This window comes from Medicago sativa, chromosome 8, assembly GCF_051527215.1.
Source record: "Medicago sativa cultivar Bolivia chromosome 8, Bolivia_mono, whole genome shotgun sequence".
Lineage (NCBI taxonomy): Eukaryota > Viridiplantae > Streptophyta > Magnoliopsida > Fabales > Fabaceae > Medicago > Medicago sativa.
The window spans coordinates 55,472,199-55,573,994 of record NC_140756.1 but is presented as its reverse complement, the minus strand read 5'-3'; the positions used below and the strand labels follow the sequence as shown (position 1 = coordinate 55,573,994).

General features: G+C 34.0%; 5 protein-coding genes, 3 long non-coding RNA genes, 1 other non-coding gene and 2 pseudogenes across 14 annotated transcripts; 7 read left to right on the top strand and 4 right to left on the bottom strand.

Annotated features, from left to right (window-relative positions):
- The first annotated feature begins 4,621 nt into the window (after nt 1-4,621).
- LOC146899677 (uncharacterized) lies at nt 4,622-18,633 on the top strand. 2 transcript variants are annotated; one of them, XM_085737560.1, is made up of 2 exons: nt 4,622-5,346; nt 15,024-18,633. In XM_085737560.1, the coding sequence occupies exons 1-2, from the start codon at nt 4,665-4,667 to the stop codon at nt 15,197-15,199; spliced, it is 858 nt and encodes a 285-aa protein (XP_085593686.1). In that variant the 5' UTR covers nt 4,622-4,664; the 3' UTR covers nt 15,200-18,633. The 2 variants fall into 2 exon arrangements, with proteins under 2 accessions (XP_085593686.1, XP_085593687.1); XM_085737561.1 differs by lacking the exon at nt 15,024-18,633 and having other exon boundaries at nt 4,630-5,792.
- Nucleotides 6,241-8,595, bottom strand: LOC146899678 (uncharacterized). Its single transcript, XR_015023439.1, has 2 exons — nt 8,109-8,595; nt 6,241-6,434 (listed from the first exon to the last, which is right to left on the bottom strand). It is a non-coding gene; the product is annotated as an uncharacterized LOC146899678 (long non-coding RNA).
- A 527-nt stretch (nt 18,634-19,160) lies between the features above and the next one.
- Nucleotides 19,161-32,617, top strand: LOC146899675 (uncharacterized). 2 transcript variants are annotated; one of them, XM_085737583.1, is made up of 4 exons: nt 19,161-19,457; nt 26,493-26,708; nt 29,204-31,186; nt 32,025-32,617. In XM_085737583.1, exons 1-4 carry the CDS (start codon nt 19,316-19,318, stop codon nt 32,375-32,377), a joined length of 2,694 nt encoding a protein of 897 aa, XP_085593709.1. In that variant the 5' UTR covers nt 19,161-19,315; the 3' UTR covers nt 32,378-32,617. The 2 variants fall into 2 exon arrangements, with proteins under 2 accessions (XP_085593709.1, XP_085593710.1); XM_085737584.1 differs by having other exon boundaries at nt 19,181-19,457; nt 31,340-32,617.
- LOC146899676 (uncharacterized) lies at nt 23,447-25,335 on the bottom strand. The gene is made up of 3 exons (XR_015023434.1): nt 25,081-25,335; nt 24,803-24,909; nt 23,447-23,697 (listed from the first exon to the last, which is right to left on the bottom strand). It is a non-coding gene; the product is annotated as an uncharacterized LOC146899676 (long non-coding RNA).
- Nucleotides 32,618-34,779: 2,162 nt separating the features above from the next.
- LOC146899674 (toll/interleukin-1 receptor-like protein) lies at nt 34,780-41,125 on the bottom strand (annotated as a pseudogene). Its single transcript, XR_015023428.1, has 4 exons — nt 41,038-41,125; nt 40,539-40,997; nt 40,224-40,435; nt 34,780-34,853 (listed from the first exon to the last, which is right to left on the bottom strand). The product of XR_015023428.1 is annotated as a toll/interleukin-1 receptor-like protein (transcript).
- Nucleotides 41,126-44,152: 3,027 nt separating this feature from the next.
- Nucleotides 44,153-52,770, top strand: LOC146899673 (uncharacterized; annotated as a pseudogene).
- Nucleotides 52,771-58,810: 6,040 nt separating this feature from the next.
- Nucleotides 58,811-61,254, top strand: LOC146899672 (receptor-like serine/threonine-protein kinase At1g78530). The gene is made up of 2 exons (XM_085736834.1): nt 58,811-60,778; nt 60,962-61,254. The coding sequence occupies exons 1-2, from the start codon at nt 59,335-59,337 to the stop codon at nt 61,252-61,254; spliced, it is 1,737 nt and encodes a 578-aa protein (XP_085592960.1). The 5' UTR covers nt 58,811-59,334.
- A 7,537-nt stretch (nt 61,255-68,791) lies between these two features.
- Nucleotides 68,792-68,899, bottom strand: LOC146899671 (small nucleolar RNA R71). Its single transcript, XR_015024365.1, has one exon. It is a non-coding gene; the product is annotated as a small nucleolar RNA R71 (small nucleolar RNA).
- An 8,557-nt stretch (nt 68,900-77,456) lies between these two features.
- On the top strand, nt 77,457-79,033 carry LOC146899670 (uncharacterized). The gene is made up of 3 exons (XM_085736832.1): nt 77,457-77,618; nt 78,179-78,433; nt 78,551-79,033. Exons 1-3 carry the CDS (start codon nt 77,457-77,459, stop codon nt 79,031-79,033), a joined length of 900 nt encoding a protein of 299 aa, XP_085592958.1.
- Nucleotides 79,034-82,242: 3,209 nt separating this feature from the next.
- Nucleotides 82,243-83,321, top strand: LOC146899669 (uncharacterized). Its single transcript, XM_085737558.1, has one exon. The coding sequence runs from the start codon at nt 82,257-82,259 to the stop codon at nt 83,193-83,195; it is 939 nt and encodes a 312-aa protein (XP_085593684.1). The 5' UTR covers nt 82,243-82,256; the 3' UTR covers nt 83,196-83,321.
- Nucleotides 83,322-94,823: 11,502 nt separating this feature from the next.
- Nucleotides 94,824-99,629, top strand: LOC146899668 (uncharacterized). 3 transcript variants are annotated; one of them, XR_015023436.1, is made up of 7 exons: nt 94,824-95,459; nt 95,867-95,923; nt 96,321-96,430; nt 97,884-98,208; nt 98,306-98,443; nt 98,561-98,694; nt 98,841-99,629. It is a non-coding gene; the product is annotated as an uncharacterized LOC146899668 (long non-coding RNA). The 3 variants fall into 3 exon arrangements; XR_015023435.1 differs by having other exon boundaries at nt 99,140-99,584; XR_015023437.1 differs by lacking the exons at nt 97,884-98,208; nt 98,306-98,443; nt 98,561-98,694; nt 98,841-99,629 and adding an exon at nt 96,709-97,874.
- The last annotated feature ends 2,167 nt before the right edge of the window (nt 99,630-101,796 follow it).

Here is a 101,796-nt window from a genome sequence, read left to right as displayed (position 1 = left end):
TGCGAAAGAGATCATATTGTTGCACAAGGGTATTAATTTTTGATTGTTTAACATCATTGGTTCCTTCGTGAAGGGTTTCCAATGCATCCCACATAGCTTTAGCGGCCTTACAATGAGAGCGGAATGATGCACATTAACCTCAAGAGAGGAGATGAGAATATTTTGTGCCTTAAATCGTATTGGACCTTGTTTTTGTCATCATCACTCCAATCGGCTTTTGGCTTGTCTAGGACTACACCGTTTTCACAATCGACAGCAATTTGTAGTAGAAACCGCCCATTGACAACGACATCCCACACATCCATGTCCACCGATTGGATATGAACGCTCATGCATTCTTTCCAATAGTCATAATTTTCTCCGTCGAAAATAGGTTCTCTATTATACGCCCCCTTGGGCTCCTTATTATCCATATGGATCAACTCTTCCGGTAATTAACCGTTAAGAAGAAACCAAGCTCTATGATACCACTTGTTGGTCTATATGGCTAATTAGTTTGTAAGCTAGAGGGGGGTCAATAGCTTTTTGAAAAGTTTTTCCGGAGTTAATAAAAACAAGTTTAACAAAATCGATTATTGAATTCGTGCGCGAACAATCACAACAATATACAAAAAGATAACTCTGTGAAATAAGATTTAATCTTAGAATTGAGAGATTCAAAATATAAATCTTATGTACAAACAAACTGAAATTCCGGCAGGCTAGCTTTCATATGTTTTATACGATGTTAAGAACAGAATGTCGAGTAATATGTTTTAACATCGAGCTAGCCAAAAACAGACAGATCAAGGCAAATATAACAGATGTAGAATTTTAGCACGTTAGTTAGAAGCTGTTTTTATGTGATGTTTCAATTCCAAATGCACAGAAAGCAGATGTTCCGTTTAATGTTCCAACATCGTGCTAGCAGTAAGCATAAACAAACAACAAAATAACAGACAGGAAAGTAAAGAACACAATGAGTTTGTTAACCCAGTTCGGCACAACTCACCTACATTTGGGGGCTACCAAGCCAGGAAGGAAATCCACTAGTGTAGTCCTTATTCAAGTATCAAACTCACACAAATAGTCATAAACAAGTATCACAGGTGATACATGTAAGGCACACTGTAAAGATTCTAAACTTGCATCAACATGATACAAGAGCAGAATACATAGAAGACGACTCAAGACCCTAAAAATCTATTCTTTTATAAATCGATGGTTTTGATACATTACAACTCAACTAAAGGTCCTGCTCAGTGCATCAAGATGATACAAAGAGAGGCTCACAAATAAAGCACGAGTTGAAACCCTAAAAGACTCAATCCAATATTCTTGAATTGGTGAATAAAACTAGGGTACAAGTCTTCCTTAAATAGCCTTTCAAAGCATGGGCATTTTCGTCATCGGGTAAACATATATTTGTATCAAATATTCTCTTCAGAAATATGTTGAAACAAATATTCTTCAGAAAATATATTTTCCAAAATCTCTTTTGAAAATATATTTTACATGTATGGTAACTCCTAAAAAGTAGGAACATTTTTAGGAACCGCCACACACACCACCAAGGAATCCTAAAATATTGTTTATATTTTAGAAACAAATCTTCCAGCTGATTTTGGGGAATAACGCGCTGCTTGGTGAACAAGAAATGGGGCGTGGTTTCCTTACTGAGATAAAGATTGCGTAAACCAAGACACATAAATAGGGCACACTGAACTGTGCCAACATGTTGGAACATCGTATCCAACATACATGAGTATTTGTTTTAGCAACAATGAAGCCAATACCCAAATACCCAACACAAACTTTAATCAACCTTGAACAAAATACAAAACTTATAGACAATTTCAAATTAAACCTATTTGAACAAAACACTAAGCTATCAATTGAAAACACAATGCATATGAAATTGAGGAATTGATTAGATATTGCAATCAATTGATCTAAGCAAAGTAGTTAAAACCTAATTCAACGAATTAGATTATTTTGATGAAAAACAACTTAGATCAACACTAGCAATTAACCTACCAATTATTCAATTTATCACATGCAATAGTAAAAAGTAAAGAGGATAGGGAAAGAGAGATACATACCGATATTTTTATTGTAGTTCTCTCTTTCTCGTCCTCGCTAGAGCTACCTCTACTCTTCTTGATGAAGTACGCCTTCACCAAGGTCATCCATTATGTAACAAATGCTGAATATAATGTGTTTATAAGAGTTCCTTGAAATTAAACCTAATTCTTCAACACTTATTCAAACACTCCCCCAAACATCAAATAACCTTTGAATTTGGGGCTCCTTGAATCTTCGAATCCTTGAATACCCATGCACCCCTTCGAACTCTTCACTCGAGCCTTTGATGCTACGTCCGGTAAGCGAATCTCCTTCGACTTCAAGAACGGTTAGAAAGAACCCCAAGTCCTTTGGAGGTGGAATGAGATTATTCAATTCACTTTGAAACCTTGATTAAGCCCAATCAATCGTCTTGAGAGAACCAACTTACAATCCCTACTAGCACCCTAGCAAATCAATGTGACTCAAAGAACAAAGTGATTCTAAGAAAAAGTGTTTAATCTTGAAGAATTTAAGTGCAACGAGTTTTTGAGACCTATAGAGAATAGTTGCAAATGATTCAATAATTTGAAAGTTATGAGAGGAATAACTTATATAGTAAAGACAAACAAGGGTAAAATTTTGAGCCAACACAACTGAATGAATCGATTCACTAAATGAGTGAATCGATTCAGATAAATATGTGACACACATGAAACAGGAAAAATGCTATGAAGATTGATACATATCAAATGAGTTTTGAGTCGATTCACACTGCCCAGGATGAAGGTTGATACAATTCAAACTAGAGTAAATCGATTCAGAGAAAGTTAGAGACATATGATGATACGATTCATGCAATTTTGAGATTAATCAGAGTGAATCGATTCACATATGTCATGAATCAATTTACACAGAGTCATAGACTTTTGTGATACGATTCCGATATAAGTGAATCGATTCATGCAGCAAGAAAAGAGATTTTAACACATAATATGAGAGAAAGGAGGAAGACTTGATACACACGCAAGCATGGGTGCTTTAACATATTCGAAGCTAGCAATAAACCAACTATCCTAGACTAAGAAATAAACTGATAACAAGTCAACATCATCCAAACTAGCTAGAGGCTTCAAGTTACGCATCATTGGTGGTACATTTGGATTGAGGGGGACTTGACCAGTGCTCTTTTGGCTTTCTCTCAGCCCTCTTTGATTCCTATTCGGTGGCGCAATTGTTGGCACAATTGCTTGTCTCATGGTATGCAGGTTCTTCTTCACACATTTTCCGCGACGACAATGCTTGCCCGTCTTTGTTCGGGATAATTTTTATAAGGACTGTTATGGGTTACCTAATTTTCGTTTTCCGTAATTTTTCTTCTTTTTTGCAGTTTTCTTTAGAGGGTTTGGTTTGGCCTCCCTTTTGTACATAATTTTTCCTTTTTTGTTATATATTATATGAGTGAGCGGCAGAGGATTAGAGTCTCTTAGAGGTGCCAACCTAATCGGGTTATCCAGCGGCTCCTTGATGTTTTCCTCACTCTTGATTCAGTAAAAAAAAAAAATTTCATTTGGTTCCATTAGTTTTTTGTTTTAATATTTTTAAATTACAAATATTTGACACTTTAATCCTTCAAGATTTATTGGTTTCAATTTGTTTACTTAATTTTAAGGTACAAAATGTATGAAATTTAGATTCCTAACGATATTTATAATTAGAGACGGTGGTAGTAATTATTAACAAAAGTATATACTGTTTATAATTTAGAAGATCAAAATCAAACAATTTTTTAAAAGATCTTAGTGTCTATTGTTTATAAGCTAAAAGATTAAAATGGAACGAAAAAAAGCCTTTAGGGATCAAAATATAATTAAAGACGAAATACATAATTGAGTCAAAATTTTGTAAGAACTAAAAGAAAAAATTGATGATTTTATAGGAATTAAAAACATATTATTGTAGTCCTTGTGAGCTTAGTTTAATTGTAAAGACAATACATTTATACATGAGCCGAAATTCCAACTTCAGACGTCCCATATATTCACATTGTGGATTTATAGGCTAAATGATAAAAATAAGGGAAATGTTAACTAGTGCCCCGGGGCACTGGTTAAGTAATCAAATGTAGAAAGTCTTGCATTGGAACTTGTGTTGTCAACTCATCAAAAGCTTAAAAAGTGTTATTTTTACTTTGAAATTTCTTTTTTTAGTTTCCTTAAACAGTGCCCCGGGGCACTGGTTAACATGACCCTAAAAATAATAATAAAACATATTATCGTATGCTATACTCTTGTCCTTTTTTTCGTTGATTGACTTTAAAATAGAAACTTAACTTTAAGGGATTCTTTGCATTTGCCCTTCGTCTTTAACATTATTATTTTGCGAATAAGGGGAAATCCCTTCATCTATAGTTGCTTCCTGGTCGTATCGTATTTTCGTCATAGACAATAATCATTTCAATATCTATCTTTGTTGACCTGGTTGACTTGAACCACACACCCCGCCAAGAAAAAGTGGGGAGTGATACACGTTTTAATTTTTTATTTTTTTGTGGGAGTGAGTGATACACGTTTTAATATTAATCATAGCCTAGAAACTCATTTTTAAACCACTATATATGTATGTATCATTCCCGTCAGTCCCTTGCCTCATCTATTATTCACACACATTACGGGAAAATGGTTAATCTATCATCTCATCTCTTTCTTTTATCGCTCTCACTACATTGTTGTTTTATTGCTTGCTTAGCTGCAAATACAAAAAACATCACAACTGATCAATCTTCTCTTCTAGCATTCAAATCTCTAATTACTTCGGACCCCTATGGTATGTTGTCTAATAATTGGTCAACATCCTCTTCCGTATGCAACTGGGTTGGTGTCACTTGTGATGAGCGACACGGTAGAGTCCACAGTTTGATTCTCCAAAACATGAGTCTTAGAGGTACCGTTTCCCCAAACTTGGGGAATCTGTCCTTCCTTGTTATACTTGACCTCAAAAACAATAGTTTCGGTGGTGAGTTTCCTAAAGAATTATGTCGGTTGCGCCGATTAAAGGTTCTTCATATCAGCTATAACGAGTTTGAAGGGGGTATTCCTGCAGCGTTAGGGAACTTGTCACAACTTGAATATTTGTATCTTGGTGTTAACAATTTCAGTGGTTTTATTTCCCAATCTATTGGTAACCTTCATCGGTTGAAAAAATTCGAAATTGGTTTGAACAAGATGTCTGGACCCATACCTCAAACACTTTTAAACATGTCTTCACTTGAACATATCAATTTAGAGGTTAACTACTTTTCAGGTACTCCTAGCTCTGATATTATGTGTCCTACTTAGTATATTTTTTGTATTCACACGATTCATGATTTTATAATTTCAGTATACAAGATTTATTACTCCTCCCGTTCCACACTAACGGCTGCACATATAACCAATTTATAATAATTCATAATAAACTCCGCACAGGTAGGGCGTGGAAGCCCAAACTATGCGTCAAAAAGTATTTGCAATGTCATTTACATCGAGAAATAACAAAAGATTAATGATAAAGTTGACAATAAATATAAAAAAATATTATCCAAAGCATGAGCCTTAGAGGTATTGTTTCCCTAAACTTGGGGAATCATTCCTTCCTTGTTATGCTTGACCTGAAAAACTATAGCTTCGATGGTCAGTTTCCAAAAGAGTTATGTCGGTTACGCCGATTAAAGGTTCTTCATATCAATTCTAACGAGTTTGAAGGTGGAATTCATGTAATCTTGGGGAACTTATCGAAGCTTCAATATTTGTATCTTTGCGCTAACAATTTTACTGGATTTATCCTTGAATCTATTGGCAACCTTCAGTGGTTGAAAGAATTGGATACTAGTCACAACAGACCAATACCTCAAACAATTTCAAACATATATTTACTCAAAGTTCACTATTTATTTTCTAACTGCTTTTCAGGTACTCTAACCTCAGATATAATGCATCATCTTTGTTTGTTTTTCACTATTTATGATTTAAGAATTTTAATATAGAATTGACTACTTTTTTCCGTAATATTTATCATGCATTTGACCATTTTACATATATTAATAAAAGATGAAACGTGAAAGAATATAATTGTTATTTTACTAATTTATTCTTGTAACACCCATACCAGACGTATCTAGAAAGTCTGGCATGTGCGTTAATATTAGTACTGGATACATTAAAATATACAACATAAAATTTTTACGAATGAATAATATATACATCAAGTCACGTTCGTATACAACATAATACAATACAACTCATCCATACATAAAAATACATTCTTGATGACTATAACGTCCTGCAGCTTTACGAACGAACCCTTGAAGTAATATCCATCCGGCTCCGAACATGCATAAACATCCTGCTTATCTGAAACAAATAAGGATTGGGATGAGACATAATGTCTCAGTGAGTTCCCCTAAATCCTAGGCTATAGGTAACCTTGAGGGAACCTACGGTCACCACGTGTCTACAATACAACCTGACGGTTGGTTATACGTGTGTGGTCATATTTCCTAGACGGTAGTGCATGCTAGACCCGTCATAGGCTTATCTCATTTGTTATAGGCTTAACTTCCTATACGTGTCATGGCGGTCGAGGGGAACCTAGAACCGCGTTGCCAAGAATACACTCTATGTATCGAGGCCTAACATAACATAATCATGGCACGATTCTAAACCGGACGATTAGGGGAAACCAAAGATCGTCATCGGTATCATATTCATAACTTGCTCTTGTCTTGTAGCATCTAATGCTCTTGCTCTTAACTTAATCATGAACATAAACATAAACATAACATAATCATATCGTGCATAACGTATCTAAGTTCATTCATATTGGTTAGCGTTGAACAAACAATTATTATCTTGATTCATTTTACGGATAGTCCCGGGTGGAGTAACCCCGAGATCAATCCCATACATGACCGATGTACGTACATCGGACTCCCTCGGTGTCGTGCAGGTCCCTTGCGGCTTAAACCGTTCCCCTTAGGTAGAGAACCTCCCGTATCCCCCTGGCGTGGATAACAAGAGACACGAACACCTACGTCTTGTTTACTCGGTGACATGCGGGTCCCTTACGGCTTGAATCGTTCTCATCATGAGAACCCCTTGTATCCCCCTGATGTGGATAGCAAGAGACATGCCACCTACACTTATTAGTCATGGTCTTGTCGTATACATAAGTTAAACATGTACATACTTGATTGTTTACCTCGGAACCTTAATCGAACCGATTAGTGGTAAACTCTTACTTGTTCATAACATGGTGGAGAGAAATACTTATCAATCCACAACTTACATACTAGCTAAGTCATTCTAGATCATGTGCGAAGAGATTATCCTTCGCGTCTTATCATTCTAGGGATTCGTACTAACTAGCTAGTTCTCGACGACTATGTCGAGGCTCTAGTTTTTCCCTTGCTTAATGGATAATTTACTACCCGATTCATTACTTAATTCTCTCGTATGCCATGCCTTACTAACATACATAATACTTGCCTCTTTAACATAAGAATCTTGCTTCCATTGATCATCATTTGAGGCCTTGGTTTGAGGGGTTTACATTTATAAAAGACTACACAAAAGATCCGGAACGAAAATCGTCAAAACTGCCAGAACGAGCAAGCAGCACCAGGAGGTACCACTTGCTCGCCGTTGCGAGCTATCCTTACTCGCAGTTGCGAGTTAATTTACTCGCAGTTGCGAGTTGGTGGCGAGTAACACCCCAGGGTGGGTGTTTTGCTTGCTATGGCGAGTAATAGCTCGCCGTGGCGAGTTATGACAGTCCAGAACTTGTAAAAATAGTATTTTAAGCCCAAAAACATTAAACCAAGTGCCTCTAAGTATTTTGAAACACATTTGATCATAGAATACTTATAAAACACTCATATAGCAAGTATTATCATGTTTAGCAAGCATGGGAAGAAAATGGGCAACTAAACATATACTTAAAAATCCTAGAAATATCATATGTTTCATATTAATTAACAAGGCTTAACATAATCCCAAAAGGGTGGGAAAACTAACTATGGAACTCACCTAGAAAGTTTCTTGAAGCATCTCCAAGCTCCAAGCTCATTCATGATAAAACCCTAACTTGTGATCACTTGCTTCCTTTGTTCAAACCTTCTCCATCTTGTTGTTTCTCTGCAAACCTTGGCATCATGATCTTTGCTAGCTTATCACTAATCCATTCCAAAGCTTCTTTCACCAAAACCCTAATTTCATGAGTTTTCCCCCTTGTGAAGATAGAGTTGGAAAACAAGCTTAAATAGAGCTTCTACTTGTTCCTTGTTCTTAAGAGTACCATGATTTAAGCTCAAACTTCTTGCTCAATCCAAACCCTAGGTTTTGAATGACTTGTAGAAAGGAGAAGAGTTGGAACCAAGCCTCAATCCAAGCTATCAATCTCTTGATGGTGATGGAGGAACCAATTCTTGATCTTGAATCTCAAAGGAAGAGGGTTTGATGAGTTGGTAAGATGGGAAGAGAAGGAGAAGACCGATCGAGAGAAGAGAGGGAAGAGCAAAAAAAATCTTCTCTAACCTAGAGAGAGAAAAGAGATAGGAAAATGAGATATTTTCCACCCAAAATCATATAAATAATCTTTTCCGTGAAATTACAATTATGCCCTTGCCTCAAACGTGTTAAAAACGACTCTGATACTTTTCCCCGTGTTCTGCTGACATGTTATAAAATATTTTCCATTAACTTACTTTTCCATAAATTATTTCCTCTGGCACGATTAAAGAGTAATATATCGATGCTGACATGCGGGATATTACATTCTACACCCCTTAAAAAATTTCGTCCTCGAAATTTAGAGATCGACTACCAATCATCATGGCAAAAACTTATCATCTTTGGTCTGAGCCATACATGTTCGAAACACAGATTCTCAAGAAGTTCATCATTGCTTGTGTCTTGTCTTGCTCCTTGGTTCAAATACATAAGCATATAGCTTCCTTGATCTTAACATCACTCAAAAATTAGAGTTAACTTGATACATCATGATTTAGAACTTACCTTGCTACACATAGACGTATTCTCTCAGACTCGTATCTTACACACTTAACATAAACCATTCATAAAGGTCTCTTATCATAAACATGAACACTAAGGATTTGCCATTTAACTGGAATCCTATTGGAACCCAGGTTTGCCCTGCAGTGCTTGCTTGCAACATAAAACATCTTTTCATGCATACATGATCTTTCTTACCGCACTTTGCGAATTAAGCCTTTTACATACATTACTCATATAGACGATTCCACGAATCTCTTAACGAGTCTTAAGAAATCTCTCGATCCCATTGCAATCTTATCGCACCCGAACTAGTGGGTAACTCAAAAAGCTTGACATAGAGGAGTGTAATCAAATTTCCACTTCATTTGACAATCTGATAACCAACATTGTGGTTCACATGCTCTTGAAACTTTCTAGCAAATCTACTTGCACATACATCAGACATTCTTAACATACTTCCGTGTATCCTGTAGGATATGGGCTTCATACAAACATTGTCGTCTCTCGTTAAATGATTACGATACATGTTCCTAAATCTTTCTTGAAATTTTTTTTCTTAAACTTTGGTATTCGGGTTCTTGGAACGAATTTATACATGACTAAAAAGATTTTATCATTTCCACAACGGAATTGTAAGGATACCACAGAACCACCGGAGGAGTTTCTATATTTTGAAAAAGATTTTACAACCCGCCCAGAACTTGTTCACAACAAGTTGGTCCTGAAGTTCATACGTCTTAAGTGAGTTTACTTACGACGTATTTCATCAGCTTTGAAAATATAAAATTTCATGAGTTTGAAAATAAGCATCGTTCCTAAGTTCCATAATACCAATCTTAGCTTTAAAAGTTATAAATTTGTGACTTGACACGTCTTAACAAGTATCGCTTTCATTCAACAAGTATCGCATACAAGGGCATGAAGCTCATCACATAAAACTCAAGAGTTGCATCTTTCTCATGATAACATGCTTAACTTCGAAGATGGGTTCTTCCCGTTTTAACCGATATACATACCCGCAATACCCCTTACATATCCATAGGAAATCCTTGTACCCCTTGAAATTAACTTGCTCCTTTTCTTTGGAACACTAAACTTGATGTTCCACATCCTCTCATTCGGTCATCGCTTGAATATTAATACCTTTTCCGGTAACCGGTCATCATTCTTGGTGTTTTGATTCTTTCATACTAAAATCCCATGTTTCTTGATGTTACGATTAGCTTCCATGGCGCCACTCTGATTCCCACGGGTTGGCTTAATCTAATACTCTATTCCGTTAAAGCAACTGAGACTTCAATTCATGCTTATCACTTGAATACTCACTTCTTGAATTATCCTCAAAATCTTTCATGGTGCAACCAACATCACAACCTTACACTTGTCTTGTAAATTCAAAACTTGTGATAACTGATCTTATGCTTATATTACTTGACTTGGGGTAAACCTTACGTTTTTACTGGTTGCATTTACCATTCACATCATACTTGAACTCCTTTGACAAACTTATCTAGCACTTGAACACATCTTTCTTGAACATCTAACCTTGTACCTTCGCATTCTCGCATACTATATTTTGCTTAATCACACCAATGCTTTCTCATTTATTTTTCTTTTAAAAGAAAACTTCGTAAGCTAGCGCACGGGTCATTGACGTTGATGATTTTTCTACTTTATACAAAAACTGAGTTAGGCCCCGGTCGTTACTCTAAAATCATAGAACGAGTTGATAACACATACGTGCCATCAACCTAGACTCTAATAAGTCTAGCCCGCTCTACGAGTGTCGTAGCAAACCGGTACCTAGAAAATCTCTTGTGAATTTTCAAAATGTCAACTTCAATCACCCATACGCGTAAATCCTTCAAAAAAAATATTTAAACTTTATACTTCAACGTCATATTGAGCCTTAGCAAGTCCATTAAGCAAAACATAGGTTCGAGCGATACGTCATAATTCCTCATAATCCGTGAGCCTTGTGATTTCTCATAACTTTGCACCGCTTTAACTTCTTACTTCATACCTCATGCATAATCATCCGGGGCTTTCCTTCTAAGTGCCGGAATTCTATACTCTTAGTCTTGACTCTTCTTGACTCCTGACACATTAACTTCCAAAGTTACCTTAAGCCGTATCGATTTCGTTGATGATTGCCCACGCCTTTTTCCTTGGAAATCTTAGAATGTGATATGCATTTATTACTTGACATCATAAAAGATTTTCGTTACATAAAAGATCATTGTGAAGACATCTCCCCAATAGTCATTGCAAACCATAGGAACGAATTGGTAGAAAACGGAAAATTTCGTCCCATACTTGCTATGGGTGAGCTTCTCCAACTCTGTTTTTTCAGAAAACATTCTTTACATGAAATTCTTATTCTCAAGCATACAATGCACATCATTCATTCATATCTTCGTGAAATATTCTATAACATATGCATGGCAACATCAACCTCTTTCGATACAATTTTTGGCACATCGAAAATCAATGTCTTATTCCTGATAACATAAAACTTTCTCTTGAATCCTTATCCTCCTCCACTACGAATAGCGTTCCTCATTACGTTGCCACTAACACAACTTGACAACTTACATGTCCTTAACTTCATTCACTTACGGGTACATAAAGTATTACTAACATCTTACCCATCATTGTTGGAACGTTCCTTCTTAACATATCTCATATTCCCGGAGGATTCACACTTCTACTTACTTTGTTCACCGACCACCTTCTGGCACGATCGAACTTCTTCATCACATACTTCGTTCCTCCTGGGTCCTATTCAGCTCTCACGCATCCATTCTAATCGTTGAATGCTAAATTGAGTTGATCAGGCTCAACTAACAATGACAGTTAAAACGTTTACCCGGAACCCAATGGTCCCACTACCTTAGTTGTAATTTAATGACCCAAGGCACGGTCTGAATCGACCTGCTCTGATACCAATTGTAACACCCATACCAGACGTATCTAGAAAGTCTGGCACGTGCGTTAATATTAGTACTGGATACATTAAAATATACAACATAAAATTTTTACGAATGAATAATATATACATCAAGTCACGTTCGTATACAACATAATACAATACAACTCATCCATACATAAAAATACATTCTTGATGACTATAACGTCCTGTAGCTTTACGAACGAACCCTTGAAGTAATATCCATCCGGCTCCGAACATGCATAAACATCCTGCTTATCTGAAACAAATAAGGATTGGGATGAGACATAATGTCTCAGTGAGTTCCCCTAAATCCTAGGCTATAGGTAACCTCGAGGGAACCTACGGTCACCACGTGTCTACAATACAACCTGACGATTGGTTATACGTGTGTGGTCATATTTCCTAGACGGTAGTGCATGCTAGACCCGTCATAGGCTTATCTCACTTGTTATAGGCTTAACTTCATATACGTGTCATGGCGGTCGAGGGGAACCTAGAACCGCGTTTCCAAGAATACACTCTATGTATCGAGGCCTAACATAACATAATCATGGCACGATTCTAAACTGGACGATTAGGGGAAACCTAAGATCGTCATCGGTATCATATTCATAACTTGCTCTAGTCTTGTAGCATCTAATGCTCTTGCTCTTAACTTAATCATGAACATAAACATAAACATAACATAATCATATCGTGCATAACGTATCTAAGTTCATTCATATTGGTTAGAGTTAAACAAACAATTATTATCTTGATTCATTTTACGGATAGTCCCGGGTGGAGTAACCCCGAGATCAATCCCATACATGACCGATGTACGTACATCGGACTCCCTCGGTGTCGTGCGGGTCCCTTGCGGCTTAAACCGTTCCCCTTAGGTCGAGAACCTCCCGTATCCCCCTGGCGTGGATAACAAGAGACACGAACACCTACGTCTTGTTTACTCGGTGACATGCGGGTCCCTTACGGCTTGAATCGTTCTCATCATGAGAACCCCTTGTATCCCCCTGATGTGGATAGCAAGAGACATGCCACCTACACTTATTAGTCATGGTCTTGTCGTATACATAAGTTAAACATGTACATACTTGATTGTTTACCTCGGAACCTTAATCGAACCGATTAGTGGTAAACTCTTACTTGTTCATAACATGGTGGAGAGAAATACTTATCAATCCACAACTTACATACTAGCTAAGTCATTCTAGATCATGTGCGAAGAGATTATCCTTCGCGTCTTATCATTCTAGGGATTCGTACTAACTAGCTAGTTCTCGACGACTATGTCGAGGCTCTAGTTTTTCCCTTGCTTAATGGATAATTTACTACCCGATTCATTACTTAATTCTCTCGTATGCCATGCCTTACTAACATACATAATACTTGCCTCTTTAACATAAGAATCTTGCTTCCATTGATCATCATTTGAGGCCTTGGTTTGAGGGGTTTACATTTATAAAAGACTACACAAAAGATCCGGAACGAAAATCGTCAAAACTGCCAGAACGAGCAAGCAGCACCAGGAGGTACCACTTGCTCGCCGTTGCGAGCTATCCTTACTCGCAGTTGCGAGTTAACTTACTCGCAGTTGCGAGTTGGTGGCGAGTAACACCCCAGGGTGGGTGTTTTGCTTGCTATGGCGAGTAATAGCTCGCCGTGGCGAGTTATGACAGTCCAGAACTTGTAAAAATGGTATTTTAAGCCCAAAAACCTCAAACCAAGTGCCTCTAAGTATTTTGAAACACATTTGATCATAGAATACTTATAAAACACTCATATAGCAAGTATTATCACGTTTAGCAAGCATGGCAAGAAAATGGGCAACTAAACATATACTTAAAAATCCTAGAAATATCATATGTTTCATATTAATTAACAAGGCTTAACATAATCCCAAAAGGGTGGGAAAACTAACTATGGAACTCACCTAGAAAGTTTCTTGAAGCATCTCCAATCTCCAAGCTCATTCATGATAAAACCCTAACTTGTGATCACTTGCTTCCTTTGTTCAAACCTTCTCCATCTTGTTGTTTCTCTGCAAACCTTGGCATCATGATCTTTGCTAGCTTATCACTAATCCATTCCAAAGCTTCTTTCACCAAAACCCTAATTTCATGAGTTTTCCCCTTGTGAAGATAGAGTTGGAAAACAAGCTTAAATAGAGCTTCTACTTGTTCCTTGTTCTTGAGAGTACCATGATTTAAGCTCAAACTTCTTGCTCAATCCAAACCCTAGGTTTTGAATGACTTGTAGAAAGGAGAAGAGTTGGAACCAAGCCTCAATCCAAGCTATCAATCTCTTGATGGTGATGGAGGAACCAATTCTTGATCTTGAATCTCAAAGGAAGAGGGTTTGATGAGTTGGTAAGATGGGAAGAGAAGGAGAAGACCGATGGAGAGAAGAGAGGGAAGAGCAAAAAAAATCTTCTCTAACCTAGAGAGAGAAAAGAGATAGGAAAATGAGATATTTTCCACCCAAAATCATATAAATAATCTTTTCTGTGAAATTACAATTATGCCCTTGCCTCAAACGTGTTAAAAACGACTCTGATACTTTTCCCCTTGTTCTGCTGACATGTTATAAAATATTTTCCATTAACTTACTTTTCCATAAATTATTTCCTCTGGCACGATTAAAGAGTAATATATCAATGCTGACATGCGGGATATTACAATTCTCCTTTTGTTTTTATAAATTTTACTAATTTCTTTTATGAATCATTTACGATTTTTTTTTTGCTGCATAATATCTTAGAAGTAATGCACATGTTATTAATTAGATTTTACAATTAAAAATTAGAGTGCAAATTCATCGACATGACAATAAAGACATTTTAACTATGTTGACATCCTAAAACTACTACCTTTCATTTGCAACACTCTAATAAATATTATAAAAATAAAAAACAAATAGCACATCTTGGGGGATTATGTCAAAATAAAATAAAAAATCTCATGTTTTGGAATGGCTAGGTGATATGCAGTCGACATTATATGAGAGGAAGAGGAAGAGGGAAAGGAAGAGGAAGAGGACGCGAAAGAGGATGAAGAAGAGGAGAGAGAGGTGCAAGAAATATCAAAGAGTTGAGTTTTTTTTTTCTTTTTCTTTTTGCTTGTTTTTCCGATTTATGACTTTTTTTTTGTTTTAGTCCTCCGATTTATTACTTTTTTGGTTTTGGTCCTCCGTTTTATGACTCAGACAAATGTTTGCCACATCAATCTGTATTTGCCAAATCAGTTTTTTTTTTTAACAGCAACTGATAGCAAGGACTAAAATCAAAGCCTTTGCAACGTAAATGGTTTGTTTAAAAAAAAATGCATAAACGAAAATAAAAAACTCGCTAACTTACAGGGACTAACTACATATCATGTCCAATAAGTTTAAGGCAAAATTATATCATGTCCAATAAATTTTCAAACTTACTCTGTCAAGATAAAATTTCTTAATGATTTTAAATAGAAAATTAAACAAATATTAAAAAGCTAAGCTTATTGATTAAATAACAAATTAAATAAAATAAAAAAGAATTAGATAACAAAATCATAGAAGGCTGGAGTCTGAAATGATATTATAGAAAGCAATAACATAAAACATGCGAGACTTCATCAATTCATACACTTAAGTTTTTGTAATTTGGTTTCGCGCACTTGTGTGGATCTATTGGATTATGCTAGTGTTGTGTGGCTGATGATTACTCTGAATTAGAATTTTAGGTTATTTTACCCTGTAAGACTGTTTTGGATCATACCACCCCTGTGGGTTGACTCGACTGTTTTTTGGTCAACTTCCACTTTTATGTCCTCCCACTTTTATACTTTTTCTTTTAATTTTGATCAACTTAGGGTGCCGCAGATCCTTATACACCCGGTTAGCTTAAAAAAAAAGTGACACTTTATCAATACGAACCACAATGTGAAACACACATGCTTTCATCCCATTTTGTGTGGCTTCTCTAATAGCAGCAAGACTTGGTTCTTCACAAATGTAAACACGTTGATATCAAAATTCCCTTGAACATCTAGATTAAAGCACATATGTGCTAATTTAATCTCCAATACATAAAGCATAAATGATCCATCCTTCAAGCAAGACAATCTTAATCATAAAAATAAGTAAAAACACGCAAACATCATTCCTGTTAACAACATAGTAATTGATTCCTCAGTTTAAATTTAATCCCATGCACAATTTGTTAACACAATGAATCATTTTTAGGCTGTATTGAGTGTTAAGATGGGGTGAAATCAAAGTTATAATACATGTTCTCCTATATAATTTGGATTGTTTTAACATCATTCAAGTTATAATTATATGCACCTTTGCAATCTGCTTCACATTCATAACATATTTGGTATCTAATGTGATTAGAATTGGATTTATAATTTTTGTGCATTTTGCAATCTCATCTATTCAATATAACCATAGTTAGCTATTCCTATTCCTCCAAATTATAAAAAAGTGGTTAAACAATTGACCTATCACAAAATATCAAATTATTGTAATACATCAAATTATTGTATACAAATAAAACAATAGCATGTGATTATCAAACACTAACTAAATCACATATTTTTTCAAAATGACATATTTAAAGATGGTTTTTATGAAAAGCTATTTGAAATAGCTTTTTTTTTAGAGATTTTTTCACAATTTTATTATCAAAAAAAAATTACAACAAAATGATGAAATTTTTAGAATTACATTTTAAGATAAGTTATTCAAACAAATTTTTCATTTGAAGCTTTCCATAAAATTTTCTTTGTAACAAAAGCATAACAAACATATTACACTACAAAAATCTATTTGAAAAAAAGTTATAACAAACGGGTCCATTATAAAACTTTCTAACAAAGAACTGTCAACATTTATAAGTAAATTTTTCTATTAAATTTTTTTGGATATACAATTTTTTTTCTATTAATATAACATTTATGTCTTACAATCGTTTTTACTGTTATATTAAAATAAATAATAAACTATATGTACATTAATTGGCTTAATTGCAGTTTTTCTCCCATTTTTTATTCGATTTATGGATTTTTGTCCTTCATTTCTAAATTCACAATTTTGGTCCTTTATTTTTTCCAACTTCTGATGCGGTACAATTTAAAATGATGTGACATTATACAAATTGAATCCACATATTAAACTTAAACTTTTATTACTTGTAAATTCTATATTCAATAATTGATAGTAAGTTCCAATTAAAATCTAATTAAATTAGTAAAAAAATATTCTAAAAACCAAAAATTGAAATTGTTTAATAAAATAAAAACCGTGAACCCTAAAATTTCATCTTTATCCAACATTTACAACCCAAAGACCAAGGATGCAGTACTGCGATTTTCAATTCATCTAAAAACCATGAACCCTAACTTGTAACCCATTGCATAATTCTTCTAACCAACATAAATAAACCTCCCAACGTAAACAAAAGGCAAACATTATTGTGACTAAAGCAAACAACAACCCTATAAATATAACCCAAGAGAGAATTCAATAAAACCACCCAAATGCTTTATTCTTATTTTCAATTTGATATTTTGTCCTTTGATGCATCCTCTTTCTTTTTCAAATCCTCTTTCAATTCTGAAATTTTACCCATAAATTGCAAAGCCAGGAATGTTTTACCATATATATTCTATACACCCTTAAAATTGCTGTCATTTTATCGGGACAATTGTGAGTGAACCGAAGGTCTAAAAGACCGCAATTGAGAAGAGAAGTGACGAGAGAAGAAAAGCAACGTTGTATGAGAAGAGAGAGAGATGAAATGAAAGTAGATATAAAGGTTTTTATTTATGATTAAAAAGATACAACTTTATAATTATGGTGGTTTGCTTCTCTTAACTTTATTTAAGATCACAAGTTCAATGTGTCAATTTTGGTGGGTTGGTTCAACTTCTTAAAAAAAACAATCTAAGAAAAAATTCTTGTTTCTAGGGTTGAATTGAGAAAAAAATTGGGGATTCCAACTTTATAGATTTTGTTAAGGTTTATTTCTGTTGCTTAAAATATAAAGAAAAATTAATTTTAGTCGAAAGAATCGTTAGATTTTTTGGTCATACAAAATCTACTTGGATGTTAGTCTACAGTTCTGTAATTTCTAGATTATACTTGAATTTTAATAGTAACTTTTCAATGAAATTATTGGTTCTCAATGACCTTACATTGGTCTCTATCTCCTAATCAAAATTTTAATTATAAAAAATAAATAGGTCCAAAATAATTAACCTGGACAGTACAATAATACTTAGATGTAAAAGTTACACATATGCATGTAAAATTCCACCGCTTTACAACATGACTTTCTTGAGGGATGCTAGATTTGACGATAACAATTTAAATGAAAGTCTACCAACTGATTTTATGAACCAGCTTCCATATCTTGAAAGTCTATTCATGTGTAAGTAATATTGATAGTAAATATTATTTGAAGAACCATTCCAAGATCAATTGACAACTCACATTGATGAACTCTTAGATTTTACATCAAATGAGATTATTGTTTCTCATGAACCATTCCTAGATCAACATGGGATGTCTCTTTCCTAATCAAAATTTTAATCATAAAAAAATAAAGAACCCAAGAATAACATTCTTGGACACTTGTAAAAAAAAAAAAAAAAATAACTTGAACAGTACCATCATATACTTGATGTAAAAGATGTAAGTTTAAACTAAAACATTATGTTTGTACTATCATTTACAATACCCATTCTAAATTTCAAGTCCCTTGATAATTTCATATTATGTTTGTACTATCATTTACAATACCCATTCTAAATTTCAAGTCCCTTGATAATTTCATATAAAATTAAAAATATTATTAATGTTGTGTGAAATAAAGAGATTATAAGTTATTATACAAAATTACACTTCATTATAATTTGAGAAAGATACATCATAAAAAATAGAAAAAAAAAGTAATAAATGGTAAATAATATGATAGGAAAATAAAATATATTTAACGATTCATATTAATATTGTAAAACAACATATAAAATAATATGACAATTTTGCTTTTAGTGATTAATGTAGTATTTAACTATTTATTTTGATTGGGTGTTTGAGCTATCCTAATTAAGTATTCGTTTTTCGTTTTTCAGGCGACATATCATCAATTTTCAAATTCAACAACTCATTGTTGCAAGATTTGTATCTTAACTATAATAATTTGTCAGGCAATCTTCCATCAAATATTTGTCATGGGCTTCCAAATCTTAGAATATTTGATATTTATCATAATGATATTTATGGGGAGATGCCGACTATCTGGCATCAATGTGAAGAGATGGAGGTATTAGATCTATCATTCAATAGTTTCAACAAAGGACCCATGCCAGGTGGCATCCGAAACATGACCAAACTTCAAGAAATATATCTCATGGGCAACAACTTGGAGGGTAAGATATTTTCACCGACAACATTGTATGTTTCTTATACTTGTTTCTCTATAATATGTCACAACCTAAAATTCAATATCGTGACCGGCGCACGAACTAGAGCATTCTAGTTCGGCAAGCCTATTGACGACATTTGACAAACTATAATTTAAACAATTTTCAAATTTGACTTTCACTTAAAATGATATCCACTGAATTTCGACAAAGTATCCTCTGTATTTTGAATATTTCCCAAGATATGAATCATGTCTATATACTTGTATTATCATTAGAATATCAAAGTGACATAACTAGATGTTTGTACAACTCAAAACAAAACATTTGTAAACTACCAATAGTTGCAGATACATTGACCATTCAATTTATACACATAGGAAACCTACCAAAAGAGTGAAACTGATAGATCTTTAGCCCTGCTAGAAGCTTTCTATGCAATTGACTTTGAATCTGTAAAAAATATAAGAAAAAGGGGTAAGTCACAAGGACTTAGTGAGAGACAACAACCACCACCAACTAGAAGAGAAGCACACAGGGGCACGATTATTTTCTTTTCTCAAAATTTAATGTCAATTTGCAAATCTAGTAGCTGTATAAAATTCTAATAACCCGCAACCGTTTATACGCATGAAAATCCACACTTTGTAAATATTTCCAATTAAACAGGTATACTTCAACGAAAAGTCCGACATCGTAAAGACATGAAAATAAAATTACAAGCCTTTAAAGATAAATTGCCGAAAATCATAATAAAAGCCTTTAAAAATAAATACATAACCATTTAGTGAAAATAAACAAAATGGGTGAATCGAGAACTAGCTCCATCTCGTTGACAACCCTCTCCTCCTAATGGTGGCCTTTCCATAGGGGCGGTTCCATCTAACGGATAACTTTCCCTAATCGAAATCACATACTAGGTGCACCTAGGTCGTCGTCATTATATCCGTAATTCTCAAAACATCATTCTTAAAACACAATATTAAAACCATATTTCACAACATAATGAAACTTATCTCAAAATACGTATCATCAAAACTCAATCGAAAATCTACTACTTAGAATCATAAGTAAATTCAAATCCAAATCCAAATCGTATTCAAATTAACATCAAACCTTTGAAAAACGCATATTTCAAAACCACATTTCACAACATATCAAAACAACTACGAAAATACATAAAATCAAATCCTCCGTTTCAATTTCTTTACTTTATAAATCACAAATAAAAATCCATATTAATATATAAAAATACATATTAATATCGAAAATTTCCAAGAACATATATCTCAACCGTATTTCTCCATATCTCAAAACTCAAGTCATAGTATATGCAATCAAACCTCTATTTTCAAATCATTTGCTCAATAAGTCATAGATAAATCCAAATAGAGACCATAATAATCTCGATGACTTTAAACGTAAGTATCAATGAGAAGAAAAATGTTCAAAGGGTGTGTTTCCCATTTTTTATAACACTTTATCATAGAAAATTATCAAAATATCAATAATTTTAATAGTGAAAATGTGTGATAATGATCGTTATCAACTCACAAATATGACGAGTCAACTCCGTTCCTAGCAATGCCTTTCAATATAACCACCGGAGCAATCCTCACTGAATCTGAACATCATACATTGATTTCAGCTCCTGTTTAAACCTATTTAAGATCACATTACCAATAGATCAAAGAATAAGATCCCCCAAATTGTTATACCTATGGTTTGAAAGGGACTCATAAAAATCTAATATTATACTGTCTATACTAGTTTCACTACTACTCCAAGCTAGATATCAACTCAATATTACATGAATCTTAAAGTTTTACGTCAAGGAACACCAAAGAGAGAAGTCCCCATGAGTGGGAACTTTTACTTCTCACACGTATATCTTTCTCAAACTTGGATCCACAATTGATATAGAAATGTGATGAAACAAAAAGGAAAGGCTAAAAGAAAGATGGGAAGTAATGGAAATTTGATGGTTTTGGAGTAAGAAGATAATGGAAAAAGAGGGAGGGAGTCATCGCAGGAACATAGGAGAAGAAAGGAAAAAGTGGGATACGTCAAAGAAGAAAGAAAAAAATGAGGGGTCTGGATCCTTCTTGATATTTATTTATTGCATTATTTTATTATTATTTTATTTGTTTTTTTTTTAACATATTATTGAAACGGTGTGTTTCATTCTTCCCCCGTTAAGAAAATTCGTCCTCGAATTTTAACCAATACTAGCCTTGGTTTCGAATAAGCGTGGGTACTTTTCACGCATCACTTCTTCGGATTATGTTGTTTCTTCATTGAACAATCCTTGCCATAGAATACTCACCGAAACAATATCCTAGTAATAATCATAATCATATATCCAAAATATCATACTCTGATATAGCTTATACTTTGGCATATTTATCTGAGTATGTCTCTGATTCTTTTATGATAGCAACTAGTTTCGGCTAACTAAGTCGTGGATCCATAACTAAGATTCCTCATTTCCAACGATTGGTAAAATGCCCATGAAATATTGCTTTGTAGCCAATTCATTCTAAACATAACTTTCATGTTAATATGCGTATGCTATGTTAGTATTCATGTTGGAGGGTCCTTAGAATTTTTCCTTGGTTCCATAATTGAAAAATATAAGTTTTTTTTTTTATTTTTTTCAAATATTAACCTAATAATTCTTGACTTAAAACTTCATATCATTAATTATACATTTCAATATGTGCGTATATACCACATTATCTCTTCGTTGTGACGAACGGTAATATACCACATTATCTCTTCGTTGTGGCGAACATAATATATACCACGTTATCTCTTCGTTGTGGCGAACGGAATATACCACATTATCTCTTCGTTGTGGCAAACAGTAATTATTTCATTTTGTTACTATGAGCCGTACCTCATAGGCTACATTATCTCTTCGTTGTAGCAAACGGAGTTTTCACATTCGTTACTATAAGCCGTACCTCATAGGCTACATTATCTCTTCGTTGTAGCAAACGGAGTTTTCACAATTTTATTATTTATTTATTTTTTCTTTCTTTCTTCTTCTCTGAGTATGTTACTCATTTCAATTTTTATGCGATTTTCTATAATTCACTGTGAGCATGTTACTCATAGTCTCCATTTCAAATTTTCTTTCAAATCATTTCTGTAAGTATATAAACCATTTGCGTTGATAGAATTTCCCTCCAACATTTATACTAACATAAACATACTTTATTAACATAAAAGAGATTTTATAATAAACAAGTAAGGGTGCCTAATCAAGAAATAATCATTCTAACTATATTATATTTATTCTACTGGATTCATCCTTTCGTGATATTACTATTTGTTAACCATCAAAATTCATTTGTTATAAATTAACAAGCTTCTTCCCAACAGAAACCCAAACAACTTGTTGCAATAACATTTGCAAAGTTCGTCTTCCTATAGACACTACAATATTAGCTACTAATGTAACCAAGTCACGTTCGTCGACGTGAACGTCGCTACCTCCATCATCTGCTTTAAATCGACCACGAGTACGACCTAAACAACGACCTCTTAGACTAGGGTCTTAAGGTTAGGCAGTAGACCTAGAACGAACTAATTTCCCTTCTAGTGTTGTGTGGCATCCTCACCAAATGAAAGAAAATTGACCAAAAATAGGACGAGACGACAAGCAAAGTGAGACAATTCAAAGACCCAAAAGTAATCATAAGATTGAACAACAAGTGACACTACCATAGAATGCAAATAAATTTTTGCAAGTAAATGGTGCCGCGGTTCACAATTTTCTAGCAAGAATCTATTTTCATTCTATGTCTGCAGCTATTAGGACCTACAACCGAGCTCTGATACCAACTTTGTCACGACCCAAAATTCAATATCGTGACCGGAGCACGAACTAGAGCATTCTAATTCGGCAGCAAGCCTATTGACGACACTTGACAAACTATAATTTAAACAATTTTCAAATTTGACTTTCACTTAAAATGATATCCACAGAATTTCGACAGAGTATCCTCTGTATTTTGAATACTTTCCAAGATATGAATCCTGTCTATATACTTGTATTATCATTAGAATCTCAAAGTGACATAACTAGATGTTTGTACAACTCAAAACAAAACATTTGTAAACTACTAATAGCTGCAGATACATTGACCATTCAATTCATACACATAGGAAACCTACCAAAAGAGTGACACTGATAGATCTTTAACCCTGCTAGAAGCTTTCTACGCAATTGACTTTGAATCTGTAAAAAATATAAGAAAAAGGTGTAAGTCACAAGGGCTTAGTGAAAGACAACAACCACCACCAACTAGAAGAGAAACACACAAGGGCACAATTATTTTCTTTTCTCAAAATTTAATGTCAATTTGCAAATCTAGTAGCTGTATAAAATTCTAATAACCTGCAACCGTTTATACGCATGAAAATCCACACTTTGTAAATATTTCCAATCAAATAGGTATACTTCAACGAAAAGTCCGACATCGTAAAGACATGAAAATAAAATTACAAGCCTTTAAAGATAAATTGCCGAAAATCGTAATAAAAGCCTTTAAAAATAAATACATAACCATTTAGTGAAAATAAACAAAATGGGTGAATCGAGAACTAGCTCCATCTCGTTGACAGCCCTCTCCTCCTAATGGTGGCCTTTCCATAGGGGCGGTTCCATCTAACGGATAACTTTCCCTAATCGAAATTACATACTAGGTGCACCTAGGTCGTCGTCATTATATCCGTAATTCTCAAAACATCATTCTTAAAACACAATATTAAAACCATATTTCACAACATAATGAAACTTATCTCAAAATATGTATCATCAAAACTCAATCGAAAATCTACTACTTAGAATCATATGTAAATTCAAATCCAAATCAAAATCCAAATCGTATTCAAATTAACATCAAACCTTTGAAAAACGCATATTTCAAAACCACGTTTCACAACATATCAAAACAACTACGAAAATACATAAAATCAAATCCTCCGTTTCAATTTCTTTACTTTATAAATCACAAATAAGAATCCATATTAATATATAAAAATACATATTAATATCGAAAATTTCCAAGAACATATTTCTCAACCGTATTTCTCCATATCTCAAAACTCAAGTCATAGTATATGCAATCAAACCTCTATTTTCAAATCATTTGCTCAATAAGTCATAGATAAATCCAAATAGAGACCATAACAATATCGATGACTTTAAACATAAATCAATGAGAAGAAAAATGTTCAAAGGGTGTGTTTCCCATTTTTTATAACACTTTATCATAGAAAATTATCAAAATATCAATAATTTTAATAGTGAAAATGTGTGATAATGATCGTTATCAACTCACAAATATGACGAGTCAACTCCGTTCCTAGCAATGCCTGTCAATATAACCATCGGAGCAATCCTCACCGAATCTGAACATCATACATTGATTTCAGCTCCTGTTTAAACCTATTTAAGATCACATTACCAATAGATCAAAGAATAAGATACAACCCCCAAATGTTATACCTATGGTTTGAAAGGGACTCATAAAAATCTAATATTATACTGTCTATACTAGTTTTACTACTACTCCAAGCTAGATATCAACTCAATATTACATGAATCTTAAAGTTTTACCTCAAGGAACACCAAAGAGAGAAGTCCCCATGAGTGGGTACTTTTACTTCACTCACGTATATCTTTCTCAAACTTGGATCCACAATTGATATAGAAATGTGATGAAACAAAAAGGAAAGGCTAAAGGAAAGATGGGAAGTAATGGAAATTTGATGGTTTTGGAGTAAGAAGATAATGGTAAAAGAGGGAGGGAGTCATCGCAGGAACAGAGGAGAAGAAAGGAAAAAGTGGGATACGTGGAAGAGGAAAGAAAAAAATGAGGGGTCTGGATCCTTCTTGATATTTATTTATTGCATTATTTTATTATTATTATTATTTTTTTTTTTAACATATTATTGAAACGGTGCGTTTCATAATATATGCTTATAAACTTGATAAACGACTTAATTCTTTAATGATGAAAGTGTCCAGGTTTTGCAAAATCTGTATTTCTGAATTTAATTTTAAGATTGGCCGCAATCCCCTTTTGCCTCTAAAGCATATCACACAATAATTTAAGATTGGCTGTAATCCGATTTTTTGTAAATTTTCATAAAACTATATATCTCTTTCCAATTTATTATCATTATAATATTCAAATTTTAGTTTAAGATGTAATAGATCCTACACACTGGTCTAATAAAGCACAAAAAGAGTGGTAGAGGCATCATAACACTATTTGGTAAAACAACCGATAAAATTAGTGGTTCGATTAACTTATAAGTCATTTACTGTTAGCTATCAACTAACTTATTATGAATATCAAATTAAATGAAAAACTTTTGTTTACTTTTTTTTTCTTCTTCTTTCAATTAATACAACAATTGTAAAAATTAGGAAAATAAATAATGATAAGCTTAAAGCTAGTAAACATATTAGTTATAAACTCGTAATCAAATAACGGTTACCAAATAGATCTTTTTTAATTAGTCATATGAGGTTATAAGTTATAATCTACCGATTATAAGATAACTTATTGTGCTTGCTAAAAAGCCCCATAACTCTTTTCTGTCGAAAAAAATCCCCATAACTCTTCTTTACTCGTAAAAGAATTTCCTATTAAAAATACAAAATTAAAAATATTTGCCTTATATTTGCCTACATTTTTAACTATAAAGAAACTCAACAAATAGTGTTGATTCCTACAATCCCAACTAGCATATTTTAGTCCGAATACTCTCACTATATCATCCCAACACCAATACCAAGCACAAGACGTACAAGATATCCTCAATTACAAGAAGTCACAAGCGAATCAGATACATCGCTTAAACCTGTAAATTTGCTAACCAAATACAGACAGAGCAGCAGAACACCAAATAATTCCAGTCCAAAAACAGAAAATGAGTCAAGATCACAACATGTCAAGTCAGAAAATTTGATGTCTTGTCTTGATAAATATTAAATGTGATATTAATGTTACACACATGCAGGTGAAATTCCATCACTTAACAACATGACTTCTTTGAGGGTAGTCAAATTTGGCTTTAACAATTTAAATGGAAGACTACCAAATGATTTTTTCAATCAACTTCCTCAACTCAAAGATTTTACTTTATACAACAATCAATTTGAAGGAAGCATTCCACAATCAATTCGTAACTGCACATCGTTGATATACTTAGATTTATCATCAAACTTTCTCACAGGTATGTTGTATTTTCTATCTCGATATATTTACCTGAAATAAGATTCATAATTATCATTTTTTTCATTTATTTTACATTTCCTAAAAGCATTCATTTACCTTTTATTTGTTGAATTTCATATTTTTATTTTAGAATCATATTCTCTTAATATTCATAAAAAAAAACAGTCTCTTAATTGAAAATGTTCTTTAATATGAACAACTTTTCGTAAAAGATGCATAGTTAACCCTTAAGAAATAGAATTAAAAATTCAAAAAAATGTATTCCAGAATTTTTTCCATAAATTTAATTAAGTGTGTGTGTGTAGTTGGATAATAAAGTGTTAAGTCGAATGAGATAATAAGTGGTGTAGTCTAAAAATGTTATAGAGATGTGCAGAAGTCAGCTAGTAGTATAAAAACAGAGTATTAAATGCATGTAGTAGAGAGAAGTGTATAGAACTCTCTCGTGAAATGTGTAGAATATTGTCGTATGATGCATGCATACCTCTTTCCTGAGGCTTATAAGAATGGTAGAACTTATCAATTGTATACTAAGTAAGTAAAATGCAAAAAAAATAAAAATCAAAGCATCGTCGTAACAAGTAGATATTGTCCTTCTCTTAAATTTTATGTCTTCCTCAATTTCTCCCAAAAGCTCGCTATCACCTCCTCATTTAAAAAAAAAATGTGGCATCAAAGTTTATGTTACGATAAGAAATCCTTCTATAGTCATGGAGAATAATGAAGCAATGTCTTTTCATGTTCCACTTCTAAAAGAGAGTACGTATGACAATTTGCGTATCATAATGAAAGCTCTTCTTTAAGCACATGATGTTTGAGAGGTAGCTGAAAACCGTTATTAGGAATCACAAGATGAAGATTCGTTAAATCAAGCACAATGATATATTTTGAAGGATTTAAGAAACAGAGACAAGCAATATCTCTTCCTCATCTACCAAGCACTAGATAAATATGAGTTTGAAAATATTTTAAATGCAACATCCTTTAATGAGGCATAGAAGAATCCTTAAACCTCTTGCAAAGTTGAAGACAAAGTAAATAAGATATGTCTCCATTACTCTAAGAGGTGATTTCGAGTCCCTACATATGAAAGAGTTAGCTTCTATTTTTTAATAATTTTTTAAGATTATTGTTGTTTAAAAACAATTAAAAAGAAATGCTTAATTAGAAGTTAGAACATGTGAGAAATTTGGAGAAAATACTCCTCTCTTTAGCTCCCAAATTTAAGCATTTTGTTGTGTCAATTGAAGAAACCAAGGATTTGAAGTATATGACGATAAAAAAACATCAACCATCATTGCAAGTTTATTAGGATAAGCACAAGAATAAATAAGATATCACAAATAAATTCTACAAGATGCACTTAAACGAGAAGTAAGAAAGACAAAGAAATGAGAAAAGCCAACAAAGTTGAGGTCAAAAACAATTTGGATCTGTCAACAATGGACGAGGTTTAGATTTCACCAGCAACAATTATGAGAAAGGCGAAACCTTAACAAGAGGAAGTGGACGAGGATACTCTTGTTAAAATGTTGGCCATTACGCTTCAAAATGTATATTTTCAAAGAATAGAATCGAGGAAGAGATCAACTATGTGAAATGATAGGATTGGAAGTTTTAAATAGTGAGGCTATCATGTTGAAATAACGATGGATGTCAACAAAATTAATTGTACATTTTCTATGCCTTTGAAATATTGAGTAAGGTTATTTATAGAAAAGTGTTTTGAAAAATAGATAACATGAAAAAACAAAACATGAAATAGAAAATTCCATGAAACATTTTAGTATGACATATGTTTTATGCATGAGATACAAATTTGTGAGAATTGAATTTTTTTTAATTGTATTTTCAAATAAACTGATCAACCGAATCGAACCAAACCGATTTGTTTGGTTTGGTTCCTTTTTTAAAAAGAGTGAAAACAGAATCAAACCAAACCCATGAAGATTTCATCGGTTTGAATTTTTTTTTGACTGAAAGCCGATCCAAACCAAACCGTTACACCCTTAATGATAATGTTTAAATTTTAAGTTTTTTATTATAATATTTCTTTATGAGGATTTCTATATATTGCCAACTACGAATAGATAGCTAAACCAAAGCACATGAAAACAAAACATTGTCCAACGTAAAAATAAATATCCAACGGTTGAAAAGCCATCATAATATTCCACAAAAGACTAATTTGTTGTATTTATTTCTTTTTACAATTTTATTTTTTTGTATTTAGCTTTTTACCTTTTTATTTTATCTTTAAATTTAATTTCTTTTTTATTTTTCTAAAAATGTCAAATATTGTTCAATCCTATCTATCACATGACATGAAGCATATGTTAGTTCTGCAAGCAAGAAAAAGAAAAGGTAAAAAGTGGTCGGATAGTTTATTGTCCCTTTTTGTGTTCCCAAAACATTACCCATATACAAGATCACTATTCGAGCAATAACCATGAATACCATTTTATTAACATTGTTTCTTATATCCATTTCCAGGTTTGATACCCGGGGAGATTGGCTATCTTGATAAACTTGAGAATATATATTTGGGAAACAATAGCTTAAGTGGATATATTCCTTCCAAAATCTTCAACATGTCATCACTCACTAATTTGGAGGTTGAACATAATAGCCTCTCAGGCACAATTCCATCAAAAACGGGATATAGCCTTCCTAGTATGCAATATCTGCACTTGGATCATAACAATTTTGTTGGAAATATTCCAAATAATATATTCAACTTTTCTAAGATCCGTCAACTTGCATTACAACAAAATGCATTCAGTGGACTTGTTCCCATTGTTATTGGAAACTTAAGGTCCCTTGAATTCTTTTCCATATTTCGCAACAATTTGAGAATAGAAGATTCTCATCAATTCTTTACTTCCTTGAAAAATTGTAGATATTTGAAATATCTAGACTTATCATGGAATCATATACCCAATCTTCCTAAGTCAATTGGAAACCTAACTTTAGAAAACTTTGCAATGGATTCGTGTGGAATTGATGGTAATATTCCCCAAGAAGTTGGAAACATGAGCAACTTGCTATATGGTTCTCTTTCTGGGAATAATATAACTGGACCAATACCTGGTACATTCAAAGGGTTGCAGAAACTTCAGTATTTGGATCTTAGCAACAATGGATTACAAGGATCATTTATTGAGGAGCTTTGTGAAATGAAGAGTTTGGGTGAGTTGTATCTAGAAAATAATAAGCTCTCTGGAGTTTTACCAACATGTATGGGAAATATGATTTCTCTTACAAATATACATGTAGGATCTAACAGTTTAAACTCTAGAATACCTTCATCTCTTTGGAGTCTTAGAGATATATTAGAGATAAATTTTTCTTCAAATTCTTTAATTGGTAATCTTCCACCTGAGATTGGGAATTTGAGAGCAATTATACTATTAGACCTATCAAGAAATCAGATTTCAAGCAACATTCCAACAACCATCAATTCCTTACTAACATTGCAGAATCTCTCCTTAGCAGATAATAAACTGAATGGATCAATTCCCAAATCGCTTGGTCAAATGATAAGCTTGATCTCTTTGGATTTGTCCCAAAATATGTTAACTGGTGTTATTCCAAAATCCTTAGAATCACTTTTGTACCTTCAAAACATCAACTTCTCATATAATAGATTACAAGGAGAGATTCCTGATGGTGGACCTTTCAAGAATTTCACAGCTCAATCATTTATGCATAATGAAGCACTTTGCGGCAATCCTCGCCTCCTAGTACCTCCATGTGGTAAGAAAGTTAAGAAATGGTCAATGGAAAAAAAGCTTATAATAAAATGCATACTTCCCATAGTTGTGTCAGCCATTTTTTTTGTTGCTTGCATCATAGTTTTAAAACATAATAAAAGGAGAAAGAATGAAAATACTCTTGAAAGGGGTTTGTCAACTTTGGGAGCTCCAAGAAGAATATCCTATTATGAACTTGTGCAAGCAACAAATGGATTCAATGAGAGCAAATTACTTGGAAGGGGGAGCTTTGGCTCTGTGTATCAAGGGGAGCTTCCTGATGGTGAGATGATTGTAGTTAAAGTAATTGATTTGCAATCAGAGACAAAATCAAAGAGCTTTGATGCAGAATGCAATGCAATGAGAAATCTACGACATCGAAATTTGGTTAAGATTATCAGTAGTTGCTCAAATCTTGATTTCAAGTCATTAGTGATGGAATTCATGTCAAATGGAAGTGTAGACAGTTGGTTATATTCAAATAACTATTGTCTAAGTTTCTTGCAAAGGTTAAATATAATGATAGATGTTGCATCTGCATTGGAATATCTCCATCACGGTTCTTCAATACCAGTGGTTCATTGTGATCTAAAGCCTTCCAATGTCTTGTTGGATGAAAATATGGTTGCACATGTTAGCGACTTTGGTATTGCCAAGCTTATGGATGAAGGACAATCTAAAACTCATACACAAACTTTGGCTACTATTGGATACCTTGCACCAGGTCATTTATTCTCTTTTAGTTCTTAAATTTTTTTTCTTTTATGTTTTACAATACACGTCAGTAATCAACATGTTATATTTGTAATTAATGTGTACATAGTATGGATCTACGACTTATTGTTTACACTATTTGATAACTAGTATTAACATGCAGAGTATGGATCTAAAGGAATTGTTTCTGTCAAAGGAGATGTGTACAGCTATGGGATTATGCTAATGGAGATCTTCACAAGAAAAAAGCCAACAGATGATATGTTTGTTGCAGAACTAAGCTTGAAGACATGGATCAGTGAATCATTGCCTAACTCAATTATGGAGGTCTTGGATTCAAATTTAGTCCAACTAACTGGGGACCAAATTGATGATATATCGACTCACATGTCATCTATTTTTAGGTTAGCTCTGGATTGTTGTGAAGATTCACCTGAAGCAAGAATCAATATTGCAGATGTTATTGCGTCGCTAATCAAAATCAAGACTTTGGTTGTTGGCGCAAACATGGTTTAGTTATTTTATGATCCTTCAGGGGGGGGGGGGGTTTAGTTATTTTCATTTGTAAACTGATGTAATTTTTTCCCTTCTGTAATGCTTGTGTTGGATGTTTTCAACATTTCTTTTGGATTGATCTCTTCATTTCTTCTCTTCTACATAACATTTTATTCTGTGTTTGAGTCCTAACCAATCTATTTGATTTTGTTAACAAAAAAAAAAAAAAAATCTACGACACACACATCAGTAATCATCATGTTATATTAGTAATTAATGTGTACATGGTATGGGTCTAAGCTTTATTTTTTAAGAATATTTTATAAATAGTAATAACTATTATTAACTTGCAGAGTATGGATCTAAGGGAATTGTTTCTGTCAAAGGAGATGTGTATAGCTATGGGATTATGCTAATGGAAATCTTCACAAGAAGAAAGCCAACAGATGATATGTTTGCTGCAGAACTAAGCTTGAAGACATGGATCAGTCGATCATTGCCTAATTCAATTATGGAGATCTTGGATTCTAATTTAGTCCAACAAATTGGAGAACAAATTGATGACATATTGCGTTACATGTCATCTATTTTTTGTTTAGCCCTGAATTGTTGTGAAGATTCACCTGAAGCAAGAATTAATATGGCAGATGTGATTGCATCACTAATCAAAATTAAGACTTTGGTTCTTGGCGCAAACAGGGTCTAGTTATTTTTATTTGTACAAGTGGATGTTTTCAATATTGTTTTTGGATTGATAGTTTACTCTTTCTGTTTGTCCTTTCAATTTTCTTCATTGCTGTACGAGATTGATGTACATTATTTTTTTTTTATTCCTCTTGCTTTTAAAAGAACCGACCGCTGAATAAAGGATCATCCCACATGTATGTAAAATGGGGTTTGAAACCCACTTATGCAGTATCCCATCTCAATTTATTTTCCCTTCAAATTTTATTTGATTTCAGAGTCTTTGTTTCCAATTGTTTTGGAGTTAATAGTGGATTCTTTGGAGGGTAGTAGTGAAGCTCTTGACTCCTTGTGTGAGAAATTTTTTTTATTTATTTTTCCATGAGATGAGGGTCTGAGGGTTTTCTATTACTGAATATTGACCATGTTAATCATTTAATTACTGAAAAGTTCAGGAATCAGAGTATATGGACTTTGTATTCACTGGTTTTTGTATGTTATAACTTATAATTTGTGATAGATAAAAAAAGAAAGATTAACTTCCTGAAGGACTTATTGTTTGTAGTTGTTTCAGTCCTTGTCTACTTTTCTGATCTTGAATGCTTAATCAGCAAATTGACATGCATTGATGTGTTAATCGTTTTGTATATTGAATGAAAAATGTGTATCCTCTCTCAATTTGTTTCCTCTCTGGTCTTGACTCGTTGTGAGAGTGGGAAGAAAAGATCTTCTATTACTGAACTTGTTAATCATTTTTTTTGTTTGTTGCATATTTATTTCTTCTGTATCATACCAGGTGGTGTCTACTTACTAGTTTGCTACATTACATAATTGAGCAGAAAAACATAGTTGAACATGTTATCAATTTAGAGACATGTATTCTCAAATTTGATTTGTAAATTTAAGATCAACATGGTAAAGAATATTAAGAAGCCTAAGTGATGACTTAGACAAAACTAAGATGATATTTCCTTTTAAGTCTTTAATATACTTTAGGTAAGGGTGAAAGCTTCATGTGTTAGAAACAAGGAGAAGTTGAATTGGGTTTCTGCCGATTGATATGGATCATAGAAGTGCATGTGAAATTGAAATGGACTTTGAAATTGTATGATAAATAAGACTGCATTGATAATGAGTTTGTTAGTAAAAAAGGTATAAATAAGACTGCATTGATAATGAGTTTGATAAGTGGTTGCATTCGCTTGGAAGCTCCTTCGAGACCATATTCCAAGTCGAACAAACCTTGCTTTGTGGAATGTGTTAGAGCTGGAATCCTATATTAATTGTGCGCTGTGTGATGGGGCAGAAGAGACCTCGAACCGTCTCTTCTTCTCTGTCATATAGCATCTCGAGTTTGGCACAAATTTTTGGACTGGATATGAATCTATTTTGCTCCTCCTCAAAACCTTTTGGATCATTTTCATTTTTGGATCATTTTCATTGCTCCTCCGCAAGAGATTTGAAGTTGCGAAAGGGGTTTTGGATTATTTGGAATGCTACAAATTAGGTGATTTGTAAGTCCCAAAACGAGAGAATTTTAAAAAATTTGAGTGTACAAGTGGAGGAGATTAAGGTTTTATCTTGGCGGTGGAGCTTGAGTCGGCCAAAAAGTACAGCTTACTTGTATTATGAATGGTGTTGGGACCACGGGGATTGTATCTGTCGAGTGTAGGGAGTGGTTGGTGGTGATCTGTGATGCTGTTTTTTGGTTTTCGAGGCTGCTGTGTTTTCTGCTTCCTGTTTTTTGAGGGGGACGCTTTCTGGTTGTAGCTAGTTGTCTTTGTGGCTAATGTTTTGCAAGTCTTTTCCGCTTATTAACGGCACTCGCTTTCGTAAGTTTTTGCACGCCTTGTGGTTGCTTGTGTTTAATAAATTTTGCAGTTTTAAAAAAATAAAGTAGCTTCAGATAGCTCATAAAGATAGAGGAAATTATGTGAACGCACCTTTTATTATGTACTTTTTGGACCCAAAATAGAAAATACATTATTTATGATGTGGTATTACTGTTGACGGCATGCCAAAACCAATCATATTCATATAAAACGCCAAGGAACAAGTTAAGAAAAGCCTCCAACCAGGATATTTGAAATTCATTACACTTAAATCATTATCCAAATATGTGAAGATCATATTCATTATCCAAATTCATTACACTTAAAAACATTGTCTCTAGGATGAGAGAAACTTTGGCACTTGTAGTTTCACGTATTAAGAGCATCAATTTCTTTTCTATTGTTCTCAGACAGTTCTCAATTACCTTCTCCTTCCTTCAATATTTTGAGACGTTAGAACTGCTACTCTAGGGCCTAGGGACAATGTTGGATTTATATGTAAAAGAAGAAGCACATTTATAATGCAACTAAAATAGTTTTGTAACACATACATTGATAAATATGTAAAAAAAGAAGCAAATTTATAACACAACTAGAATAGTTTTTCATAAGCTTCTGAATCTTCCATGTATGAAAGCATCTCACGTGTCAAACGAAGCATGCGTATTGAGAAAATGAAATTCAGATAAAAAGGAGAAGAAAAGAGAGAGAAAAAATGAAGAATGATGAATGATTCTCATTATTCTTGAATCACTGATACAACAGCCTTATATAGGTGTATAAAATGAAGCTATACTATAAGCTACTATGAACCATTTCGCACAAGATTATAACTAACTAATTGACAGCTAAGCAAGTTAGTTACAAGAAACTTGGGCTTCAAGTTAGCCATATAAGCTAGTAACTTGAGCTAACTAAGCTGGTAACATGAGCTGCAAGTTATTGAACAGCAGCTCCTGAAGAACAGCAGCTTCTGATCATGTGCTTCTGAAGTACTGCTTCTGAAGTACAACTTCTGAACTTGTGCTTCTGAAGTACAGCTTCTGAGCAGCAGTTATTAAACTCTAGCTTGTTTCTACTTCTTCTTCATTTAACAGATGCATTTCTATCTTTTTCATATCATCTTTCAACAGCCTCCCACAAGCTGGAGCATGATATATGTTGATCATTCCCAGCTTGCATATGAAAGAATTAAACTTTGGAGGTGGAAGTGCTTTTGTTAAGAAATCTGCCAGCTGCTCATTAGTTGAAATGGGTAGGAGCTTGAGAACACCCTTATGTAATTTTTCTCTAACCAGATGACAGTCAATTTCAAGATGTTTTGTTCTTTCATGGAAGACTGGATTTGATGCTATGTGAATAGCACTCTGACTATCACAATAAAGAATTGGCTGCTTAACACATTTAATGTTGAGATCCTTCAACAAGTACAATATCCATTGAAGCTCACAAGTTGCCACTGATAGAGCCCTATATTCAGCTTCTGAAGAGGACCTTGAGATAGTTGGATGTTTCTTTGCCTTCCAAGATATGAGTGAAGAACCCAAAAAGAAACAGAAGCCAGTAGTTGACCTTCTAGTGTCCACACAACCTGCCCAATCTGCATCAACATACCCCAATATTTGTACTTCTGACTTTCTTGGAAACAGAAGACCAAGGCCAGGAGCATTTTTTAGGTATCTAAGAATTCTACATGCAGCTTTATAATGAGTAGTGGTAGGAGCATTGAGAAATTGACTCAGTTGTTGAGTGGCCAATGAAATATCAGGTCTTGTAGTGTTTAAATACAACAGTCTTCCAATAAGCCTCCTGTAGCAAGACACATCTGTAAAAGTTTTACTTGTGTCTTGATGCAATTTGACTGAAGTGTCTAAAGGTGTAGGAGCAGGTTTGACACCTAAAAGACCTGATGAGTCAAGCAAATCAAGACAATATTTTCTCTGTGAAATAGAGATTCCTTCCTTGGAATGAGCTACCTCTAATGCCAAAAAGTATTTAAGAATCCCTAAATCCTTGATTTTGAATTGATTATCAAGAATATTCTTGATTCTCTGAAACTCATCAAGTGAAGTGCCAGCTAGTATAATGTCATCCACATACACTAGAAGTGCTGTGAAATCACTACCATGTTGAAGGGTAAACAAAGAGTAGTCAGCAGTGGATTGACTGTATCCTTCAGCTAAAAGCAATGTAGTCAGTTTCTCATACCATTTTCTACTAGCTTGTTTCAAACCATAGAGGCTTTTCTTCAATTTACAGACTTTGCCAGATGAACATGAGACACCTTCTGGAATTGTCATGTAAACAGTTTCTTGTAGCTCCCCATGAAGAAAAGCATTGTTCACATCTAGCTGGTGCAAATGCCAATTTTGAATAGAAGCAATAGCAAGAAGGGTCCTCACAGTAGTTAATTTGGCTACTGGTGAAAATGTATCAAAATAATCAAGACCCTCTATTTGATTATACCTTTTAGCCACCAATCTTGCTTTGTATCTTTCAATAGAACCATCAGCTTTGTACTTGATTCTATACACCCATTTACAACCAATAGGTTTCACATTTGGTGGTGTATCAACAATGCACCAGGTGCCATTATTGGCTAGTGCCTCCAATTCAACATTCATTGCTTTTAACCAATGATCAGACTGACATGCTTCTTTATAGGTTTTAGGCTCAGTACTTTGTGTGACAGAAGTAGAAAAAGCTTTATGTGAAGATGATAAATGAGAAAAAGAATGAAAAGAGGAGAGTGGATAAGGTATACCTGAGTTGACTGATGATGGTGATTGAGCAGATGAGCTGCATACAAAATCTTTCAAATAAGCTGGTTGAGACCTGAGTCTTGTGGGTTTGAGTGAATGAATAGGGGAAGTGGTGGATGGGGATGTTGATGTGGATGTGTCATTGGTAGTGGGAAGAGAGGATTCAATAGATGAAGCTGAAGTATCAGAAACAGGTTTAGCACTAGGGGAAAAAGAAATGTCAGAAACAGATTGTATGTTGGTATGATATGTCCAAGGAATATGTGAAGGGTTGGACTGATAAGGAAGAATAGTTTCATGATGGGTAACATTTCTAGAAACAAATATTTGTTTTGAGTGTATGTCTAAAAGCACAACACCTTTCATGCCACTTTTGTAGCCAAGAAAGATGCATTTTCTTGCTCTAGAATCAAGTTTGCTTCTTTGAGCTTGTAAAGTAGAGGCATAGGCTAAGGAACCAAAAACTTTATGTTGATGTAAATCAGGTTGCATGTTATGTAATAGAAAATAGGGTGATTGATTTTGTAAAATGGGGCTAGGCACTCTATTCATGATAAAAACTGCATGAACTGCAGCATAGGACCAAAAATGTTTAGGTAAATGCGATTGAAAGAGTAATGCTCTAGTAATGTTTAAAATGTGCTGATGTTTTCTCTCAACTCTTGCATTTTGCTGAGGTGTTTCAACACAACTAGTTTGGTGTAAAATTCCTTTGGATGCATAAAATGAAGGGATGTTGAATTCAGGACCATTATCACTTCTGACAGTTTTCACATTACAGTTGAAATGATTTTCAATGAGGGTTATAAAAGCAATGACATGTTGTCTGGTTTCACTTTTTGTTTTCATTAGGGTTAACCAAGTATATCTACTATAATCATCAACTGCAGTGAGGAAATAAACGTGATTATGAACAGAAGGAACAGAAATGGGGCCCCAAATATCAAAATGTATTAGATCAAAAGATTTTGAAGCTTTATTACAACTGATAGGGAAAGGGAGTTTTCCATGCTTAGAAAAATGACATACATCACATGTTGCCTTAGAATCAACATGAACAAAAGGGAAACTAGATTGCAACAAATTCATTCTAGAAAATGAAAGATGGCCAAGTCTGAAATGCCAAAGAGCACTATCAGGTAAAGGGATGGTTGAGTGAATGGTCTTGCTTGTAGAACAAGCCAACTTATTATCCAGATTCAAGTAGTACAGATCTTCTCTCTTATCACCAGAACCAATCATCCTCATGGTTTTCTTGTCCTGAATCAAACATTGAAAACCATTAAAACTGACAATAGTATTCAGGGAACCATTCATTTTGGACACAGAAAGCAAATTGTAATTAAAATCAGGGACATAAAGAACATCATAAAGAATAAGAATGGAAGAAAATTTAACAGTTCCTGAATATATTGCCATACTAATATGACCTGTAGGTAATTTTATGGACATGGGAGCAATTTCATTGTAAGAATGAAACCACTTTAGATTGCAACAAATATGATGAGAAGCTCCTGAATCTATGATCCAGGAGTTTTGAGTAAAATTGTAATTTGCCAAAGAATTAATGAAACTTGTACCTTGCCTGTCTGATGGTGAATGACCAACAGACATAGAAGTAACCTGATTGGAAGCATGCACAGTTCCTGAACTTTGATTAAGAGATGAACCTTGAAGAAGAGTCATTAACCTTTCATACTGCTCATGTGTAATAGCTGGAGCACTACCCTTGCTATCAACACTAGTTGGGGATTCTGCAACATTATTATCTCCCTCAGGTGCAGCATGATTGGCATAACCAGAATTGAATTATTTCTGAAGATGTGGTGGAACTCCATACTTCTTCCAACATGTTTCAACAGTGTGATTGCTCTTTCCACAAAAGGTGCAAACACGAGAAGTACCTTTAGAATTTGATCCTTGAAATGATGATTTACCAAAAGAGTTGTTGCCTTTAAACTTCTTGGAATCAACAGAGTTGATTAAAGCAGAGTCATCAATAGTAGGAGAAGGATTATGTTGTCTTTCATATTGTAAAACCATGGAGAAAATCTTGTTCATAGAGGGAAGAGGATCCATTAACAGAATTTGAGATTTCACCATACTAAAGCTTTCATTCAAACCAGTAAGAAAACGAATAGCATAGAGCATAGTGTGATTACGTCGTGCATTTCTCATGAATTCACAAGAACAACGTACTCTACAAGTGCAGTTTGGTATAGGCATGTAAATCTCCAATTCTTCCCAAAGAATCTTCAATTCAGAGTAGAAAGTGGTAACTGTTTTGGAATCTTGTTGTAAGGAGTAAATTTCTTGCATTAGTTCAGAGATCCTTACCAAGTCACCTTGTGCAAATCGTTCCTTCAAATCCACCCAAACATCGCATGCATTCTCCATAAACACAATGGATTGAGCAATTGAAGGAGAAACCGAATTCACAAGCCAAGAATGAACGAGCATGTTACAGCGATTCCAAGCGCAAAAAAGAGGATCGAATTCATCAAGAATTGGAGAGATTGATCCATCAACGAATTCAAACTTCATTTTCCCGCCCAAAGCTCTTCGCATTGAACGAGCCCAAGAATGATAATTTGATCCGTCAAGAACCGGAGAAACGGAAACTGAAGAAGGACCATCGCTTGGATGAACAAAATAAGGACTTGAATGATTTGTAGGATCCTCCTCGAAGGTAGAAGAAGTACCAACGTCTTTGTTGCGTGGCGCCATTGATGAAGAGCTTGAAAAGCTTGAAAAACTTGCGGAAGAAACGTGTTTAGATCTGAAGGCTCAATGATACCATATTGAGAAAATGTAATTCAGATAAAAAGGAGAAGAAAAGAGAGAGAAAAAATGAAGAATGATGAATGATTCTCATTATTCTTGAATCACTGATACAACAACCTTATATAGGTGTATAAAATGAAGCTATACTATAAGCTACTATGAACCATTTCGCACAAGATTATAACTAACTAATTGACAGCTAAGCAAGTTAGTTACAAGAAACTTGGGCTTCAAGTTAGCCATATAAGCTAGTAACTTGAGCTAACTAAGCTGGTAACATGAGCTGCAAGTTATTGAACAGCAGCTCCTGAAGAACAGCAGCTTCTGATCACGTGCTTCTGAAGTACTGCTTCTGAAGTACAGCTTCTGAACTTGTGCTTCTGAAGTACAGCTTCTGAACAGCAGTTATTAAACTCTAGCTTGTTTCTACTTCTTCTTCATTTAACAGATGCAATTCTATCTTTTTCATATCATCTTTCAACAATGCGAACACTTCTCTTCATCTTAAGTTCAGTTATGCGTTGAACCGTTGCCTCATGACTTACTTGATTTTCATAAGTATCTATGCTTTTATAATATTGAAGCTGAAGTTGTGCAAGTTGCTCTAATTTGGTAATATCATGATCCAAGTCACCAACATAAACGCGATTCAGCTTTTGCAGCACATCCATCACAATTTCCTCAACAAGTTCAGCTTCTGTTCTGTTTGTACAAACATGGAAAAATATAGACATACTTCATTTTTTGAAAAATCTTATTTTTCTAATAGTTAATCAAATAACTTTAATATGATGAAAAAAATTACCTGTTGATGGAGCAATCCCAGCCAGAATGGTTGGCTGCTTCTCCCAAAGCATCCCTCCATTTTTGCACGATATTCATTGTATTTGCAAAACGCTGCTCATGTTTAACAAATGCCTCAGCATAACTTTCCTAATTGGTGTTGAACATGGAAAGGATCAACTTCGTAGAAAACTAGCAATATAATTTGCCCTTTGTTTTTTCTACACTCAGTATTTTCACAACTTCATCCAAACACCATTTTAAAGTTACATAGTTTTTCGAAAAAACAATCACAGAAAGTTTTGCTTCATCGATCGCCTTGAGAAGCGCTTGTGATATTTCATCTCCTTTTTCAAGATTGTCATCTATGTAAAACTTGATATCTAACCTTCTTAGTGCACTATTGAGATGGCTTGTGAATGTCTTACGAGTATCCTCGCCTCTGAAGCTAAGGAATACCACGTGTGTTTGTTTAGGTTTGATAGAGGAGAAGGAGGAGGAGGAGGGAGGAGGAGGAGGAGGAGGAGGAGGAGGAGGAGGAGGATGATGATGATTTTGCCATTTACTATTGCTATAGCTAGATTATGAAACTTTGTTTGGATATATGGAAGTTTCTCCTCTCTTGTACCTTATACATTGAGAACTTCCTTTTTTATATAGATCGATGGTCATTAAAATTTGTAGAAATTAAATCAAAGAGAGAATTGAGAATCAACGGAGTTTAAAATATTGGGTTAGTTTCTAAAGTTAAAAAACCAGGTTGTACAAATATTTAACTTAAAGTATTAATTTATAACTTGTAAAAACAACAACAATCAAGTCTTATCCCATTAAATGGGATTGACTAATTTCAACTCGTAGAAACTTAATGTTAAAAATGAGGACGCCTAACATGGACCCAGTCCAAAAATGTACGATCATATTACAAAATGACATGCTATATCTTTTGAGTTTTATTCCAACTTTTTAAGGATATTCTTCTTTTTTTTACAAAAAAAAAAAGGTGATCACAGCTAAATAAAAGTCTAATAACACAATCAATTTATTGAAAAAAGAAAGTGTGTGCAAAAAATATGATTTTATTGATTGATTAAAACGAGTAAAAAAAAATCCACTTTCTTAATATAGTGTTGCTATTCAAAAACGACACTAAAAACAAGAAGTACTATTTAAACAAAGATTAAATAAAATAACTTCAATATCAATTGAAAGAAAGATTAAATAAAATAACCTCAATATCAATTGAAAATGAAACAGGACTTGCAAGAGAGCATGGCATTCATTGGCTTGTTAATTATGTTATAAGCATAAGTGTGACTTAGTTTAAACGAATGATAGCGTGTCACTGCCAAAATTGTTGCTCATCAAAAGAAAGTTCACCAAAGCACTGATGTAAGCATCTAATATCAATTGGTGAACAATGACTTTCATTTGGCATGTTTTAAGGATCTACATCTTCAGGAAAGGTGGCTTGACCAGCATAAATATATTGCATTTCATCCTTCCATGTCTGCACAAGCACCACGAACCTTAATCAGGATATAATACAAGAATGTCAATCATGCACGAATAACTGAAGAGAGATGTTGTTTGGTACGAAGAAATACGCTCACGAAATACACGAAACCTTGGTTTTTGTATTTATATTTTAAAATTAATTAAAGTGAAAGATAAAAAAATTAACACAACATTTCAATCCCTCGATGATAGAACTATCCTTTGGTTCCCTTCTCCAGCACTCGCTGTTCTCAACTCACCACCAAAGATTTGTGCTCCTCCAGTTCTACAAACCATTGTCATCAATTCACAACATTTTGGCTTTATTGCAAAGCCACAAGGAAGAATGCTTGTCAAAATATTCGGGTTTTCGCCATCCAATAGAAGAGAGCCATCACTACTGTCCTTGAAGGCTTTCTTTTTTGTTAAGGAAGTCATTGGAGGCTTTTAACATTCAATAGAATAAAGTTGTGTTTACCAGCCAAAAAACCGTTAATGGTCTCAATTCCGATTGAAAGTTGATATCGGAGATGAAGACAAAATGACGCAAAATTGAAAAGAGAAGTACTAATTTATTGGGTCCACCATTTATAATAATAAGGCCTTTCAATTCATGTGTAAAGAACAAAAAAATGTTATCGTACTAATTAGCATCACTGATAAGAATTGGTTCGGAGCCGAGTCGAATCGAACTTGTCTGAGCTCGACTCGACTCGATAAGAATTGGTTCGGCTCGAAACTCGACTCGAGTTCGATACGAACCTTTTTTTTAACTCAAGTTCGGCTCGTTTAAAGTTCACGAGCAACTCGGTTCGACTCGTTAGGTTCAACTCGTTTGCTCAAATTTTAAAGTTCAAAGGTTTTTATTTTAAAATGAGCAAAAATATAAATATAATTATCTTATAATTATAATAAATAATAAAACTATGGAGAATGTTGGACTGATGTAGCCCTTTACATCTATTACTGTAGCTTAATTTATATACTAATACTACTGATATATGTTTTCTATGTGATGCACTTCTCTTTATATAAGCTCTTCCTATCTAATGTTTTCAAAACTGTCCGATGTGGGACTTATTTAGTCTGCATATTTGTTTAAAAGCTTGCACAAGGTAATTAGCTTGTTTTTCCTCTCTTTTTTATTATAACTCTCGTTTGTTAATCAAATTAGTTGTAACTTATATAAAAAATAGTACATAAGAAACTTGTAATAAATTACATATCATATTTTTATATACAAAATAACAATTATATATATATATATATATATATATATATATATATATATATATCGAGTTGGTTCATGAACCAAACGAGTCGAACCATACTTAGCTCATGTTCAACTCGTTTATTTATCGAACTTAATTTTCAACTCAAGTTCGGCTCATTTGGTTCATGAACCAAGTCCAACGATTCAATTGACGAATCGGGTCTCGAACTATTTTCGAGTTGGTTCGGTTCATTGCCAGCCCTAAGCATCAGTGACTAGTTTAAACTTGTTATGAACTGGCTAAAACACTTGGGCCCAATACAAATACAACCCAAATTGGCAACATTATTCGCAACACACCCCCTCCCCGCGGGGGGGGGGGGGGGGGGCTTGGAGCATCAGTGACTAGTTTAAACGAACGATTACGGTCACCATCATTGCTCCCGCGAATCTCTCCTCGGCAGTTACACTTCCTACAAATTCGTAACCGTCGAGCACACATGTGCCTTACAATGACTCTGCAAACACCCACCTTTATATAAAAGGGACTCTTCGCAGTCCCCAAGGTAGAATCTATCTTTTCTCTAAACCCTTATTCTGATCTCTTACTAACTTGAGTGTCGGAGTGTCTGCAGGTACACCCCCTTCTGATCATGTACGCTATACTCTTGTCCTTTTTTCATTGACTGACTTTTAAATTGCAACTTGGGAAAAAAATCATTCCAACATCTATCTAAACTTGGTTGATTTGAACCACCGCTGCCACCATCACTCTCTGCATGAGAATCTCACATTTACACAAAATGACGAAAAATGGAGAGTGAAATAAAAGTTAATATTATTAATAATAGCGTAGGAAACTCATTTTAAACCACTATATATCATCCCCATCATCAGTCCCTTGCCTCGTCTCTCATCCTGCCATCTACACACACTAAGGAAAAATGGCGAATCTACTATCTCGTCTCTTGCTTTTTTTTGATATCATTGCATTGTTTTGTTGCTTGCTTAGCTACGAATACAAAAAACATCACAACTGATCAATCTGCTCTTCTAGCATTCAAATCCTTAATTACTTCAGACCCATATGATATGCTGGCTAATAATTGGTCAACTTCCTCTTCTGTATGCAATTGGGTTGGTGTCACTTGTGATGAACGACACAATAGAGTCAACAGTTTGAAAATATCAAACATGGGACTTAGAGGCACTGTTTCCCCAAACCTGGGGAATTTGTCGTTCCTTGTTATACTTAACCTCTCCCACAATAGTTTCAGTGGTCAGTTTCCTAAAGAGATATATCGGTTGCATCGATTGAAGGTTATTTCTATCGCCTTTAATGAGTTTGTAGGAGGAATTCCTGAAGCGTTGGAGGACTTATCACAACTTCAAATTTTGTATATTGGCGTTAACAGATTTAGTGGTTTTATCCCCAGATCCATTGGCAACCTTCGTTGGTTGAAAAGATTGGATATTAGTGCGGACAGATTGTTTGGGCCCATACCTCAAGCAGTTTCAAACATGTCTTCACTTGAATATCTTAATTTGTCTTTCAACTACTTTTCAGGTAATGCTAATTGATATTTTTTTTTTTGAAAAGACCTAACTCCGATATTATGTGTCATACGTTGTATACTTTTTGCATTCACACGATTCATGATTTTATAATTTCAATATAGGATTTATTACTCCTCCCGTTCCACACTATCAGCTGCACATATGACCAATTTATAGAAATTCATAATAAACTCCGCAACGGTAGGGTGTGGAAGCCCAAATTATGCGTCAAAAAGTATTTGCAATATCATTTACATTGAGAAATAACAAAAGATTAATGATAAATCTTTCAAAAAAAAAACAAAAAAGATTAATGATAAAGTTGACAATAAATATAAAAAACATTGAAATAAATAATCATTAAAAAATATTATCCGAAGCATGATTCTATCGTTTCCCTAAACTTGGGGAATTTGTCCTTCCTTGTTATGCTTGACCTGAAAACAATAGCTTCCATGGTCAGTTTCCTAAAGAGTTATGTCGGTTACGCCGATTAAAAGTTCTTTATATCAATTATAACGAGTTTGAAGATTGAATTCATGGAATCTTGGGGGACTTATCAAAGCTTTAATATTTGTATCTTTGCTCTAACAATTTACTGGTTTTATCCCCGAATCTATTGGCAACCTTCAATAGTGGAAATAATTGGATACTAGTCACAACAGACCAATACCTCAAACAATTTCAAACATATTTTACTCAAAGTTCACTATTTATTTTCTAACTGCTTTTCAGGTACTCCAACCTTAGATATAATGCGTCATCTTTGTTTGTTTTTCACTATTTGTGATTTAAGAATTTTAATATAGAATTGATTACTCTTTTCCATAATATTTATCATGCATTTGACCATTTTACATATATTAATAAATGATGAAAGGTGAAAGAAATATAATTGTTATTTTACTAATTTATTCTCCTTTTCTTTTTATAAATTTTACTAATTTTTTTTATGAATCATTTACGATTTTTTTTTTTGCTGCATAATATCTTAGAAGTAATACACATGTTATTAATTAGATTTTACAATTAAAAATTAGAGTGCAAATTCATTGACATGACAATAAACACATTTTAACTATGTTGACATCCTAAAACTACTACCTTTCATTTGCAACACTCTAATAAATATTATAAAAATGAAAAACAAATAGTGCATCTTGGGGGGATTATGTAAAAATAAAAAAAAAATCTCATGCTTTGGAATGGCTAGGTGATATGAAGTTTAATAACGTCGACATTATGTGAGGGGAATAGTGACAGGAAGAGGAAGCGTAAGAGGATGAGGAAGAGGAGAGAGAGTTGCAAGAAATATCAAAGTGTTTGAGTGTTTTTCTTTTGCTTTTTTGCTTGTTGTTCTGATTTATGACTTTTTTGGAAGAGGAGGAGGAGGAGGAGGAGGAGGAGGAGGAGGAGGAGAAGAAGAAGAAGAAGAAGAAGAAGAAGAAGAAGAAGAAGAAGAAGAAGAAGAAGAAGAAGAAGAAGAAGAAGAAGAAGAAGAAGAAGAAGAAGAAGAAGAAGAATTTTTTGCTTGTTGTTCTGATTTATGACTTTTTTGGAAGAAGAGGAGGAGGAGGAGGAGGAGGAGGAGGAGGAGAAGAAGAAGGAGAAGAAGAAGAAGAAGAAGAAGAAGAAGGAGGAGGAGGAGGAGGAGGAGGAGGAGGAGGAGGAGGAGGAGAGGAGAGGAGAGGAGGACGATGAAGTGGACAAGGAGATAAGGATCCAAGAAATATCAAAGTGTTGATTTTTTGTGTTTGCTTGTTTTTTCGATTTACGACTTATGCTTTTGTTTTAGTACTCCGATTTATTACTTTTTTTTTTTTTTTTGGTTTTGGTCCTCCGTTTTATGACTCAGCCAAATGTTTTCCACATCAACCTCTATTTGCCAAATCAATTTTTTTTAATAGCAACTGACATCAAGGACTAAAATCAAAACGTTTGCAACTTACATGGTTTGTTTTTGTTTTTTTAAAAAATGCATGAACGAAAACCAAAAAATCGCCAACTTAAGGGGACTAACTACATATTTAAGCCAAAATTATATCATGTCCAATAAATTTTCAAACCCATTATGTCAAGATAAAATTAGTTTCTAATATTCCTCTATTCCATCTTCGTTGGTGTCTGGATTTGAAAAATTTGTTTGGTAAGAGACAATAGATGTTTTCCTAATATTGTAATGTTAACTTGAAGAGGGAAATTAAAATATAATATATCAATCTTACAATGTTCAAAATGTCATACAGAACAGCCTCATTCCTATCAGGTTTACTAGCCATGAACCAAACCTGCAAGGAAAAGCACAGAAAGGGTGAATCCAAAACGATCAAACTCATTCTTCCTCTACCCGCCAGATTTGTCATGGAAACAGGAAACCCTAGACCCTAAAACTAGAAGGACGGAAAATGACCTTTATGGACCACCACCTAACAATGACGAATCAAAACCCTAAAAAGGATAATACTCGTGACAAGTGGTTTCCTCCCTCAAAAACACAACACTCAAACAGGTTAAGAATCCTAACACTACTTACACACGACGGAAACCACCAAAAACAACGGTGGAAACCACCACAACGGAGCAACCCAAAGACATTTATGCAAGATTACAAGTTTTTATGCAAAAACTACAGTGATCAAAGCCATAAAAACAGAAGAACAAATGCAGAAGATTAACAAACCTGTGTTGAAGGACCAAAATGCACTGAAATTGCTGATGAAAAATGAACTTGCTGATGAAGAGTTGAAGGACCAAAATGCACTAAAAATCTCAAAGGGATTTTGGGAACTTCAGAGTTGGTAAAAAACGAAGAAGTGTGAAATGTTCCAAACATGAGTTTGAACGAATTTATACTCCATCTGCAACCTTTCAGAAAACAAAAAAACGTGATCCAATGCAGCCCTTCACATGCGACTCTTCATTAATAAAACAAAGCAACGATCAAGATCATCTCAATCAACACATCCAACTGTTCTGATCAAAGGCAATTGATTCTCAAGCATCAGGATTAGATAAACGGTCATGACAACGTCTTGGAGACATAATCTGAGATGCCATCAAGGTGTTAGGCACTCAAGTTCCATCATAGCCTTTACACGTGGCAGCTAGAAACCAAAGGTCATGTCCCCTCAGTTTCACCGTCGAGACATGGACATTTATTACGGAATGACAAACGACCAACTCCTTAACGAGGGAATCTTTCCTACTTCTGAACGACATGAGCGAACATGGCAAGGCCGAATACACATTCTTTACACGACGACCTTGGCACTAAATGGCGAACACACGAGAAGGGTTAGCGAGCATATGCCCGCGCACACATCGCTAATAACCCCAATGTCGATGTAATCACAAGTGTTAAGTCTTGAAGATACGCTCGCCTACACCGAGCAAGCAGACCGCTCATGATAGGGTTTGAACGGTGTTTTCTCAAAAAACTTCCCGGTCCTGTTACAAATACATCCCAAACTCCACAAAGACCTCCGCGATCGGTTCCCCCTCTGCGACTTAAGTCATCATTCTTCATCTAGAGCAACGACTTGGGGGCTACTTTTTTGGACCGGTCAAAGACCTGGGCTTAACTGCTTAGGCCCATTAACAAACCAAGCCTAAATGCTGCATTTGGAAATTTACTCGCAACACACCCCTTCACCGTTAGGGGGGGGGGGGGTGCTCGGAGCAATTGAGACCTGTTCAAAGGAATAGTAACGTGTCTTTCCCAATTTCCCGCGAATATCTCACCAGCGGTTACACTTCTACTGATTTCGTAACCGCCAGACACACGTGTGCCTTTACAACGACTCTGCATTCACCCACCTTTATAAATAGGAGGCTCATCACAGCCTCCAAGATAGAATCTCTTTCAGTCTAAAACCCCCATTCTGAACCTTTACTGACTTGAGCGTCTGAGTGTATGCAGGTACACACCCCCCATTCGGTCCAACACTCACTGAAGTACTTTCATCACCGTTAACCACCACATTAAACAAAGCACCGGAAACCACCTTCTGATCAGGTACGATCAATTTGCAATTTTGATATTTTGTCCTTTGATGCATCCTCTTTCTTTTTCAACTCCTATTTCAATTCTGACATTTTACCCATAAATTGCAAAGCCATAAATGTTTTACCGTATACATTCTACACCCTTAAAATTGTTGTCATTTTATCGGGACAATTGTGAGTGAACCGAAGGTCTAAAGAGACCACAATTGAGAAGAGAAGCGACGATGATTGACGAGAGAAGAAGCAACGTTGTATGAGAAGATAGAGAGATGAAATGAAAGTATAAATAAAGGTTTTTATTTATGATTAAAAAGATATAATTAACTTTATAATTCTGGTGGTGTGCTTCTCTTGACTTTATTTAAGATCTCAAGTTCAATGTGTCAATTTCGGTGGGTTGGTTCAACTTCATAAAAAAAAACAATATAAGAAAAAATTCTTGTTTCTAGGGTTGAATTGGGAAAAAAATTGGGGATTCCAGTTTTATAGATTTTGTTAAGGTTTATTTATTTTTTATTTTTTTAGCAAGTTAAGGTTTATTTCTGTTGCTTAAAATATAAAGAAAAATTATTTTGGTCGATTGGATGATTAGATTTTTTGTTCATACAAAATGTACTTGGATGTTAGTCAACAGTTATGTAATTACTAGATTATACTTGAATTTTATAGTAACATTTCAATGAAATTATTGGTTCTCAACGATCTTACATTGGTCTCTATCTCCTAATCAAAATTTTAATTATAAAAAATAAATAGCCCCAAAATAATTAACCTGGACAGTACAATAATACTTGGATGTAAAAGTTACACATATGCATGTAAAATTCCACCGCTTAACAACATGACTTTCTTGAGAGATGTTAGATTTGACGATAACAGTTTATATGAAAGTCTACCAACTTATTTTATCAACCAGCTTCCATAACTTGAAAATCTCATTTTATGCAACAATCAATTTGAAGAACCATTCCAAGATCAATTGACAACTCACATTGATGCACTCTTAAATTTTACATCAAATGAGATTATTGTTTCTCATGAACCATTCCTAGATCAACATGCGATGTCTCTTTCCTAATCAAAATTTTAATCATAAAAAACTAGAGAACCCAAGAATAACAAACTTGGACACTTGTCAAAAAAAAAAAAAACTAACTTGGACAGTACAATCATATACTTGGATGTAAAAGATGTAAGTTTAAACTAAAACATTATGTTTGTACTATCATTTACAATACCCATTCTAAATTTCAGGTCCCTTGATAATTTCATATAAAATTAAAAATATTATTAATGTTGAGAAAGATACATTATAAAAAATAGAAAAAAAGTAATAAATGGTAAATAATATGATAGGAAAATAAAATATATTTAACGATTCATATTAATATTGTAAAACAACATATAAAATAAGGCAATTTTACTTTTAGTGATGAATGTAGTATTTAACTATTTATTTTGATTGGGTGTTTGAGCTATCCTAATTAAGTATTCGTCTTTCGTTTTTCAGGCGACATATCATCGATTTTCAAATTCAACAACTCATTGTTGCAAGATTTGTATCTTAACTATAATAATTTGTCAGGCAATCTTCCATCAAATATTTGTCATGGGCTTCCAAATCTTAGAATATTTGGTATTGATCATAATGATATTTCCGGTGAGATGCCGACTATCTGGCATCAATGTGAAGAGATGGGCATATTAGATCTATCATTCAATAGTTTCAACAAAGAACCCATACAGGGGCGGATCTGGACTCAAGATATTGGTGAGGCACAATTTTTTCGCGGTTAAATAATTAAATAAAATGTACATATAAGTACCGAACGTGAGTTAATTTTCATTTGTAGCGAGTGACAATTAACTTGCATTGGGGTTATTAGGGTAAATTTTGGGTGTAAATGAGCAATTTTAAAAATGAGAAAAGTGATTTTAAATAACATATGCAAATATAAGGCCCAAGCCCATAACAACAAAAACACATAACCCTAAATATTTGATACTCATAGTCACATTATCACAGCCGCTGCAATACTTTTTTTCCTGCTTCTTTCTTCTTACAGTTCCATGGTTTCTTCATCTTTTTCCTTTCTTACCATGGTTTCAACATATGATTTCTTTTTTCTACTGGTACTCCGCTTGTGATTGATGGGTTTACATTAAGTTTATTATCTCAGTTCATTGTTTCATATATGGAGAAAAAAAAATGAAAAAAATCAGCTTGGGCTGGTGTGGCACTTGCCACACCAGGACCTGTTCAGGTCTGCCCCTGGACCCATACCAGGTGGCATCCGAAACATGACCAAACTTCAACAAATATATCTTATAGGCAACAACTTGGAAGGTAAGATATTTTCACTGACAATATTGTCTGTTTCTTATACTTGTTTCACTATATATAGTATATGCTTATAAAATTGATAAACGACTTAATTCTTTAATGATGAAAGTGTCCAGGATTTGCAAAATCTGTATTTCTAAGATTTTATTTAAGATTGGCCGCAATCCCCTTTTGCCACTAAAACATATCACACAATAATTTAAGATTGACAACAATCCGATTTTTTTGTAAATTTTCATAAAACTATATATCTCTTTCCATTTTATTATCACTATAATATTCAAATTTTAGTTTAAGATGTAATAGATCCCACACACTGGTCTAATAAAGCACAAAAGAGCGGTTGAGGCATCATAACACTATTTGGTAAAACAACCGATGAAATTAATTTGGTAAAACAACCGATGAAATTAATGGTTCGATTAACTTATTAAGTCATTTAATATTAGCTATCAACTAACTTATTATAAATATGAAATTAAATGAAAAGCATTTGTTTACTTTTTTTTTTCAATTAATACAACAATTGTAAAAATTAGAAAAATAAATAATGATAAGCTTAAAGCTAGTAAACATATTAGTTATAAACTCGTAATCAAATAACGGTTACCAAATAGATCTTTTTTAATTATTCATATGAGGTTATAAGTTATAATCTATCGATTATAAGATAACTTATTGTGCTTGCTAAAAAGCCCCATAACTCTTTTCTGTCGAAAAAAAAGCCCCATAACTCTTCTTAACTCGTAAAAGAATTTCCTAGTAAAAATACAAAATTAAAATTATTTGCCTTAGAATTGAGGATCCTATTTTTTTTCCCACCAAAAAATAGGATCCTCAATTCTTTCACCGCTTGTTTGGAAATAAATAATCCCAATCCGTGACGATAGACTAGTTAATAAATATATCTATTTTATTTATAATTTAAATTTTATTCAAAAACAAAGGAAGAAAAAAGTAAGGATATCATAAACATATTTTATTTAGAACACTCTCGAAATATCATCCCTACGTTTTTAACCAATAAAGAAGTTCACCAAATAGTGTTGATTCCTACGATTCCAACTAGAATATTTTAGTCAGAATACTCGTAAAATAATTATTTAGCAAAATGTTACTAACACCAAGCACAAGATGTACAAGATATCCTCAATTACAAGAAGACACAAGCGAATCAGATACATCGCTTAAACCTGTAAAATTGCTAACCAAATACATACATAGCAGCAAAACACCAAATAATTTCAGTTCAAAAACAGAAAATGTGTCAAGATCACAACATGTCAAGTCAGAAAATTTTATAAGGCAGGTGAAATTCCATCACTGAACAAATATTAAATGTGATATTAATGTTACACACATGCAGGTGAAATTCCATCGCTAAACAACATGACTTCTTTGAGGGTGGTCAAATTTGGCTTTAACAATTTAAATGGAAGACTACCAAATGATTTTTTCAATCAGCTTCCTCAACTCATAAATTTTACTTTAAACAACAATCAATTTGAAGGAAGCATTCCACAATCAATTGGTAACTGTACATCATTGATATACTTAGATTTATCATCAAACTTTCTCACAGGTATGTTGTGTTTTCTATCTCGTCATATTTACCCCAAATAAGATTCATAATTATCATTTTTTCAATTATTTTACATTTCCTAAAAGCATTCATTTACCTTTTTTTTTTATTATTGAATTTCATCTTTTTATTTTAGAATCATATTCTCTTAATATTCATAAAAAAAAAAAACAGTCTCTTAATTGAAAATGTTCTTTAATATTAACAACTTTTCGTAAAAGATGCATAGTTAACCCTTAAGAAATAGAATTAAAAATTAAAAAAAAAAGTATTCCAGAATTTTTTCAATAAATTTAATGAAGTGTGTGTGTAGTTGGATAATAAAGTGTTAAGTCGAATGAGATAATAAGTGGTGTAGTCTAAAAAAGTTATAGAGATGTGCAGAAGTCAACTAGTAGTATAAAAACAGAGTATTAAACGCATGCAGTAGAGAGAAGTGTATAGAACTCTCTCGTGAAATGTGTAGAATATTGTTGTATGATGCACATAACTCGTTCCTGAGGCCTATAAGAATGGTAGAACTTATCATTTGTATACTAAGCAAGTAAAATGCAAGAAAATAAAAATCAAAGCATCGTCTTAACAAGTAGATATTGTCCTTCTCTTAAATTTTATGTCTTCCTCAATTTCTCCCAAAAGCTCGCTATAACCTCCTCATTTTCAAAAAAAAATGTGGCATCAAAGTTTATGTTACGATAAGAAATCCTTCCATAGTCATGGAGAATAATGAAGCAATGTTTTTTCATGTTCCACTTCTAAAAGGGAGTATGTATGACAATTTTCGTATCATATTGAAAGATCTTCTTCGAGCACATGATGTTTGAGAGGTGGCTGAAAACCGTTATAAGGAGTCACAAGATGAAGATTCGTTAAATCAAGCACAATGATATATTTTGAAGAATTTAAGAAATAGAGACAAGCAATATCTCTTCCTCATCTACCAAGCACTAGATAAATATGAGTTTGAAAATATTTTAAATGCAACATCCTTTAATGAGGCATAGAAGAATCCTTAAACCTCTTGCAAAGTTGAAGACAAAGTAAATAAGATATGTCTCCATACTCTAAGAGGTGATTTCGAATCCCTACATATGAAAGAGTTAGCTTCTATTTTTTAATAATTTTTTAAGATTATTGTTGTTTAAAAACAATTAAAAAGAAATGCTTAATTAGAAGTTAGAACATGTGAGAAATTTGGAGAAAATACTCCTCTCTTTAGATCCCAAATTCAAGCTTTTTGTTGTGTCAATTGAAGAAACCAAGGATTTGAAGTATACGACGATAAAAAAACATCAACGATCATTGCAAGTTTATTAGGATAAGCACAAGAATAAATAAGAGATCACAAATAAATTCTACAAGATGCACTTAAACGAGAAGTAAGAAAGACAAAGAAATGAGAAAAGCCAATAAAGTTGAGGTCAAGAACAATTTGGATCTGTCAACAATGGACGAGGTTTAGATTTCACCAGCAACAATTATGAGAAAGGCGAAACCTTAACAAGAGGAAGTCGACGAGGATACTCTTGTTAAAATGTTGGCCATTACGCTTCAAAATGTATATTTTCAAAGAATAGAATCGAGGAAGAGATCAACTATGTGAAATGATAGGATTGGAAGTTTTAAATAGTGAGGCTATCATGTTGAAATAACGATGGATGTCAATAAAATTAATTGTACCTTGACAATGGTGCAAACTACCTTTGTGTGGGAAAACAATCATGTTTGTGGATTTTCATGAATCCATAAATGAAAATGTCTCATTTGGTTGTGATTATAAGATTCCAGTGAAAGGAAAAGGTTGTTGACCCAAAGTGGATTTTAGAACAATGTCTATATGGTTTTGATGTTAACAGAGTATAAAAGAACAATTGGATACTCTAATGTGTGTTCGAGTGTGCATGACCATATAACTAAATCCCGACTTCATAGTCAAAGTTATTGCTTTTGAAACATCAAGCTCTAAAGACAAATGAAAGCATTTTGGTACCCAAGAGAAGCTCTGAAGACTTAGAAGATGATTTGAAGAAAGGCAACAAAAAGTCAAATATCTGAACATAAGATGCATTAAGCCTTCAAGACTTTGATAAGAACAAGTTTTGATGGAAACAGATTATGAAAAAAGTAAGTTCTGATGGACACGTCACTCTGACCAGTTTTGTCTTCTTCTGTTGGAACGTTGCTTTCCAGTTATGTTGGAAAGTTTTCAAAGGCAAAGAGAATAAAACAGATCATTCCCAAAGAAGCAAATAATCTCTCTAGAACTATTCAACGAAATTATCCATTAGAGGAAAAATATTTCAAACCTAATCAAAGTTTCCCAAAGACGATTTTGATTTGCTCGAAGTTATCCATTAGAATAAATAGGAAATGCAAAAGGGTGGCTAACTTATGTTTTCTTAAGTAGATCAACAAATAAATAAAATGAGGTAATTGTGAACAAGAGACACACTTACCTCCAAGTTTGAGGATAAGTTTAATCCATTGGTAGTTAGATTGTGAGCTGTGTCCTCTAAGATCCAATCTCTGATAAAAAAAATATATATATTCTATTTAATTAAAATAAGTAGTTGAATTAATTAATTAAATTAATTTGGTTGAAAATGTTATTCTTGTAGTACTTTTAAAAACAAGTAATACTCATCTCTTCTCAATTTCTTCTCTCTTTATCTTGCACCAAACAACCCCTCAAATCTACTCTATTTCTCACATACTTCTCTCTTCTCACACTCTCTCACCTATTTCCCTCTTCACAATTTCTCTTCCAAATCAAACACACCCTTAAGTAAAATAACAAAAACATAAATTTAACAATAGTTAGGCTATACAAAATAAATTGTGAGAATGTGACGTCTATGTTTTCATTGTATCTCCATAACCGCAACACCATTGAATTGAAGCTACACCTATACTATCAAAACTATGTAACATATCAATTAAGAGCAACTTTTCATGGTATTTTTCGTTAAGAAAACATTTCCATGGTTTTGATGATGGATTTTATTGCTAATATTCTCCAGCAAAATTAATTAAAGCAAAATATTGATGTGGTTACGGTTCAGATTAAAGATTTGGCTAATGAAACAATTATGAAAGTGAATTGACATAAGTAAAGGGGCTAGAACATTAAAAAGTTTAGCCACATCAATATTTTGCTTTTATTAAGTGAATTGACATTAGTCAAAAAACAAAAAGTTCCCAAATCATTGTTTCATGAAGAGACCAATAAAAGGGCTAGAAAGACCAGCTATTAAATTGAAAACGCAACAACTAATCTAGGTTGTAAAAAGTGACCTGTGGTTGAATACAATAAACACTGTACGGCTAAAACTCACCTTAATTGAAAGATACCAGGACACATAATATCATTATCAGAACTCCAAAATTGTAAATTGAGCAAGAAATTTGAAGAATCAACATTAAAAAATTGGAATTTGTAACTGTAATTGTAACAAATAATAACCAATTCGGATTTAGGGTTCATATGAATATTAGGGTTTGGGTGAAAATATAACCAATTCCAAAAGCACAAGAAAAACCCATGAAGTCATTACTGAGAAGATGAATTACCTGAGGGTGTGTGTGGGAAGGTTGTGGTGATGCATCAAATGATATAAGTAGCAGTAACAATCTCTTCTTCAAAGGGCGTGAGTTTGATGGAGAGATGGATTGAGATTGTGAGTGAGTCAGTGAGAATGAGTGAAAGGTTAGGTGAAAAAACCAGTTCGATTGAGAAGGATTTGTGATGGGTTGTGAGAATAATGAGTGAGAAGGCTGTGGTGAGGTGAAAAACGAGTGAGGTGGAGGGCGGGTAAAGTGAGAGAGAGAGAGAGAGAGAGAGAGACTAGTGGTTTGGAGAGATAGTGGGATAGAGTTTGGGAAAGTTGTTTTTATTTTCATAAAGCTCAAGAATAGCGTTTGTGTAAAAACGCTATCTATACCCCCATTCAACAATAGCACTTCTTGAAAAGCGCTATTAGTGCGAACCAGAATAATAGCGTTTATATAAAAGCGCTATCTAACCTAGTTTTTAACATGTTTTTCTTAGCGCTTTCTGAAAAGTGTTATAATAGGTCTATGAGTTGCATTTTCAATAGCATTTATCTATAAGCGCTATTAAAATTGTGCTATTAAAAGCCAAAATTGTGGTAGTGCTCGCATTCTTCAAATAACGACTCTTTCATTATCTCATATTTAAGAGCCTGAGTAGTTTGAAGAACATAAGAGACTTCACATAATTTACAAGTGCCAAAACTCTGTCAAAATACAAAGTGCACAAAGACTTAGAAAATTCTTAGAAACCTCTGTCTACGTAATTGTAATCCTTTGTCTACGTAAAAAACTTTGTCTACGTAATTGTAATTCTTTGTGATGATAGTGGAAAATCCCTTAAAAGTGCAAGGTGACTGGACTAACCTTGATTTTAGGGTGAACTAGAATAACAACTTGTGTTGTCTCTATCTCTATCTCTCTCTGATTATTTGCTTTCTATGTTTTGTTTAAACATTTAGAAATAGATTTTTCAGAAAAAGACATCACAATTCAACCTTATCTTCTTATGTTTTTCTCACATTCAAAGATAATATCATAAATTGTTTGAAAAATGGATGACCTGAGTTGATTTCAAATGTCTATTATGTCCCAAACTTAAAGAATAGTACTTTGAGATGAGGAAAGCTTTTAGAAAAAGAATATGATATTAAGTTGAAAGATTTAAGTATCTCCATCAAATATGAGAAAAATAATCTCATCACCAAGGAGTTCTAATGTCATTAAATAGGATTTTATTGTTGAATATCCAAAATGATGTGGAAAAATGTATCAAAGCTTGCTACAATAATGATCCATCATGGTTTTTACATCTTCCATTTGGGTAGTTAAATTTTGGAGGCTTAAGTTTGATGTTGAAAAAATCTAAACCGATCTTGTTTGGTTTGGTTCTCGGTTTTTCATTTTGAGATCCAAGAAAACGATGAATCGAACCGATGCTAACCTCACTCCCCATTTTACTATTATTATCCCTCTTCACACACACTTATGAGTATGCCCAAAATTAAAGCCCTGCATAAAGTACTACTTAATCCATTCACTTTCTCCCATCATCATCTAATCTCATCACTCAGACTCGATTTCATTATATTTCTACTAAAATAGGAACCCTAGCCATCAACCACGCCTATGACCTATCCAACCGTTCCTCATCACTGCTGAGATCATTCATATGTTCGTTAGTTTTATCATGTTTATGCCTTCAAACTTTTGAAAATATATCGTTTTCTATGCCTTTGAAATATTGAGTAAGGTTAGTTATAAAAAGTATTTTGAAAAATAGATAACATGAAAAAACAAAACATGAAATACAAAATTCCATGAAATATTTTAGTATGACGTATGTTTTATGCATGAGATACAAATTTGTGAGAATTAAATTTTTTAATTGTATTTTCAAATAAACTGATCAACCGAATCGAACCAAACCGATTTGTTTGGTTTGGTTCCTTTTTTAAAAAGAGTGAAAACAGAATCAAACCAAACCTATGAAGATTTCATTGGTTTGAACTTTTTTTTTTGACTGAAAGCCGATCCAAACCAAACTGTTACACCCTTAATGATAAGGTTTAAATTTTAAGTTTTTTATTATAATATTTCTTAATGAGGATTTCTATATATTTCCAACTACGAATAGATAGCTAAACCAAAGCACATGAAAACAAAACATTGTCCAACGTAAAAATAAATATCCAACGGTTGAAAAGCATTCATAATATTCCACAAAAGACTAATTTGTTGTATTTATTTTTTTTTACAATTTTATTTTTTTGTATTTAGCTTTTTACCTTTTTATTTTATCTTTAAATTTAATTTCTTTTTTATTTTTCTAAAAATGTCAACTATTGTTCAATCCTATTTATCACATGACATGAAGTATATATTAGCTCTGCAAGCAAAAAAAAAAAAAAGGAAAAAAGTGGTCGGATAGTTTATCGTCCCTTTTTGTGTCCCCAAAACATTAGCCATATACAAGACGAAGGATCACTATTCGAGCAATAACCATGAAATACCATCTTAATAACATTGTTTCTTATCCATTTTCAGGAACGATTCCCAAGGAGATTGTCTAACAATATCTTGATAAACTTGAGCTGCTATTATTGTCTAACAATATCTTAAGTGGATCTATTCCTTCCACAATATCTTAAGTTGAACATAATAGCCTCTCAGGCATAATTCCATCAAATACGGGATATAGCCTTCCTAACCTGCAATATCTACACTTGGATAATAACCATTTTGTTGGAAATATTCCAAATAATATATTCAACTCTTCTAATCTTGTTCAATTTCAATTGAGTGACAATGCATTCAGTGGAATTGTTCCCAATGTTATTGGAAACTTAAGGTCCCTTGAATCATTTCTCATAAATAACAACAATTTGACAATAGAAGATTCTCATCAATACTTTACTTCCTTGACAAATTGTAGATATTTGAAATATCTTGACTTATCAGGTAATCATATACTACCCAATCTTCCTAAGTCAATTGGAAACATAACTTCAGAATTCTTCGCTGCACAATCATGTGGAATTGATGGTAATATTCCCCAAGAAGTTGGAAACATGAGCAACTTGCTATCTTTTTCTCTTTCTGGGAATAATATAACTGGACCAATACATGGTACATTCAAAGGGTTGCAGAAACTTCAATATTTGAATCTTAGCAACAATGGACTACAAGGATCATTTATTAAGGAGCTTTGTGAAATGAAGAGTTTGGGTGAGTTGTATCTAGAAAATAATAAGCTCTCTGGATTTTTACCAACATGTTTGGGAAATATGATTTCTCTTATAAGGATACGTGTAGGATCTAATAATTTGAACTCTATGATACCTTCCTCTCTTTGGAGTCTTAGAGATATATTAGAGATAAATTTGTCTTCAAATTCTTTGATTGGTAATCTTCCACCTGAGATTGGGAATTTGAGAGCAATTATACTGTTAGATCTATCAAGAAATCAGATTGCAAGCAGCATTCCAACAATCATCAATTCCTTACAAACATTGCAGAATCTCTCCTTAGCAGATAATAAACTAAATGGATCAATTCCCAAATCACTTGGTCAAATGGTAAGATTGATCTCCTTGGACTTGTCCCAAAATACGTTAACTGGTGTTATTCGAAAATCCTTAGAATCACTTGTGTATCTTCAAAACATCAACTTCTCATATAATAGATTACAAGGAGAGATTCCTGATGGTGGACATTTCAAAAATTTCACAGCTGAATCATTTATGCATAATGATGCACTTTGCGGGGATCCTCACCTCCTAGTACCTCCATGTGGTAAGCAAGATAAGAAATGGTCAATGGAGAAAAAGCTTATATTGAAATGCATACTTCCCGTAGTTGTGTCAGCCATTTTGGTTGTTGCGTGCATCATACTTTTAAAGCATAATAAAAGGAAAAAGAACAGAACTTCGCTTGAAAGGGGTTTGTCAACTTTGGGAGCTCCAAGAAGAATATCCTATTATGAACTTTTGCAAGCAACTAATGGATTCAATGAGAGTAATTTCCTTGGAAGTGGGGGATTTGGCTCTGTTTATCTGGGGAAGCTTCTTGATGGTGAGATGATTGCAGTTAAAGTAATTGATTTGCAATCAGAGGTAAAATCAAAGAGCTTTGATGCAGAATGCAATGCAATGAAAAATCTACGACATCGAAATCTGGTTAAGATTAGCAGTAGCTGTTCCAATCTTGATTTCAAAGCATTGGTGATGGAGTTCATGTCAAATGGAAGTGTGGACAATTGGTTATATTCAGTTAACCATTGCTTAAATTTCTTGCAAAGGTTAAATATAATGATAGATGTTGCATCTGCATTGGAATATCTCCATCATGGTTCTTCAATACCAGTGGTTCATTGTGATCTAAAGCCTTCCAATGTCTTGTTGGATGAAAATATGGTTGCACATGTAAGCGATTTTGGTATTGCCAAGCTCATGGATGAAGGTCAATCTAAAACTCATACACAAACTTTGGCTACTATTGGATATCTTGCACCAGGTCATTTCTTCTCTTTTACTTCTTAACATTTTCTTCTTTACGTTTTCAGTCCTAACCAATGTATTTGATTTTGTAAAGAACATACAATACACGTCAGTAATCAACATGTTATATTTGTAATTAATGTGTACAATACATAGTATGGATCGTTTACACTATTTGATAACTAGTATTAACATGCAGAGTATGGATCTAAAGGAATTGTTTCTGTCAAAGGAGACGTGTACAACTATGGGATTATGCTAATGGAAATCTTTACAAGAAGAAAGCCAACAGATGATATGTTTGTTGCTGAACTAAACTTGAACACATGGATCAGTGGATCATTTCCTAATTCAATTATGGAGGTCACAGATTCAAATTTAGTCCAACTAAATGGGGACCAAATTGATGATATATCGACTCACATGTCATCTATTTTTAGTTTAGCCCTGAGTTGTTGTGAAGATTTAATTGGTTCAAATAACAGGATATAGAAGAGAGTAGAAAAAGAAGATATGAATTGATATGAGGAAAGGAAGAATTCTGTAATTGAAATTAACTTGGATCCACAATTACAGGAAAGTGATAAAAATGAGAAAATGAACCAAATAACAAACTGGTAGTAAGCTACCAGTCCCCAAAAGCACGCAGGCTTTCCCCAAAATCACCAGAGGTGACCCCACTAGATCATAACAGTAAATATTCAGTGAGTACTTCCTTTCTCTGCCACAATATATATAGCACTCTCATGCATTGTTCCCCACGTCACCCTTTACTCCTTTTGTCCTTTTCCTAGAGTAAACTTTCCACACTCTTGGCTGAGGCCCATAGTCTAAGCCCACTCCACTTACTGCATTCCTATCAACTCCCTCCTCCTTAGAAACAGCCTTGTCCTCAAGGCTAAATTCAGGAAACTGGCCACGTAAAAACTCATCATCCTCCCAAGTGACATCATCCATAGATTTGTGCTTCCATTTGATTAGGCTTTGATGAACATCAGTACCTGCCTGCATAGTAATTCTTGATCCCAAAACTTTGTCTGGGTACATATCATCAGCATCAGTAACCTCCAATTCTTTAGGTAGATCACCCTGCACTTGGTATGCTCCTAGAGCCTTCTTGAGCAGGGACACATGAAACACCGGATGAATTCTGGATTCATCTGGCAGCTTCAGTTTATATGATACTTCCCCAATTTTATGTTCAATCTGGAAAGGGCCATAATACCTTGCAGCTAATTTCTGGTTGATTCTTCTCACAACTGACTGCTGTCTATGAGGTCTCAGTTTGAGGAAAACCCACTCTCCCACCTCAAAGCACAAATCTCTTCTCTTCTTATTAGCATACCTTGTCATTTGTTCCTGAGATTTTAACAGATGCAATTTTAGTTGTTTCAGGGCTTCATCTCTCTCACTGAGTTCTGAAGTTACAGCAGCTACTTTAGTTTCATTAGACAGGAACCTTATTATAGTAGGAGGCTGCCTGCCATAGACCACTTCAAAAGGAGTTTTCCCAATGGAGCTGTGATACGTAGTGTTGTACCAAAACTCAGCCCAAGGAACCCAATGAGACCAGGTCTTAGGAGGATGGTCAGAAGCAAAACATCTAAGGTAACTCTCTAAACATCTATTAACAACCTCAGTCTGTCCATCAGTTTCAGGGTGGTAAGCTGAGCTCATCCTTAGCTTAGTCCCCTGCAACTTGAACAACTCCATCCAAAAATGGCTTACAAATAAAGGATCCCTGTCACTGATGATGGAACTAGGGATACCATGTAATCTGACCACCTCTTTTACAAAGAGTTCAGCAATGGATTTGGCAGTGTAGGGGTGTTTGAGCAACATGAAATGACTATATTTTGAGAGCCTATCCACAACTACTAGCACTGCTTCAAAACCTTTAGATTTTGGCAATCCAGTGATGAAGTCTAGGGATAAATCTTCCCAAACTGCATTAGGTACTGGTAGAGGTTGTAGTAGTCCTCCGGGTGTAGTAGCACTATATTTCTGTCTCTGACACACATCACATGCCCTAACAAAGTCTCTGATACATTTCTGCATACCCACCCAATACAAATTATCAGCTAGCCTCCTGTATGTCCTTAAAAACCCAGAATGACCTCCAGTAGGTGTGCTATGGTACTCTTCTAGCAACCAAGGAATTGAAGGTGATTCAGGTGAAATCACCAATCTGCCATGGTAAAGTAAGACTCCTTGTTTCACCTCAAATCCTGGTCTATTATCTGGTGTTTGCTGCACTTCTTCAGTCAACTTTTGCACATAAGGGTCATGAGCCAATTCATCCAAAAACTTCTGTCTATCTGTCCACAAAGGAAAAGAGATGATAATATTCATTTCTATCTCATCATAACATCTGGATAATGCATCTGCAGCCCTATTTTCCAACCCAGGTTTGTACTTCACTTCAAACTGATAGCCAAGTAACTTGGCTAACCAAAATTGTTGATCAGGAGAGGAGATTCTTTGCTGCAGAAAATGCTTCAGGCTTTTATGGTCAGTGTAAACAATGAACTCCTTACCTAGAAGATAGTGCCACCAATGTTGAATGCATAACACAAGAGCCATCAACTCTTTCTCATACACAGATTTTGCTAAATTTCCATCTGAAAGTGCTTTACTGAAGTAAGCAACTGGTTGTCTCTGTTGCATCAATACCGCACCAATACCTCTGCCAGCAGCATCACACTCCACCTCAAAAGGCAAGCTAAAATTTGGAAGCACTAATACAGGAGAAGATGTCATAATTTTCTTCATTTCTTGGAATGCGCGCACAACATCTTGATTCCAAGAAAAATTATCTTTCTTGGTCAGTTCAGTCAAAGGCTTTGCCACCTTTCCATAATCTTTGATGAACTTTCTGTAGTAACCAGTGAGACCAAGAAACCCACGTACTCCTTTCACATTCTTTGGTTCTGGCCACTCAAGAATGCATTTGACCTTTTCAGGATCCACAGCCACTCCTTCCCCGGAAATAATGTGACCCAGATAATCAATTTGAACACAACCAAATTTGCATTTTGATTGGTTTGCCACAAAACAATTATCCATCAGCACAGACAGGACTAACTTTAAATGTTGCTGATGCTCCTCAATATTTCTGCTATATATTAAAATATCATCAAAAAATACCAGAACAAATTTTCTTAAATATGGTCTAAAAAGATCATTCATAGTATCCTGAAAAGTAGCAGGAGCATTCATTAGACCAAAAGGCATAACTAGATATTCATAGTGCCCATTGTGAGTTCTAAAAGCTGCCTTAGGAATGTCACTTTCATGTACCCTAATTTGATGATATCCAGATTTTAAATCAATTTTTGAAAATAATGTGGCGCCATTAAGTTCATCTAATAATTCATCTACTATAGGTATAGGATACTTATCTGGAATAGTGGCTTTGTTTAGAGCTCTGTAGTCCACACACATCCTCCAACTCCTGTCTTTCTTTTTGACTAATATCACCGGACTGGAATACGCACTCATGCTTGGTCTAATGACTCCTGCCTTCAGTAATTCTTCCACTTGTCTCTCAATCTCCTCCTTTTGATGATGAGGATACCTGTACGGCCTGACATTAATAGGACCATGTTCTGGAAACAGATTGATGTGATGCACTTGAGTCCTCTCCGGGGGAAGTTGGATCTGCTCTTGAAATATTTCATCAAATTCTTTCAGAATAGCGTTTACACCTTCAAGCATCACTTCTTTGTCAGCCTCTATTGATTGAAAATGTGACCACCACCAACCCATTCCAATTCTACTATGGGTATCTTCCAGGAAGGTATTCAAGTAACTCTGTCTAACATTTTTGTTACCATAACCCTGAAGTTTCACCCATTGATTGCCAACAGAGAACTGCATAATGAGTGCCCTCCAATCCATAATCACCTCCCCTAAAGTGCTCAACCACGAAACCCCCAACACCACATCTAGACCTCCCAGTTCCAATACCAAAGCATCAATGACAAACTCAATTTTCCCCATCTGTATATGAATATCTTTACACATTCCCTGAGTTATAATTTTGTGCCCATCACCTAACTTAATTCTTCTTGCTGCTACAGGCGTGATGACCAACCCCAAAGCAGTTATTACCTTCGGTGAAATGAAGTTGTGGCTTGCCCCACTATCAATTAGCGCCAGAAGATCAACGTTACCGATCCTGCCCTCAACCTTCATGGTATGATACTCACCTAAGCTTCCCAGAACCCCCATGGAGTTACATTCCACCTCCACCTCTTCTTCGTGCTCTTCAGATGTGTCCTCCATCACTATGATTTCGCCTTCATCGTTGATAGACTCGCCTTCTCCCAAAATTAAAACCCTTAATGTTTTCTCAGGACATTTATGCAGTGTGGGGTGGTACTTACCCCTACACCTGAAACATAAGCCCTTGGCTCTTCTCTCAGCAATCTCGTCATTGCGCATGCTTCGTATTCCCTTCCAACTCTCAGATGACCCAGATCTATTATCATTATCCCCTTTTCGAACCGTCGATGCAATTGAGGAATGAGAATTACCATTAGATCCACTAGAACCCGTTTTTGGAATTGGGTTAGAAGCACGGGTCAGATCTTTCCCATAAGACCCATTTCTTCCCTTTAGTGACCCGACCCAATCGTTTTGTCCCAAACAATCGTAGCCACCTTTCTTCAGAACACGCTTCTCTCCATCGCCATCTTCCTCCTTCAATTCTTCTTCCACATCCTTGGCAATTCGCATCATCTCCATCCTACTTTGTGGATTTAACGTACGAACTCTTCTTCTGATCTGTGGCTTCAATCCGCTCATAAAGTACCCCAAGTATTGTTCCTCTGGGACTGGGAGCCTTCCCACTTGAGATGACAAAAGCTCAAAAGCTTCCACAAAATCTTCTACACTTCCTTTCTGGCGAAGTGTGGATAATTCCTCGAATGGGTTCTCCAATCGTCTTCCACCGTATCGAGCAATTAGCGCGCGTTTCAGTTTCTCCCATGATAGCTCATCCTCTGTTTCCATCAAAAGGTTGAACCAATGGATGGTTGAACCTTCCATACTCAGCCTCGCTAATTTTACGCGCATGTAATCGGCGGTGTTCTGCACGTCGAAGTAGATCTCTGCTCTAGTGATCCACCCCACAGGGTCGTCACCGTCGAACAACGACAGCTTCACTTTCTTTCCGGCGAGACGTGATTCACTCTGAGTTGAGTTCCCCGAAAATGTTTCTCCCTCCTGAGCCACACCCTTGAGGCTGATTTGTTTGCTCAATTCTGTAAGAATCAAGCTTTGTTGATGCATTTGCTGAGCATGTTGTTGCATCTGAGACGCAAGCCCTTGTAGTGTGGTTGTTACTGTCTCCATCTGAATCTCCAAGGCGTCTATTCTGTCACCCATCTTAGGTTTCCTTGGCATCTACAATCTCTGATAGTGGTTATGTTGTTAGATCCGGTAGGTCGGACCAATTAATAGGTTCAAATAACAGGATATAGAAGAGAGTAGAAAAAGAAGATATGAATTGATATGAGGAAAGGAAGAATTCTGTAATTGAAATTAACTTGGATCCACAATTACAGGAAAGTTATAAAAATGAGAAAATGAACCAAATAACAAAGTGGTAGTAAGCTACCAGTCCCCAAAAGCACGCAAGCTTTCCCCAAAATCATCAAAGGTGACCTCACTAGATCATAACAGGATCTAGTTATTTTCCTTTTGTACAATGGAGTTTTCAATATTGTTTTTGGATTGATGGCTTGCTGTTTTTGTTTGTCCATTCAATTTCCTTTGTTGTTGTATGATATTGAAGTACATTATTTTTTTTAATCCTCTAGCTTTTAAAAGAATTGACCGCTGAATAAAAGATTATCCCACAAGCATGTAAAATGGGGTTTGAAACCCAATTATGAAGTATCCCATCTCAATTTATTTTCTCTCTAATTTTAATTTGATTTCAGAATCTTTGTTTCCAATTGTTTTAGAGTTAATAGTGGACTCTTTGGAGTAGTGAGGCTCTTGACTCCTTGTGTGAGTGGTGACAAAAGTTTTTCTTTTTTACATGAGATAAGGGTCTTTTATTACGGAATTTGACCATGGTAACCGTTTAATTCTCCAAATATTTTGTTTTAATGGTATTTCAGGTGGTTACTACTTTTTTTTTTAGGTAATATCTGTTGGTTACTGATGAGTCATAGATTAGTTTATTTTAATGCTTTATTTAGTTTAGTTTTAAATAAGATTTGATTTAGTTTTATTATAATTTATTTCCTTTTAGAATATTTTACTTTAAATTGTCTTTTATTTTATTTTAGGAATGAATATATGGTGGAAGGTGCCTTGGAGCGAAAGAAAGAGGACTGGAGCAAATACAGCGCAAGAATACGAAGATACGGGACAAAAATATGTTCCCCCAAAGTCAGAAGCTTGGCACGGCCCGTGCCAACATGTGGCACGGCCGTGCCCGTCCCCAGAACACTCTTTTGCTGCTTTTCTTCAGGCCCAAGTTACCCTGTTGCAGCTTTACCGTTTTATCCCTTTAGTTGCTTAGTTTCTAAGTCGATTGTAAAGCTATAAATAGAGTAGCTCTCCACCATAAAACATTCACCTTTTACTTTGTTTATTTCAAGTATTATTTTAATAAAAAGTCTTTATTTCTCTTTTACTTTCTTTGCAATTTATTTTACTGTTTTTTTGTCTCTTCTTCCCCCATGTCTACGATGAACATGAGTGAGTAGACTTCTTCGTCTTGGGATTGTTGGGGAGTCTAATGACTCAATCCTAAACAAAACATGTCTAAACCCTAATTTCTATGTAACCCTAATTTCTAATCTAGATTCACCGTCTTAACGTGGATTAACAATTATCAAACTGTGGAAGCGAAAGCGGAGGGTTTGATAATCGTTAATCCATCATCCCAAACATCAATTCATAAAGCGAGAGCGGAGTCTTGATGTTGGAACAAGTGAATCTAGACAATAATTGCAAAACAGTGAAATAGTCTTTGCAATTATTGAGACAAAGAGTAGTTTCAATCCTCTATGCATCTTCTAGTAATCATGTCAGCGAAATAGGCTTGGTTGCTAGAAGTAAACTCTCACCGGACTTTCATCGGAAAGGTGAGGGGCTAAGGGAAACCGGTCTTTAGAAGTTAGTGTGTAAACCATGAAATTAGATGTTTAAGTCTTGTCTAGTGAAGGATTTGTTATTATGGCAAACCAATAATCCCAAGGCTCTTTTATATTATTGTTATTTACTTTTAGCAATTAAACCCCCTTTTTTATAAACTTCTCTATCTTCTAATCATTCTCTAAAAGTTAATTGAATTCACAACTCCCTAGCGGAACGATACTCTTCTTACTACTATTACTTCGATAGGCCGTGCACTTGCGGTTTGGCTCTATCAAGTTTTTGGCGCCGTTGCCGGGGAGTTGTTGAAATTTGATTAACTTTTTAATAGTGATTAGACTAAAAAAAAAAAAAAAATCTTTTTCGTTGTTTTATTTTATTTTATTTTATTGTTTCTTTCAAAAAAAAAAATCTTTATTTGATTCTATTTTATTTTATTTACTTCAAAAAAAAAATCTTTCTCTTTATCTTATTTTATTTTATATATAAAAAAAAAAAATCTTTTTCTATTTCTTCTTTTGCCTTTAACTTCTTGGGAAGATAATAACGATATGGCTAAGGAATGCACTCTCATAGAGTATGCAATCCCATCTTCAAATGAGTCATACGATGCTATTGTGTACCCAACGGTTGATGACAATTTTGAAATAGAACCTGCACTTATTGAGTTAGTGCAGCAAAATCAATTTTTCGGATCACCCACTGAGGATCCGAATCTTCATATTTCAATTTTTTTAAGACTCAGTGGAACTGTGAATGCAAACCAAGAGGTCGTAAGGCTGCACTACTTTCCTTTTTCCTTAGGGGGAAAAGCTAGTGCTTGGTTTAATTCATTGAAACTTGGTTCTATCACTTCATGGCATCAAATGAAGCAAGACTTTCTTGCCCAATTCTTTCCTCATTCTAAAATTGTTCACTTAAGAAAACAAATCATACAATTCACTCAAAAAGATGGAGAATCTCTTTACAATGCGTGGGAGCGTTTCAAAGAAATGCTTAGACTTTGTCCCCATCATGGTTTAGAAAATTGGCTTACTATGCACACTTTTTATAATGGCCTTTTGTATCCCACAAAAATTTATGTTGATGCAGCTGCAGGTGGAGCTTTGATGAACAAAACATACACAGAAGCATATGCTTTGATCGAGGACATGACACAAAACCACTATCAGTGGACCTACGAAAGGGACACCACTAATGTTGCTCCTTCACCCTCTCAGAAAGAGGTAGGTATGTATGAAAATTCTTCCCTTGATCATCTAGCTGCTAAAGTTGACGCACTCACACAAAAATTTGATAAAATAAATACTAGTTCTGTCACACCTCCCCCTGTATCACCTCTTTGTGAAGTTTGTGGTGTATTTGGCCATATTGGCATTGATTGCCAACTAGGTAGTGTTGTTAGAAGTCCCGAGCAAGTATTTGGCCATATTGGCATTGATTGCCAACTAGGTAGTGTTGTTAGAAGTCCCGAGCAAGTAAACTATGCTCAATATAATCAAGGGTTTAAAAACAATCAAATTTTTTTTCAAACCCCTCAAAATCTTTTTGGACAACAAACAACACCACCCGGTTATGCAAACAACCAGGGAGCTCCTCAAAAATCCAGCTTGGAAATTTTACTAGAAAAATGTGTTATTGATCAATCCAAGCAGCTCCAAGAGCTTAAAAATCAAACTGAATTTTTGAAGGACTCTCTTGCCAAACATACATCGAACATAGACTCCATAGTTACTCACAGTAAGATGATAGAGACTCAGACTTCTCAAGTACCCCAACAGGTGGCTAATCCCTCTCAAACCTCCGAAGTCCTTCTAGGCCAAATTGAAACCAACCCCAAAGACCATATAAGTGCTATTATTTTTAGGGATGGTAACCGATTAGAGGACCCCGTTGGTAAAATTCATAGCAATGAAGAAGAGATAGGAAGTGATGAGCCTCAAAGTGAGAAAGCTATAGGAGAGAATGACAAGCCATTTGTTTCACCATCTCATGAGCCTAAAATTCATTTAACACAAGAGTTTGCTAAATCCAAGTTAGATGAGCAGTTTAGAAATTTTATTGAAATACTTCCAAACAAATTGCCACCTAAACTTAAGGATCCAGAGAGATTTTTCATACCCTGTGTCATAGGATATAAAACATTTGAGAAAGCCATGTGTGATTTGGGAGAGCATGTTAGTTTGTTGCCATTATCCCTTTCTGAGAGATTGGGTATAGGATAGATAAACCACCTTCTAACCGTCAAGCTAGTGACTCTAAACAAGCGCTTCGTGGGAGGCAACCCATGATTTTTATTGCTTTTATTTTTGTTTGTTTTGTGTTATTTTAATTTATTTTGTAGGTATTTGTCCAATATGATACAAAAAAGTGAAAGAAAGTTGAAGTCATTGACCTGAAACAAACAAAAAAAAAATGTTTTTCAAAAAAAAAAAAATTTAAAAAAAAAAAATCAAAAAAAAAAAAAATTCCTTCTCTCCTCCAGAAGCTTGGCACGGCCAACTTTTCAGCCAAAAAAAAAAAATTTTAAAAAAAAAAAAATTAAATTTTTTTTTTCCCTCATTCAAAATAATCTCTTTCATCCTTTATCCATAACCCTCTAAACCAATTCATACACCATTAAACCATAACCCAAAAACCAAAACTTCTTCACCAATCTCCATCATTCAACTCTTAAACTTCACTTAAACCACAGCCCCATCACTAAACCAACTCTTCCCAACCAAAACCTTGCCTAACCCTAACCTTCACCCAAAATCCACACCAAGTCAAGTTAAGGTCAATGACATCAATGAAGAAAGTAAGAAGATTGAAGCCTCTGGAGGTGGTGCAAGCAAGAAGCAATCAACAACCTGCAATCATAGGATCCAATCCAAGGATCCCGAGCAAGGGAATAGGTATAAATCTCTAATCTTTAGAACTATCTCTACTTGCAAGTACCTTGATGTTAATGCTATGACTATCAATAGAGGATAATATGATTAGGCTGTTGAATAACACAACTCTGTGCTTAGGTACCTTCAAAGGGTTATGGCTTGCACCATATAGAATAGGAAAGAGGTAGGAATGATGAGGATTGATGAGCTGTTTATGTTGTGGGCTATGCTTTATAACCATCATATTAACATTTGCTATTATTTGCTTGATTATCTTGTTTTAATTGTTAAAAAGAAACCGGATGATAAGGGTGATATAATGGTAGGTGGAATCATCGCTTTTATTGCTAGGAAGTTTGGGGTGAGTGTGAATCAATGGATCAAGAGGATAGAGGGAACTATTATCTAGACTTATATACTACTTTCTCCTTCCTTAGAACCCATAGCCCTACTCACAATTACCAATATGAATGGAGAATTATTAGAGCTTATTGTTTGATTATTCTACCTAATCCGGACTTAACTATTCTGGAGGTGGTGGAAAATTTGCTTTATGTTGGTACTAACCCACAGGTACATAATGATGGTGATGATGATGGTAATAAAGAGGAGGTAGGTGCAAACTTGCACCATGAACAAGAAGCTGGTGGAAGTTATAATGATGAACGGCGGGCATGGATGCAAACCAAAGTTCAAAGAATAAGCACCGAGCATCAAAGATAAGGTGTTGAAAGGAACAATGTCCAAAGGAGCAATAGAATAAATGAAGAAAACAATCAAATTCTCCGAAACATGATGCAACACCTTCACATCCAAAGTCCACTATGGACTTCAATAAAATTGTGAGCTTTCCTCTTCCTCTACTCTTCTTCTTCTTCTTCTTCTTCTTCTACTACTTCTTCTTCTTCTTCTTCTTCTTCTTTTATTTTTCTTTTTGAATCATTGAGGACAATGCTTCCCCTAAGTGTGGGGGGGGCCTAATAAAGTGTCTAGAGTCGTAGTGTTCCCAAACTCCCTTGAACTTTATTCTTTTGTTTTGTTTTTATAGCAAGAGGCATGACTAGTAGCTTGTTTTTAATGTAAAATATGGCATAAAAATTTTTGTTTTGTCTCTTCTCTAAAGGTTGTTTATTGTACATAAAAGTAGTTTCTTGTGTTTCTTTTGTACTTGCTATACCCATGTCTTGTTTTATTGTGAAATTCTCCAATGAGAAAAGCACCCGGTTGCAATCCTTGAGCAAATGTATGAATAGGTATTTTAAGGAACACGTTCTATCTTTAGTGTTAACTTAGACCCTTTAAAGTCTTAAGAGTAAAAGTAGTATAAGTTTGTGTGGGAAAATTAATCAAATTGTTCTTAATCGTTATATTCTTCTTAATTTGTTAATGTTAAATGGGGCGGGAGAATGGCACCAACATGTGGGGGAAAGGACAATTACATCCTAACTTCCTAATTGTGGTGGTGACTCCTTAATTTGAACTTAAAGTGAAACAAATTCATCAATGCTAGGAGGAAAGGACAATTACATCCAAAAAGACTTCCTACGCGGAGATGAAACAAATAATAATTTTGCAGCACTGCTTAGGGTGATTTTGAATCTAGGGGGAAAGGAAAATTACATCCGAGAAGACTCCCTACGAGGATAGATAGCCCCTAAGCATCTGCAGCCCCTTGTGCTTAATTGTTAATCTTTAATTTTAAACTTAAATTCCCATCACTCTTATATGAAATGAAGAAAGGAATTTTCTCGGTTACTTTAGCATTAAGGATAGAACCTATTCCCCATAATATCTGTCTTATACAGGAGCAAGAAAAGGGTTGGACTGCACACACACACACACTCACTTGAGACTTGATATTGGGTAGAATAGGTTCATGAGAAGTATTTGAAATTGTAATTAGTGTACTTGAAGCAAAGCCTTTCTTTTGAGACATGTGTTCATAATATTGCCATAATAATCTTTTGATGCTGCTATGTATGTTGCCTTTTGCTTGAGGACAAGCAAAGATTCAAGTGTGGGGGAGTTTGATGAGTCATAGATTAGTTTATTTTAATGCTTTATTTAGTTTAGTTTTAAATAAGATTTGATTTAGTTTTATTATAATTTATTTCCTTTTAGAATATTTTACTTTAAATTGTCTTTTATTTTATTTTAGGAATGAATATATGGTGGAAGGTGCCTTGGAGCGAAAGAAAGAGGACTGGAGCAAATACAGCGCAAGAATACGAAGATACGGGACAAAAATATGTTCCCCCAAAGTCAGAAGCTTGGCACGGTCCGTGCCAACATGTGGCACGGCCGTGCCAGTCCCCAGAACACTCTTTTGCTGCTTTTCTTCAGGCCCAAGTTACCCTGTTGCAGCTTTACCGTTTTATCCCTTTAGTTGCTTAGTTTCTAAGTCGTTTGTAAAGCTATAAATAGAGTAGCTCTCCACCATAAAACATTCACCTTTTACTTTGTTTATTTCAAGTATTATTTTAATAAAAAGTCTTTATTTCTCTTTTACTTTCTTTGCAATTTATTTTACTGTTTTTTATCTCTTCTTCCCCCATGTCTACGATGAACATGAGTGAGTAGACTTCTTCGTCTTGGGATTGTTGGGGAGTCTAATGACTCAATCCTAAACAAAACATGTCTAAACCCTAATTTCTATGTAACCCTAATTTCTAATCTAGATTCACCGTCTTAACGTGGATTAACAATTATCAAACTGTGGAAGCGAAAGCGGAGGGTTTGATAATCGTTAATCCATCATCCCAAACATCAATTCATAAAGCGAGAGCGGAGTCTTGATGTTGGAACAAGTGAATCTAGACAATAATTGCAAAACAGTGAAATAGTCTTTGCAATTATTGAGACAAAGAGTAGTTTCAATCCTCTATGCATCTTCTAGTAATCATGTCAGCGAAATAGGCTTGGTTGCTAGAAGTAAACTCTCACCGGACTTTCATCGGAAAGGTGAGGGGCTAAGGGAAACCGGTCTTTAGAAGTTAGTGTGTAAACCATGAAATTAGATGTTTAAGTCTTGTCTAGTGAAGGATTTGTTATTATGGCAAACCAATAATCCCAAGGCTCTTTTATATTATTGTTATTTACTTTCAGCAATTAAACCCCCTTTTTTATAAACTTCTCTATCTTCTAATCATTCTCTAAAAGTTAATTGAATTCACAACTCCCTAGCGGAACGATACTCTTCTTACTACTATTACTTCGATAGGCCGTGCACTTGCGGTTTGGCTCTATCAGTTACTACTACATACTAGGTTCCTGCATAATTGTTCAGAAAAACATAGTTGAACTTCATGTGGATCAATTTAGAGACATATAGGCTCAAATTTGATATGTATTTTAAGCTCAAGTTTGGTAAAGAATATTAGGAAGCATAAGTATGACTTAACAAAACTAAGATGATATTTCCTTTCTTAACAAATCTAAGCTTTAAGTCACTAATACAGTTAGAAAAGGGTGAAAGCTTAAGTTAGAAGAATCATGTGTTAGTGTATATCTTAAATACATATTGATGGTAAGTGTGAATACGTTGGTGGCTAAAACATAGAATAATTATATTTGTTTGCAATGCATTCATGTTGAGATAATATTGTACGAGGTTTGCAGAGCTTAGCTAAGTATAGTGCTTTTTATACTTTGGGGTTCCATACTTTGTGGAATCTGAGTATAAAGGCGAGAAATTTCCCGTAAGTTTAGTATCCTAAATCTGAACGAAATGAATTAGATAGCATAAATTCCCCGTTTGGGACCAATTAAAAATTAAAATGCAAAAAGGATGAACTATATCATAACCAATTCTGAGTTGGAGGATTTTAAAATACCCCTCAATTAGTGAAAAATTGAGAATTCTCCGTTCTCTTTGCTCTTTCGTCCCTTCGCTTTGCACTTCCCTCATCTCTTCATTGTGGCGCTTCACCATTCTCCATGGTGCAGTTTGGTGCTTCTTTTTCCTCGCGGTGCTTACGCGAATCAAAGAAAATACCAAGGCCAGAGAACTCAGACATGTCAGAACAAAATAATTGCTCTAAGAAGTTCAAGAATATGAGTATCTGGACTTTGTATTCACTGGTTTTCGCATATTGTCATATGTACTTAATAATGTAATATGATTGTCCTCTTTGTTATGCTTTGCCTATTATAATTTGAAAGAGATAAACAAAGAAAGAAGGAAAGGATTAACTTCCTTATGGCATGTTGTTATCAAATAAAAGATTCTGCACAGGTGAGTAGTTAGATCCAATGGGAATATGGAAATTGTGGAAGCTGTTAAAGTAGGAAATGAAATGCTGATAAACAGTGTGAATTTGGACGAGGTTGCTGTTGAGGTACTTTGTGGTGGAATGTCTAATGCATGAGCTCATTGGCAATCTTCGCTATTGATAAGTAGTAGAGTCAATAGCAACTTATTATACAATGGGAGATTGTCAGGTTTGCAGCAAAATTGATGTTCCTTAGCAATTACTTCTTGCATACTTTTTAACTAGTTTTTTTGCTGCAACTATTTTAAGTAAGATCAATATACTTGACCTGATGACTAATTTGAATCAAAATACTCAATTAGGATTAGGAATCTGAACATAATTTTTATTATTGAGAAACTAATATGATTGACAGACTTGGATTCTCTACTGCCAATGCAACGTCGAAATTGCACATTGGTCGTTGGATTAATCTCAAGAATGAGAGTATTATGTCTTGGTCTTACTATTGACTACTTGCTTTGAATTGATTGTCTTAAGTGACTAAATGTTTTTGATTGTCTTATTTGACTACTTGCACCTTAGTCGTTGAATTAATTTTATGATTGTGACTGCAGCCCTCAAGTTCAACCTGGTGAGAAATGCAATATAGGCATGGAGGATTGTTTAGAGACCTTCTATTGAGAAGTGATTTGGATCAATATTCTCTGAGGGCATTTGACATGATTATTTTTGCGTTGTAAAATTGTCCATTGCAATTTCAAGCAGAAAATTATGCTGGTCTTAAAGGTGGCTTGTGTCAATACTAAAACAACGTTTAACAAACCTCAGTGAAAATATCTAACCATTTAAGAGACACAGATCAAAATGGAGTTATATCCCTTGTAAACGTTTTATTTATTTTTTTGTTTTTGAGTTTTGACAGTAATATAAGCAAATTCGTTAGCTTGAACTAAAGAAAGATGCATTTGATATTGGCTCTGATATCTCTTTCTCTTTGTTCAATTCAAACATTCACAAACAAATTTCTATATCCAAATCAACCTCACTTTCACCATAAACAAATCCAAATCTCATCTCTCAACAACATAACTAACCATTGAATTGTTAGCGCGGCAGTGATAACTTGCGGTGCAAGTTATCTGTTTTCAACATACAGAATTGAGAGAAAAGAAGGGAAAGTTCTTATTGATTGAAAACTTGTTACTCACATTAACAATGAAATTGGGTTTACATCATAGGTATATACAAGCTATGTACATTACTTGCTAAAAAAAGTAATTATTCAAAACTAACAAACTTGCTTAAAAGTACCTAACAAACATACCAAACTTTTTTAACCACTTACTATCTTAACTAACTTGGGCTTATCTCGACTAACTTGAATTAAAAACTAACATGATTTTGATTAACTTTTTGCAGAAAACTTCCAGCAACAGCTTAACCATCTCAGTAACGGAGCTTTGAACTAATTGGTTGGACAAACATGCTATTAACTAATTGGTTTCTCGAGGTGCACAGATAGGGAAATTCATTCAAGAGAAAAATCTGTCTAGCCAAGGGAGAGGTCCGTACCTAGTCTCGATCTTTGACACAGAAAATTTACATGTATCTTACCTTAAGGCCAGCCATAAAAAATGACATATGCTCATCAAAAGATCGGACTGAATACGCCTTTAGGTTATCACTTTTATGTTGTATTTTAAAATAATTTAAAAAATATTTAGTGTAGGGGTAAACTTGTCAAAATAACACATTTTAGATAATTTATTACCCCAACCACTTTTCTTAATACCTGCATTTTTTTAAAGTATTCCTATAATTAAGGACGGAGGGAGTATTGCTCTTTTTAAATTAAAATAAAGGATAACTAAAATAAATAAAAGGGCTAAATATATCTTTTGAAATCTTTGATCCTTCGGTGGCCTCACTGGAACTATATTCACGCAATTGATGGGGTCTTTTATGTTAAATTTAGGTTTCATTTGGTGCCAACTCTCAACACGAGGAAGTGTTAAGCCGTGCTATATCTCATGCTGCCAACTCAGGAAGACTCTTTCCTATGTCTTATTGCTGGGGAGTTTCTTTTCCGACTCATATTCTTTACGCCGATGACATTCTTATTTTTTTGTGTTGCCTCCAAGGAAAATATCCGGTGCTTGCTGCAAATTTCTCACTATTATTCACAAGCTTCGGGACAAGTTATTAGTCCTCTTAAGAGCAAGTTTTACACCGGAGCTATAACAAATAGTCGCACTACTATGATTTCGAACATGCTTGGTTTTACCGAAGGTGTCATTACTTTTACTTGGGAGTTGGGATGCCCTATTTTTAGAGGGAAGCCGAAATATATTCACTTCCAGGCTATCGTAGATAAAATTAAGGTGAAAATGGCTACTTGGAAGGGCTCTCTATTATCAATCATGGGCCGGGTTCAGCCAATAAAATCTATTATCCATGAAATGTTGGTTTATTTGTTTCATGTTTACCAATGGCCGATGAAGTTGCTAAAGATGTTAGACACTTGGATAAAGAATTTTATTTGGAGCGACGATATTCATACGAAGAAAGTGTGTACGGTGGCATGGAAACATGTATGCCTTGGGAGGAGGGTGGTCTTGACCTCTCAACCCGTGATTTTGTTTCGGAAGCGGTTTTTTGCGGCTAGGAGACCTCTCCACCGTCACTTTAAATCTTCTGTTTGGCCGAGCATTCGCAACCATATGGAAACTATTCTTAGCAATTCGATGTGGATTGTGGGCAGCCGTGAACAAATTAATATGTGGACCAACAATTGGTTGGGTTATTCCTTCTTGTCGTTACTTGACCTCCCAGCTTCATTAGCTCCCTCTCTTCCCGAGAAAGTTTCATCTATAATCACAAATGGGCAGTGGGGTCTCCCACAGGTGCTGCTATTTTTTCCTTTGGTGACTGACCGCATGCATTATTAAGACTATTATTCCAATCAGCCCGTTGCAAGATCATTTGATTTGGTTGCATTCCTCCGACAGTGATCTTTCTTCTAAGCATGCTTACGCTTTCCTTCGCCCCTCAGCTGGTGTCCTCTCTTCGGTGGCCCTTATTTGGCGAGTAAGCATCCCCCCTTCACACTCCTTTATCTATTGGCGTCTTATGCACGATAAAATGCCAACATATGAGAACCTTCAGAGGCGTGGTTGTACGGTGGTGTCAGTTTGTGTTTTGTGTTTGCAGAATTTTGAAACATCGGCACACCTCTTCCTTTGTTGCCCTTTTGCTTCACACCGTTGGACTTGGCTTGGAGAGCTGATCGATCTCTCTATTGATACATCTATGGTTGTCTCCACTCTTTCTTGTATCCCCACACGCGGCAGCTCACAAGTTCGTGACTTATTTATCTCTGGCATTATTCACATGGCCCATACCATTTGGTTAGTTCGGAACTACATGCGTTTCAATGGCTCTAAAATTTCGCTATTGGCTGACAAGGTGAAGATTTTTTACTATGGTCACCATGTCGGGTCAAGCTTTGACATTAATCTTTTTGACAGATTTCTGATTTCCCCGTCATTCCGGAAGTTTAAGGATATTGAGATGATAATCTAGAAACCTCCAACTCATCCTTACATCAATGTTAACACGGATAGGTCTCTTCGGAACCTTAGTGCGGCTTGTGGTGGTATTTTCCGTGATCAAACAAGTGCTTTCATGGGCGGTTTTTCAACTAATCTTGGTGATTACTCGGTGTTCGAAGCAGAAATTACGGGCTTTATCATAGCAATAGAAATGGCAGTTACACATCATTGGTGGTACATTTGGATTGAGGGGGACTTGACCAGTGCTCTTTTGGCTTTCTCTCAGCCCTCTTTGTTTCCTATTCGGTGGCGAAACTGTTGGCACAATTGCTTGTCTCATAGTATGCAGGTTCTCTCTTCACACATTTTCCACGAGGGCAATGGTTGCGCGGAAAAGCTTGCTACTCACGGTCACACTGTTTCAGATACGGGTTGGTGGGAGTCTTTGCCCGTCTTTGTTCGAGATGATTTTTATAAGGACCGTTATGGGTTACCTAATTTTCATTTTCCGTAATTTTTCTTCTTTTTTGTTGTTTTCTTTGGAGGGTTTGGTTTGACCCCCCTATTGTACATAATTTTTCCCTTCTCTCTCTCTCTCTCTCTCTCTCTCTCTCTCTCTCTATATATATATATATATATATATATATATATATATATATATATATATATATATATTATATGAGTGAGCGGCAGAGGATTGGAGTCCCTTTAAGGTGCCGACTTAGTCGGGATGTCCAACGACTCCTTGATGTCTTCCTCACTCTTGATTCAGTAAAAAAAAAATGTTTCATTTGGTTCCATTAGTTTTTTGTTTTAATATTTTTAAATTACAAATATTTGACAATTTAATCCTTTAAGATTTATTGGTTTCATTTTGTTTACTTAATTTTATACTTTACACACTTTGGTCTTTTCAGGTACAAAATGTATGATTCCTTACGATATTTATAATTAGAGACGGAGGTAGTAATTATTAACAAAAGTGTATACTGTTTATAATTTAGAAGATCAAAATAAAACAATTTTTTAAGAGATCTTAGTGTCTATTGTTTATAAGCTAAAAGATTAAAATGGAAAGAAAAAAAGCCTTTAGGGATCAAAATAAAATTAAAGACGAAATATATAATTGAGTCAAAATTTTGTAAGAACTAAAAGAAAAAATTGATGATTTTATATGAATTAAAAACATATTATTGTAGTCCTTGTGAGCTTAGTTTAATTGTAGAGACAATACATTTAGACAGGAGCCGAAATTCCAACTTCAGAGGTCGCATATATTCACATTGTGGATTTATAGTCATTAGGCTAAATGATAAAAATAATAATAAAACATAGGGTTAATTATGTTTCTAGTCCCTATAAAATAGCGACCTTGTAAGTTTAGTCCCTACTTAATTTTAATAGCATTTTTAGTCCTTAATTTTGTTTTTCTGCACTGAGTATTAGTCCCTACTCAATTCAAATTTGTTTAATTTATGCTTAAACTCTTAAATTTTTGAACAATTTTTTGCAGACATGTTTAGAACATTACTAAAAGTTCGTCCGCAAAAAATTATTGCAAAATTTGATTTCTACATCCAGATTTTATTCCTTTTTATCTTTAACTTTTGTCGTTTTAAAAAATTCATATTTAATTCATTTCATGTCAGAAAATTCTAAATTTTAGTAAACGAACATTTCATAGTATTCTAATCTTGTCTCAAAAAAATTCAAAAATTTAAGAGTTTAAGGATAATTAATCAAACTTTGTTTTAGCAGGGACTAAAATTATAAGTAAATTTTTTTTATAGGGACTAAAAATGCTATTAAAATTAAGTAGGGACTAAACTTACAAGGCCGCTATTTTATAGGGACTAGAAACATAATTAACCCTAAAACATATTACTCTTGTCCTTTTTTACGTTGATTGACTTTAAAATAGAAACTTAATCCTTCAAAAAAAAAAATAGAAACTTAACTTTAAGGGATTCTTTGCATTTGCCCTTCGTCTTTAACATTATTATTTTAAGGGAAATGTTAACTTGTGCCCTCAAGGCACAAGTTAATGATTCAAATATAGAAAAAACTTATTGGAATGTGTGCATTGCATTTAATATTTAACTTTTTAATCATTTAAATGCACAAAATTTTAGAGAAAGTTTCTTCTTTTAGGTTTCTTAACATGTGCCCTAAGGGCACAAGTTAACACTACCCTTATTTTAAGAATAAGTGGAAATCCCTTCATCTATAGTTGCTTCCTGATCGTATCGTATTTTCGTCAAAGACAGTAATCATTAATATATCAATCTTTTTCTTTCAAAATTAATATATCAATCTTTGTTGACCTGGTTGACTTGAACCACACACCCCGCCAAGAAAAAGTGGGGAGTGATACACGTTTTAATTTTTAATTTTTTTGAGGGAGTGAGTGATGGGAGTGAGTGATACACGTTTTAATATTAATCATAGCGTAGGAAACTCATTTTTAAACCACTATATATGTATGTATCATTCCCGTCAGTCCCTTGCCTTATCTATTATCCAAAAATTTTAAGTGCAATCAAAGTTATATCATAAAAATTTATATAAAACTTTATAAACTCGTAAGCGTGCGAAAATTATAGAAGTTATATTTATAATTGCCATAAGATGTTGATTTTTTTTATTTTAAATATTTGACCATTTTTAGCAAAGTATAAATAAATATAACCATAATTAATTATTTTTTCACCACCAATGTAGCATCAGTCACAACCTTTTTCAAGAAATATCATAATAGTTTAGATTATTATAATAGTAGTTTTATGGTCTTGCTAACGATATACTCTAAAATAATTAATTGGTTAAAGATTTCATAAAAGAAAATTTTCTCTTACAAATAAGCGTTATTTTTATCGATATAATAATTACAACAACTTTTTATAAAAAAATAAAAACTACTTCTTTTGATTTATTAACTAATGTTCTTAGAACACACATTATGATCATTCTTAGTTTTGTAATTTTTTATAGTGTAATTAATGAATTATGTGAAAACAATAATACTATATAAGTGACGTTAAAATGAATAAATATATAATTTTTAGTTGAAAATACAATACACGAATGGAGGCAAGTGGGATTGGCTGACCCCATTGCCCCACCTTAGATCTGTGCCTGGCCTTAATAGTCATCGTCAGATTGTAATGAATTATTCTTGGACCCATTAGCATTTTCCATGTAATTATGTCGCATACTCTTGGACTGACTTTTAAATTGCAACTTAGGAAAAAATCATTCCAACATCTATGAATCTAGACTAGGTTGATTTGAACCACAGCCCTCACCAATACTCTTATGATAATCTCTCACCTTTACGCAAAAATAACGAAAGTGGGGCGTGAAATAAACGTTACTACATCCGTCTTTAATTATAAGACTGTTTTAAGAATTTTTTTTGCCACTTTATTTTCAACTACGTTAATTATTTTTGTACATACATGCCTCTATTTATTATACATCTTTTTCTTCAATTAGCAATAAATAACATATGGAAAACATAAACTAACTCTCTCTCTTAAGGATGAAATTGTAAAAACAATAGTGATTACAAATAACTTTAATACAAATATTCACTTTCTTAATTCCCGTGATTTTAACAAACTGGTCTTATATATAGGGACGGAGGTAGTCATATTTTTAATAATCATTTTTAATCCACTATATATCATCCCCATCAGTCCCTTGCCTCGTCTCTTATCCACACACACTAAGGAAAAATGGTGAATCTATCATCTTGCCTCTTACTTTTTTTGCTATCATTGCATTGTTTTGTGGCTTGCTTAGCTACGTATACAAAAAACATCACAACAGATCAATATGCTCTTCTAGCATTCAAATCACTAATTACTTCAGACCCCTATGATATGTTGTCTAATAATTGGTCAACTGCATCTTCTATATGCAGTTGGGTTGGTGTCACTTGTGATGAGCGACGTCGACACAATAGAGTCAACAGTTTGAAAATATCAAACATGGGACTTAGAGGAACTGTTTCTCCAAACCTGGGGAATTTGTCGTTCCTTGTTATACTGAACCTCTCTTGCAATAGTTTCAGTGGTCAGTTTCCTGAAGAGATATATCGGTTGCATCGATTGAAGGTTATTTCTATCTTCTTTAATGAGTTTGAAGGAGGAATTCCTGAAGCGTTGGGTGACTTATCACGACTTCAAATTTTGTATCTTGGGGCTAACAATTTTAGTGGTTTTGTCCCCCAATCTATTGGTAAACTTCGTCAGTTGAAAGAATTGGATACTATTCAGAACAGATTGTCTGGACCCATACCTCAATCAATTTCAAATTTGTCCTCACTTGAATATATCGGTTTATCATCCAACTACTTTTCAGGTAATCCTAGCACTGATATTAGGTGTCATATTTGCTATATATTTCTTCTAGTCACGCTATTTCTGATGTTAGGATTTAATATAGGATTTATTCCTCCTTCTATTGGTAACCTTCATCAGTTGAAAGTATTGGACATTAGTATGAACAAGTTGTCTGGATTCATACCTCAAACGGTTTCAAACATGTCTTCAATTGAAGATCTAGATTTATCTTCCAACTACTTTTCAGGTACTCCTAGCTCTGATATTATGTGTTATACTTTGTATATTTTTTGTATTCACACAATTCATGATTTTATAATTTCAATATAGGATTTATTACTCCTCCCGTTCCACACTAACACCTGCACATATGACCAATTTATAAAAATAAAAATTTATAATAAACTCTGCACAGGTAGGGCGTGGAAGCCCAAATTATGTGTCAAAATGTATTTGCAATGTTCTGGTGAGCTTAGCTCAGTTGGTAAGGACAATGCATAATGTATGCAAGGTTCGGGGTTCAAACTCCGACCATCACAAAAAAAAAGTATTTGCAATGTCATTTACATCGAGAAATAACAAAATATTAATGATAAAGTTAACAATAAATATAAAAAACATTGAAATAAATAATCATTAAAAAAATATTATTCGAAGCATGAGTCTTAGAGGTATCGTTTCTTTAAACTTGGGGAATTTGTCCTTCCTTGTTATGCTTGACCGGAAAAACTATAGCTTCGATGGTCAGTTTCCTAAAGAGTTATGTCGGTTACGCCGATTAAAGGTTCTTCATATCAATTATAACGAGTTTGAAGGTGGAATTCATGTAATCTTGGGGAACTTATCGAAGCTTCAATATTTGTATCTTTACACTAACAATTTTACTGGTTTTATCCCCGAATCTATTGACAACCTTCAGTGGTTGAAAGAATAGGATGCTAGTCACAACAAACCAATACCACAAACAATTTCAAACATATATTTACTCAAAGTTCTCTATTTATTTTCTAACTGCTTTTCGGGTACTCCAATGTAACACCCAAATTAAAAGTGTCTAGAATTTTCAACAAGAGTGTTAAAACTGATATTGGATACATTAGTTATACAATACGGAACGACATAAGTCGGGAATTCAATTACAAGAGCAAATTTGAGTCATATGTTACATTACTTATACATAAACTGTCTAATGAAACTTGTACTACAAAGGTTCATTACACACAAGTTTATAATATAACATAACATCAAGCTATGAAACAAAAGAGCTGAATCCATGATAGCACGATCAATCCATAGCTTTCTCCTTACCTTTGCCACGGGAAACCTGTGATCCTGAACAAAGAAGAAAAGGGATGAGACATAATGCCTCAGTGAGTTCTACCTAACCCTAGGCTATTGGTGACCTCGGGGAAGCCTACGGTCACCACGTGTCTACAATACAACCTGGCGGTTGATTATACGTGTGTGGTCATGCTTGCCTAGACGTTGGTGCATACTAGAACCGTTGTTGATGCATCATATTGCCAGAGGTTTAACTTACAATTTACGTGTCATGGCGATCAAGGGAACCTAAGATCGCTATATCGAGATACGTTGATGCATCAAGGTTAAAACTTATCATATTCATGACACATTTCTAAACCGGACGATTAGGAAAAACCTAAGACCGTCGTCGGTAATCTGCATAACTTGCTCATGTCTAACATCATAACATACATAGTCGCATTCATTAAGTTAGAGGTTAGCGTTGAACAATATCATTATCTGAATTCATTTTTACGGAGAGCCCGGGGTGGAGTAATCCCGAGCACAATCCCTATCTAACCGAGCACAATCCCTATCTAACGCTGATACAATATATTTTGAAGAATTTAAGAAATAGAGACAAGAAATATCTCTTCCTCATCTACCAAGCACTAGATAAAGGTGAAGACAAAGGTGAAGACAAAAGTAAAGAAGACATGTCTCCATACTCTAAGAGGTGATTTCGAATCCCTACATATGAAAGAGTTAGCTTCTATTTTTGAATATTTTTTCAAGATTATTGTTGTTTCAAAACAATTACAAAGAAATTCTTAATTAGAAATTAAAACATGTGAGAAATATGGAGAAATTACTCCTCTCTTTAGATCCCAAATTCGAGCATTTTGTTGTGTCAATTGAAGAAACCAAGGATTTGAAGTATATGACAATAAAAAAACTTCAACGATCATTGCAAGTTTATTAGGATAAGCACAAGAATAAATAAGAGATCACAAATAAATTCTACAAGATGCACTTAAATGAGAAGTAAGAAAGACAAAGAAATGAGAAAATCCAACAAAGTTGAGGCAGAGGTTGAGCACGAGGTTGCGGTTAAGAATAATTTGGATCTGTCAACAATGGACGAGGTTTAAACTTCACCAGCAACAATTATGAGAAAGGAGAAACCTTAACAAGAGGAAGTGGATGAGGATACTCTTGTTAAAATGTTGGCCATTACGCTTTAAAATGTATATTTTCAAAGAATAGAGTCGAGAAAACAATCATGTTTGTGGATTTTCATGAATCGATAAGTGAAAATGTCTCATTTGGTTGTGATTATAAGATTCCAGTGAAAGGAAAAGCTTGTTGAAGCAAAGTGGGTTTTAGAACAATCCACGTGAATCATATCTTCAATAAAATCTTCAGTGATCTCACATTTAAAACAAATATTCCAAGAATGCGAAACAAGGCATGCTACGATGACGTACCAACATGTCGAGACATCTTGTCCAACATATTGCTAGAACATTTGTTTTAACAAAATGCGGCAAATCACAATCTACAAACCTAACAGTCCTAAAAAAGATAAAATTTATCCCTTAGGAATTGATTTGAATGCGAGAATGGATTCACAAGGTGTTTAATGAATTAATCATTTTGAAACAAAAGATTGATAATGCATGATTCAATTGAAGATTTTAATGGTAAGTCTTATGTTTGCAACTATCCTTGAATCAAACCATGAATATGAAATAAGTTTTATATACAAGATTCATCTATACATTCCAAATCAATAGCATGTCAAATATTGAATCAAACCTAAGAAACTTCTTTATCAATAAATCGTGAAATTAAAAACATATGTGAAGTGAAACTCACATCTGACAATTATGCTAATATCCTGATCAAGTTAGGAAGCATACAAGTTTCAAAGCATTAGAGCATAGATCACTAAGGTCTTTTGAGCATTAGAGCATTAAAACACAGTGAAGGGAAGGGTTACCTGTAGCTCTTTGAACAAAATTTCATACATAGGGAGGCCACACCTATCATATTTCGAATCCCTACATATGAAAGAGTTAGCTTTAACGTAAATTGTGGAGAATGTTGGGTAATTTAAATTTCAATGATAATCGCATTTATTGTTCATTACAATTAAAAGATCAAAATTTGTGCCGGGTCGATTTCATGTTACAATATCAAGGTCAAAGTCATGGACATAATATGATATGGTACAGTACCAATGTCTATGATAATTAATATTATGAATTTAATTAGAACAATTATGACATTCAACTAAACTATTTTATTACATGTTACCGCCAAATATTACCTTCGATATGACTCGTGCGATAGCACGGGTCGATGGTCTAGTTGTTTAATAAATAAAAACCGTGAACCCTAAAATTTCATCTTTATCCAACATTTACAATCCAAAACCAAGGATGCACTACTGCGATTTTCAATTCAGCTAAAAACTATCAACCCTAACTTGTAACTCATTGCATAATATTCTTCTAAACAACATAAATAAACCTCCAAATGTAAACAACAAGCAAACATTATTGTGACTAAAACAAACAACAACCCTATAAATATAACCCAAGAGAATTCAATAAAACCACCCAAATACTTTATTATTATTTTCAATTTTGATATTTTGTCCTTTGATGCATCCTCTTTCTTTTTCAAATCCTCTTTCAATTCTGACATTTTACCCATAAATTGCAAAGCCAAAAATGTTTTACCATATACGTTCTACATCCTTAAAATTGCTGTCATTTTATCGGGACAATTATGAGTGAACCGAAGGTCTAAAGCGACCGCAATTGAGAAGAGAAGGGAGGATGATTGACGAGAGAAGAAGCAACGTTGTATGAGAAGATATAGAGATGAAATGAAAGTATATATAAAGGTTTTTATTTATGATTAAAAAGATATAAATTTATAATTCTGGTGGTCTGCTTCTCTTAACTTTATTTAAGATCTCAAGTTCAATGTGTCAATTTCGATGGGTTGGTTCAACTTCTGACAAAAAAAAAAAATCTAAGAAAAAATTCTTGTTTCCAGGGTTGAATTGAGAAAAAAATTGGGGATTCCAACTTTATAGATTTTGTTAAGGTTTATTTTTTATTTTTTTTGAGCAAGTTAAGGTTTATTTCTGTTGCTTAAAATATATAGAAAAATTAATTTTGGTCGATAGGATGGTTAGATTTTTTTTTTCATACAAAATGTACCTGGATGTTAGTCTACAGTTCTGTAATTACTAGATTATACTTGAATTTTATAATAGCTTTTCAATGAAATTATTGGTTCTCAATGAGCTTACATTGGTCTCTATCTCCTAATAAAAATTTTAATTATAAAAAATAAATAGCCCTAAAATAATTAATTTGGACATACAATAATACTTAGATGTAAAAGTTACACATATGCATGTAAAATTCCACCGCTTAATAGTATGACTTTCTTGAGGGATGTTAGATTTGACGATAACAATTTAAATGAAAGTCTACCAACTGATTTTATCAACCAGCTCCGATAATTTAAAAATCTCACTTTATGTCCGTTTGTTGTCCGCTTGTCTTCTAGTCATGTGTAAGTAATATTGACAATAAATATTACTTGAAGAACCATTCAAAGATCAATTAACAACTCACGTTGATGCACTCTTAGATTTTACATAAAATGAGATTATTGTTTCCATTGAACCATTCCTAGATCAACATGGGATGTCTCTTTCCTAATCAAAATTTTAATATAAAAAATAAAGAACTCAAGAATAACTAACTTGGACACTTGTCAATAAAAAAAACTTACTTGGACAGTACAATCATGTAACACCTACACTAAACGTATATAGAAAGTTTAGTATGTGCATTATCTTTAGTAATGGATACATTAAAATTTACAACAATAAAACTTCGAATAAATAATGTATACAACAATTTCACGTTCATACAACATCAATACTATACAACTTGTCTAAAACATAGCAATTGTATCCTTAACATCCATGACATCCTGCAGTGGGTACGAACGGGCACTTGCTGAAATATTCATTCGGCTACTAGCTTGGCATACCAACCTGTTTATCTGAAACAAATAAGGATTGGGATGAGACATAATGTCTCAGTGAGTTCTACTTAACCCTAGGCTATAGGTAACCTCGGGGAAAACCTTCGGTCATCACGTGTCTACAATACAACCTGCCGGTTGATTATACGTGTGTGGTCATGCTTGCCTAGACGGTCGTGCTTACTAGATCCGTCGTAGCTTTATCTTAACTTGTCATAGGTCTTGCTTACATCATACGTGTCGGTTAAAGGGAACCTAAGACCGCTGACTCAAGATACGCTAAACTCATCAAGATTTTATATGTTTATTCATGACACGGTCCTATACCGTACGATTAGGGACACCTAAGATCGTCATCGGTTTATCATTCATAACTGACTCTATTTCATAAACTTGTACGTGTCTAACATCATATCAGAATCATACATAATCATAATCATTCATTCATAGATGTTAGCGTTGAACAAACATATTATCTGAGTTCATTTTACGGAGAGCCCTGAGTGGAGTAACCCCAAGTACAATCTCATACATGACCGTTCTCACGACACCTACAATCTCATACATATTATCCCTCAGTGACGTGCGGACCCCCTTGCAGAGCTTATCCCGTTCTCACGACACCTACGTCTTACATACTCATTTACCACGGATCCTTAAACGATCCTATGTGTGGTAAACTACACATACATCATAGTCTTAATCATACATACATAAAAGGTTAAACCTATACATACTTGCTCGTTTACCACGGGTCCGTGATCTACCCGTTTAGCGGTAAATTACCTACATAGTCATACTCATTCATAGTGAAGGGATTAGCTTATCTATTCACGGCTTAACATGCTTGCATGGTCATTCTTAATCATTTGCAAAGAGAATACACTAATCACTTCACCTCTTAACATACATAGGACTCAAGCATATCATTCTAGTTCTCAACAAACTATGTCGAGGCTCTACTTTCATTCCCTTCCATAAAGATTAGTTTGCTACCCGACTTATATCATATCATTCTCTCATATGTCATGCTTTACAAATATGTTAAATACTTGCTTCATTCTCAAGAAAACCTTTTAAAAGATTATCAAATGGGACCTTGGTTTGAGGGGTTTACTTTCATAAAAACATCATAGAGAAAACTCGACACGAAGCTACCCAAAAACTGCCTGGAACTAGCCAACAGTAAGTTTTGATGCTGTCAGCTCGCCATGGCGAGTTGGTGGCGAGCAGACCATGTGTTTTGTGGTCTAGCTCGCCATGGCGAATAGTTGCTCGCCCCGACGAGTTATGACAGTCCAGAACTTGTAAAAATGGCATTTTTGGCTCAAAAACCTCAAAACCAAGTGACCCAAAGCATATTTTAACTCTATGGATCATAGAATACCTGAAAGAACATTCATACAACAAGTATTTACATGTTTAGCAAGCATGACATGAAAAAGGCAACTAATCACAATACATAAAACCCTAGTTTTTCATGTCTTCCTTACAGGATCAAACACATAATCCCAAAGGGTAAGAAAAACTATCTATAGAACTCACCTAACATGATTCTTGTGATTGCTCCAAGTTCCAAGCTCAAGCAACCAAACCCGAGCTCTTGATTCACCCATGATCCTTAGTTTTTTTTTTCTTCTACCAACCAAGCTTCCAAGCATCACCTTCACTTCATAACTTTCCAACCCTAACTTCATGAAGGAGAGAAGAATTGAAGCCTAAGCATAAATCCAAAGTCAATAGTTGCTTCTTGCACAAAAGATCATCAAACTTCGTGCTTGATGTCCAATTGAAAAGATTGTGGAAGTTTGAGGGAAAAAGATTGAGGAGAGAGGGCGATGGAGTAGAGAGAAGGAGGAGAGAATTCTTTTCTCAAAACCTAGAGAGAGAAACAACACAAAATTATGAAGATTTTGGCCCAAAATCACTTAAATACCCCTTTGGGTGAAAGTACCAAAATGCCCTTCGTCTTAAACATGTTTAATACGACACTGATACTTAACTCGTGTTTGACTGCTGTCGTTTTATAAACACTCTGTTATACTTACTTTCCATGAACATTAGTCTTCTGACACGTTTAACTGGTAATATTCCATTACTAACTTGTGGGATATTACACTCTACCCCCTCTAAAAGAAATTTCGTCCTCGAAATTTAGAGATTACTTACTAATCATTGTGACTAAAATATACCATCTCTGGTCTCAGTCATACAAAGTCTGATCATACACTCTCAAAAGAGTTTGACGTATACTTTCTTCATCAAAACATGTAATTCATCATGTTTCTTAAACCGCATATAACCGAATATAGTCTTCTTAATCTTAATATCCTCCTCGGAATTTGGAATTCTACTGAAACATCGTGGTTGAAACTTACAATTGCTACATGTGGACTGGTTGTCTCGGATCCATATCTTATCTGCTTAGCATTAACCATTCGTATAAGTAACTTATCATTAACTGGAACACTCAGGATTTGCCTTTCAACTGGGGTCCTTCTGGAATCAAGGTTCGCCCTGCAGTGCTCAATTGCATCAAAGGCATCTTATCGTGCATACACATAGTCCATACTTAATCTTCCTTACTGTACCTTGAGCCTCAAGTCTCTTACTTACGTTGGTTATCCAACAATTTTGCAATTTTCTTATTTTGAAGAGCATAAGAGACTTCACAAAATTTACAAGTGTCAAAACTCTGTCAAAATACAAAGTGCACAATGACTTAGAAAATTCTTATAAATTCTATATCTTGGAATTTCTTAAATATAAAAAGTCAATTGGCTTTAAGTTTAGTTTACCATTCTTTGAGTACAAAATATAAACAATCAATTTTATTTTTAATATTTGATTGTAGAATTCCGCATGTGTGAGGCAAGGAAATTTGAGGCTTGTGTGTCTACGTAATTGTAATCCTTTGTGATTATCGTGGAAAATCCCTTGAAAGTGCAAGGTGATTGGACTAACCTCGAATTTAGGGTGAACTAGAATAACAACTTGTGTTGTCTCTATCTCTATCTCTCTCTCTTATTATCTTGCTTTCTATGTTTTGTTTAAACATTTAGAGAGAGATTTTTCAGAAAAAGGCAACACAATTCAACCCCATCTTCTTGTGTTTTTCTCACCTTCAAAGGTAATATCTTAATTTGTTTGAAAAATGGATGACTTAGTTGATTTCAAATGTCTAGTATGTCCCAAACATAAAGAATAGTACTTTGAGATGAGGAAAGCTTTTAGAAAAAGGATATGATATTAACTTGAAAGATTTAAGTATCTCCATCAAATATGAGAAAAATAATCTCATCACCAAGGTTCTAATGTCGATAAATAGGATTTTATTGTTGAATATCCAAAATGATGTGGAAAAATGTATCAAAGCATGCTACAATGATCCATCAAGATTTTGACATCTTCCATTTGGGTAGTTAAATTTTGGAGGCTTAAGTTTGATGTAGAAACAAAATATGGTTTAGGATGCTTTTTCCAAAGGATTCAAGAGCCAAGAACCAAGTTCACTAGGTAAAAATAACTTCTTTTCATCAATGATTTTTGAAGAAAACACATGAATTTTTTTCTAGGAAGCAAAATTAGAACAATTCTTGATATGGGTTGAAGTTGCGGTATGTGCAGTCTAATTAACTAATAGATCTCCAACAATAAGTGTGTGAAAAACACCACAAGATGCATAGAGTGGAAGAAATTCTAGAATATCACACTTGAGGGTCACATATGTTCATATTTTGGACGATAAGAAAGCCAAACTTAACGACAAGAGCTAGAAATTCAACTTTGTTGGTTATCATCAAAGTTCAAAGGGAATCATTTTGTAAAAAATGAACAACAACAAGATATAAATTAGTCGAGATGTGGTCTTCATCGAAGAAGGAGAGTGAGATGTTATTACTCACTAAAAGGAATACGGTTTCCTTCCAGAATTTGAAGAAGAAAAATCTAGAGAAGTTGAAGAAGTGCCACTCTTACCAAAATTGTCCACTTTTGTAGACATTAGGAGGGAAAGGATCGTGATATGCACACATAGTATTCATATCACTATGACAACACAAAGCTCTTATCACCTCGATGACTTAAAGATCTCTATGAGGAAATTGAGGGAATGGATAATCCGCATTATTATGTATCTCTTCAAATTATGCATACACAAACTTAGAAGCAGCTACAAAAGATAAGAAACAAAAAGATGCAATGAATAAAGAAATTAAAGACATAGAAAAGAATAGAACACATAAACTCGACACCCTTCTAAAAAAGCATAAGGCCACCAATGTCTAGAAAGTGTGCAAGGCAAAAAGAAATGTCAAACGAAACAATGAAGGACACAAGGAAAGAATAGTTGCAAAAGGCTAAACTGAAAAGATTGATTGAAATATGGTATTTTTCGCTCATCAAAATACCGTAAGAATAGCACTCTCACAAGTTGAAAAACACGAGTTGAGAGCTCCTCATATGTACAAGAAGTATATGCCTTTTTGAATGGAGTCCTATAGAAAGAACTATACATTAAGAAACCATTGGGATACAAAGTGAAAAGTGAGAGGAAAACAAGATATTACTGTTGGAAATATTAATAGGAAATAGATTTCGGATAGATAGGAAAGATAGAAGAGAGTTGTTGTGCCGTGGCAAAAGCCACTGACATGAAAGAAAATTTCCGGTGAACCTCCGGTGCAATCCAATATCCGGTTTTGCTCTTCAAAGTTTACACAACTACGTGTCTGAACTCGTGCACTCGAAGCCAACATGTTGGAGCTTCACAAACAATGCCCAAAATAATTGAGAATAGAATATAAAATAATGAACTTCATTTTTGACAACTTATATGCTCCCCATTGTTTCCATACATCTTTCATATATATGGTGCAAGTGGCCACATGCTGGAAGAATTTCCTCACATTACCGTTGCCACCTTCTCATATCACAATCAATGATATATATTGATGGCCATAAACACCCAACGGTTGGATACTTAGTTTTGCAACGGTAGGCAATTAAACCAAATAGTTATATAGTTTTAATGAGAAACTAATTTGTAGTAGTAAATGACACTCGATTGTCATTATATTCTACAATTACTATCCAGATAAAGAAGGCATCTTATGGAAAAATCAAGTTTAAGGGACGGGATGGATAATAAATTTTATTTGGTCCATTGGACTAATAAAGTTTTAGGGCCAATTACATAATAAGTGGTGTAGTTCAAAGAGAGGTGTATGAGTTGATTGATAATATAAGGACATAGTATTAAATGTTAACTCTCACCAGAGATGTGTAGAATATTTTTTTTTGAACAAGAGAAATATTATCTATGTAAAACTCTCCTTTGGAGCTTATTAAAAGGGTAGATCATGTAATTTGTAAGTCAAGTAAGTAAAAAGCAAGTAAATATGAAATCAAAGGATCCTTTAAAGAAATAGAAATTGTCATTCTCTTAAATATTCTCTCCTGATCAATTCCTCGTAAAAGCACACTACTGTTTAGATTTTTTTTATTTTCTGCAAAAGTTTTAGAGCAATCTGATCAAGTTGTCCGAAAACTAGATTTTCGACCGCAACACGACAGGAGCAACTAACAATGATCTAAAACACAAGGATGGGGTATGATTAGTACGTTCCTTAAACTGGTTATCCATGTTACCAACAAGCTCAATATTTGTGCTGATACGATTCAGAATATATAATCCGAAATATTTTTTCCCTTAATTCTTGGCACATGATAGGTGTTTAGGAGGGGTTTGGATTTTAAAATCCGAAAAAAGCAAGGAAAACGCCTAATTTTTTGAGGTGTTCGGATTTTAAAATCCAAATTGGTGAAAAATTCATTTTTTTACACCCAGAACACGGGAAAACTCATTTCATGTTATAGAATCTGAAACTCACATTGACATTTTCGTCAAAAACAATAGGACGCGCCATAAATAGCCACAATTCTCTTGACAATATTCATCATCAATCATGAAATAATGCCCAACGTTAAAAAATATTAATAGCAATCTTGATAAAAAAAATAAAAAACTGAGTTGATAAAAAAAGATTCACCCTAGATGAATTAAAAGGATTTAACTTGCGTTAGAAATTAAGGGACCAGGATAGCTCAACTATTTTTAGCTAAGAGTTAAGAAATTGGAGATCTGAGTTTAAATCCCGATAAAGAAAATGGGAATCGAACATCACAAGTATTAAGCCATTATAAGAAATAATATTTATATATCCTTTGTCCCTATGAGCTTAACTCAATTGATAAAGACAATGCAAAATATATGCAAAGTCCTTAGTTCGAATCCCGAACACGAACACCACCAAAAAAAATATTAAAAAAAGTATTAAGTCATTTGTCAAAAATACAAAACATTGTCGAACCATTATTCGCCAATAAAGAAGTAATTAAGCCAATGTGAGAAAGAAAATGGGATTAATATATACCTGAACTGAAATGTCATGTATAGGGATGATAATGGGTATCCATTGGGTAGGGTACTATAGTACCCTTCTCCATCTTTGCATATATTTTGCATTGTCATTACCAACTGAGCTAAGCTCACAGGGACAAAGGTTATATAAATATCTTATCTTAATCTTAATCTTAATCTATCTATATATAAAAGTTGCCCCATGCAAACAATTTCGCCCTAATTTTACCTAAGCCCTAATGAATATAATTACTGTTTTACCCTAACCAAAACTTTAATTGTGAAACACCTATAGTAACAAAATAAGAGGAAAAAAAACCGCAATTGATAAACATAAAAACAAACAAAAAATTAAGGAAAACAACTAATCGGATAAAGCAAATAAACAGATAAACATGACAACAACAAAAAAAACTGCAAATAACAAAATAGTTGTTTTCGCTCAAAGTTGTTTCCTATTTTTTTTCCACTCAACAACAGCCTAAACTATCTACTGCTATAACAAATAAAGCCGTAAAGCGAAAGGTGGGTATACTATTTTCAGATGGTACCATGTGTGCAGATCTCTTTGGGTTGAATAACTATCTACGAGTCTTCTGCATCTCTCCCCCTTTTCTCTCACACACTTTCTCCCAAAACCATGGCTGCTTCTTCTCTCTTTCTCCACCAAAGCCTCCCTTATGAGTCACAATCTCCGATCTCTTTCCTCCATCTACTAAACTCTGATAGCTCTCTCTCCATTATGAACACAGATTGCCGTCGAAAAAATTATTTATCGCAATGATCCACGCACATCTCCCCGACTCCGCAATTGCCGCCCCAACAACAAATGACCTTCGTAATTGTTACCGGTAACTCACTTTCTCCCACCGATTCATGTTCATATTGATTGTGTGAATGTGTGAATTTTGCTAATTTTGAATTTGACATTAGGGCTTGAATTATAGCTTTTTCATTGATTTTGTGTAAATTATCATTGATTATCAATTACAGTATAGTCAAAATGGTTGATTATCAATTTTGTGTAAATTTTGCTAATTTCGAATTTGACATTAGGGTGTGAATTTTGTGTAAATTATAGTTGATTTTGATATGTGATTGTGTGAATTACAGCCTTTTTTTCATTGTTAGTTTTTGTAATCGTCACTTTCTCTGTGTTTCAGTCTCAATTCAATATCTTGCAATCATGCTACTTCTCTGTTTATGTTCTTCTACTTGAATTATGGATGAATTTCTGAATTTTTTTTTTAATTTGTAGGTTCTAATGAAGGTCCACACAGTTATGGTTACTTGAATCAGGATAAAAAGAGCACAGGTATTGAATTTTAGTGTCCAAAATTGATAATGAATGTTCTAATGAATCTGAACGTTTCAAGGTTCTAATGAATGTTCTGGATTTTATTATCACACCATTAATTGACTCTTTTTGATTGTGTTGTCTTTCTTTCTTTTGATTTGTGATGTCTTGAATTCCTCAATTCAAATGTGATAACACTTAACTATTGAAGATTTTTAATTTTTAGACTCCCTGTTTCATTTCAGATATGATTCAGTATTTATACAAATTGGATGTACGTTTCCTTTTTAAATTTGTATGTATGAATGTTCTAATGAATCTGAACGTTTCAAGGTTCTAATGAATGTTCTGAATTTTAGTATTACACCATTAATTGACTCTTTTTGATTGTGTTGCCTTTCTTTCTTTTATGTAGGTTTGATTTGTGATGTCTTGAATTTGTTGATGTGTTGGTGGAAGATTAGCATGCTCAGCGCAGGTTTCCGAAGCAAGTGAACTATGATATACTTTAGCTCTAATTATAAGGTACATAATTCAAGTTTTTGGACTCACAATTGTCACAAATACTCACAATATATGGTGTTAGGCGAGTTTGAACATGTATTCCCTTCACAATTTCATCACTGCACACAACCATGAAGAGGCCGTGTTATCTTTGCTAAGCTTGAATGGTTGGTTTATGATGTCTTTTTCGGCATGGTAGTCATTGTTTTAATTTCCTGTTTTTAAATTTTGTAACTTCAAGCATTTTTCTTCTCTAATTGACCAATTTTGCATAACCTATTTGTTTCTCAAATTAATAGATCAAGCTGATTAGGGTGTCACATTTGATCGGGCTACGCGAATAGCTTTGATGGGAATGTGTACTTTTGTCATGCGGTTTGATATTTTGAACAATGTAAATCATTTTGTCGTATCAAAAAACATGTTACTATTAGAATAAAGATAACATTCAGTTTTATGTTATTCAGTTTGAAACCATTGTGCTATTGTTAGCTTGAAATAGATAGGTTTATTTTGCTGCAATTCAAGTTTATAAATTCAATTTAAGTTAATAAAACAGTACCTGCTGCCAGTGCCTCCAAACGAGGATCAAAGCTTGGAAGGATGCTCGAAATTAATGGAATGATAGAGGTGAAAATTGACAACCAAGAAGCGGTTGCATCATCAATTCATTTTAGATGTTTAAGAAATTAATATATGGATGTCAGTTTTAATTAAATAACTAAATTTGGTTTATACATGAATACTGACATGATGATACAACACACAATTGTTCAGCAGGTAGTCTCTCAAAAGCAAATGAAACTGATCATGATTATAAAATGTTCAATCAGTTTTTTTGGTATATTTTCTATCACGTCCGCATTAAGGTTTTGAATATATAGACACCTAACAAGCAGCGTAAATTTTTTGGGAAGCGTTATAAAATCTCTCATATTGTGGACTAGAATGCATATATGCCATCATGTATCCACAAGAATTTTCAAATGCCATTTGTTTATAATTTATCAGGTATAGATCAAAATATATTGTTGGACTTATGCTTTCTTATTTTGATTGTAAGATGTATCATAGCCTGTTCTAATTACATATAATATACATGAATACTGACATGATGATACAACACACAATTGTTCAGCAGGTAGTCTCTCAAAAGCAAATGAAAATGTCATGATTATAAAATGTTCTATCAGTTTTTTTTTGGTATATTTTCTATCACGTCCGCATTAAGGTTTTGAATATATAGACACCTAATAAGCAGCGTAAATTTTTTGGGAAGCGTTATAAAATCTCTCATATTGTGGACTAGAATGCATATATGCCATCATGTATCCACAAGAATTTTCAAATGCCATTTGTTTATAATTTATCAGGTATAGATCAAAATATATTGTTGGACTTATTCTTTCTTATTTTGATTGTAAGATGTATCATAGCCTGTTCTAATTACATATAATTTACATGTGTGTAACAGTGGAAGAACCGTATAATATGCAAAAATAAACGGCTATATCCGATATCAATCAGAGTCAAAACACACAACTAAAGTGCAAGGAGAATGGTGAAGAATCTGATGTGCCAGATAATACCTCAGGTATGACATATCCTTCTATCTTTCGTGTTATATAAGGGACATTAGCACGTTAAATTTGCTGGAACAATTGCTATTGCAAGTATACCAATTATACATGTTGTTTTGTATACTGACAACTGATGAAGACAATGAGATTGACAGTAACATATGCTCATCAGCAGGACATGTGTTTTCTATACAGCTTTAGATGACAACGATTTGGCAGGTATTTGTTTATCTGGATTAATCAATAAATCTTATAATGACATGTCTATTGTTATTTTTGCACGGTTTTCATTATGTTATGTTGATGAATAATGCAGAAAGCCAATCACAACTGGAACCACAGGGTAGTGATGTCTTAAATCTTTCTAAAGGTGTTCATTTCTTGCGTGAGAATGCATATTCTGAGCATAACTTTGGTGAGAATGTTGAAGTTCTTGATTTAGTGAATGTTTGAGGTAAGGAACAAACGAGATACTTCAGTTTTACTTATTTATATTGACTGTACAACAGTCTTTCCAAGATATTTTGCTATTGACTGTAGCTTACATGGACTGCACCACATTTGTTGACAGGGAAAAATGGTCTAATATACTAAATAAAGTTGATGAAACCATATCTATTCCATTTTTTGGTGAAGAATGTCTTAGTACACAAATAGAGTGCAACGAGAATGGTGAATATTCAGATGTTCCCGATAACGATTATGGTATGCCTTGCCACATGTCTTTCATTTTTATTTAATTAGGCATGACCTATTAATGTGATTATATGGTATAAACGGATTTAAAAGTGATTTGTTATCAACTTAAATTTGAAGAATGATTGATATTAATGTCAACCTATATTCCACAGATGGTTATGAATCTTCTGAATTGCCATCGGATGAACCTAATTGATCCAAATGCAGCTCTAATCGAACCAAATGAACCTCCCGAAATGTAATTTTTAAGCTCTATGTATGTCTCCTTACGTGGACTGTTTTTAATTCTGAAAAGTAAATTGTGCCTATAAATTAATATTTTCTCAAAATAAGAACCTTTAGAATCTAAAAGATTTTTTAATTTAAAATCTGAAGTTATTTTTTTATTTATAAATCATCAGTATAGTACTTTTACAAATTATTCATGTTCACTTTTGTATGACTTTTATAGGATCATTGACCTCTTTGATTAACAGAGACATGAGCTTGCATGGAAGAAGTTTATTATTATGTGCTACCAACCACATTGGTGTGCAAGCAAACTATTGGAACTTCCTAACATTGTTTATCACGTAGACATATGAATAACATGCTAAACTAAGTAACCATGGTATTTTTTTTCCCAACATGTATCATTGCGTTAGGATAGATTTTTCTTCTCTGTCGCATAGGATACCACAAAATATCCAAAACTTCAAGCATGGAGGCAGAGTAGTAACTTCTGATGTATTCATTTTGTATACGTATAGTTGTGCATGAGTCCTTAATTTAAAAAGGGACAATTGTCGCATAGGATACCACAAAATCTCCACAATTTCAAGTATGGAGGCAATAGTAGTAACTTTTGATGTATTCATATGGATGTGTACGTTATCATTTTGCTTTTGTCTACTATTTTTACATTATATATGACCCGTGCGGCAGCACGGGTGTAAAGTCTAGTATATATAAATGTTAGACAGTCTGACCTAACCCTAATCCCGCTCTTTTTGGTGGGTCTGAATAATTTTAATGAAAAAAAGATTTTCCAAGGATTTGAACTGGGCACCATATGGCTGCACTATACATGTTTAACCACTAAGCCACCTCCATTTTGATTGAAATATTATTGCTCCTAAAATTGATATACCGTACTAAAGCATTTTTTTTAAAGCCATAAATACCCTAGAAGTTCCTTTTCTGATAGCAATTTCATTTCATTTCATTATTAACGGTTCTTTTATTGATGATCGTTCTATTATTATTATTATTATTATTATTATTATTATTATTATTATTATTATTATTATTATTATTATTATTATTATTATTATTATTATTATTATTATTGTCCTTTTTCTTCTAATTTTTATAGATTTAACAGTCATTGCGGTTAGGATCCGTTTCTTGGTGTATGCTTACTACGTTTAATGATATTAAAGTTGCATTTTTAAAATTGTTGATAATTTGACTGATTCATATAATAATTTTATCACTAGAAACTTCACTTTTTAGTGTAATTTTGTTGGCCTCTTTGTTTCTCATATATTATATTACTTGAAGTTATTTATTCTGACCTTTTATTTACAAAAATCATTACACTTGATTATAACATTACTTTGTTTTCTCCCTTTGACTTTTCAAACATGTTTACTATTTTTAATTTGCTTATTTTAGTTGTTCTTTTAACATGAATGTAATTGAATATAAAGGTTGAAAAAGAACAAATTCAGGAACACAACCTCGTAATATTATTTGATAAGAAAATAAAGTTAATATAGCTTAAATTGGTATAATTTTTGCATTTTTTTGTTGCTTTTTGCAGTTATTTTATAGCATATTATTGAATGTATAATTAGTATGATATTTATATACGAAATTCTACAAAACCCGTGCATCGCACGGGTTAGAGACTAGTTATTTCTAATAATGGCTTAATACTTGTGATGTTCGATTCCCATTTTTTTTTAACACGAACACCACCAAAAAAAATATTAAGAAAAAAGTATTAAGTCATTTGTCCAAAAAACAAAACATTGTCGAACCATTATTCGTCAATAAAGAAGTAATTAAGCCAATGTGAGAAAGAAAATGGGATTAATATATACCTGAACTGAAACGTCAGGTATAGGGATGACAATGGGTATCCAATGGGTAGGGTACTATAGTACCCTTATCCATACATGTGTTTGTAAAAAATGCCCGTACCCGAATCCGTACCCTCGTGTGTAACAACTTTAATGCACTTCCCCATACCCTATGGGCACCTAAGTGCCCATACCCGTACCCGTTACCCACACTTTAATTATAAAAAGACAATAAAAAAAAACATCACAATTGAAATAAAACTATGATCCAATATTTTTTTTTTGTGTTGACTGGGGTTTGAAACCCGGACCTTGCATATATTATGCATTGTCCCTACCAATTGAGCTAAGCTCACGAGGACGATCCAATTTTTTTTAAACCAACTCGTAAAATAGTAGAAATCGTAGTATTTAGCCAAATAAAAAAAACATCCAAAATATTCCTCAAAAATTAAAATAAAAACATTCAAAATACATATAAAAAAGTGCATGCTAAAATAAACATCAAATCGATTCAAATAATAAATTTGTAGCTCGTGAGCTTATGAAGGTAAGGTTGAAACAATTACCGTATTAGTTTTTAGGTTTAGGTTTATGCTTAAATAGCTAAACAAATTAAATAATTGTACACAAAAAATAAATAAAATATTTATTATATTATATAAATATGCATATGCAGGTTAAGGGGTTGGGTAGTATAGTCCCTTACCTGCACCCATACCCTTATAAATTTGCGGGTAATTACCTGCATCCAAGCCCATACCTATAAAATCGGGGTTTTCCCCTACCTATTGCGAGTATTTTTTGCGGGTGCTCATCGGACCTGAGTCCAATTGACATCCCTATAAACACGACGAATAGATAGCTAAACCAAAGCACATGAAAACCAAACATCGTCCAATGTAAAAATAAATATTCAACGGTTGAAAAGTATTCTTGATATTCCACAAAAGACAAATTTGTTGTTTTTTTTTTGACAAATTGCTTCGTTTTTTTTGCATTTAGCTTTTTACCTTTTTACTTTATCCTTAAATTTAATTTC

Coding starts and splice junctions, on each gene's coding strand:
- LOC146899672 (XM_085736834.1), top strand. CDS start 59,335: ATGAGCAACTTGCTATCTTTTTCTCTTTCTGGGAATAATATAACTGGA. Junction 60,779..60,961: donor TATTGGATATCTTGCACCAG/GTCATTTCTTCT, acceptor ATTAACATGCAG/AGTATGGATCTAAAGGAATT.
- LOC146899675 (XM_085737583.1), top strand. CDS start 19,316: ATGCCGACTATCTGGCATCAATGTGAAGAGATGGAGGTATTAGATCTA. Junction 19,458..26,492: donor CATGGGCAACAACTTGGAGG/GTAAGATATTTT, acceptor ACACACATGCAG/GTGAAATTCCATCACTTAAC. Junction 31,187..32,024: donor TATTGGATACCTTGCACCAG/GTCATTTATTCT, acceptor ATTAACTTGCAG/AGTATGGATCTAAGGGAATT.
- LOC146899677 (XM_085737560.1), top strand. CDS start 4,665: ATGTATCATTCCCGTCAGTCCCTTGCCTCATCTATTATTCACACACAT. Junction 5,347..15,023: donor AGAGGTTAACTACTTTTCAG/GTACTCCTAGCT, acceptor TGGAATGGCTAG/GTGATATGCAGTCGACATTA.
- LOC146899669 (XM_085737558.1), top strand. CDS start 82,257: ATGGTGAATCTATCATCTTGCCTCTTACTTTTTTTGCTATCATTGCAT.
- LOC146899670 (XM_085736832.1), top strand. CDS start 77,457: ATGGCCGATGAAGTTGCTAAAGATGTTAGACACTTGGATAAAGAATTT. Junction 77,619..78,178: donor GTGATTTTGTTTCGGAAGCG/GTTTTTTGCGGC, acceptor TTGTGTTTGCAG/AATTTTGAAACATCGGCACA. Junction 78,434..78,550: donor TTTCGCTATTGGCTGACAAG/GTGAAGATTTTT, acceptor ATGATAATCTAG/AAACCTCCAACTCATCCTTA.